The 124,590-nt window shown below is 54.2% G+C and overlaps 5 protein-coding genes and 2 long non-coding RNA genes across 12 annotated transcripts in view; 2 read left to right on the forward strand and 5 right to left on the reverse strand.

The window, feature by feature from the left end:
• PIM1 (Pim-1 proto-oncogene, serine/threonine kinase) overlaps positions 1-962 on the reverse strand; it is a 3,778-nt gene extending 2,816 nt beyond the window's left edge. Inside the window, exons 1-4 of the mRNA XM_064636172.1 lie at positions 699-962; positions 507-613; positions 351-401; positions 1-39 (exon numbers count right to left, since the gene is read on the reverse strand). The exon at positions 1-39 is cut by the window's left edge and continues 328 nt beyond it. Coding sequence (XP_064492242.1) covers positions 1-39; positions 351-401; positions 507-613; positions 699-780 — 279 coding nt within the window. The 5' untranslated portion in view covers positions 781-962. The remainder of the gene's footprint in view (positions 40-350; positions 402-506; positions 614-698) is intronic.
• Positions 963-29,840: 28,878 nt separating this feature from the next.
• Positions 29,841-38,442, reverse strand: FGD2 (FYVE, RhoGEF and PH domain containing 2). Its single transcript, XM_064635673.1, has 16 exons — positions 37,646-38,442; positions 35,534-35,801; positions 35,344-35,424; positions 34,886-35,034; positions 34,183-34,339; positions 33,922-34,060; positions 33,332-33,390; positions 32,860-33,006; positions 32,377-32,469; positions 31,984-32,063; positions 31,877-31,907; positions 31,679-31,771; positions 31,362-31,487; positions 31,027-31,173; positions 30,525-30,668; positions 29,841-30,442 (listed from the first exon to the last, which is right to left on the reverse strand). The coding sequence occupies exons 1-16, from the start codon at positions 37,708-37,710 to the stop codon at positions 30,209-30,211; spliced, it is 2,013 nt and encodes a 670-aa protein (XP_064491743.1). The 5' UTR covers positions 37,711-38,442; the 3' UTR covers positions 29,841-30,208.
• Positions 38,443-39,227: 785 nt separating this feature from the next.
• MTCH1 (mitochondrial carrier 1) lies at positions 39,228-51,893 on the forward strand. Its single transcript, XM_064635842.1, has 12 exons — positions 39,228-39,410; positions 41,598-41,682; positions 42,698-42,804; positions 43,240-43,317; positions 43,624-43,681; positions 44,400-44,451; positions 45,208-45,267; positions 48,405-48,498; positions 48,859-48,906; positions 49,088-49,155; positions 49,840-49,915; positions 50,311-51,893. The coding sequence occupies exons 1-12, from the start codon at positions 39,243-39,245 to the stop codon at positions 50,383-50,385; spliced, it is 969 nt and encodes a 322-aa protein (XP_064491912.1). The 5' UTR covers positions 39,228-39,242; the 3' UTR covers positions 50,386-51,893.
• Positions 51,894-54,765: 2,872 nt separating this feature from the next.
• Positions 54,766-56,725, reverse strand: LOC135402544 (uncharacterized). The gene is made up of 2 exons (XR_010425152.1): positions 56,033-56,725; positions 54,766-55,291 (listed from the first exon to the last, which is right to left on the reverse strand). It is a non-coding gene; the product is annotated as an uncharacterized LOC135402544 (long non-coding RNA).
• Positions 56,726-57,249: 524 nt separating this feature from the next.
• LOC135402545 (uncharacterized) lies at positions 57,250-76,691 on the forward strand. 2 transcript variants are annotated; one of them, XR_010425153.1, is made up of 4 exons: positions 68,681-69,303; positions 69,926-70,180; positions 74,654-74,965; positions 75,051-76,691. It is a non-coding gene; the product is annotated as an uncharacterized LOC135402545 (long non-coding RNA). The 2 variants fall into 2 exon arrangements; XR_010425154.1 differs by lacking the exons at positions 68,681-69,303; positions 69,926-70,180 and adding an exon at positions 57,250-57,672.
• A 2,729-nt stretch (positions 76,692-79,420) lies between these two features.
• On the reverse strand, positions 79,421-95,585 carry PI16 (peptidase inhibitor 16). 3 transcript variants are annotated; one of them, XM_064635834.1, is made up of 10 exons: positions 94,493-95,585; positions 93,062-93,277; positions 92,568-92,677; positions 91,722-91,810; positions 86,937-90,939; positions 84,378-84,596; positions 84,005-84,114; positions 83,539-83,627; positions 81,193-83,103; positions 79,421-80,828 (listed from the first exon to the last, which is right to left on the reverse strand). In XM_064635834.1, exons 5-10 carry the CDS (start codon positions 87,087-87,089, stop codon positions 80,668-80,670), a joined length of 2,643 nt encoding a protein of 880 aa, XP_064491904.1. In that variant the 5' UTR covers positions 87,090-90,939; positions 91,722-91,810; positions 92,568-92,677; positions 93,062-93,277; positions 94,493-95,585; the 3' UTR covers positions 79,421-80,667. The 3 variants fall into 3 exon arrangements, with proteins under 3 accessions (XP_064491904.1, XP_064491903.1, XP_064491906.1); XM_064635833.1 differs by having other exon boundaries at positions 79,421-80,831; XM_064635836.1 differs by lacking the exon at positions 81,193-83,103 and having other exon boundaries at positions 79,421-80,831.
• A 106-nt stretch (positions 95,586-95,691) lies between these two features.
• Positions 95,692-121,637, reverse strand: C25H6orf89 (chromosome 25 C6orf89 homolog). 3 transcript variants are annotated; one of them, XM_064635841.1, is made up of 8 exons: positions 121,543-121,637; positions 117,881-118,088; positions 116,367-116,532; positions 104,399-104,553; positions 103,980-104,101; positions 102,813-102,939; positions 101,872-101,995; positions 95,692-100,185 (listed from the first exon to the last, which is right to left on the reverse strand). In XM_064635841.1, the coding sequence occupies exons 2-8, from the start codon at positions 118,067-118,069 to the stop codon at positions 100,100-100,102; spliced, it is 969 nt and encodes a 322-aa protein (XP_064491911.1). In that variant the 5' UTR covers positions 118,070-118,088; positions 121,543-121,637; the 3' UTR covers positions 95,692-100,099. The 3 variants fall into 3 exon arrangements, with proteins under 3 accessions (XP_064491911.1, XP_064491909.1, XP_064491910.1); XM_064635839.1 differs by lacking the exon at positions 121,543-121,637 and adding an exon at positions 118,865-121,025; XM_064635840.1 differs by lacking the exon at positions 121,543-121,637 and adding an exon at positions 118,424-118,772.
• Between the last annotated feature and the right edge of the window lie 2,953 nt (positions 121,638-124,590).

A 124,590-nucleotide genomic window follows, 5' to 3' on the forward strand; every position in this document is an offset into this window, starting at 1 on the left:
CAGGAGCACGATCTCGAGGGGCACACGGCTGCCGCCGGGCTGCGGGGGGACCACGCTGCCATCAGAGGGGCTGGGGCTGCGCCGGGGGGCCGGTACCGCTGCCCCCCGCCCAGGGCAAACTCCGGCGCCCCCCTGCTCAGCCCCGCCGCTGTTGGGCATCCCCCCGCCCAGGCGATGGTCCGGTGTCCCCCCGCCCGCTCCCACCGGTGCCGGGTATTCCCCGGGATGCTCCGCGTCCCCCGGTGACCCCACGCCCGCTCCCCCCGCGCTGTCCCGGTTTCCCCCCTCCCGCCCCTCGGCTCATCCCCTCCGTCACGCCCTGGGTCCCCCCGCCGGCCCCGGTCACTCACCAGCTCTCCCCACTGCGAGATGCGGTCCCGGGCCACGCGTTTGATCGCCACCTGCGAGCCAAGGGGGAGCGGCGGGATGAGCTCGGCGCCCGCCTCGCCGAGCCCCCTCCTCCTCCTCCTCCTTCTCCTCCTCCCGCCGCCCTCCCCGCCACTTACCGGGGCGCCGTCCGAGAGGCGGATCCCGGAGTAGACGCTGCCGAAGCCGCCGCTCCCCAGCAAAGGGCCCACCCGGTACAGCTGCTCCAGCGGCTCCTTCTCCTTCCCTGTGGACGAGACCCGCCCGTCAGCGCTCCGCCCGCTCTCCCCGGCGGTCCCCGAGCCCTCACACGGGGTAATCCCTGCCCTGACCTGGCTGGAGTTTGGCGGGGTGCAGCTCCGCGCCGGTGCCGGAGCGGAGATGCGCCAGCGAGGTGATTTTGGAGAGCAGCATCCCGGTGACGGGGGCGGCCGGTGGCGGCACCTGCGAGTCCCGGTGGGCGGGTGGTGGTGGAGGAGGCGGCGGGACCCGGGGGGGGGGATCCAGGGAGGGATCCAGGGAGGGATCCGGGCGGGAGCGGCCGCTCCGCGCGAGGCCGGGCCGCGTGTGGCGCGCGGCCCCCGCCGGCCCCGCGAGCCGCAGGGGCCGGGGGCGGGGCCGGGGCGCCCGGGAGGCGGGGCCGAGCCGCGCCGCCCCGCCCCTTCGGACCGCCTCAGCCAATAGGGAGCGAGCCCCGGCGGCGGGGGCGCCGCGCAGGTCCCTGTGCCCGCCCGTCCCGGGGCCGCCGCGGCACCGCCGGGACACGCGGGAGTCGCGGGGCTCGCCCGCCGAAATTCGCGGGTTCTTTGGCTGCTTCTTCGCTTGCTTATTTTTTTTCCGCGAACCCTACAGCTTCCCCGGGTGATCCGCAGCCCCCCATCCCACCCCACCCTCTCGTTATTTCCCAGTGCCTGAACTTTTCCCCTTTCCAGTAACAGTGGCCATGTGGCCATTCCAGCTGCGGACTCTTGACTAACATCCCTGGGGTTTATTTTTCCCCCTCCTTTTTTTTTTTTTCTTTTTTCCGCAGAAGTCGCTGGCTGAGATGCCTCCCCGAGTTCCAGAGATAAGATAAATAATTTACTGGATGGAGATCTCTGATTACTCACTCTATTAGCATTTAGAGCAAAGAGCTCCAGCCATCGGGAGCTGAATTATTCCAGACGAAGCCCATCTGGGCTCCTGCTCCCGAGCAAGACCGAGGAGTTCCCAGCATCCCACACATACTTGTGGGATGATTTGCTCGAAATCGAATGGGGTTTACTGGAAATGCTGGTGAGGTCCCGGCCACTGTAGTATTTTGAAAAAAGGGATAAAACACAACCAAGATGCATACCCTAAACTGGGGTGCAGAGCTGTGGCTCAGCCCTCACTCCAGCCAGGAAGGACTCACCACCACTACTGCCTCTTTTAGATTTACCCAGAACACAGCACATCCTCTTTCAGGGGCTGAGACAGCTAAAAACTGAAAAACTCACCTTGGGCTTTACACAGAAAGTGGCATTTTATTTAGGGAAAAGTGGAGAATCTGACACAGCAGCTCCATCCCTTTTTTTTTTAAAAAAAAAGCTTTTATTTTTTAAAATATTTTTTTCGTGTATTGTTATTTGGGGTGATGCAAGCTGAGGGTGGAGGAGAGGGGGCAGGCAGTGCCTTTCTCCTGCCTTATTCCCACCCGACACCTGGGCATATTTGGGACAACTGGTTCTGCCTGTCGGTGCTCAGCCCGTGGGATGAGGTGACTTAGCATCTGGCCCCAAACTCATTATCAAATTCTTTGCCAGGATGATGAAAGGCACCGAAGGGGCTGCCCTGGAAACCTGTTGACAGAGCTCGCCCGGAGCAGCCGGGCTTTCCCGGGGGCTGCCTGTCCCTGACTCCTCGGGAGGCTCAGCCTTGTCCTCGCTCTGCCCAAACCTGCTCATTAGCATAGCAGGGAGCAGCGTGTCTTGCAGCCGGGATGATCTGGGGCCAAAGTCATCCTCGTGTATAAACCTGCCCAACTGCTCGTTTCCCCAGCGGGCTGAGTCAGTGTCCGACTCTTCCTGCCGGCACGGAGGGCTTGTGTCCCCTCTGGATTGGGAAAAGCCCTGTCTCGGAGGTGATGGGAAGATATTGCTCCATGCCCTGGCCTTGTGGAGCAGGGAGGAGGCCACACTTCCCGGCCATATCCATCTCTTTCCAGAATAACCCACCCAGATGCATCCCTGTTCCTCAAATGACCCCAATCCAGGGCTAGGAATCACCTTTTCCCCCAAGCCCATCCCATGCACTCACCTTTCCCCTGCCAGCCCTCATGAGGCCATTGGGATGTGTCAGACGTTCAAGCAAACATGAAACAAACCCCATCCTGCTTGCTACCCCACTCAGCCCTCTTCCCTAAGGATCTCCTCTTTTCCCAACCCTCTTCCTCTGGGATGAGAGATGGCAGGTGCAGGAGAGCAGCCCACATCCACAAGCACAGCTTGCCCTAGCATGGACACAGGGATGTCCTGCAGGTCCTGCCCTGGCCAGGGCTGCCTCTTTCCACCCCTGGGGCAAACCCAGCTCTTGACATGAGCCTCCGGGGAGCAGTTTGAGGCCCAGAGGGCTTGCAAGGAGGACAAACCCAACCGGGACTGTGCTTGGGGGCAAACAGGACCCTGGGGTGGCACATGGAGCCGGTGGCGGGTCTGGGGGAGAGGAGCTCCCAGCAGACATCAAAAGATCAGTTCTGAGCCCTGCAAACAATCCCGGCAGCTTTCAGGCTCTTCAGCGGCATTCCAGTCTAACCGGGGCTGCCTTGCATGATAATCAGGCTTAATTACTGCTTTATCGCTTGATTGCTGTGCTGGGCCCTTGAAGCTGCAGTGTTGCTTTCGCAGTTTACTTTTTGTATTTCCTCCCCCTCGCCTTCCCCGCCAGCACAATTAGCAAATAGGTGAAGATGGGGAGGGCCAGGGCAATACCCAGCGGGGAGAGAGGGGCGATTTGCCGCCCTGGAGCCCCCGGGGTGGAGGGTTTAAAATCCAGGTTTCCACTGCTGTCCTGAAACAAAACAGCAAGGTCAACGCCAAGCCGGGAGCACAACCCCGTGTCAGCCCCACGAGCATCCCCCGGCGGAGGGGACCCGGCCGGAGGAGGGAGGGAGGATGCGGGGCCATTAACGCCGTGACACAGGAGGGCTGTGGTTTGCACTGCGAGCTTTGAGTCACTGCGTGACCTTGGCTGAGTCCGCCCGTGGCTCCCTGGGCTCGGCCTCGGTGGCCCGCGGAACCGGCTGGCCCAGGGCGTGGGGCGAAGCAGGGAAAAGCCGGGAAAGCCTGAAACCGTCCTCACCTCTCCCTGATGCTCAGGCAGGCACCCGGCCCGCTCCACCTCCCCCTGCTTCCTGCCAGAGCCTGGAAAAAGGGATTTGAGGCATCCCAGCAATGCCCCACTCTCCCGTGAAGAGAGGGCTAAGCCCTTTGCCCACCCAGGGCATGTCCTAGCCTGGCAGTGAGAACCTGGAGGAGGGAGGGGTGAGGACAGTCGGGAAGCAAGGATGCTCCCACCTACACACGGTGAGCAATCCCTGGCTGCTCCGGCCGGGAGGTGGGAGCTGTCCTCAGCCAGGCAGTGGGTGCCCTGGCTGGGACACCTCCGATGTGCCATCGCCCTCTCAAAGTCACCTCTACGACCACAAAATGTGCCCCCTGGGATCTCACCAGTGACTTTGGAAATGCAAGAAAATGTGTGTGTGTTCCCTGGCGTTCTGGAGGGGCAGGTGATGGGCATCCCTGCAGGATGCAGCTGATCCTGGGGTGCATGGAAGCTCCAAGGGGGACTGAGGACGTGCTGGGCTCTCCCTGCAGAGACAGGAGGGTTGGGATCTTGGGGGTTGGGGTCATGGATGCTGGGAGGCAGTGCAGCCACAGAGTGCTGGCTGGGTGCTGCTTCCTTTCCCCTCCTAGTCCTTGGGGTCCCCCAGACCCAGCTGTGACCCCAACACTGCGCTGACAGCTTGGGAACCACACGCCCCATCCTGGGGCTGGAATCACCCGAGGACAGGGAGAAGAAAGGTCCTGGCTGGAGTGCTGGAGCACCCCAAAACCTCTCCACACCATCACCCAGTCCTGGCCCTTTGGGTGCCAATTCCCACCAGCTTGGGAGGGCGATGGGACCTGCGAGTGGGGCAGGAGATGCAGGGACCCATCCTGCTCCCCGGGAGGAGCCGCCGCGGGGATTTCTTCTTATTAATTGATTTTTTTTTTTTGTATGGTGGCTTTTTCGCGGGCTTTTCAGGGCGAGGTGTTCGGGGAGGCGGCAGCATGGCTAATCTGCTTTGTGAATGGAGCCTCACGGGGGGCGGCGGAGGGGGCCGGGGAGGTGGAAGGAGCCACATATTTGGGATTCCATCATCTGGGTGGGCTCCTTCTCCCCAGACTCTCAGGATGTGGGAAATGGAAGATGAAAGGAGCTGCATTTCCAGCCTCTCGGGTTACAATGTCTAAAGCAGAAAAGGGTGGTTGGGGAAAAGAAAAAAAAAAAAAAAAAAGAAGGGGAGGGGGGAATGGGATGCTACAGGGAAACCTGGGTTGGGAAATGGCCCGGGTAGGTTGGGGCAGGGAAGGGGGCGGCAGGGGCCGAGCCGCTCGTGTTTCACATCACGTCAGGGCTGAGGAATTTCCTCTGCTCTGGGGGTGCCTCGCAGAGAAAAAGGGGGAGGCTTTAAGGTTAGCTGGGGATGAATAATAGCCAAGAGGAGAGGGATTAGAAGTGTTACCCAGCGGCTGCTGTTTACAAGCAAACCCTCTTATCGAGCAAGAGGGGAAAGCGGGATGCTTTGGGGTGACAGAGGGGACCCCGGGACGTGTGTCACCACATCCCTTCCCTGGAGAGCACAGCGGGGAGATCACCCCCAGCCCCTGAGCTCCTTCCTCCCCGACATCAGCAGGGTCCCAGCAGCTGGTCCCCTGCACACGTGGCGTGTCCTGGGGTGCCCGGCCTGGCTTCCCTGCTGTGTCCTCCCGTGGCCCCAGGAGGTTTCCCATCCTGTCCCCGTGAGTTGCAGACACCCAGATCATCCCTGTGCACAGGCAGAAAAATCTGCCTGTCCCAGAGGGCTTGTGTCACCCACTGGGTGCTCCAGAGGAGGGCAGGGAGAAGGGGTACAAGGAGTGGTAAGGGGGCATGGAGACACAGGGCTCTGTGCAGGGGCACCATCTGGGTGCACGAGGCTTGTGCCCTGCTGGGTGATGGGAGCAGCCCCCAGATATGGGCATCACCTCCATTGTCCCGCCACCTCCTGCAGTGGGGCCCAGGTTTTGTCCCAAAACCACTTCATTTCTGTTTCCCCTTTACTGCTGCTTTGGGTGATGCAAGGTCAAGGTGGGGAGGAGCGAAGGGAAACACATTTCTCCCGTGTTATTCCATGTTATCCTCCATCTCTGTTGGGACAGCCGGGAAGGGACTGCTGCAGGGTGGAAGTGCAGTCCCCAGGCTGGGCCCAGGGAAACTGCAGGATCCAACCTGGCTGCCCACCCTGGGATGATGGCAGAGACACTGGCACGTGGGCTGTGGGCAACTGGGCTCCTCTTGCAGGGGGGTGTGCTAAGGACAAGCTGTTCTCCCTGATTTAGCCCAGGAAACTGAGGCATAGGGGGGCCACAGAGCCCCTGTGGAGCTGGAGGGGGAAAATGGGTTTATTCCACCCCAAAATGGGAATTAAAGGACAAAAAATGGTCTTTGAGCCAGGGAAGATGTGGCTGGAATCAGCCCGAGTGCTGTTTAGAGGAGGCTGAGTGGGTGCACCTGCACTGTTGGCTACTCTGGGGGAGACCCAAGGCCCAGGGTAGACCCCTGACCATGCCTGGGGACTCGGGATCTGCCCTGGTGACCAGCACCATGGGCTGGTACCACCTGAGGGACACAAAATAAATCTATGCCTGAGGCTCAGGCTGAGTCCAGGCCCCCACCTGCCCTGGCTTAACAGGTTTCTTCCTGCAGAGCATTTGCACAAGAAAAACACCTTTTAAAGGTTATAAAAAGGGTTTTGGTGGCTGACTGGGGACAAGAAGGTGCTCGGCTCTATTTCCTCTTTGCCCTGCAAAACCCTGCCTATTCCCAGGTACATTCCTGGCATTGCTTCGTCCTGGAGTGCAGGAGGTGCTGACCCCCTGAGCATGGGAAAAATGCCTGTCTGCGTGCGGGAAAGGAGGTGCAAATAGTGCGGGGTGAGGAGGTCAGCCGGGAAATCCCTTTCATCTTTTCCCGGGGCTTTGCCGACCCGCGGCCGGGAGCGCGTGGGGCGAGCGGGAAAGGGTTTTGTCTGCGGCTGGAAAAGAGGAGGCTCCCGGGAGGCTCCCGCGGGGATGGATGCTGTTTCCAAGCTGGAGGAGGCTGAATTGCCACGTGGGGTGGACGGTGCGGAGATGTCACAGGACAGGTCACAGCGGTGAGCCCCGGGATGGGCGATGGGCAATTAGGTTTGTCCTTTGTCCCCTTGTGCAGCTCAGCGGGTCGCTGGGACCCCCCACACCTGAGGGTGGTGGGGCAGAGGGGCACCCCCACACCCCACAGTGTCCATGACACACAGGTGTCAGTTCTTAGTGCTGGTGGCTCAGCCCAGTTGGAGACATAAAGGTTCCTGGGTACCAGTCACTGTCCCAGCATCACCTCAGAGAGCTCTGGGTGCTGGAGGGACCTGGGCTGGGTGGTGTCCCCAACCTGGAGAGATCCTGGTGCAAACCCATCCCCATCCCCATGAGACCTGGTCCTACTGCAAAGGCTGGGCCTGCCCCAGGCTGCTGGGGCAGGAGAAAGTCTCTTGGCAAGAGCATAATAAAAGGTGGATCTCACTCTCCCTGCTTGGCAAAAAACTCTCCCGTGGAGGAGATGGGGGAGCCCCTGAGGAGCCCAGGAGATGTGGGACCATCCCCTCCTCTGCCACAGACTCCCTGCATGCCCTCAGTCTTATCTCTCTATCTCTTTATCCCAGCTGGACTACAATAAACCTCTCCCTGTGGTTTGAACTGTCATTTCCCTCCCAGCAGCCCCCCGGGGCCATCGTCGTCACCGCTGTCGCTTGTCCTTGTTGGCCAAAGGAGGAGTCCCAGCACAGCCCTGCCCCACGCTGAGCCGGATCCAGCCTGGCTTCCAGGATCCAGTCTGGCTTCCAGGATCCAGTCTGGCTGGATCAAGGAATCGGGGCTGGGGTGGGCGGCTGTGGGTGACAGCTGGTGCCTTGGGTGGCATCCACTTGTCCTGATGTCATCAGGTCCTGATCCACCCGTTTCCTAAAGCACCCACTGCCCCGTGGGACTCCAGGGGTTCCTGTCACCTTTCCCTGTCTGCGCTGCGGGGCGAGGGCTTCTCCTGCCTGTACAAAGCAGATGGTAACACAGGGACTAACAAGATCAGAGATTAATCTGCACTTTGCTTCCAAATCGCATAATCACGTAATTATTCCCGGTATCGGGGAGGAGCAGGCTCCAGGCTCCTGTCCCTGCTCCTTCCTGGGCCACTTTGCATGGCAGGATGGCATCAGGGGGTCAGATCCTGCCTTGGTGCTGCTCCAGGGTTGGTTTGGTGGGACTGCCTGGTGTCCTGCTGGTTTGCTGCCTCTGGGATGATGTCCAGTGGGAGGTGTTGGGACAGGACTGGGTGTGCAGGAGCAGCAGCTGCCCATTGCACCTTGCATCCCAGTTCAACCTTGCACTGGGGTTACCCTCCTCCTGCCAGGGCAGCCCGGCAGGAAACACATCCCTGAGCACCTTTCCACACCCTTTGGCACAGCACAGGAGCAAACCCAGCCCAATGACTCCCAGTTCCTACCAGTAAGAGTCACTGGGGTGGAACTGGGACACTGCTGATGCTGCTCCATACCCCACCCAAGAGCTGGGCAGCTTTGGCACCGCGTCTCTCTTTTTTGGGAAAGGAAACGGGAAAATCCCGCATTTCAGGCAGAGTGTGTGGCCAGAGGCCCTGAATTCCTGGGTGGCGGATGGCACGGCCCCATTATCAGCAGGCCTGGGCTGTTTGCTGGAAAAGGGCAGCAGCGGGGCTGGGTGACCCCACACTTCCTTCCTTTCCTGGAAGCCGCTCGCTCCGAGCGTGACGCCCGCCCTGATAACCAGCTGCTTTCACAACACCAGCGCGGGGCCGGGGCTGGGTTGGCTCCCTGCTCTGTCACCGGCCTTCCCGCCCAGGTTCTGTCACCCCACGGGCACCTGGGTTTTCCTGCCCTGCCTCAGTTTCCCCCATCTCCAGAGATGGCAACACATCCCTGAGCACCGCAAACCCTGGCTGCAAGAACAGTGAGAGCGTGGCAGGGTGTAATGAAGTGTGTCAGGCCTCAGCCTCCTTCTCCATCCATCCATCCATCCATCCATCCATCCATCCATCCATCCATCCATGCATCCATCCACCTGAGTAGCGAGTGCTGTGCTGGAAACCCCCATTGCAAAAATTGGAGCAGGGGAGCAGGGGAGTGAGGAGAAGTGGGGGTTCCTTCACCTCCTTGGCAGCACCCAGGAAAGGGCTGGTGGGTGCAGTGGTGCTGAACTGTGGGGCTGCACTTGTGGCCGTGCACTCGCTGGTGCTCCTGTTCTCTGGGGTGGATGTAGGACCTCAGTGCGAGGCACAGGATGGGACAGGAGTGGGTTGGGGACTTCTTGGTCCCCCCGTGCCTCGGTCGGAGCAGCCAGTGGCTCCCGTTTGCAGTGAGGGGCTGAGCAATCCCGGTGGATTTGAAGTGGGCGGCAGGGAATGGCAGGCAGGGTCCTGCCCGAGTCAGGCGTACCCGGCACGGTCCCCTCCCTGCGTGGTGGCAGGTCCCTGCACGCCACAGGAGCCACTGCCGCGGGTCAGGGAGGGACAGGAGAGCCTGGCTGAGGGGAAGCTGAGGCAGTGATGGGGATGCCATGACCTGCCTGACCCTCCTGGAAGGGGACCCAGCAGCCCTGTCTGCTCCCTGGGCTTGCAGCTCCAGGGTCTGCTCAGAGCCAGGCTGGTGCTAACAGGGTTTGGCCCTTGGTTCAGGGACCTGGCAGGGGCTGGGCGCTGGGTGCTCAAACCCCCAAAACCCCACTGGGACCCACACTGCACTGCCCTGTGTAGGGACAAAGGCATCCCTGGGGGATCACCATCCCCTCAGGACACCCAACTCAGGGTCTGTTGTTCCAGGGTCCTCCCTGCCAGGCCAGTGCATGGCCAAGCAGTGGCTCCTTGGCCTTATCTGGGCCGGCCAAGGAGGAAGTTTGCAGGGTGGATTCCAGTGGGCAGGTAAACAGCGGCCAGATGGGACCCAGATACCTGCCCGGAGTCGCCCGCCAAGCTGGGTTTGCACAGCCCGGATGCTTATTTGCTCTAGGGAGGGCTTTTCCCTCCTCAGACGTCAGCGGCGGTGCCAGGACGTCACCCAGCAGCCCTGCCAGGCTCCTCCGTCACGCTCCTGGCCAGGTGCCTGCATCCGGGGCGCGGGCGCTGCTGTGGCACGGCGGGGCTGGGAGGCTGCTCTGTGCCACCCACCAGGTACTGCGGCCTCCTCCCCTCGTCAGCACATGCCCAGGTCTCCACCTCCATGGCCAAAAGGGCTCGTAGAGCCTTGGGTGCCCAGCAGTGCTGGTGTTGGAGGGCAGGATGCACCATCCTGTCCCTGCCAGACCTCTTTGCTGCAGGATGAGGGGTGAGGGGCTGCTGCTGACTGCCCTGTCTTGGGTGGCAGAGGTGGTTGGGCAGGACCAGACTGCTGGCAGCAGATGCCAGGCGTGCCCTGGCACATGTGTGGGTGCATCTCACACCCAGCTCTGGTCTGCAGTGCCACTGGGATGCTCCCGGCTCCAGTTGCGAGATCCTCTCTTGGCTCATCCAGCTTGCCCAGCTCACCCTTCTGCCACCACGCCCAGAAAGCTGGCACCCTTCCCTGCTCCCAGGGGGAAACTGAGGCATAGGGATGGCAGGATTGATGCAAGGACATGGAGGGGAGCTCTGGGAAAAGGCCACTGAGCATCACCCACCCATGAGACCACAGCACCCTCCATCCCAGGGTGCTGCTGCGTTACCCGGAGCCCTGGGGCTGCATCACTCCCATCCAGTGGATGCTGCAGGGCTGTTTCTTTTCTCAGCTTTCCATTTCTGCCCCCATCACTTCCCCATCCCTGCAGCCCAGGTCCCTGTGGTGGGACAGATTCAGGGCACAGTGCCCACCACAGCATCACCCACACTTCCCTGCCCTTTGTGTGGTGATGAATAATGCAGAGCCCAGGGGGTTCCTCGCTGCCGCAGGGCCAGCACCCGCAGGATGCTGCTCCCTTCTCCTGCCAGGGCACAGAGGGGAAATACCAGGTCGGGACCCCATCAAGGGCGTGTTTACTGTGTCAGGAGAAGCCGTAAATTCGCTTGGTCTAATTGAAAGCCGGTGCTGTGGGTTTGGCTTAATCCACCCTCCTCCTCCTCCTCCATTAGATAACGTCTCGCTGAAACCACTTTGCAAACTCACGGCATTCCTGCGTGCTGAGCACCGGGCAGCCGGCGGGACACGGCCACAGCCACGGCCACGGCCACGGCGGGGGCTCACGTGCTGCGGGGCCACCTCGCTGCCACCGGCTCTGCTCCTCCGCACTCATCCTGCTCCCGGTCCCATTCCCGCTCCCGGCTGGGAAGGGGTTCCGGCAGCGGCGAAGAGAACTGACCCGCTCGTGACATGGAACAGGGATGGCAACAGCGGGATGGCTGCGGGTGGTGGGATGCAGCAAGACGCAGGGGTTTGCTGGGGGGAGCACCCCGAGGTGCCACTCCCCGGGAGTGGATTCGATGGGCTCAGGTTGAAAAGATAAAGGGAAATGTTTGGAGGAGAGGGGGAAATCCAAGCAGTGAATGGGCTGGGATGTTCCCAAAAAGAGCTGGGGGGAGAGGAGAAGCAATAGGAACACTCTCTGTGCGTCAGAGGAGTCAGCACCCCTTCTCCTCTCCCCAACAAGGGGAAACTGAGGCACAGAGCTGGGCAGAGCTTGGGAGGTGCTTGGAGTTGGGGCTGCACTGGGGGTGTTTGTGGGAAGCCTGTTCCTCTTCGGGGTTCTGGAGAACTGGAAAAGGAAGAGGAAACACCCAGGCCACGGAGAGGTCAGTGTGCCAGCGTGAATACTCACACGAGCTCTCTGTCCCCTGTCCCCATCCTCACCCGGGGCCACCTGGTGGGACCCCTCTGCCTCCCCCTGCCCTGTGCAGCTGCGGGGCCGAGGACCCCCGGCATGTGGCGCGGGGGGAGTTGCTTTGCCGGCGAAGTTCAGGCAGAGGCCAGGGGCGGCGAGGGCTGTCGGGGTGTCCTCCGGCCGCCGCTGACCTGCGAGGAATGCTGTGAGTCACCGGGAAAGCATCCCCACGCCGCCAGCCCCTCGCCGAGCCTCCGTGCCGCCGGCGACCGGAGTCTGCGAGTCCTGCAGCCCGGGTTTTGGGGTGCGCAGCGCCCCAGGACACCCCGTTACATCCCCCCGAGGCCCCCAGGGGAGATGCGGTGCCCACCCAGGGCGTGGACCCAGCTGAGTTACTGGCGCTGCGGCGGTGGCCACCACCCCGGTGTCTGGGCACGGGACGGGACAGGCAGGCCAGGAGAGTCCCCAGCTCTGGGGAGGCCAGACATGAACTCAGCCTCTCCGAGAGGGAGGGGATGACGTGATGCTGGGAGGTCACCCGGGGCCGGGAAGCCGTCCCAGCCCAGCGCTCGGGGCTGTCCCGCTCGGCCACCTCCAGCCAGCGGGAGGGAAGGGGGAGAGATGCTCCCGGAGGCAGCTCCTGCTCCGGTCCTTCCCCTAGGGAAGCCGGTGTTTAGGCTTTATCAGCTCACCGCAGCTTCGTGCCTGGCATTGCAGAGGAGAGAAAGGCTTTTCCCAGTGGTGCCTTATCGGGGACGTTGCTTTGTTTTAGGTCATGTTGCAAAATTAAAGAGGGACGTGGCATTTGGGAGAAGAATTGCAAATTCCTGGAAGATTATCTGAGCACAGCACCTGCCCTTGGTGTGGGGCAGGGGGAGGTGGCACTGGGCCTCCTGGGAATCCGAGGAGGGGACAAACCCCAGAGCATCCATCCCTCTGTAAATGAGCATCCAGAGCTTGCCCAGCTGTGCCCTCACAGCCTCCACAGCTGGATACATCCCGAACTGGGAGAAACTCAGCCCTGGACTTCTCCTGGGCACTGGGAGGACACTGGGAGGACACTGGCTGCAGGAGGGAGCTGTGATGTTGAGTGAGGCACCAGCACCAGCCACTTCCCCAAGAGCAGCTGCTGCCTTTGCTTCTGCACAATAAAACACAGCAGGTTATTGAAGGGACAAGTGTGGGACAGCAGGAACCTGGTGCCACCTCCTGCCTGTGCCCAGTGCCAGGGCAGGAAACTCAGGAGGTGACAGGGAAAGGGACAGCCAGGGCAGGAGGATGGTGACCTCCAGGGGTGACAGTGGCATCATGAGGGACATGAACTTCTGCTTCTGGGAGGGGACTGCATCTTCCCTGCCTGGGGCTCGAAGGTGCCACCCAGCCCTGGGGCCACTTCACCCTCCCACCCCTCCTGTCTCATACCACTGCCCATCTTCTCAGGAAGAGCAAAGACCTGATGCTCTTGTGACACCTAATGGCAGTCACTGTTATCAGACCCAGCACTCTGCCAGGAAGGCTCAGCTTGCCCTGGCTTGAGGGATGCTCTGTTATCCTGCCCAGGCTGGTACTGCTGGGCCTGGACAGGGCTGCCAGAGGGGTTTGGGAGATGGAGATATGAACCCTTGGAAAAACCAGGAGCTATTTTTTTCCCCTCATTCCTTATAGAAATGCAGGCTGCGATGTTCTGGTTGTCCTCTTGCCTCCTCCCAGGGACTTTTGAACCTGCTGGCCACTTCCAACCCCAACCTGAGCTGGGGCTGCAGAGTCAGGAAGAACCAGGCAGGTGCACAGACAGGAGAAACTCCGACTGCTGCTCCTCAGTCCTCCCCCTACACGGAGGGAGAGGCAGGAGTGTGCCCACAACCACAGCACCAGACATCAGAGAATCCACACCTAAACACCACAGAGCAGCCCCGACTCCCCAGATCCTGCTGCCAGGGGAACACCCTGATAAATCCAGCCCTGTCCCCGGGGAGAGGACGTGTCCCCTCACACCACGACACCGAAACCTCGGCTCGGGGGTTGCCGCAAGGTTGCATCACCTGGGATGGAAAATTCCTGGAGCAGCCCTGAATCCAGCACTGAAGGGATGAAACCCTTTTAGTTACCCAGGACCACCAACCCCAGACCCTCCTATGCCAAGTCACATCCCTCGTGTTCCTGTGTGCTCAGATCCTGCAGTGCTCCGGCCGCTTTCCAAACCCTCATCCCAACACACACAGGGACTGGACCTGCAGCCCCTCAGACCCCACGAGGGCAATGGGGCCTCCAGGAACCCCTTCCTGCTGATGGCAGAGTAGGATCCTGCCTGCCAGTCCTGTTATTTTTTGCTGGTTGCATCCAGCCCTGCCCAGGGATCAGCATCCCAAGAGGCTGCAAGGCCCTTTACCCTCCAAATGCTCCTCCTGCCAACCTGGGGCCATCTGGGGCCATGGGGGGTGTGGGTGATGCAGGGGGAGGCAGTGGCAGATTCCTGGGAATTTAGCTACCAGATGACACACCAGGCTCACCACTACTTCTCTTCCTGGTAAGAGGTGATGGGGTCACGAGCAGCACCCATGGGAGGCAGTGCTAGGGGCAGGATGGGGAAACTGAGGCATGGAGCAGGTACCTGGGCTGCCCATGGGGGACACCAGCCAGTGTCACCACAGCTCTCTGAAGCAAGCACGGGTACTGAAGGTGGCAGCAATCCCAGGAGTTGCCCATGGAGCTGGGAAAGCATCTTCTGGACTGGATCAGACTCCAGAGGATGCAGCCCTGGAGCCTCCTCACTGCCACCACCCCTCCCCCGGGTTTCCACCCACCTTCAGGCTATTTTCCCTTCCTGAAGTGGCTCTTTGCAAGGCGGCTGGCAGAGGGGGGCACTGGCTTTAAGTGTATTTGATGGATAATTCCTCATTACTCTAATGCATTTGCAAGCTGGGATAATTGATGGATGTTTAACAGGATGCGTTTCCGACAGTCGGCTGGAGAAATGGACTCCCATTACTCCGCAAACGTTTCTTTTTACCATTGAACTCCTTTGTTTCAATTGATCCTCGCCTTTCCCATCACTCGCTGCTCATTAATAATCCCCAAAGCAGCTGCTTCCCCCCCTCCAGCTCCTCCCGACCTGCGATGCCGGAGGCTTTTGCAGGGGTTTGCAGGCGGATCTGGCCATGGCTGCAGGTTTTATAACAAACAAGAATTTTTTTCCCCCAAAAGTGTGGTCAGACCCGAACAGGAGCAGGGAAGGGCACGCCTGGGGTATCACCCAGGTCAATCAGAGTGATACAAGCTGCTTATCGGGGGGAATTTGGGGTGAAGAGGGGTAGTTGGCTGGTCTGTGGGGCTGAGCCAAGCCCAAGGGAGAGGTCGCCCTTCAGGGACAGTATCAGCCCAAGCCAGGCCTGGAGCTGAGCCCTACTCTGCCTGTGGAGCTTTTATCTGCAGCTCCCTCTGCTCGGGAAGGGCAGCCAGGGGTTATCAGCTCTGCCTGTGCCCTGGCCAGGCCCATTCCCACCCGGAGAGGAGTCCCTGTGTCCCCACCCTGCAGAGCCACCCAGGGGTCTGAGGGGTAGGGGACCAGCCAGGGCTCTCCCACTTGTCAGGAGCAGCCTGACATTCAGTTCTCCTGGGATTTCCTCAATAAAGCCCTTGGCATGACTGTACCAAGTGGGGTTCCTTCCTTGGCTGGTGTCCCCCCAGGCACAGCATCCAAAGCTGGGGTGCACTGAAGCCCCCGTGTTCCAGCCTGCCAGGAGCCAGCAGTGCTGGGGGGGCTCCCAAGGGGCTTTCCCCATGATGCTGAGCTTTCCTCATTCCCCATCCAGGTGCATCCCAAACCCAGGTGCTCCCTTGATGCTTCCCCTGCACCCTCAGGCTCCCACCTGTGTCCTTGCTGCAGCCCCGTCCTTGGCCACCCTCACCCCTAAGCCTGAGTTTGGAGCTCCCTCTTCCCCTCCGTTCCCCAGCAGACCTCAGCCCTGCACAACCATCCCTCACACCCTCACTTCTCTTTTCCAGTTCCCCCCTCAGCTGCAGACAAACCTGCAGCCCCTTTTCTCTCCCACTTCCTGACATCACCCAGCCGGGACATCACCAGGGCAGGAGACCCTGATGCTGCTCACACCATTTATTTGCCATGGTCTGGCCCAACCATGCAGCATCCTTCATCCTTCCAGCCTGTTTCCCATCCACATTCCCAGCCCAGGGTGAGCAGAAGAGCCTTGGCACAGCAGACAAGCATCCACAGGCCTGTTTTCAGGCAGAGTTAAAGAGAAAAAAGGGGAAAAAAGAGAAGAAAGTCCAAAGCCCAGAGAGGAGAAAATCGGCTGGGGCTGCTCAGGGCTTATATAGACCATGGGGGAGGTAGAAAGAGGGGATTGGGCTGGATCTAGGCCAGCTGGGGGATGGAATGGGACAGGGTTGTGGGACCTGCAGGGATGGAGGTGGCTGAGTTGGAGGGTGGAGAACAGGGGATCCAGAGGAGATGTTCCTGCCCTGGGGTGCACTTGGGGGACCAGGTCCCAGGGCATTGACCCACCCGACGGAGCCCACGGTGCTGGGCTGGGAGAACAGGAAAAACCTCAGTCCCAAATGTGCTGCTGCTGTGGCTGAAGCTTGAGATTGGGCCCCAGTGCTCCCCAAAACATGGGCTGCACCCTGTGCTCCGGAGCAAAGGGGTCAGAGGGATGTGGCTGATCCCCCCAGACCCCTGTGCCAGGGAGCAGTTGGCTGCAAACACCCCCTGCCCATCTGCACAGCCTGAGGGGGGGCAACAACCTGCTTTTGGAGGGCTCTGCCTCTTGAGGTCTCAGCTCAGGAGGATCTGGGGGTGTGAGAGGACCCCACAGGCTGTGTCCACCCTCTTCTATAGGATTAACACTCTGACAGTAAATAACCCTCTGAGAAGGGATAAGCTCCGTGGGCAGAGATGGATGAGACCCCTCTTGCTGCAGATGAGGTGCTGAGCAGGTAGGGGCAGGGGTGGACAGCAGGGACCAGAGCTCACCATTGCTCCCATAAAGCACATCCCAGGGCAGATGCCTAAACCAGGCTCATGCCCTGGAGATGCCCCAAATGACTCTGTAGCTGCCCCACAAACCCCCCCAGCTGGTCCTTGCCCATATGGGGCATTTCTGATCCAGGACCAAGCAAACCCTGGGCACACCTGGGGGGTCCCTCCGAGCTGCCAGCCGTGGCTCTGATCCCCTCCTGAACTGCAGAGCTTGTCTTAAATCATCGCGGGAAGGCTGGTAAAAGCCTCAGTGCCTTCAAGCATGAAATACAAAGCACTCACCACCCCCTTTCAGCCTCTTCCCTGAGTGCCCGGCTCACCGCATGAAACCTTTTATATCCCCCCTCCCCGTTTCCCCCCGTCAGCCCGGAGAGCGCCGGCGCGCCGCCAGCAGCACAATCCCAAATTGCTCCCTTTATTAGTGAAGAAAAAAAAACCAGAAAAACGGAGGAAAACCAAAGCTTCGATTTCCTTTCTCACCTCTGAAATGGCCTGGAGGGCTGAGGAGGAGAGTGGGAGGCCAAAGCCACCCCAACCCCGATGTTGACCCCAAACCCAAACGCGCCGAAGGGTTTGATTTTAGCGGGAAGGGATCAGGGAGGTATTTTGCGATGAGGGAGGGAGCGACTGCAGATGAGCCATGGGTATGTGGAAAGATCCCTGTCCCTGGATCAGCCTCGGGCAGAGCTGGCACCCACCAGGCAACACAGCGAGAGGGCCGGTGGACCCCGGTGATGCAGGGATTGCACCGGGATGCACGGTCCCACCGCAGTCCCATGGGGGTGGAGGCAGCCAAGGGTGCCTCAGGGTGCTGGGGGGCATCATCCCTACACCCTGGTGGTGGTGTGGTGGGCAGGGCTCCGTGGGGCGATGCCACGGGGGGCAGATGGGGCTGCGGGAGGGCGGGTGGGCCCGGGTGCGGGTGCAGATGGCGCGGGGTGTGAGGCTGTCGCGCCGCCATCAATCAGCGCCGGCTCCGCCGAGCACGGCGGCGTCTCCGGGGTGTAAATCAGACCTGAACAAGGCTGAGGATTTCTCTGCAAGATCTGCCCTCGCTGTTGGCACTCGCTCCGGTGACAGCGGCGCGACGGGGAGACCTCGTGTCCCCGCCGGCTCGGCAAAGGGCGCCTGAGGACGTCTGCCAGAGGATGCTGAGCGTGCCACCACTCTGCTGAGGGGGAAGAGGGCCCAGGGGAGCCCAGACAGCAGCTCCTGGCAGGCTGAACCCCTTCTCAGTGTCTGCTCTCCCATGTCCTGCTGATGGAGTCCCAGCCAAGCAGGCGTCTCCCTGCCCACCGTGGCCCTGCAGTGTTTGTAGGGAGCAATAAGGCACCTGTGGCTCTTGCACTTGCACCCACTCCCTCTCCAGACCAAAGTTTGTCTGTGCAATACCAGCACTGGCCCCCAAGCTACCCCAAAGAGAGACTGGGATGGGGACAGGGGCTCTCTGGAGAGCTCTTGGGTATCCAGAGACAGTTTGGCCTCTGCAAGTGGCCCATCCCTTTGTCCTCATCCCACCTGGGAGAGGACAGGGGATGTGTCTGGTGGGATTTCATTCCCCCCTCCCCCTTTCCCAGAGCACTATTCAGGTATGACACAGTCCCAGGTAGCACAGCATCCTTCCCATGTGCTCTGTTCCCTCTCCCAGTGCTGTAGGTACCCAGTGAGGCCAATGCTGCCGAATTGCTTCACATCTTTCCAAACTTCTCCCTCCTGGAAGCCAGCCCAGCCCTCGAACTGTGCCATGCAGGCATCCCCATGCCATGCCATGCCTGGTCCAAGCATCATTGGCTTTGCTGCAGTTCACCCAAAGGCACCACTCTTTGCCATCAGGGTTTGCTTGGTGGGGTTTCACCTTCCTTCCCCTGCTGCTTCTCTGTTCTGTCCCAGGTTTCCCCCACCGCCCCCGCGCTCCCTCCTGTCCGTCCAGAGCTGGGTCATGTTCCCTGCTCCCAACAAAAGGCGGCTGGATCCGTTCCTTCCCTTCGGCGGGGGGAGAGTGGGTGAGCTCCCTGCCTCTGCTCATGTGAGCATCTTTCATCCCTGCACGAACGTGCTCACATTTAAGGCGTAATTACTGCGTGACTCAGCCGTTTTGGCAACCGCCCGATGGCTCCGGCCCCGTGCACTCCCATTCCTCCTGCAGCTCCCCCCGTCACCCCTCCAGCCCCGGGGATGTGAGCTCAGGGTGTCCCCACCAGCGGCAGCTTTAGTGGGAAGCAGGGTGTGAGGGATGCAGAGCACCGTGCTCCCCATGAGATGTTCGACCCCTGGGGACAGTGATGCTGGAGAAGGAGATGTGGTCCAGCATCCGCCCAACGCATCCCGGGCTGGGGCTGCCAGCGAGCGCCCGGGAGCAGGGGAGGGCTGGGCGGCTGCGATTATTCAATCTGGAGCAACCCTGACCTGCTGACAAAGGCAAAGTTATTTTTAAAAAACAACCACTCAGCGAAATTCGCCTCCGCCGCCCGTCCTGCTGCTGCTGCTGCTGCCTGACACCAGGGAGAAATCCATCCCGGGAAACACTGCCCTGGGATGCCTGAAATGGGGTAGGAGTGTGGGCCTTGCTCCTCACCCATCCAGGCCCCCTCCCCAGGCCCCGCTGGCTTTTTGGGCTGTCAAATCCTCCACGGAGTTGCAACCTGCTCTCCATCACTATTTATAGCCCCACACATGGTGAGCCCAGGGCTCCTGGCACGGTGGAGGGGAGGGCACACCTCGTGCACCCCGCTGGGGCTCCCCAAAGCATCACCCTGCTCCCTCCACAAGCAGCAAGATGGATCCTGCATGGCCCAGGGACATTTTTCATGGCAGGATGATGCTCACTGCAGTGATGGTTGTGGTGCAGGGACCGGAGGAGCACGGCAGCAGAATCACCTGGTCTGTGCCCTTGCACAGGGTGGGAGCACAGGGGTCCCCCATCCTCGCTACCCCCTGGGCTCTGCCCATGCTGGAGAGTTGCCCTCTCCATCCCAAGGCTGGTTGACATCAGAGAGGGATGCAGTCAGAGGAGAGTTTGGTGTTTGCAAGGGAAGAGCTGGACCTGCTCCAAATTTCCAGGGTGAGAAAATCTCCCCAAGTCACGCTCCAGCTCCAAACAAATGCTCGGCTCCAGGGGCCGGCGATGATTCACCCGGGCAAGACCTCAGTGCTCCCACCTTGCAGCCACCCCCTTTCCATCCAAAAACACCCAGGGGGGGTTAATTCCCAATTAAGGGGGGGGGGGGGAACTCCAAGATTGCCTGGCTGTTGCCCAGGGTTGTGATCCCAGCCCCACTCGCCTTCACTCCCCCGAGGCGGCCGCGCTGCCCAGGAGCCCTCCTTCCCTTTTATTGCCACGAGGTGAATTAATACCCATTTCCTGAAGCTTTTATGGTTTCCTCCCAAATGGCTCTTACATCAGGGGCATCTTGGGTTACAGCAAATACCAGCAGTGAGGAATGAGCCCAGACTCTGCTGGTCCTAAATCCACTGGTGCATTTGGGGACCATCAGCCTCCGGTCCCGGTCCCACAAACCAGTCCCTTCCCCCAGAGCTGGATGGATGCTCCCAACAACAAATGACCCTGTTGGGATGGTGGGAAACAATGAGGACCCTTGTGAACCTCTGCACGGGGGGCACAGGGCTGGCTGAGCCCCTGGGGCGTGGGGATTTGGGGGTGGCCCCTGGTTTCGGGCTGGTTTCGGGGTGCCAGATTTGGCTGCTGAGGCTCCTGTCTCCGTCTCGCTCGGAGCGCACGCACACCTCTTGGGCTGGTTACTGTAGAAACGAAATTAGCACGGGGAGGGAATGCAATCCCAGAGCTAATTAAGGTAATTACAGCTTCACACCAGCTGCTCACGAGGTCCAAGAACCTTCTGTAACTTGTGGAGGGGATCAGCCGCTTGGGGGGGACTTTGAACTCCAGCTCCCCAGGACCACACGGCTTCCTTGGTGGCACTTGGGATGGGCTGTGTCACTCACCAGTGTGACACTGAGCTGGGGGGATGCTCGGCTCCAGATGTGCCTCCCAGATGTGCTGGTCTCATTGCAGCAGTGGGTTTCAGGCTGTGTTTGGGGTCTGGCACGGGTTTGGTGTCCCTGAGGAGGTGTTTGGAGGGGATTCAGTGCTGGAGGGCTGGCAGGAGGTGCTCCCCAAGCCCAGGGCATCCTGCCAGAGGTTGTGCTTTACAGATGTGTCACTGTGGCTCTTCAACTGGGGACACAATGACCTGGCAGGGAGGGAAACCACAGCTGGGTGGGGGTCCCCCTCCATCCCATGGGGACTTGCTGGCTGGGGCCAAAGGGTGCAGGATGGGTGCAGGCAGCAGGGAGGTGGCAGGACCCAGAGCTGGTGGGTGTCAGGGGTGTTTGGGGGGGGGGCTATGGCACTGGAAAACATGACATCTGCCCCAGAGTTGGCTGAGCCCACTGGAACCAGTCAGGAACACTGGGAACAGTGCAGGAATGGAGTGACTGACCGTGGGGTCTGGCACGGGGCCACCCCCAGCATCCAGAGGGCAGCAGCATCCCCATGGCTCCCACAGCCTCCCTTCAGATGGTGAAATGTTACTACTTAGCGGGTGCCTTCCCCAAAAAAGATGGGTTTTGGAGCTGCTTCCCGGCACTGGCTGAGGTGGGAGCCAGGGGAATACGGCCAAATGTGTTCGTGCCATGGCCGAAAGTGCCCGGTGGCCTGGCTGTGGCGTGGAGGCGGGGACGGTGGGGGCTTCACTGCCCGCGGAGCCGGCAGGGTGGCGGCGGGGGCAGGGCTGGGGACAGAAACGCCGTGTGCCGCGGTGGTGATGTGTCAGCGCCGGGAGCGGGCGGTGATTCACCGCTTACCAGCAGCTGATATTTATTACTCAGCTTCGCTACGGGGCCGACATGAAATGTGGTACAGGGAGGGGGAATAAACACAGCGCTGGAGCGGGGGGGGGGCGGCAGCACCGCCCGTGAAACGCGATGGGTTTCCCCATCCTCCCCCTCCCTCTGCTCTCTCCGCCTGGTGGATTTTGATGGAGGGAAATAAACGCTCACAAAAATCACTCTCTCTCTCTCTCCTCCCGGCTTGTCCCCGTTTGCCCTGTGCTTTGGCAGCTCCGGCGGGGTGGGCTGGGACGTGGCGGGAATGGGAGCGAGGAGGGAGGGATGGCGGGAAGGGGCTCCCCTGGGATGCTCAGCCCCAACAGGGTGATGGGACTGAACTGGGACCCTGCTCCTGCATGGGACCCCCCCCCTCCTGTAACCTGTTCCCCATGGCCTCAGAGGAAGCCAGGCACAATGTGGAGCTGCCCAAGGTACACGGGCATGAGAACTGCTGCAGCTCAGTGCGTGGATGAGAGGCAGGAACGGGGCCCCGTGGGATGGAGGGGTGGGAGGGAAGGAGGCACATTCCCTGAGCTGGACCCCAGAGCTCGTTCCCCACCCCGAGGAGGGTGTGTGGAAAGAGTTTGGGTCCAGGGCTGGATCCATTGAAGAGAGATGGATCCACAGCAGCAGGATGGATCCACGGCAGCAGGATGGATCCACAGCAGCAGGATGGATCCACGGCAGCAGGATGGATCCACGGCAGCAGGATGGATCCACAGCAGCAGGATGGATCCATGGCAGCAGGATGGATCCATGGCAGCAGGACGGATGTGGTGCAAAGCAAAGGAGCCAACGCAGAAGGATGAAGCTGGGGCAAAGGGACAGATCCAGTGCAGAGGGATGGATCAGATGTGGGCAGCTGGTTCTGCTGCAGGGGATGGAGCTGCTGCAAAGGGATGGGTCTGATGCAGAGGGATGTGACTCAGAGTGACACAAGCACAAGGGTTTGTGTGTCCCCCCCCAGCCCTGCCATCAGCACGAAGCCGATCCCCTCTCCCCCCGGAGCATTTCAGGCAAACGGGTCCCTCTCCTCCCCTTCCCCCCCGGCAGAGCCCCACCTGTGCCTCAGTTTCCCCGGGCAGCCGAGGGGCAGAGGCTGCTCCGTCCCTGTTTCCCCTCATGTCTCCACGTGTCCATCCACCCCTCCAGCGGCTCGGCGGGGACGAGGGGCTCCGACCTCCTCCCTCAGCAGCCGGGAAGGGCCAGTGTGAGCTTCCCCCCGGGTTATTTATAACCAGCTCCAAGTGCCGGTGTGCGGCGGCAGCTCCCGGGGATATTTTTAGCCCTCTGCAGGGAATCGCGGCGGTGAGCACTCGGGAGCAGCAGGAGGAAGGGAGGGAGGGAGAGGTGCCGCAGCACGAAGCCCTGCCAGCATCCCCGCTCCAAAAACCCTTTCCAGGGAGGAACACCCCTCCGGGATGGCTGTGGGGTCATGCCTGGCCTTGGTGCTGTCGCATCCCTTCATGGCTTGCTGGGATCCAAGGGACCCACGTTCCTGTGACACCCGTTGCCTCCGCACTCCAAAAAGCCGGATGAAGGCTGTGCCCTGGGACTGGGGCTGTACCCTGGGATTGGGGCTGTACCCTGGGATTGGGGCTGTACCCCGGGATGGGAGCTGTACCCCGGGATGGGGGCTGCACCCTGGGATTGGGGCTGTACTTTGTGATGGGGGCTGCACCCCTTGATAGGGGCTGCACCCTGGGATTGGAGCTGTACCCTGGGATTGGGGCTGTACCCTGGGATGGGGGCTATAATGTGGGATTGGGGCTGCAACCCATGATGGGGGCTGCACCCTGGGATTGGGGCTGTACCCTGGGATTGGGGCTGTACCCCGTGATAGGGGCTGCACCCTGGGATTGGGGCTGTACCCCGGGATGGGGGCTGCACCCTGGGATTGGGGCTGTACCCCGGGATGGGGGCTGCACCCTGGGATTGGGGCTGTACCCCGGGATGGGGGCTGCACCCTGGATGGGGTGGGCACCGAGGAGCGAGGTGCTGAGGGGTGGCTGCGGCGGAGGGGCTGTGCAGGCTCCGCTGTCTGCTCGAGACAGGGAGACATTAGAGAGCAGCGCTGTCTGCATCCCTAATCGGCCTCGCTCTGCCACTGCCGCGCCCGCTCCCCCTCCCAGCACCGCGCCGGGGGCTGCAGGAAATCCGGGCCAGGGCCCTCCCTGGACGCACGGCTCCAGCTCCATCCCCTGCCACGGGGGCTGCCACCGGCCCTGCTGAAGGATGGGTGGCTGCTCTGCAGCACCCGTGTGGCACTGCCATGTGCTCATACGTGCACACACGTGCACACACGTGCACACACCACATGTGTGTGTCACTGGCACAGCAAGGAAGGGGCACCCACCATGACTTCTGGGCACAGAGGTGCCACGTAGGCCCTGCTGAGCGGTGAGAGACCCCTTGTGCCAGCCCCCCACCAAGCACAGGGACTCCAAATGTGACAGTTTCACCCATTGCTGGCAACACCACTCCCATTTCCCACGCCCCAAAGTCCACTGCAGCCTGCAGCAGCTGCAGAGCACCCAGTGTCTGCTTCCAAACACCCCAGGATATGGGCACATGGGAGTCTGGGCACCCAGGACCAGGGCTGGGGACCAAACGGTGGAGAGCTGAGTGCCCAGGACCAGGGCTGAGCACCTCAGAGCATAGGGGTGGGTACCCAGGACCAGGGCTGGGCATCTATGACCAGAGCTGGGCACCTCAGGGTGCAGAGCTGGATGCCCAGCATCAGAGACAGACACCCTGGGGACAAGGGACAGACAGATACACCCCCCCAGCAGTGCCAGATACCCCCCCCAGCAGTGCCAGCGGGGCGTGGGGACGATGTGTGAAGCGCTGCCCTCCTGTACCAGGCAGTTTCCCAGTTCATTTTCTCCCCTATTAGATTCCAGCTGGCAGGACAGCACCCATAAATATACATAAGGGCTCATTTACATGACGGTTTATTCGGGAGCAAATTCCACAGCTGCCTGGCAGACGGCTCAGTGCAGCAGGCGAGAGTCGTGCCCGAAACCAGCCCTGCCTCAGTTTCCCCATCTGCAGCCCAGGAGACAGGGAATGGCTTTCCCCACATTTTTGACAATCTGTTCCTGGAAAACCCAGGGTGTTATTATCAAGGCTATTTATAGCCTGGTAAATGGGTTATTAATACGATTATTCGCAGTGTGGCAATGGATAATTGCCCTGGGTGGGGATGACACCCTGTGTGTGTGTGAGGTGCTGCACGGGGACAGTCTCAGCTCCAACCTGCCTCCAGTCCAGGGGGAAACTCAGCCCAAAACCCCAGGGGGGGGCATGGGGATGTGCCTGGTGGGCAGTGGGGTCCCACAGCAGAGCCAGGGGCTCGTGGCAGGTGAGGGGGTTTGGTGGTTCCGTGCTCCAGCACTGGAGTCCAGCTCTTGTTTCGATCATGATGATTAGCTGAGTCACAGCTGGGGTGCTGCTAATTAAATGTATTTCTTAATTAACAAGATCACAGAGAGGGCCTGCCAGCCTGGCTTGGCTTTCAATCACGGCTGACAGAGGCAGCTGTGGCCGTGGAGGCCTGAGGTGTCACAACCATCCCAGTGCTCAGCACTGCCCCGTGGCCGCCTCTCCTACTCTCCTGCTCTCCTGCTCCAGGAGCCCATTTCCACGTGGAGCAGGAGCATGAGGATGAGCAGGGCTCATGCCCCTGCTCATCCAGCCCCAGGTGAGATGAGTGGGGCAGCCCCTGGCCGTCCCAGCCCTGGGGTGCAGCGAGTGTTGGGGCTCAGGATGGGGCTGGGCCACCCCCTGCTCCTGCCCTGTGACTCAGGGCTGCTTCAGTCCCCCCCATCCCTCCCCACCACCTGAGCTATTAATTAATATTAATAATAACCCCCCGCAGCTGCTATTCACTGACCTCAAAGCACCACCTGAAGTAACCCCTGTTCCACTCCCTGATGGGAAAATCTCCACTCCCCACGGGTTGGGAAAACTGAGGCACAGGAACTGGGACAGGAACGGTGCCAGGAGCTTTCCCTGTTCACCAGTAGGGCCTGGAAGATGGGGGAGAAAAACCCCTGGGAGATCTCCACAGATCCACAGTGCCCCACGGATGGGTGAGCCAGAGTGGGTGGAGAGGATTTTCCTGGCTGGGGAAAAATAGAATAAAATAAAAATAAAAATTAAAAAAAAAAAAAAATAAAAAAAGGAGCCCATTCTGCCCCCCAGCCTGAGCTCTGCCCCACGGTGAGAGGCTCCCATCCCTGTGGGAAGCGGGGGGCTGAGCTCTCGGGGGGGATTTCGCGTGTCCTCGCCCACCGGCGCGGGCAGGCGTCGGATCTGGGGCTTCTCCCGGGTTTTGGCAGTCTGGTCATGTCCTGCCGGGAGAGCAGCAGGACTGAGTCACGTTCCAGCGGCAGCAGTGACTCACGGCCACCCCAACCTCCCCGCGAGCAGCCGGCACATTGCAGAGATTCCTGGATGGAGGCAGGAAAATAAAATTAAATAATAACAACTGCCAGCTTCCCCTCCCCACCTCCGCCCCCCGCTTCCTTCCCCCAACCTCCTGCAACACAGGCGCAAACAGCAAATTCCTGCGCCACCGGGAAACACCTCCCGCCTCTCCAGACGCCGGGATGCACGACCTGCTCCTCCACTGCACGAACCGCCCCTCGCCGGCAGCTGCGGGGGCTCCCCAAAAGGAGGTGGAAGTTGCCCTCCCCCCCCAAGCTCCCCCAAAGAGTGGGGACACCCCGACAGCGAGGTCCTGCCGGTGCAATGCAAAAATGGGGTGCGGTTGGGGGGGGGGGATCCTGGGGTCCCCCTCCTGCTTGGAATTGCTCCATGGGGGGAGAATTGCTCCTAAAAGGGGGTGCAGAGCAGACTGGGCGTACCCCAGTCCTGAGGTTACACAATCCTGGCTGCGGGGCTTTTTTTGGGTGGGATCACAGATATTTTGCATCATTTAGCATCATCTCCCATCCTTAAATCCCCCCACCCAGGGGGTGTCCCCACCCTCAGGGGACACGGGAGTCCCACGTGCCCCCGCAGCCCCGGGCACGGCGGGGCCGGGGGGATGAAGCTCGGGGGCAGGGCTGTGTTGTGTCTGTCTCCGACCTCGGTATATTCATTATTTAAAGCGCTCGGCGGGAGCAGCGGAAGCCCCGGTGGGCTGCAGAGGCTGCGCGGTGGGGAGAGGACGAGCTGCTGCAGCTCCGGTGCCGCGGCGCTGCGGCGAGAGCTGTGCTGCCCTGTGGTCCCACGGCAAGGGATGTGCCACCCCATGGCCCCACAGTGAGGGCTGTGCTGCCCAAAATCCCATGGCAAGGGATGTGCTGCCTCATGGCCCCACAGCGAGGGCTGTGCTGCCCAAAATCCCATGGCAAGGGATGTGCCACCCCATGGCCCCACAGTGAGGTCCATGTTGCCCAAAATCCCATAGTGGGGGCCATCCTGCCCTACAGTCTCGTGGCAAGAGATGTGCTGCCCCACATCCCCCAGCAAGTGCTGTGCTTCCCAAAATCCCACAGCCCTAAATCCCACAGCAAGGGTTGTTTTGCCCAAAATCTTACAGTGAGGGATGTGCTGCTCCACGTCCCACAGTGAGGGATGTGCTGCCTCATGGCCCCAGGGGCTGCACAGCCTGGAGCAGGGACCCTGTAGGTCACAGCCCCTACAGGTCAGGGCACAGGGGACACACTTGTGGAGCCCAACATCTCCAGAGCAAGAGCTCCTGTCATGGGGGGCTGGCCCCTATGGAGCCCAGATCCTGTACAACACAAATCCAGGTGCTGTAGGGCAAGAGCTGCTGCCCCAGAAATGCAGACCCCTAAAGACCATAAAACCCCATCCCATAGAGCAGTGTGCAGAGGGAATTGCAATTAAGGAGCAAGAGAATATGCCCAATGGAGCAGTCCCTATAGAGAGGGGATGCCTACCATGTAGAGAACCCCATATAGGGCCTGTCCCTATAGATCAAGAGCCCCCACCCCACAGAGCAGCTCCTAGAGCAGTCCTGAAGGCTGGGAGTGTGGGATTGTACAGGCCCATATGGTTCTGATCCCACCCTACACCTGGGGGGCACCAGCTCTAGGCCCTGTTGAGCCCCTTCCCGGGGGAGCAGTGAGTGACTGAACCCTACAGAGCCCTGCAGGGGGGTCCACAATGCACCCCCCTTGTCCCTGTCTCTGATGGCCACCTCCCTGCTCGCTCATGCCCTTGAACATCTTTGCATCCCCCTTCCCACAGCGTGGATGGGGTTTGGGATGAGCGTGGGACAACGAGCAGAGCAGGAGCTGCACAGGCGCCTGTTCCCCGTGTCTGGGTGCTGCCAGTGATGGGTGTTTGGGTGCTGTCAGTGATGGGTGTCTGGGTGCTGCCAGTGATGGGTGTCTGGGTGCTGCCAGTGATGGGTGTCTGGGTGCTGCCAGTGATGGGTGTCTGGGTGCTGCCAGTGATGGGTGTCTGGGTGCTGCCAGTGATGGGTGTCTGGGTGCTGCCAGTGATGGGTGTCCCGGCCCCCAGCACAGCCTGTGTGGCTTTCACAGTGTATTTTGGTCAGTGCTTACGAGAAGAGGCGCTGGGGGGGCCGCGGGGGGGATTCCCGTAAGTGGCCTCCCGAGCCTTCCCCATTCTCGAGAATAGGAAACTGTGACTTCTGCTCCGGGTTTCACTTTCTGCCGGGGGAGGGGAGAGGCCAAACTGCTCCGCTTGACCATCACTGCAGGGGACTGAGAAAGGATGGTGAGAACAAATTCAAATTCATCGGTGTGTTCTCTGCACTTCTTGTGTGCAAAAATCTCCTTTTTTTTTTTCTCTCTTTGTTTTGTTTTGTTTTGGGGTTTTTTGTTTGGTTTTGTTTGTTTGTTTGTGGTTTTTTATTTGTTTGGGGTTTTTTTGTTTGTTTGAGTTTTTTCTAGGAAAGCAGAGTGGGGGCACCATGATACCCCCTGTAAATTTGGTCTTCCACTGAGAGATTGGGGATACTCAGGGCAGCAAGTGATGCTGTCTCCCCATATCTGAGTAAGGCACGATGCCAAAGCCATGGCAGTGACCTGCCCTGGTGCCCTGTCACCCCCTCTGCCCCCAGGCCACCTCCCTTCCCTGACAGCCCCTTTCCTGTGGCACACATGGGTCCCCCCAAGGGTGCTGGGGGTCAGGAAGGAGGAGGGCAGGAGCTGGTAAAAATAGCCCCCAGGTGCCCTCTGCCCCAGGAGCAATTCCTCCCTGGGTAAACAGGAAATCTATTCTTAGGCCCATTCAGGGCTGAGGGCAGGTCCCTGCTCTGGGCTTGTTTTGTTCCTCACTGACACAGGGGTGACGCCACACCAAGGGCCACCACGCAGAGCCTGCCAGCCCTGTGGGCTTCCCCTTGCTCACTCTTCCCCCCCAGCAGCTTTTCCAGGGCTTTTCCGGTGTTGGTGGGGTTTCCCCTTCCCACGAGGGCTGTTTTGGGGTGTCCCTGGAAGGCCCTGCATTGTTTGCTTCTTCTGGGCTCAGCCCCACACTGGGTGGCACCCTGAGGGGCAACTGCTTTGGCAGAGTTTTTGCCCTGACATCCAGCTCCTCTCCCTCTTCCTTGATGGGATCTCTTTAGCTGGAGGAGATAAAACCACCATGGTTTGCCCTTTCCCAGGATGAGCTGAGCTGGGTAGATGGAGGAAGGATGCTTATGGCTTTTTCCTGTCTCTCTGAGGCCCCCCATCCACCTTTATTCCACACGCTTTCCCCAAGAGATGTCCCTATTTGCAGTATCCTGCTCCAGCTCCCTTCCCTTCCCTGTCTCCACGGATCTGTTCAGCCTGTGGCACCCCTGGGCTCTGCCCAAGGCTGCTGTGCTGGAGCTGCTGTGTGGTCCAGGCTCAGGCAGCAACCCCTGCCTGCAGACAGCCCTCCCTGCCGGCCAGGGATTGTGGGCTCCTCCAGCTCCATGGGTTCCTGCGTCCCATTTCAGCCCCTGACAAGCTCAGAAGTGGCAATTTCTGCCCAGGCAACATTCTTGGGGAGCTAAAGATGATGCAGAGAGAAAAATGTGGGGCTGCAGCCTAAAGTGCTGCGTGAAACAACCAGGGGTGCTCGTTATGATGACGACAGAGAGGGGGATCCCCTGTGTCTCCTCAGCATCACAGCAGCACCTGTGTGGACACAACCTTGTCCCAGAGTGTTTTGCCCCAGGAAACAAGTAACTGAGGGAGGTGCAAGGGTGGAAAGTGCTTGTGGACAGGAGGGGGTGAAGGGAAAGTCTGGGATGGGCAGGAGTGTGGAGTGGCTCAGTGATGTAGGTGAGGGGTGTCTGTGGTAAAGAGGAACACCCACACCATGGGACTGCAGCAGTGTGAGGCCAGGAGTGGTGACAAGCTGGGAGGGGACATCCTAAACCCAGCACTGGGTCCCTGAGGTGTGTGGGTGAGCCACAGGCTGGGTCCCTGCAGGGCATCAGACCTGTCACCATCATCTGGTGACAGATACGGCGATGTGGAGGCATGGTGACAATCCCATGGAAAATACACCCCCAAAGAAGTCTGCACGGACTGCAGAGCCGGGTCGCAGGCGGGATTTATCCCAGCAATCCCAATCCCACAGATTCCCCGCTCCGGGCATTCCCCGCGCCGGGATGGAGCAAGGACGGGGCGGGGCTGCCCTCGCGTGGCCGCCGGCGGTACTGCACAGCGGCGGGGCTGCGGGGGAGAGGCCTCCCCAGACCCCCCATCCCTCCGCCTCATTCCCTCCAGTGCGGAGAGCAAGGGGAAGGGGAATCCGGCTTGTCCGTGTGGTGGCAAATGTACCCTCGGCTTGTCCTTTTCATGATGGAAACCCAAAGGCAGAGATGTGCGGGGTCTGCATGAAGCCAGCGGCGAGGACAGGCTGGGGAGGTGACTCCCCAGGCGGGCCAGGGGTGGGAATGGCCTCATTCTGCTTTGTCACAGGGGTCTGCATCCTCCTCCTCATCCTCTGGGTGTGTGATCCCTGCGGCAGAGCGTGCCATGGCCCTCATCCAGCGCCGCTTCAGCTCCTCGGTGTCGGCCAGGAAGGTGTGAACCTGCCCGGACTGCGCCAGCTGGAAGAGGTGGCGGGAGTCGCTCTGGGGCAGGTCCTTCACCTGGTAGCCCAGGAGGGGGATGGAGGTGTGGGCTCGCACGTCCTGCCAAGAACAGACAGTGGTGGGAGGCAGGGGGTGGGCACAGCGGGATGTCCCTGGAGGATGGATCCGAGCCCGGCCTCACCTGGGGGGCTGCGTAGATGTACAGCACGAGGGGATCGTCCTGCGGGATCACAAACCAGCCCCGCGTCCCCCCCTTGCCGTTCTTGTCCAGCAGCTGCAGGGAACTGCAGAGCAAACTCCTGCTTGATACCTCTGCAGCTCCTTTCTGCCAAAAAACCCCCAACAAATCTCTCAATACTCAGTGCAGGAGGCAGAAAGGGCACCGAGCCAAGGCCCTTTCCTGGGGAATTCCCCACCCACTCCACCAAACCCCCAAAAGCAGGGGCAGGCAAGGGGCTGTCCTGGCTGTGAGGGTGCTGCTGAGATCCCGTGGTGAAGGGAGCCCTGGCTGTTGGGGGGTCCCTGGGCTTGGAGCAGGAGGGAGCTCAGCACATGCTCCCTCTGACTGCTGTGGGAGTGACTTCCACCCCTCCTGCTGCAGGTGCAGGGCCAGGCTGGGACAGCCATGCTGGGGACCAGGGTGGGTGGCAGAGCTCAGAGGGACAGAGGGGGGCAGAGCTCACCTCCAGGATGCCTTTGTGCTTCCCCTCCCGGTCCTCGGGCACCGCGTGGCCCGTCAGGAAGATGTAACACTCCTGGCAGACGCGGTTCAGGCGGTTCCCGTCGTACTGCAGCTCAACCCTGTAGTCAGAGCAGCGAGCACACACCACCTGCAGCCACAGACAGGGACACTGCTGAGACTGGGGGATCCGGGGAAAGCTCCGTGAGGAGCTGAGGGGCGGGAGCAGCCCCGAGCCTGGAGGGAAAAGGGATACACAGTGTAGGAGAGGTGTGGTCCTGCCCCAGCAGCCACCTGAGCAGGCCAGGAGGGAGGGGAAGGAGGGGAGGGGTGACTCACGTATCCACAGGCTCGGCAGTGGTGTCTCCGGCGGGTGATGGCGTTGAAGGGCTCCCTGCAGCGCATGCACATCGTCACCAGGTTGTCCCGCACCCACTGCGGAGCTCGGCGGCCCAGCTCCTCTGTCTGAGGGTGAGGGGCTGCATCATGGGGCTGGCCAGCCGTGCTCTGGGTGGTCCCAGCCCTCTGCTCTCACCCCTTCCCCTCCTCAGCCCTTCTCCCCGTCCGCAGCCTCCCCCCAGTTCGGTTCAGCGAGGAGAACTGAGGCACAGCAAGGTGGGCTGTGTGCAGGGGGCATGGGGAGAGCAGGAGGGTACCTTCAGGGCAGGGGTGTCTGTCTCCAGTCCAGGTACTGCTGTCTTAAAGGTCTCACTTCTCTTCTCCTTCCTGTCAATGGCATCTTGGAAGGCCTAGAGGGAAAGGCAGGGCTGGAGGGGCAGCTGGGGGCTGCCCTGACACAGAGCATCCCGCTGGGATGAGGCAGATGTGCCACCACTCCCAGCACTCGGTGGTACCTTGATCCAGGCATCCATCTCCTCCCCAGACCTGGATACAAAAGGGAGATGGATAAGCTGTTGTCCTTGCTCCCTGAGGGTCTGGGTGAGGTCCCCCTTCCCCTTACCTGGCCTGCAGCTGCAGCGTCCGCTGCTTTCCCGACACCAGGAAGGTGTGAGGGAACTCTGTGTCCTTCAGCTCCCACACCTGCCAGACACCGGAGAAGGGATGAGGAGCTGAAGCCACCTCCAGCACACAGAGACCTTCCTCCATGATGTGAGGCACAGGGATGTCCCTCGGGCACAAGCCCTTCAGCCCCTCAGATCCCACATGCAAAAGATTTCACTGGCATTTTGCAGGATCAGAGCGTACCAACCTCACCCACAAAGCCACCCCTGGCTCCAGCTCCTCCCTCCTTCCCGAGGAAGTGAGGGGCAGCAGCCACGTTACACCCCAAATTGGGTTGCTCTTGGAGGAGTCAGGGTCTGGGGGAAGCACAAAGACAAGGTGCCTGTCTGACCTTCATGCCGTCCACGTCCATGCGGAGGCGGACCTGGAACTCGGCGCCCACCTGGATGACCTTGGGCACGCAGTACAGCAGCATGTTGTTGAACTGGGAGTGGGGAGATGGATGGGTTGGAGCCCAGCACCTGCCTGCTCCCAGCTGGGGGCTTCCCTGGGATCTGGGGGATCAGATCCCCCAAGCCTGAGCTGGTCCTTGGGAAGAATCCGCCTAAAACGTGACTGTTTCTGCCCCAGCCCTCTCCCACCCTACAAAGGTGAGAGAGGCACCTCCCAGGGCTGCCTTGCCCATGGGATCAGCAGATTCCCAACCACATCCTACACAGGATGCCCTGCATTGAGCAGGGTCAAATGTCCCACCTCTGAATTCATCCCTTCTGTGCCAGATGACCCAGCAGCACCCAGGCCAGGCTGTGCCGCCTCTGCCCCCATTCCCATCTTATCTGCTCCCTCCCCTTCCCCTGGGCATCCCAGCTCCCACCAGGAACAGGTACTTCTCCGACGTGCTGTTGTTGCGGGTGGAAACTTTTTGGATGGGTCCCTCCTTGATCAGCTGGTTGGAGGGATCCACAATGTCATCCTCGAGGCCCAGCCGCTGATAGACCACCCAGAGGTTCTGCAGCCGTTCCTGAGGGAGGCAGAGGGACCTGTTTTTGTGGGGTGATGAGCAGCCACAACCTTGCCACCCCTGGATTCCCCCCATTCCCACCTCCCAAGCCAGCTGCTGATAACTGGGAGAGGTGGCACTTGCTCTCTCAGCCCAGATTCATCTTTGGGAGCAAATGCCAGCCTTGAGCAGCTGGTCACATCACTGATGTTACAGACATGACTCCCCAGGCTCAGGGTGATGGGGTCAGGCATCAAGAGCAGGGTCTCAGCTCCTGTGCTGAACCCACAGTGCTCCTGTCCCATTCAGGAGCTGCAAAGCATTTCCAGCTGGGACAGGCGCTCACCATCTCGGCGATAGCTGCGTTGGAGTGCTTGGCCACTATAAAGATCATCTCCAGGGCCTCTGCAAAGAGAAGAGACAGGCTGGAGGTTAAACACCTGCTCTGGAGCTGTGGGAGGAAGCTCCTGGGTCTGTCCCTCATGGACGTACATGTGTGGTGGCTGCTGCCTTCCCCTGAACCCAACCCAAACGGCCCCAAAATGCTGCACAAGAGTCCAGGTATGGCCAGACTGTGCATGGTGGGGTCCTGGGAGGACAGACAGACAGTCCCATATCCCTCCATCCCAGCAGGACTGGGAACTGTGTTATCTACAAGGGTCTGACAGCTCTACAGGTCTCCCTAGGGGATGCTCTGGAGGGACCACCCTTATCCTGAAACATCACCCTTCCTCACTGACCTCCACAGCCCCTGGAAGGGCAGATTAATCCCTCTCCCTGCCAGAAAAGGATCAGACTGAGAGGTTTATCCAAGGGCTCGGGGCAGCTGGTGAGTGAATCCAGGTTTTCTAATGCCTGTGTACAACACTAGGGATTGTTATTTCCCCTACAAACCCACCCTGCCACTCCCCAGGGTGAGCCAGACAGAGCTCTTACTCTCGGCATCGCCCCTGTCGGGGGACTCAGGCGGCAGTTTCCGGACATAATCTTTCAGGAGGAGTTCGTAGCGTGGGATCCTCTGCACAGGCTCCAGCATGTGGTGCTGCAGCGTTAGATTAGCACAGACCTTCCTCTTCTGGGGAGAGACACCAGGCACGGAGAGAGGAACAGTGACCAAGGCAGCTCCCACCCTCTGCTGCTCCCCCCGTGCAAGGAGATTTTGGGGAGCACTGCTGTGGTCCCTCCCCCTGCCCTCACCTGGATGTCAGCAATGAGCTCCTGGAAGGGCGGGGATTTCTCTGACCAGGCAGTGATGAGCTCCACGGCCTTGTCGAAGTTCTTCACGTATTCTCCGTACATCTTGAGGAATGGTGCAAGTTTCTGGATCACATCCCCAATCCGGGGGTTGCAGTTCCTGCAGGAGGGAACCGCAGCTTCCTCAGTGTGTCGGGGCAGACAGACAGTGAGGGAGCAAACGAAGGGGTGTGGTGGTTTCATAGGATCCCAGAATGGTTTGGGCTGAAAGGGACCTTAAAGGTCATCCCATTCCACCCCCTGCCATGGGCAAGGACACCTTCCACTAGATCAGGTTGGTCCAAGCCCCGTTCAAGCTGGCCTTGGATACTTCCAGGGATGGGGCAGCCACAGCTTCTCTGGGCAACCTGTGCCGGTTCCTAACTTTTCTACTAACATTTGTACTGCTGCAACCTGCTACACCCCTACACAACTTCCTGCTCTCCAGGATGAGAATGTCCCCAGCTTGCAGCCAGTCTGGGCTGTTCACAACTGGGCACATCCTAAAACCACCTGAGATGTCACCCCCACTTTTCAGAAATACTCTGATCTGAGTGTTTTAAGGAAGTGCTTTCCAGCACAAAGACATTTGGAGCAAAGCAGGCCGAGCTCTGGTCCTGGTGGGAGCCCAGACTCAGCACTGCTCCAGGTGTCCTCCTGAGCTCACCAATCCTCCATGCGCTTCCGCAGCTCCGGCAGGAAGAACTCGTAGTGAAACTGGTGGATGGAGGAGATGTTGGAGAAGATCATTTTCACCACCTCCTCTGGGACCGTCTTTCCAGTTTTGGCTTCTTTCATCAGCTCTGTGTAGAACACCTGGAAGAAAGCAGGGGTGAACAAAAAGGGTCAGGAAGAGGCCTGAGGATCCCATTCCCTCTCTGAGACTGGCACATGGCTCAGTGAAAGGCCTGACCCTGTGCAGGGGGGAAATCCCAGGCCCCAGGAGAGAAGCAGCGGGAAAGCTTTGATGGGACAAAGGTGCTCCGTGGAAATGGGGGGTGTAGGAAAGGCAAAGGCCAGACCAAATCCCTGGCCAAGAAGACCAGCAGCCCACTTGTCTCTCTGTTGTACACCTTCACCCTCTCCAAAATCTCCTTGCGTGGGCCCCTCCACTGCCCAGCTCACCTGGTCGAGGAGGTGGAGGCGGTTGACATAAGCCTGCTCTGTCTCCAGCAGCTCCAGAGCGATTTTCTTTTCCTCTGGTTCCTGTATGGAGTGGGAGGAGATGTGACCCCAAGCTCTGAGCCAGCTCAGGGAATTCCATGCCTGAGCATGGGCACCCACCAGGGTCCCCTGAGCCACCTCCAGAGCTCACCTCCTTGCCAGGCTCCAGCCCTGAGCCCTGGGGCCTCCTCCAGTTGTCCTCACAGATTTTGTGTCGCAAAGAACAGAGGCATTTGAAGCTGAGTCCATGCTGACCTTGCTGCTCCTCCTCCTGCTCTTGCTCCCCTTGGAGCCTGGCAGCCCTCAGGGAGAGGCTCCAGCGGGCAGGGGATGCTGGAAGCTGCTGGGGCTGGCTGGCTGCAGCAGTGGTCTGGCTGTGAGGAGCCTGGTTATCCCTCCAGGCAAATGTGCTGTCCCTGCTACAAAGGAATCAGCATGATCAGCTCACCCATTCTCCCAACAAGCTCCCAGCCCCAGCTCAAAGACACCGTCCTCGAGCAGAGGTGACAAGAGCAGCAGCTCTCTAGCACTGACACTGCTCTGCTCTGCTCCAGCCTGCAGTACAAACATCCCCAACATCCCCCATGGGGCCAGGATCCAGCTTCTTTTTTCCCAGTGCCTCCTGCTGCTGTGGCCAGTTCCTGTCCTGCTCTAGAAAAGCAGGATTCTGCTGTTTATCCCAGGCACATCCAATTATTTCCCAGGTACAGCTCTGGCACTGCAGATCCAAAGTGGGGAGAAGCCCAATAGCCAAGAGCAGGGCTTGTGTAGGTGGTTTTGCAGACAGGTTGTTTTTTTGGTGGTGTTTTCTCTTTCCTTTTCTGGCAAAGGGAAAAGAGCAGGCACGGGAGAGAAGCCAGGCTGTGAAGGTGACAGTGAGTTGTCTGGCATCTGAGAGCTGGTCCCTGTAGGAAACTGCTCTGGGCATAAACTGGAAAGATCCACTGTGGGTCTGCAGACAGGAGTGGGAAGAGGATGGAAAAACCTGTGTGAAATTGGACACAGAACTGCAAAGTTAAGGATAGGAGGTGACTTGAGGGGTAGAGATTCATCTGAAGACAATCTTGGGTCCCTCCCAAGCACAGGTCTGTGAGCTCAGGAGTAGATCCACAGCCATGCACACATCTCCTTCTGCCCAAGGGGACTGGCAGAACCCTTCAGAGACAGAGTCTTTATCCATCTCTCCCAGTGCCTCCCAGACCTGTGTCAGCCTAAACCCACTGCAGAGCTCCCACAGGGAACTTCTCTCTTTCTGTTTGTGCTGACTTGGGCCAAATCATTTTCTGTTCCAGAAAACTCGTTCCCAGGTTCCCCAGCTTCCTCCGAAAGTCCCAAGTTACTTTTATTTCCTCTAAATCAAACTCACACTCCATGATAAACAACAAACACTCTGCAGCAGTGATGTGGAGGCAGATCAAACCCTGCAGCAGTTCCAAGACAACATCACGGGGGTTGATGGGGACAACCACAAATCCCAGGAAAAGCACCCAGTGAAGATGCAGGCAAAGTTCTTGGAGTAAAAGGAAATCCTGTGCCTGAGCAACTCTAGGAATTGATGTAAAACTCACCTGCCCAACCACGCAGCCCCATTAATGCTCACTGAGAGCACCTCATGGGGACAAGGAAAGGCAGGATTCTGTATCCTGATTCAACAGATAGAGAAACTGAGGCACAGACCTCAACAATAACTCACCTCAAGCCTCAGAATTCCTTTTACACCAGAATCAGGGCAGATCTCTTCACTCCAACCCCAGAACCACACTGTCTGAGGGTCCCAGCTCACACTCCAAATAATGGTGCTGTTTTACAAAAGGCACTTGCTCTCCCCCTTAACACAATGCTTTACCTTTCTTTCCTAGGAGCCACACCTCTGCAAACAACTGCACAGTCTGAGGCTGGGATCCTCCCAGACACCCAGGCAGTTAATTCCCAGAGGAAGAAGACCCCTGCCTACATATTTGCAAACCACAATTCTTTTCCCCAGCAGCAGCAGCAAAAGGATTCACCAGCCAATACTGAGTGTGGGGGGAACAGGCTGCCACAACCTGAGCCAGGCAGAGTCACTCACATGCCACTGAGGTTTTCAGGCTTCTGTTCATGACCCACAGCGGGAGGAAGACAGAGTGATAAAGAATAACAAATCACCTTGTCAACTTCTCCACAGCCTCCAAACCACAGCCTCCACGGTGGGTTTCTTCCTTCCAAAACCCACTCCACGTGGAGCCCACACACCCCCTCAGCACCCAGAACCCTCCCTCCTTACCAGTGCTCTTCAAACGCAGCCACCAGCTTCACCACACTCTGCTGATTATCCACCTCTCCCTCCATGGCACTGCCTGGGAGCAGGTCCTGGGTGTGCAGGAGCTGCAGGAGTGGGACTGATGGCTGCAGCTCCCTCCTTCTGTCCCCCTCTCTGCCTTGAGGGGACCCAGGCTGTGGTTTGGGGAAGAGGATTTGCACGAGGCAAAGCCCACCCGCCGCCTTCTCTGTGGCAGGAGAGCCTGTCTCTGGCTTGGCCTCAAAAGGAAAAGGAAAGAGGAAGCACAGCAGGTTGTGAGTAGGAGAAACGCTGAGAAAACCCTGGGAACTGGTTCAGTTTGGGAAGGTGGCACAAACCAGGCAACAGCAGGAATGGTGCAAGGGCACCAGCGGGGCAGGAGGTCGGACCTGCTGCACAACCTGGTGCTGGATCCCCCCATGACGGGTGGGATGTGTCCCACCAGGGTGGAGTTCAGGGTGGGATCTGAACAGTCCTGATGCCCAGAGGGGCTGGGAATGGGCTGGCAGGACCCTGCTGGGAAGGAGGGAGGGAGTGGTGCAGGGTCCTGGTGCCCAGGGGGACATAAGGGGCTGATGTGTGTGTGGCTCTGAAGCCAACTAAGGATTATTGGTAATAACAGACAAGGATTGTTGGCAGTAACCAAGCACTGTTGGTAATAATGCACCGTGAAAAAGAACAAGATGTGTCTGGAGAAAGGTCCATGTGGAGGGAGGGCACTTTTCTGGGATAAACATCCTGCTTGTAGTTCCTAGAGAAAAGCACAACAGTGCAAGTGCAGGTCTTCCTTTCCTTTCCCTCCCCTTTCCCCTTTCCCCTTTCCTCTTTCCTTTCCCCTTTCCCCTTTCCTTTCCCCTTTCCCCTTTCCCCTTTCCCCTTTCCCCTTTCCCCTTTCCCCTTTCCCCTTTCCTTTCCTTTCCTTTCCTTTCCTTTCCTTTCCTTTCCTTTCCTTTCCTTTCCTTTCCTTTCCTTTCCTTTCCCTTTCCTTTCCTTTCCTTTCCTTTCCTTTCCTTTCCCCTTTCCTTTCCCCTTTCCTTTCCCCTTTCCTTTCCTTTTTCCTGTCCCCTTTCCTTTCCTTTTTCCTTTCCTTTTCTTTTTCCTTCCCCTTTCCTTTCATTTTTCCTTTTTCCTTTCCTTTCCTTTTTCCTTTCCTTTTCTTTTTCCTTTTCTTTCCTTCTTTTTCCCTATCCTTCCCTCTTTCTTTTCCTCCTTTCCTTACTTCCTTGTTTATTTCCTCCTTTCCTCCCTTGTTTGTTTCCTCCTTTCCCTCTTTTCTTCCTTGTCTGTTTCCTCCTTTCCCTCCTTGTTTGTTCCCTCCTTTCCCTCCTTCATTCCCCCTTCCTTTCCTCCCCCCTTCCTCCCCTTCGTTCTCTCTCCCCTCCTCCAACTCCCCTCTCCCTTTCCCTCTCCCCTCTCCCCCCCCTCCACCCAAATCCCCCCTCACGTCCCCTCACGTTCCCCGCGACTCTCCCGGTCCCTCAGGGCCGCGCTCCCCCCGCGCGGCCCCGCAGTGGTTCGTGCCCCGCTCCCCCCGCGGCGGCGCGGTGGTGGCGGCGGGCGCGCGGGCGGTGCCGCCCGGGCCATGGCGGCGGTGGCGGCGCTGCCCCCGGGGGCGCTGTCGCCGCCCGGCGCTGGCGGCCCCGCGGGGGACGCGGCGGCCGCTGAGGGAGCCGAGGGGCTCTTCGTGCTGCTGGGCGCGGGGGTGGCCGCCGCCAGCCACCCCCTGCTCTACGTCAAGCTGCTCGTGCAGGTCCGGCTCGGGGGATGGGGGAAGGGAGGGAGGGAAAGGGGAGGGGGGAAGCGGCGGGATGGGAAACAGATGGGTGAGGGGGTGAGACCCCCCCGGCGTGAGGGGGAGGTGGGCGGCTGTGGAGTGTGGCTGTGGAGAGCGCCGTGGGGCGGGGATCAGTGCGGACAGCCCCCCCTGTTCTATGGGGTGGGGATCACTATATACAGCCCCCCCTGTTCTAACAGGATCCCTCTGTGGGGTGGGGATCACTATATACAGCCCCCCCGTTATAACAGGACCCCTCTGTGGGGTGGGGATCACTATATACAGCTCCCCCTTTTCTAACAGGACCCCTCTGTGGGGTGGGGATCACTATTTACAGCCCCCCCCATTATAACAGGACCCCTCTGTGGGGTGGGGATCACTATATACAGCCCCCCCTGTTATAACAGGACCCCTCTGTGGGGTGGGGATCACTATATACAGCCCCCCCCGTTATAACAGGACCCCTCTGTGGGGTGGGGATCACTATATACAGCCCCCCCTGTTCTAACAGGACCCTCTGTGGGGTGGGGATCACTGTATACAGCCCCCCCCGTTATAACAGGACCCCTCTGTGGGGTGGGGATCACTATATACAGCCCCCCCCCCCTGTTATAACAGGACCCCTCTGTGGGGTGGGGATCACTGTATACAGCCCCCTCCTGTTATAACAGGACCCCTCTGTGGGGTGGGGATCACTATATACAGCCCCCCCTCCCACTATAACAGGACCCCTCCACAGGGTGGGGACACCTAGGGAATGGGGGAGCACCTATAGAATGGTAATGGGATATAATGGGATACAACAGGACCCCAGTGTAACGGGAGGAGGTGGGCTGGTGTAGAGTGCCCCTGTGGGGACCTCCATGGGATGGAGATCAGTATATACAGTGATAAAAGGACCCCGTGTGCAGTGGGGGCACCTAGGGAGCACCCACAGAATGTTAATGGGATAGAATGGGATATAATGGGAGATCAGGGCCCCAGGATGATGTGGGGAGGTGGGCTTCTGTATAGTGTGCCTATGGAGACCTCCATGAGGTGGGGATCATTATATTCCCCCCCACCAATATAACAGGACCCCCTGTGTGGTGGGGGCACCTATGGAATGGGGAGCATCCATAGAATGGTAATGGGATGGAGTCCCTGTGTATAACAGGGGATCAGGACCCCAGTATAAAAAAAGGGGCATGTGGGTTCCCAAAGAGTGTCCCTATGGAGACATCCATGTGATGGGGGTCACTGTAGATACAGCCCCCCGTTATGACAGGACCCTCTGTGTGATGAGAACACCTATGGAATGGGGGGCACCTATAGGATGGTAATGGGATGGGGTCCCTGTGTATAATAGGGGATCTGAACTGCAGTATAACAGGGGAGGTGGGCTCCTGTATATTGTCCCTATGGAGACCTCCATGGGATGGGGATCACTATATACAGTGATAACAGGACCCCCTGTGTGGTGGGGGCACCTATAGCACTTATAGAATGGTAATGGGATATAATGGGGGACGTAATGGGATATAGTGGGGGGATATAATGGGATATAACAGGGAATCGGGGGGGGTGGGCTTCTGTATAGTGTGCCTATGGAGACCTTCTTGGGATAGGGATCACTATATACAGCCCCCCATGTTATAACAGGACCCCCTGTGCAATGGGGACACCTATAGCATGGGGGGGACCTGTAGAATGGAGAACCTCCATATGTAATGGGATGGGGTCCCTGTGTATAATGGGGATCTCTGTATGAAAATGGGGGGACTGTATAATAGGAGGATGAGGACCCCCTATACAGTGGGGGCTCCTTTATAGTGGGGGCATTGGGACCCCCTCCTATGGCAGGGGATGAGGACACCTCGTACAGTGGAGACCCCTATAAAATGGGGGGATGAGGATCCCCTCTGCAGTGGGGGCTCCCATATAAGAAAGGATGGGAAACCCCTCTATAATGGGTATCCCGAGAACCTCTCTGTAACAGGGACCTCCTAAAATGGGGGAACAGGGCCCCCTGTACCCTTGGGACCCCATATAATGGGAAGGGGAGTGCCCATGTCATGGCATCCCCGTCTGTCTGAGGGTGATAGGGGCAATGTGGCCCTTTGGCAGCTCATGGATGCTGGATCAAGGCTTTGGGAACACCAGGACACGGGGTTTCTCTCACAGGTTGGGCACGAGCCACTACCTCCAACTGTTGGAAGAAATGTGCTGGGAAGGAAAGTCCTGTACCTGCCTGGCTTCTTCACCTACGGTGAGTGAAGGTCCCCTCCTGCCAACACTGCTCCAAAACAACCCTGCAATAACCTGTCCCCCCTGCCCTGCTCATTGCTGTTGTAGATGGAGCCCTAAGGGGACAGAAAGACCAAGAAAAGAGAAGGTAATATGTTCAGAAGGAAAAAGCCAGTAGCATTTTGCTCTCTTTGGGAGAGGTGGGTGAATATTTTGTGACCTGCAGTCACAGCACTTTTGCTGTGGGGAAGGGGAATGCACAGTCCTGAAAGCTGAGTTGGGCCAATCCCAAAATCTCTCAGCAGCACCCGTGGGTTGGGAGCCAGCACAGGAGCAATGCAAGAGCACTGAAAACCCGTCCTGAGACACCCAGGGCTGTAAACACTCTGATGCTGCCCTTTGGAAGATGCATTTTCCAAACAGATGGGCAGTGTTGGGTGATGGAGGGGGCAGAGCCCTCCTGGCTTCACTTGGACAGCACCAGTTGGGGAGCAGGAGCAGTCAGTACCCACCAGCACGCAGTGGGTTGTCTCCCACCTTGTTCTATCAGGGAGAAATTGGATCTGTTGGCTTTTTTTTGTGACTGGAGACCTGAGGAAGTTTACCTGGGAGGAGGGGGTGGGGCAGGAACTAAACATGGGGTTGTGAGATCCACATTAACCCTGAGTCTGACCCCTGGGGGTGGAGGGAGGAGGTGACACCACACAGCAAGTGGGATGATCCCTGGTGACACCACGTGGGACGATCCCTCCCGACCCTGCTTCAGTCCAAACTTGCCTTGTAGCCCTTTCAGGTGAGCAAAACCATCAAAAGATGAGAAGGAGCCCAAAACACTGGAGCTTTCCTTCCAGATTAGACAGATGGCAGGGAATAAGGATTCTTGGCATCCTGCATGAAGCTTATTTAGAACTGTTACATTAATAAATCACTTATGGTGGGACTGGTGTGGTTTTGGCTGAGTGCTGGAGGTGTTTGGGGTGTCTCTCCATGAGCTCACCCCTCCCTGACTGACAGCAGCCTGGTGTTTACTCACCCAGCCAGACACATCGTGGAAGTGGATGGGAAAAGAGGCCTCTTCCGTGGTCTGACTCCTCGCCTCATCTCAAGCACTTTATCAACCATCACCAGGGGGAGTGTGAAGAAGGTAAAGGTCGGATTCTCTCTCCATTAATCACCTTGCTGGGTCAGTCAGTGCTACTGCAGCAGAGCTGGGAGCCTGCAAGTGCCTGCAGCCAGCCAGGACTGCACGTGGAGGACCAATGCACCCATCCCTCTCCATGTCCTAAGGGCTTGGAATAACCCTCCAGCACCCATATCCCCAGAACTTTTTTCCTTTAAATTAATTTTAATTTAATATGAACATTCCCTTGCCTTTTAGCTTTTGTCAGCAGTTTCATGACCCCTCTCTCCTTCTGTTTTACTTTCCATCCTTCCTTCTCCTGTATTCCTTCTTGCCTTTTTGTCTTCTCCTCACACCTAGAGCACAACTGTTCGTGGTTTCCCTCTGTCCTCAGACACTGAGGGTTTGTGGGGCAGAATCTCCATCAGTTTTGACCATGTTTCTTCCTTCTCCACTCAGGCTTTTCCACTGGAAGACATGGAGCACGTGTCTAACAAGGATGATGTGAAAACTTCCCTTAGGAAAGTGGTGAGAGAGGTGAGAAGTGGATATTGCATGTTAATGAGTGATGGGGAGATCCCACTGGGGATGTGGAGAGCAAAGGAAGCTTAAGCCATTGTCTGTGGGTGAGATTTCTGGGAGAGAAACTCAGGGTGAGAAGCCCGTGGTGTTCAGCAGCCATTCTGTGTCCAGCCATGAAATACTTCATAGCAATAGAGGTTTGCCACGAAGAACAGATTTCAAGAGGGACCCAAAATGGGTTTCCCCACATTTAGGGAAAGGGCCTGATCTGTGCAGGTGGAGCAGCACAGCTTTTCATACAGGTGTGTTTGTTCTCCCCAGACATCCCACGAGATGATGATGCAGTGTGTGTCCCGGGTTGTCTCACATCCACTGCATGGTGAGTCCTGTCCCTCCTCCTGGCAGCCCCCTCCAGGCTGAGGATCACCCCAAAACCCTCTTTACTCACGCTCCTCTGTCATACAAGGCTCCTGCCTGGGTTGGCATCAGGGACTAAGCCAGCCCAGCGATGAGCTGCTCTCTTCCCGTTCATCCAAGAGCTTGTCCCAGAGATTCCATCGGGGTCAGGGCCATTAGCAGCCTTCTAGTACCTAAAGGGGCTCCAAGAGAGCTGGGGGGAGACTTTTACAAGGGCCTGGAGTGACAAGACAAGGGGGAATGGCTTCAAACTGCCAGAGGGCAGGGCTAGATGGGATGTTGGAAAGAAATCCTTCCCTGTGAGGGTGGGGAGGCCCTGGCACAGGTTGCCCAGAGAAGTTGTGGCTGCCCCATCCCTGGAAGTGTCCAAGGACAGGTTGGACAGGGCTAGTGTAAGGTGTCTCTGCCCGTGGCAGGAGGTTTGGAAAAAGATCATCTATGAGGTTCCTTCCAGCCCAAACCTCTCTGTGATTCTGCAAAATCCTTCCCACCACTTACAGGCTCAGCAAAGGCACCCATTTCTAATGAGTCTTGAAGTGATGAGGAGCACTGAGAGGAGCTGGACGTGCTGTGAGTTGAGGGAAGGGAGAGCAGGAGGGTCAGGCTGAATTTTCCTTCACATCCATTGCAAGCCAAACTGGATTTGTTTCTTTACCAGCCCTGTGTTTCTTTCCTCCCAGTGATCTCCATGCGCTGCATGGTCCAGTTTGTGGGCCGGGAAGTCAAATACAGGTGAGTGGCTGCACCTCTGGAGGGTCTGGGGGGTCAGGGGTGCCAGGTGCTCCCATGCCATGAGAAATACAGCAACCCAGGAGGTTTGGGAGAGCAAAAAATGAATCTGAGCTGTGGTTAGAGGGTGGGTGACTTGCAGGGTGAGGGGACATGGGAAGGCTGGGTCTGTCACACCTCTGTTCCACCTTGTGCCTGTGGGGTTTTGGGGCTGTAACACACCTTGCTGATCACACAGCGATTCTCCTGCCTTTTTGCTTTATGTGTTAATGGAAGGGGAAGGCAGCAGGGAGGCAGAATAGATAATACAAAGCATTGCAGGATTTTTCCAAGTCTTTTTTAGCAATACCTGGCCCTCTGCAGCCACATGGAAGTGTGCTAGAGGATTGCAGCTAACCCATGACAGCCAGTGTGAGTTCCCAAAGGCAGGACAGGGTCCTTGGGCTGAGAATCAGCCTGATCAAACCATGTCATGTGCTGTGGTTGTGGCACTTGTGTCCACTCACACAAAGCCATGCAGAGCTCTTGTACCTTCAGCATTAAACAGTTGTCTGCAGGGTGAGTGTTGTCCTGGGTGTTATTGGAGACTGGGAGAGTGCAGACACGACCTTCCTTCCCTCAGACCTTCCTGGTTTGAGGAGAACAAGCTGGAATGATGGCTGGGGAGACACTGTTATGGCTGGGGGCTGCATGTGAAGCTGCACAGGGCAGGGATGGAACAACCCCTGCACGCTCACAGCTCTTTTCCTTTCTTGGCAGTGGTGTGTTCAGTGCCATTGGCAGGATATTTAAGGAAGAAGGGATCCTGGGATTCTTTGTGTACGTGAGTTGTTTAAATATTTTCTCCCACAGTCCAAAGACACCGATGGCTCTCCTGGCTGCTCTGCCAACCTCAGCCAGAGCCACACTGAGCTGAAACCTTGTCTGACCAAGGGACTCTCACATCACCCCCCTGAGCACAGATTAAATCTGTGCCTTTGACAGTGCTCCAGTTTGGTCATTAAGTTTGCCCCAGATCTTATCTTCAATCAAACCTTCAGAACCCAGAGGAAACCCTGTATTTTTTCTTATCTTTCTTTTTCCCTTAACCCTTCTTTGTGTTTCAGTGAACCATTTAGAGCATTTGTTTGTGCAACAGGCACCAAGATCAAGTGCAACAATAAGATCCCTTGTTGAAATGAAAGCCAGGGCCTGGATAAGCAGCACATTGCTCTGCAGGGCACAGTGGGTGCTTGTAATGAGCTGATGGCAGCAGGTTTACCTGTGTGGTTGGGAGTGTGAGGCTGCCTTGGCTCAGCAGTGTTCCTGCCTGGACCAGGAGGAGCTGAAAGATGCTTCCAGCTGCTTCCAGGAAGGTGGCAAATTGGTGGCATCACTGAAATGGAAGTTTAGTGGACACCTTTTTGCTTGAAGCCTTAATTAATGCTTCCTGCCTTTCTTTTTCACATCTACACAAAAGAAGAACCACCTGCTGTCTCTGCTTGTGGTGGGGAGATAAGTCACTGTATTGTGTCAATAATAGTAAAGGCAGCTCTGAAATTTCAGGAGGGGTTTTCAGGATGCCTTTGGCTCTGCAATGACAAAATGTGGGCCTCCAGCTGAAACCTGAGTGCATCAGGAAGAGGGAAGCAATCATGGGGGGCTCGTGAGGAAAGGGCCGGGGGTCTGCAGAGTCCCCATCAGTTGAGTGTCACTGCATCTTCTCAGCTAAGCTGTGCAGCTCCACATCTCCTCCATCAAATCCAGGTTCCTCTGGGATAGTCCCTGAGTGTGGGATTTGGTTGGAGCAACCTGCCCACAACCCTCCACCTCCCAAGGAAGTGATATGAAAGCAGCCGCCACATTCCCTTCCATCCACATAAAATAAACACTCCTGGTCGCCTAATTAAACTTAATAGTTCACAGGAAAGGCTTTAACACAACCCAAATTGTCTCAGGAGGGCTCTGAAGTTCTACATGCTCTATAACCCTGTTAGGAAATCCCACTGCTGTGAGGGGAACACAAACTGCATCTGAAGGACCAAACTGCTGGGTTTCTCCTCTGAGCCCTCCTGGTGCAATCCCAGTACATCCACTCCCTTAAAATCATCACAGTGCACTTGTTTCTTGTGGTCTTACAACCCCTACCCAGCAATAATAGCAGCACACACTCTCTGAACGAGTGCCTGGCTAGAGATAGGTCCACACCCTTCTCCTCATATCTGCAGCAGGCTCCTGCCAGGCCAGAAGGATGTTCCCTGAGCTCTGAAACTGCTGTGCATGGTCAACTCAAAGGTGGTTTGTCCTTTGCACTGGGGTTTCCTCCCCCTGGGTCACATCACTGTACATCATTCAGGCTTCCTCATCTGCCTGTTGCTGTTCCAGCTTTTCATCATCTTCCAAAAATATTCCTAGTCCAGATGTTGGACATCTCACCAGGTGTGAGAACTGTACTACTCACTTTATTATGGCAATAATAGTGAAGGCAGCTCTGAAGTTTCAGGAGGGGTTTTCAGGCCTGATGCCTTTGGCTTGTTTGGTTTGTTTAGTCCCTTTCTGCGGCTCTCTCCCTGGTCTCCAGCATCCCATAAGCTCAGGGCCAGCATCTGTCATTATTTTGGAGGGGAGAAAAGGATGAGATCCTTATTGCAAGTGGAACAAATGATCCAATTCTCTATCAACATAACGGTGAGATTTTCCTTATGTACCTCCCCTGGCCCAGCTTTCTGTTTCTGGACTTTATTAAACCCCCATCGTATCTGCAGCAGCTCAGGGGCTTCAGACTTGAATTTGAGTTAGAGAAAGGATGTTTTTTACTAAGGCTGAAAGCCAAACACAAAGCAGACCATCTCTTTGGGACCAGAGAGCTTTGATTTCTTTGTCCTGTCTGCTGCTCTCATGTCTCACATCTTTTAAGCCAGCGGATCTTCTGTTGAAGATTTCTGCTGTGCTTGGTCCCTGAGACCTCAGCTGCATCCCCAGAGCTGCCAGGGCCTTGAAAATACAGAGGTTGTCTACAAAAAGTGCCAGCACAGCATGCTGGATCAGAGTCCCAATTGCTGCTCTGCTGCTGCAGCAACCACAGCAGGAAACAAAACTGGTCTCCTGCTCCAAGAGGCAGTGTCATGTTTGGGAAGAAATGAATAAATCAGTGCTTGGAGTTGGCTCTTTCCAGCCCAGCAAATGCTCGTGTGGCTCTCAACAGGCTCATTTTCAGAAGGACTGACCACATCTGCTGGTGAAACACAAGTTTTAACACACACCTGGATCCTCTTGTGGTGGAACAAGCCCTGCAAAAGCAGGAGACCCTGTGCTCGATGGCTGCACTGGTGCAACAGATGCTGCCAAAGCACCAACAAACTGGAGAAACCCTTTGGAATGTTTTGTTAATGTTTTTAGTGCCATTATCTGCAGAAGTTTGGGGGTGCTGGCGCTGCTGGGAGCTCTGGTGTGTTGGTGGGAGGCATAAACCAAAGAACTGTTCTCCTGGGAGCAGCAGGGACTGGGAAAAATCAGAAGGACACAAGTGCTGCCCCAAGTTAATCCCACTTTTCAGTGGAGTGGGTTGTGCAGGAACAGTGCCTATCATTTTGATTTCTAAAAGAAGAGAGATTCCACAGTGAGATGAACTTCTCATCCTGCATCCAAAAAAGCATCTGCAAAAATGGAAACCACTTCATCTGTGTCTTGCTTGGGTTTCTGAGCAGGAGTTGGGCCAAGGAGGGATTTTGGGATAGAACAAGGGGAGTTGAGTCATGCCCAAACAACAGATTGCAAACACTTCTCATCTAGAGCTGAGTGAAGGCTGGGAGATCTCTTCTCTGAAATCTTCTTCTCTGTTTAAGTTCCTCCCAAAGTAAAGATGCATTTTGAGGAGTGGGTGTCCTGTGTGCTGGTGGAGGGAAGGAGGGCTGAGCACCTCGGAAGGTGGCACTGGGACCCTCCTGCACCTCACACCCCTCCTTTTGCCATTGCAGTGGTTTAGTCCCTCACATCCTGGGGGATGTCATCTTCCTCTGGTGCTGCAACCTCGTGGCTCACTTCATCAACACCTACGCAGTGGACGATAACGTGAGTGGAAGTGCCCGATGGAGGGTTTGGGGTCTGGACCAGGCACCTGCAGTTGGAAGGAGTTACTGGGAAGCAGGGGCTGATTTAATACAGATACCTGGCTTTGGGTACATCCCTGTGAGAGGGCTGAAGGCGCTGTGTCTGCTCAGGGCTGTGCCTCACCTGCAGTTTGGGGGATCAGATTTGACAGCAAATGCCTTCCCAGATTCTCAGCTGGGGTGCAGCACGGTCACTGTTTGTTTTTTGCCTTGTTCCTCTGCCCCATGCCCTTCGCCTCAGGCACAGGGGGGTGTCACACAGTGACTGTGACAGCCTGGTGTCATCCCCCTCCTCCACAATCCCCGTGGTTTCTCTTTGCAGTTCAGCCAGGCATCAGTGATCCGGAGCTACACAAAGTTCGTGATGGGGGTATGTAGGCAACTGCCATGTCCTTTCCCCTCTTCCTGCCATCTGGGACCTGAGAGGTTGTGGTCTGAGGACAAAGGCTGGTCTGTACTTTACATCCAAATGAGGATAACATGCAAAAGCTGGAGATAGCTTTTTTGACATGGTGAGCATTAGAGAGGCCACTGTTCTCCTCTGCTTTCAGATTGCTGTGAGCATGCTGACGTACCCATTCCTTCTCGTGGGAGATCTCATGGCAGTGAACAACTGTGGGTATGTCCCTCACACTGAGATCTAAAGCTTTCCCTCCCTTTCTTGCAGCCCCTTGTTTGAACCCGCTGCTAACGACCGTAAAGCTTTCCTACAGAACCATAAACTCTGTGGCACCTCGCAGAGCTGGCTCGTTTCCTGTCCCAGGTTGCTTATAATTTTAGATCAGAGGGCACAGACACGAGCAGCAGAAAAGCTCAAGTGGAGAGAAATAGGGAGAGTCGTGGTGGTGTGGTCCAACCTGAGCTAGACTGGAGGCAGAGGGATCAAAGGGACCGTGCTGGCTCCAGGGAGGGGCACGAGGGAAGCAGAGCTCTTACTGCAGTGATGGGTGCAGACAGGAGCAGGAGCAGGCTTGCCTTCCCGATCCCACTGCTGCAGGAAATCTGCATTTGTGCTCATGGGAAAGGGATCCAAGCAGCTGGTGGAGTGTTTTCTCAATATCTTCTGGCTCTTGGAGGAGTAGATACAGTCCTGGGCTCTTAACGTATCCAGGTAACGCTCCTTGTTTGTACACTCCAGGGGTAATTAAATTACATGATCTGGTGCATTGTAAATAACGAGCTGGTCATTTGGCCGCCAGCCCAGTGCAGACACTGTTTCTGTGTCCTCACTTACACTCACTGCTGCTCTTGTTACCTGTCTGGATAACGTGACATCCCTCAGCTGTTCCTTGTTGCCACGCAGGTTGCGCGCCGGCCTCCCTCCCTACGCTCCCGCTTTCACATCCTGGATCCACTGCTGGAGGTACCTCAGTGCTCAGGTGAGGGCACATGCTGGGCTTTGGGCTCCCTCTGCTCCTTCCCAAGGTCTCCAGCATTCCCCAGAAGTGCTCTGTAACCTGCTTCTGTCCCTCTGGTTTGGCGCTGGTTCCAGCCGTGGCAGTGCTGGTCTGCCCGTTACCTGTCCCGAGCTTGCAGCCTGCAAACTTTCAGCCAGTGCATTGCAGCAAAGGGTCTCTGCCCCTCTCCATCCATCATCCCTGAGGGAAATGCCCGACTCCAGCACCCACAGGGCTGAAACACCACTGACTCCTCCACAGCAGCCCAGGGTGCCCAGACCTTTCAGCCCTGCCCTGGGCACGAGTCAATCCCTGCTAAAGCAGCTGCAGTTCCCTTGGCACAGCTGCCCTGACCCTGTGCTCACTCTCCCCCACAGGGGCAGCTGTTCCGTGGCTCCAGCTTGCTCTTCCGCAGGGCTCCCATCCCAGCTGCCTCCTTCCCCATCGACTGATCCTGGGCAGGGACAGCTGATGGACGGGGACTCCTCCAGAAACCCCAAGCTTGTTTCGATATGTGTAATGTTTCTATTCTCCGATCCGAAGTCCACGGTGCCAGAACTGGCACCTCCTCTCCAGCAAGGCCAGTGACAGACTGGCTTCTGGACGTCTGGCTTCAGGCTCCAGCTGGACCAAAGCTCCATCCTCATGGCTGTCTCGACTGGGATGTGTAGCAGAGAGAGCAGAAGGGCGTTGTCTTGTCTCTTTGGTCCAGGCTGTAGCTCTGGAGTCACTGGGGAAGTCCAGGAATCCAGAAAATGCCCAGGTACTAAAGGAGCTGCAGGGAAAAAAGACTGCTTCGTGCTGCCCAAGCTGAGAAGCAGCAGGAGATCCAAGGTCACCTTGCTGCAAAGGTTATGCCTCATCCTTCTGGAGAGGGCACACCTTTGTGTGGCAGGGAGCTCATCCTGGGCAAGATCAACCTGGGATCCATATTTAAGGTTTAAGGGTACCTGAACACCTGGGAGCAAAACAGAGAAGGGAAACAATCCCACTACAAAGAACAGCAGAGTCCCAAAGAGACAGGTACAGCTCAGCTCAGGGCAGTGTTGGGACATGGAGAGAGTGCTTGGGGAGGGATATATGCTGCTGATGTCAGGGCTTTGGGAGGGGTTTTTGTATTTAAAGTTCATCCAGCAGAGCTGCTGGTGTGGGCTGGGCAGGCAGGGAGGGGAGCTGGGTTGGACTGGCCCGACTGCTTTGATGGGCATCTCCCAGGCAGCAGCACCAGGAGCCCTGCTGGGCTCCCAAACCCCAGCATTCCCCCTTCACTGATGGACATGGAGGCACTGGATGCCAGTGCTGCACACAGAGGGCTCAGGGCAGCAGGGGCACATGGTCCAGGGCTGCCTGGAATAAAGGAGCAAACCTGGAGCTGGCCAAAGGCTCACGAGGCATTGGGGTCAAGGGCTCACAGGAGCACGGCTGGCTCTGTGTGTGTAGCAGAGCTCACGGGTGGCATCAGGGCAGGATTTGTGCTCAGACAAGAGTTTTTTTGCACCAGTCTGTGCTGTGATGGCAGCCAGGCAGATTTCCCCATTTTGGTTCCCCCACGAAGCAGTCTTTTGCACAGAGGTGATGCTGCACTCCCTGGGAAGAGGTGGTGGGGTCCATGAGCAGGTTCCTGTGTGGTGCAGCAGCACCAGCTGGGGCCACATCTCATCCTGGTCCTCTGGGGACCCCGGCCTGCCATCACACAGGGTTTTTCTCCATCAGACAGGGTTGATCCACACTTCCCAGGCAGGGTTTGCAGGACAGTGGTGGTACTTGCTGGGACTGGCAGTCCCCACCCAGCTCCCTTTGGTGTAGTGAAGTTGGTCCTGTCTGTCCTCCCTCCCTCCTTTCCTCCCTCCCCATTTGTGCTACAGTAACAGAAGTTAAATAATGCATGGACCTGTTCCCTAACACCAGAGATGATTTCAAAGAGGATTTAATTATGCTCCAAAATACAGCTATAAAACAACTCTTGGATGTTCCTGGTTTTTTTTTTAAGTGTGATTTTTTTTTCTGCATAACAGGCTCTCTCAGGGAAGGTTTCAGTTTAAGACAGGCACTTCCTTTGGTCTTTTCCCCAAAGCAGAGCTAAACCAGCCGTTACAAACTCAGTTTCCCCCTGATTTTCCTCACCTCCATGGAAGATCAGGAGGTTTAGGCTGAGCAAACTGCATTGGGTGCATGTGGAGTGAGGGTGGAGGCAGCAGAGGGCTTGGCTGCATGAGACAATATACATGGGATTAGGGGTTTGGAGTTAAAATTGACCCTGAGGTCTTCTGGAAGGGGTGTTGGAGACCCTTTGCTGCTGTCAGACCTGTCAGGTGGGCTCAGCCACTCCATCTTCCCCCCTCACAGCATCCTCACCCACCGGCCTTTGCCTGTTCCAACACTGGGCACTGCATCTCCCAGATCACACACCACCTGCTCTGGAATATGTACCTTTACCCTCCAAATTGAGGCCACTTTCTGCTGGTCACATGCCTGTGAAACCCCCTGCAGCCTGTGCACAACCTGGCTGCAGCCCCTGCAGTGAGAGGTGCTATTTCCTGTCCTTTGAGGAATTTACTTAAGGAATTTACCTAAGGAATTTTCCTAAACCTGCACCAGAGCAAGCTTCCTGCCAGCAATTTCTGCCCAGTTCTCTATGACCCGCAAACTTTGCTGTAAACACAACACTTGAATATAGTTTTTGTTCACTCAATTTAAATGAAAACCAGGTTTCAAAGCCTTCAGTTCACTGCCTTACCTTGAAGCAGGGGCTGCCATTCTTAGGATGATTAAATATTTCCTCGCCTCTACCCATTTCTATCCCTGGTTCTTCTCGTCCCACACTCCATTTGAGGTGTCCCACCGCAAGGACAGCGTCTGCACCAGGAGCAGGCAAGGAGACAACCCAAACCCTGCCTGGGCATTCCTTAAATCGCTGCCCATTAGCAAGTGTTTGACCCTGCAGCTGGTGCTTAAGTAGCTCAGCCAATGGGGCCCCATCCCCACAGGAGAGGGGATCCGGGGTGAAACGTGGTCGGGAGAACAAATGAAGGGGTGGAAGGAGGAGGTTTGTGTCTGGCGCCCGGGATGGAGCCGGGGATTTCTCCCACCAACGCTCCTCTATCCACCCAGGAAACAAACTTGTGTTTAAATATTGACTCTTCTGCACAAAACTGGGATGGGTGGGGATCGCTGCCGTTCCGTGCCTGTGCGGCTTATCAGCCTTCAGTGGAAAACAGAGATTGCCGGGACTTTGGCCTCGTCTGCTCCCGGCTGCCCGGGGGGAGAAGGGAGGCAGCGACCGCAGCCGGGAGAGGGAATCTCAGGTCAAGGCTGGTCTGTCTCTCCGCAGAGCTTGGATGGATTGTCTTGGATGGTCTGGCAGGATTTAGGGAGCAGCGAGATGCTGGTGGAGCCTTTGTGCCCAGGGAAGTGCAGCTGATGACTGCACCGTCCTCTCCCTTCCCCTGCAGAACCGTCCTGCTAAAGACCTTTCAGTTCAGTCCGAGCCCCTCCCGGCCACGCTGCTCTCCCGCTGCAGAGCCAGGGGGGAAACATCCCAGAAAACCTCTCCTTGGGATTGTATGGTGTCCGTCACCCTGGTGCCTGGTCAGCGGGAAGGCCAGGGGCTGCCAACCCCCCTGGCAGTGAGGGAGGGCCCCGTTCTGCAGCCGTGCACGAGGAAGTGCCCTGCGGCAGCGCTGCCCTCGATAAGGCTGTTTGCGCTGTTCTGCCGCAGCGCCGGGCTCCACGTAGGCAAATAATTCCTTAAAAAAAACACATATATATGTAAGATAATAACCCTCACGGAGGAGATCCTGCCACCAGGGTGGTGGGAACGGCTGGTGTCAGGAAATGCTCAGGGTGGGGACTTGGGCCGGACCCAGGCACCAGCGGCCCTGTCCCTGTCCCCTTGTCTTCACTTGGCCCTGTCCTTGCTGTGAGTGGGGCAGCCTTGTCCTCTGGGATGGCCTTCATCCAAAGCAGGGGGTTTTGGAGGAGCTGGGTCCTACTGCACTATTCCCCTCTAAACAAGGGAAATCCCAGCTGGAAACAAGGAGAAGAGGCCATGAAGGGCACGACAGGAAAGCTCAGCACGGTGCCCTGACCTGCCACGGTGGCAGTGGCAGCTCCATCCATTGCTGGTGGCTGGTAAGAGGACGGGAAGAACGTGGGGAAGCTGCTTCAATGCTCTCCCTTGCCTGCTTTGGGCCTTTTTGGGTGGGGAAACTCCCTCAAATCCCCCCAAGCTGAGCCGCCCTGTCCCCCCCGGGATAGCAGAGCTCTCATGGGGAGCCAGCGGTGTTTCATCCCACCCTGAGGAGACCTGGGCCTTTTGGGGAAGAGGTGGCAACATGGGATGGGCCGAGACTGCTTTCCCTGTGGCCACCGTGGCCCCCACGCACCTCCCTTGGTGCTTGAATGGTGCTGGGCCCTCCATCCCAGGGGAGAGGCAGGAGGGGGAAAAAGCCTCCCCAGCTTTAAGCTCAGCTCCTCTCCCCCTGCCGTGACCCCACGGCCGGGCTGGCGGGGCGAGGGTCCGCATCGCCACCGCCGCCGTTGTTGGAGGCGCCGGCCCTCGCTGGGAGCATGTGAATCCTCTAATCCCTCGGAATGGAGTTTCTCCCTTAAAAGCCGCCTGCGTTCTGCGGCCGGGCGGCTCTTGTCAAGCTGCCAGAGGAGGCCGGAGCAGCGTCACATGCCGCAAAGTTTTACAAGGCGAGCGAGCGTCTGGGGAGAGGGACGGGAGAGGGGACCGACGCACGCACGCACTCGGACGCGCACGCGGAGAAACCTCCTCCGGGCTCCCTCCGGCTCTCATCCCAACGTTTATTATTTTTTTTTCTCCTTCCTTTTTGTTTTTTTTATTTGGAAGAACAAAGACTTTGGGGTGGGTTGGCGCGGCTATTTTTCCGGGGTTGGTGTCGGTGGACGGAGTGGGGGGGGAGAGGCTGGAGGTGGAAGGGGGGAGCCGGTGGCTTGAATGCGAGAAAGTCCCAAATTTCCCTGGCCGAGTTGCCGAGATCGTCTGGGCGAAACTTAAAGGAGGAAAGACGTGGGGGGAGGAGGGGGGGGGGAAATAATTAAAAAATAAAATATGATGACGTCACTCGGAGCAGGGGTGCCTTCCCTGCTGCCTGTCAGATGCGCCTGAAAAGAACAGGGCAATAAAACAACAGCCGCCTCTGTCTCCCTCGTTAAACACGGCACTAATTGGATGTTAATTTCTCCTTGCTCTTCTCGCTGCTCGATTGTGAGGACTCTGCCTGGCTCTCCCTCTCTCGCTTCCTTTCTTTCCTGTTGCAATGCTCTTGGCAGCTCTGAGGGACTCTGGACTGTGCGCTCTCCTCCCGCTCGTGGACTGGAATAATTCAGGAGCTGGGAGAATTAAAAAAGACGAGGCGCGGGGGCGAACGGTTCAGAAACGGGGCGGGCGTGATGGATTTCGAGAGCTACTCTAATCTCCCCGTTTCCCGTGCATTGTCCTGCCGACTTGGAGCTATTCTCTTCCCATTTGATTTCTCTTCCCCCCCTTTCCTCTTGCGTTGGGTTTGGGCTGCCGGGCAAAAATATATGTTTCGGAAAAAAAAAAAAAAACAGAAAAAAAAGGCACAAAAAAAAAAAAAAAAAAAGGAAAAAAGGGCAGGAAAAAATAGAAAAAAGGCTAAAAAAAGGCAAAAAAGGCTAAAAAAAAAGAAGAAAAAAGGGGGAAAAAAAGGGAAAGGAAAAAAAAGCCTGGTTCAATGACGACAAACCCCCAAACCTCCTCCCAGCTCCCCCCGTCTCGCCGCGCTGCCTAAACCCTGCGTGGAAACAGGCGTTTTAGGGAGCCAGAGCAGGAAGTTGTTGTTCTCTGTCTTGCCCAGGTCATCCTTCCAGGGTACGTGTGCAAGGGCGGTGGGCGCGAGGGGCTCGGTGGGCACCCAGCAGCCGTCGGCCGCCCCCCCACGTTACCCCCGGCCGACGAGGCGGGTGAACGGCGGAGAGGGAGCGGGGCCCGCGTGGTGTTTTGGGGGACGCAAGAGGGGCCCAAGGGACAGGATGGGTGGGGGAGCGGAGGGGAGGGAGCGGGAGGCGGAGGTGGGGGGAGAGAGCGAGAGCCGGGGAGTAAAGTCCTACCTGGGATCGGTGCCAACTTCCTGCAAAGGGTTACAGACCCGCGGCTTTGAGAGCCCACCAGAGGCGAGTGCGCTCTTGTCACGGTTCCAAGGCGAGATGAAGGCAGCGGGAACAGGTACAGCAGATGCCGAGTGGCCTCGTTTGCCCGCCGAGCAGGGCTTCGGCTCGATTTAAACCTCGCCGACGAGGAGGCTTCGGTGCTCCCGCCGGCAGGGGCCTCGCCATCCCGGCACGAGGCCATCGGGGCCGTTGGGTGCCAAGGGTGGGGTGCGTGGGTCGGTGGAGGGGGGGTGTGTGTGTGCATGGCAAGGGGGGGCCTCCGCTGCTCGTTCGCCTTCTTGCCGTTTGGATTAACATGCGGAAGATGCGCCTGTCACTTTGCTTACTGTCAGCGCCGGCTCGGGGATGGGTGACGGCTTTGTTCGGCGCAGCCGGGGGAGCTGTGCCAACTCGGACTTGGCAGGCGAAGCCGGGTGGGCAGGGAGAGGGGGACGAGGGAGCGGGAACGGCTGCTGGGGCGGCTGCGGAGGGACGTGGCCGCAGGCCCGCGTCTGAGCGCGGCGGGTTTCTGTTGGCGTGCGCCTCCCTCTCCCTCCCTCTCTCCCGCGCTCGCCTGCGCCCAGGCTGGTGCAGACAAAATGAAAACGTGTTTTGTTTTGGTTTTTTGGCATCTCCCCAGCAGCGCTACCAACCCCAGCTGCCCCCCCTCTGCTCCCTTCCCCAACCCGACGCGACTCCCTTTTACAATCGGCACAAACCAGGTGCTACAGCAGCAACAAAATAAGGCCAAAAATACCCCCTGGCACCCAAACCGCCCCCAATCCGCCACCCTTGGCAGCGACTGCTCCCAACCATCCTCCATGCTGGGTGGGTTGTTGTTTGTATGTATATAAATTTTTTTTGTCCTCTTTTTTTTTCTCCCCCCATCGGGTCCCTCTCGCGTTGGGTGTGTGTGTTCCTATTCAAGGACCCGCCACCTCCTGTCGTGCTAAAACCAGGAAGGAGGGAGCCAAGGGCTCATTTCTGCCTGGACGCCGGGGCGGCGGGCGAGGGAGATGGCAATGGAGGACAAGAGGAGGGAGGAGAGGCATGGGCAGGCGGGAAAAGGAGCATGAGGAGGGCAGAAAAAAAATAATCCACCTCCCTAGGCCTTTTGTTTAACCTGTGTCGATGCAAAGAAAGGTCTTGGATTTTTTTTTTCCCTCCCCTTGTCCTTTTTTTTTTTGCCCTGTGCTTGAGCCTCATGGGGCATTCTCGAGCCCAATGGGGCAACTTTCCGGAGCGGGCGGTGTCGGAGGTTGATTTTTTGGGAGGTGGCGGGCTCGTCCCACGGGCGCGCAGCTCCGAGTGCAGGAATTCCTGCCAGCTCGCCTTTGTGCCAGCCTCCGTTGGCCTTGGGTGTCTCATTCGGATGGAGCCTGGCATCCAGGCACCGCCCATTTCTTGGCGTTGAGCTGCGAGGAGAAGGAAAGGGGAGAGAGCGAGCGAGAGAAGGGAAAAAAAAAAGCTGTCTCACTCAAACTGGCCTTTCTCGGAAAAGGATCCTTCCCCGATGATTGTCCGGATAAGCGGAGCTAAATCCAGCCACTACTCCACAACAAAACCACTCTCTTCCACGGTGCGTCTCTCTTGCTGCCTTGGTACGAAATCGAACCTCACTCTTAATTTTGGGGTTTTTTTTGGTTTTTTTTTGTTCGTTCGGTTGGGGTTTTTTTTTTTTGCTTTTGATTTGAAATAACGTTTTGTTCCTCCAGTTGCTCCGTTGCTTTGTTGTTGCTGTAACCTGCCCTCTCCCCGAAATCCCTTCCCGCCGAATCCTCCGGCCCTTGGTGCTAAAACACCCGACTTTAATCGGTCTCCTATAGAGGGATGTGTAGCAGACAGGCAGGTCCCTACGTGCAGTGTTTGGAGCAGCACTGGAGGGTGATTTCTCTCCCCGCCCTCGCCCCACCACCCGGGACGTCCCCGAGAGCCACCCGGGGCTGGGTGCGTGTCACCCGGGCGCTTCTTAACTCCCCACCGAGCACCACCGAGGGGGGAAAAATATGTCGAATCATGTCGGATTTGCAATTCAACATGGCAGCCGCAGCAAACGTGGTGGGAGCTCCCAGCACCGGGCACACGGTGGGCACGCTGCTCCCGGCCGGCCACGCCAGCGCAGGCTGGGGGCACGGGGAGGGCGGCCGGAGGGAGAGGGAGGACGGGAGGACAGCAGCGAGGACAACCCGGGCGAGGTCAGGGGAGGAGGATAATTTTATATCGTTTTGGGGGGGGGTGAATTACACCAGGAGCGATCCGGGAAGGAGGGAACTCAAGCCGTCTGGTTTTGTCAGCGTTAACTGTTTAGAAGCTGGCTGGTTTTCCACGCCTGGCACGGCGTGCCAGGGCGGGCGCGGGGCCGGGGAGATGCCCGGGAGCGGGGCGGGAGCGGGCTGAGGGAGCGCTCCGGAGGCAGCTTTTCCTGGAGCGATGGCGGCCTTCGGGCCGAGCCGGGCGCTGCTGGGAGGAAGCTGCTTTTTGAGGGCACCGGGATGATTAACGGGGCCCTCCTCGGCCGCGCGGCACCTCCTGCCTCGTGGAGGTTCACGCCTCGCACCGGGGCGAGATTTGGCACCACCGCACCGAAGCTCCTCAGGCCGGCCTGGCCCTGCCCGGGCCCAGGGGTTGCCCTGGGGAGGGTGAATCTGCCCTCTTTCTGTCAAACTTAATTTAGGCCTGTTTGGGACACAACAAAAGCAGCTTGTTTGCAGGGCAGGGTCCTCCTTCCCGGTCGCTGCGCACTCCACAGGCGCTCGGAGCCATGAAAGCCACCCCTCCTCCTTCACCAAATTTTTCCTCCTCGTCCCCCCTGCCCAGCCTTCCCACTCCTCCTCCTTTCTCTGGAAAAAACCTTTTCCAGTGAGTGACATGTGGCCCTACAGTAAAACCTCCGAACTGGCCACAAAGCACCCAAATGCCTCGGCCCTACTTTGGCTCCGTGACCCACCAGCCTGCACTGGCTCTATCAGCCATGCTCCGGGAACATCCCCAAAATTGCCTCACCCAGCAGGATGGTGAGAGCCTCCCAGAGATGTTGTCCTGGCTGTTGCACACCTTTCTGACCTCAAAGGGAGCTCTGTGACCTCGTGCACCTTGGTTTAGTGTCCGGGACACCAGGGTCCAGCCCTGAACCCCCGTTCAGCACAGCCGTAGGTAGGTTTTCACAACCAACTTTCCTTCAGTTCAGAAGCTGAAATTCCCCTGTTGCAGGAGCTAGGGGCAGTCAGGCATTTGTGGGGTCAGACCCCCAAAATGTGTTGGGATTCCCTCTTCAGCAGAGCGTGTGTACACACTAGGTTACATCCAGACCCTTAATTCCAGTGAGAAGGCAAGCACAAGTGTTTTACTCATCAGTCCAGCTTTTCCCTTGCAGATTATTTATACAAACAGGGGTTGGGGTGAAACCAGACCTTTCCCAATTCGCTCCCAATCCCTATTGCTTCCCTGAGAAAAGCTGGTGGAGGGCAGATATTAAAAAAAACCAACAAACCACTGAAGCTCCTGTGAGCAGCCTGGGAGGAGAGAAAGTCTGAACTCAAGCAAGGCTCTTCTGACGTGTCCTAAGCAAAACATCTGGCACCCCTGGAAGCGCCGTCCAGCCAAGGGACACAGCTGTTTTATTCCACACAGCTCGCAGAAAAATAGGGCTTGTGCTTCCAGAACATGGCTCAGCAGAAAGGACGAATTCTTGAAATGGGGAGTTGGACCTTTCTGCTGTTTATTGCCTCTGAAAACCCCTTTGCTTTTGGGCTGCTCTGCTCCATCTCCCGGCAGGAGACCAGGAGCTTTGCTCCAAGGCTCGAGCCTTGGTCGGCTGCTGTAACCCCCCAGCCGGCAGCAGAGCCACTCTGGACTTGCACAGACATTCCTGAGAGCAGGATCAGGCCCCCAGGTTTGTCGAGGGTGGCTCTGGGAAATTTCCTTTCCTTAAAAGGACCAAGTTTGGCCAAGGCAGAGTTTGGATTGTGATTTCCTTTTTTCTTTTTTTTTTTTAAACCCGCCCCCCCCCCCCCTTCAACTCAGAGCAAAACTTAAATTGGTGAGAACTGCCTGATTTATAGCTGCAGAAAACGCTGAGCTCTGTGTTTCCACAGGCCAGACCCGAGGGGAAAAACTTCCCCTATGCTGGACCATCCATGTGAGCAGCTTCACCACTCCAGGGACCACTTCTGGTAGGCAAAGAAGGGGTAAAAGGCAGTGAGACTGAATCTGGGCTTTGTAGGCCCCATCCTCAGGCTTTCCACAAATTGTTCCAATGGATCTGGGGGCAAAAGTTTTGCAAGATCCTTGTAGGAACCCATCCAAGGGAGAGCTGATGCTGGAAGCTTCATGCACCATGGAGAACACGGTGTCCAGACACACCCTGATCTGATCCACCCTCTACCACCCCACATCTGGGCATCAGAAGAATGAACACCATTTATTTTCCTTCCTGCACCTCTCTCAGTCCCTAATTTCCCCCTGCTTTTTTTCTGTAGTACCAGTTTGTTGTGGTGGAGTTGCTCGTAGCTACTGTTTAACTTCAATAATTGGCTGCTGCCAAAGGTGAGGCCTGGGAGGACAAAGCGAGGTGGTTGGTTTGTTATTGTAGGGTTGCTCATGGGCACTGAGCTGTGCTGTCTGGCTTTGCAGTTGGAAAGCCCACGAGATACGCAGGGTTTGGCATGCTAAGGTCGCTCACAGGATAGTCCTGGCCACAGGAAATGTAAGAGAAGTAGCCCAGTGAAGGACACAACCAACACATGCGTGAAGTGAGGTCTGTGGGGTCTAAGAAGTGGTTGTTGTGTTGTCGAGGTGATGACAACCAAATATCACCCAGTTCTGGGGTTCTGGGAGGTCTGTGGGGTGGTGGCTTTGCAAGCACCTTTGCTGCTCATTCCCACAGCAGTGCTGTTCTGTCCTGTGGCTGCTGCCAGCACCTCAGTGTCACTGCCCTGCTGGGCTTGGGAACAGAGGATGAGCCTAAGGGAGATGGCCCTTCACCCCAGATCAGTCCAGGCTCACGCAGGACTGGGCAGGAGGTTTCTCCTCACCTGCAAGACCATGACAAGCGTTGTGCTGCTTCCTCCTTTCAGCTTAAGGGCTCTGCAGGGCAGCCACAGCCACCTTTGGCTCAGTCTTCAGGGTCTGGTTTGAACTCACAGGATGGTCTGTGCTGATGCTTCAGTGCCAGGCGTGGGGACCTGAAGCAGCTTTGCCTGGGCAGGGAGGTTCTGGGAGTAAAACCAAGAATTCAGGGAGTGGTTCTCCTGTCCTTCAGTCGTGGCTTGTATGGCACTGGGCATCAGCTCTGGTGAGGGGAATGGAGGCTGCAGGGGCAGCACGTGGCATCCTGGCACGTGGAGCCAGAGTGGCTTGGGAGCAGGCAGCAGGATGGGAGCAGGATGGGAGCAGGCAGCAGGATGGGAGCAGGCTCATTTTCTTGCGCCAAGTTTGACAACAGAAGCCTGAGCTCAGGTTGGGAGTGAAGGCACCCTGGGCATGCGAGAGAGAAGGTCCCAAAAGCCCAACTCGGAGCAACAGCTTGGGTTTTACTGTTTACCGAGCAGTTCTCATGTGGAGATTCCACCAAAAGTCAGGTCAGAGGCTGATACCAATGTGATCAACAGCTTCAGTTTCTGGGAGAAGGATCAGGATAAGAACCTGGGAGCTGAGCAGGCCCAAAGGGAGTATACCTAGGATCATCCTTCCAGCCACTCTGCCTTGGAAGCACATTACTGCAGCTGAAGAGGGCTGGGATGGATGCAGAGGGACATGGACAAAGGGGCCTAGGAGGGCTTTGCTCCTTCTCCAAGCTGGCTGCACAAAATCCAAGCAGGTGATGAAACCCAACAACTCAGTAGCTCTCAGTGTCCCAGGAATAAGAATAGAGATGAGGTCACCAATAGCACTTCCCAGTTCAGTCTGGCCAGTTGTCCTACAGCTTGCTGGGGGTTGCCTCTGCTGTTTTCCATCCACGAAACCCCCTTCTCTCCCTGGCCCCATCAGCCATGTGCTGTTAACACACATCACACTCCACCCCAGGAGCGGCCGCACCTCAGCAGAGATGTGAGAACACACAATGATGTGTTGAACCCCAACACAGTCTCTGCCGTTCAACTTGCTCTTGTTAGTCCTGAAATCTTCCAGACTCTTCAGAGAGGCAGCAGCAAAAGAAGAGTCTGGCAACGAGCTCCCAGGGTAGGGAAACCTGAGCTAGTGGAGCTTGTGCTGGATCTGACAGCCAGGATCGGCCCCTGACCTGAGGCTGGACCCAGCCATGCCTGAGCACTGTGGGAGTTCCCATCTGCATCTCAGTTTTGCAGTCCCGGCCCTGCCCTGCCCAGGGGATTAGCGAGATGCGGTTCCCCGGGCGGGGGAAGGGGCTAATGAACAGAGACAGGATAACGAAGCAGGTAAGGGCTTCCTGTACTTCAGGGCTCGGGAGGAAATCCTGCAGCTGGTGAATCTGGATACGATTAGTGTCCATTTCTCCCTGTGTAATCAACCCATCTGTTCATCCTTGCGCATCAGCCGCGCACGCCTCGTTGCAGGCAGATGCCTCCCGGGCACCGCTTTTATCCGTGTCTGCCATGGCCACTCCAGGCAGGCTGAGAACAAGGCTCGCTCTGAGCCGTGACGGCGTCTGCTCCCTCTCCCCGCTGGGATCGGCAGCGCCGGCCAGGCCAGAGGGAGTCCCGGGAGAGCTGCTCCAGCAAACCGGGATCGCTGCGAACAGCGGGACCGAGCCCAGGGAAAGCCCCTTCCCCGGGCTTTGAACGGGCGTTCAGAGAGATCGCTGTAACACGGAGATAAGCTCAGCTCCCCAGGCACTGCCCGCTCGTCCGAGCTCAGCTTTACCACGAGCAGGTAAAGGTGGATTATGTCCCGCTGCCCGGCTTCAAAGCCTCGTTCATCCCCCGGGATCCTGAGGACGGGCTGCGCGGTCCCCACGTGGTCGTGGAAGGGACGGGGCTCTCAGTCCTGCTCTGTAAGAACGCTGTTAAAGTTGAGAAGTGCTGGTAGTTTCCTGAGGATTCATTTCACCTTCTTTTCACATTCTTTTCCTTGACAATCTTGTCCAGCTATGCAAAAAACAGGTGGCAGCCCTGCATTGGCTTCCAATGTCAGGCCAGTGTGTCAGCTTGGGCTGAAATGAAGTCAAAGGAGAAGCTGGTGTGTGGGCCAACGTATTTTTTTGTAATGCAGTGGCTCAAGCTTGCATGGCTCTTTATGGTCTTCTGAAAGGTCAAGCTTGGTGACAGAGTTGGGACAAAAATCTACAGGTTTTTCCTGTAGATTCCAGTCCCAGTATCCTGCAGGACCTGCACTTATGGGCTCTTGCTTGTGGTCACTGGAGTGTCCTGGGGGATCCATCACGCTATATAAAGATGGTCCCTACCCTGGGCAGTTTCTGTGCTCAGCCCAGTTCTCTCCCTGTGTGGTGTTCAGGGACCCAGGCACCTGATCCTGCCATTTGCTGAGTGCCAAAGTGTCATTACAGCCAGGAACAATTTGAGGAATGCAGCACAGGTTAAACATTTAATTTGCTTTCAAGGCCTACTTGTTGTTTCATTCCTAAATGCAACCTGTCCTCAGCCCCTATTATTTTGCTCTGGTCTGCTCTTTGGGTCCTAAATCTTCTGATTTTTGTTTGGTTTGGAATGCACTGATTTACCACTAAGGAATAAATGAAAGGCAAAAGAAAACAGCAGCAGTTGTTTGCACAGGCCCTATATTGTTCTGCTGCTACTGAAATAGGAGTGATAAATCCTACTCCCTGGACAGAGAGAGGTTTTTGGGTGGTGGCTGTGTGCAAACAAGGCCAGGGAAGATAAACAAGAAGAAAAAAACTGGTTTTAGGAAATGACAGTTGCGGATGGTCCATCAACAGATGCTTCAAAGCCAACAAAACACCATCAATTAGCAAAGCCATATTAATATTATTTCTCCAAGGCATTTTTGCATTCACAAAGAGGGCCAAGGGCTGGATCTATGTAATGGTATCTGTGGTCAAACTTGGCTGCAATTAGGAATCTGTGCCATTCCTATGTAATAGGGGGGAGTTTTATAAAGAACTTTGCATGTAGAAAATCTGTCCATAGTGCCAGAAAGGCTCAGCCAAAAGGGTGATGAAAATCTGTCTGTTGGTGTCCTTGTCAGAACTGCTGGAGGTGGGAACATTTGCTAATCTTGCTTATTTTAAGGGCCCTGCTTTCAGCAGCAGTTCAGTTCTGAAAATGCAGCTCTGAAAACTCAGCCCTCGAGAGTCTCATACAATACACGCCTCAGACTAGACTAAAGAGGGATGAATTTTTCAGACTGTAGGTTCTTGCCTGCCTAATTATGATTTTCAGCTTCTTAAGATTAGGTCTTTGCATTGTATAAATGTGACACAGAAGAAATAGCTGTGACATTGCCTTTGCTGTTCCAGCTGGGGAGGAACTCAGCTAAACCTGCAGAGTTTCAGAGCTTGCAGAGCTGATGTGGAAGGGGAATTTAGCTTCATGTTGGGAAATCAAACTCAGTTCCCTGAGCAATCTGAACTGTCACGATTTCTCTTCTGTCCAGGTCACCCAGGATGGCCTGGGAACAGTGTCACTCTTGAGGGGTACCTTTGGCACCTTGATGCAGTGCAAGGTCAAGAAAGGTTTCTGTATCAAGGCAGTCTCCATCAGCTCCAGTGGTTATATCTCTATTGGAACCTTTCAGTAGGTTTAGACCTTCTCTATGGGTTTTGACTTCCCTGTTCAGCTGCCTCCATAGACACATAAGATGCTTGAAGCTGCATAAAATGTCTTTTGGGTGAACTCAGGACTGGCCAAAGTCTAAAGTGGTTTGGCTTGCAGGATTCATGCAGCTCCAAATCCAGTCTGGGATGGGTCCCAGTGATGTGGGAAGTGAAGCCACCTCTCACTTTAGCAGGCAGAGTGCTCTCTGCCATCTCTGCCACCATCCATCTTCTGGAAGAGGGAGGAGAAACTGCCTCGTGTGCAAGCATCCTTTGGAGCAGGATGGGATGTGGGTCACAAACAGACTGCTGGGCATGTAGCAAAAAGACCAGCAAAGTTGTCAAAAACCCTGGGTTGGATTTCTGTGTTTTCTTGGTCTGGAGCCCCAGAGCTGTGTCTGTGAGAAGGCAGCTCCACCTTCATCCTTGGTGGGAGAAGCAGGCAGGAAAGAGCTTGGATGGACTCTGCCCATTTTTACCTCAGAAGTGCTGTGGCAATAGGATGAATAGTGCATGTAAGTTCAATTCTTTTCTCTCTGGCTGAGGGCAAGGTGTCCCAGCTGATAAGAACTGGGAGCCCAATCTTGTTAAAGCCAGTATTAGACTTAGACCTTCATGAGATCTACTGCCTCAAGCAATTCCATTGTTCAAAGCACATTCGGTTAATTAGTACATTAACTAATTAACCTTCTCAGCATCCCAGGTAGGGAATATGTGTCTCCCAAAGGAGGAAACAGAAGCAAAGTGGCTCACTAGGACTGGATGCAGGAGCTCAGCTGTCAAGTCTGGGTTTTTTCCCTTCCCAAATGATTTTGTTGCTGCTGAGGGTGCCTTGTGCACACAGTTCCCTCAAGACAGAAATGAAGGAGTCCAAAAAACTCCCAAGAGAGTGCTCAGGCCCAGCGAGGAAAAGTACCACTGGCAAACCATCCAAATACCCAGAGAAGGCAATTTGCTTCACCCACATGCACCAACTAAGGAATAAAAAGCACTTCTTGTTCACCAGGAAAGTTTTTCTCACCACCAAATGGCTAAACCCCGTTACCTTCTCACTCACATTTTTGTCCACTCTAAATTTCATGACCCAGAAGCAAAATGGCCAATGTGGGGAGGAGAGAGCATGTGAGAGATGACAGTGGGGCTGTGTTTGTAGAGGCTCACTGGGATGTGATCAGACCAGGAGGGTAAGACCCAAAGAGGCTCCAGCAAACAGCCAGAGGGGAAACTTGGATGCTGAGGAAGTCCTCCGACTCAAACACATGATGGTGAGCAGCTGATTTCCACAGCCTTGCAGCGTGGTAGGAAAAAACTCAGGGCTAAAGCACAAGGGTAGAGTTCTCTGGCTTGCAAACCCATGACAGCATCACAGACCCTTTCTCACGAGTCCTGGTCACAAACAGAAAAGGGAGGCTTGTTCTCCCCACCCAGCTCTGACCTGAAGGCAGAGAGAGTTCTGTGCTCTGCCTACTATCAAATGACAGTCCTTGGCAGCAAGGATGTGTGTGTAGAACAAGAACCAACTCCTGCATGCAATGATATGTCCCAGAAGAAGAGAGTCTCCCAGGGCTTAATTATGGGGCCATGTGCTTACCAGTCCTTTGCTCCTGGCTTCCAACCAGCCCAGGCAGTCACAGCCCTGCCCACTGGAAGCTCAAACAGGAATGTCAAGGGTGTGCCTTGAATGGGAGCACAGTAACAGCACCTGAGAGCAGAAAGCACTGAGGCAAGAGGCCTATCCTGCAGAAGGGACTCCTTTCATGACCATGTCTTAATCTACCACCAGTTTACTAAACCCACAGCAGCCCAGATTGGAGGCTGCAAAAATATCTCCCTTGCAAAATCCTCCCTTGCCCTTCGTGAAGCTCCAGCATTTTAATCATATTCACACCTCCCTCTCCTGACACAAACCGTCTCGGCTCCCTCAGGAACCCAGGTCCACAAAACCTGTGCATTCCTGATCTCATTCCCTTGCTTACACAGTCAACACTCTCCCCTCCATAAGCCTCCCAAACACCCCCCTTTGTTTGTTCTCTGTATTCCCACCCTGTGCACTTCCCCATTTGACTGGGATATATTGAATAAGCAACTAGTGCAGAGGGCCTATAGACAATTTTGGGTGTGCTATTGATATCTTCAGCAATCCCAGCCCTATGCATGTCCCTAATTCCATATTGCTTCATCTCAGGACCACCAGGAAGGTGCTGCCTAGTTGATCCAGGGACCCTGTTACTGGGACTGTCTTGTGAATGTATCTTGTTCTGTTGTGTTTATATTCAGTTAGAATAAGAGCTCCTCAGTTTGTCAGGGGGTTTCTAGAAGAGAGTATTGGTGCCAGAGCAGCTGAAATTGGTTTTCATTCTTAGCTTCAACCTGACATGCTGCATGTGGCCTTATCTATTGCTATAATTCTTATCTATTGCTATAATTATCCAGAGCCCTTTGGTCTTCATCCTGCAACTTGTCTTGCTGCTTCTCCTGCAAAAGTATTGCACGAGAAATGCACTGTTCTTTCTGTGCAAAGGCATTTTCAAGCAAGCCTTGCCTTCCCAAATCCTAGTAAAATTAACCAGACTTGAATCTCTTAAATGCCTTCAAAGTTCCCAGACTTCAAGGTTAATCTGAAGTGCATAAACCTACCTCTGAGGTCACATGGCTCGAGACCAAGTCCATATGAAGTCAGGATATCCTGGGCAGGCTCTCAATAGAGTTTTTTACAGGTGATGCTTATTTTCAGGGATATTTTAATAAGCCTAATCAATCATAGCAAGCTACTAAGCAATAAATCCATAACAATTTTCACCTGGACATCTTAGGTTACTTTGCAGGAAGTTGGTGGGGATCAGACAGTAAGGAATAGTGGTTATTAAAAACAGTCTTAAGATTTCAGCTTTCTTCACAGGATAACTCGAGATGTTGGCATTCTGCTTCTGCTTGGAATTACTCTGCAGAGAAATTTCCTTCCCCAGTGACCAGCTAAAGCTGGGCAGGTCCAGCCTCCTGTGCTTAAATTTATCCCATGTGAATATGCCAAAAAGTGCCTTGTCCAATTAACAACCTTCCTTAGAGGATTTTCCTATAAGTCCTGTAACAGCTTCAAAGATGTGCTAGGTTTTGGCATTTCCAGCTCCCTGCATCCTTAGGGCACTGAAAATTCCTACCCATCCTAAATCCTGGGAATAGTCCTGATTGTCACCGCTTGTCCCACCTACAGAAGTGGAAAGCCCAGGGGGTGTTGGTTTGTGTCCTCCTAAGGGCTTTTCCATGCTGGGTACTCTCAAAAAAGGTCACGAGGTGTTTGCCTTGCTCTAAAACCTCTCACTGTTTTTTTTTGGTCAGGATTTGAAGGGATTTAATGTTCGTGGTCAAGGGTGGGATTCACCTGTGCATCTTGTTGGGTGCTAGCTGGGAGCTCAGCCCTGTGCTTTAGGGAATGAGGGTGCAGTGAAATGCCTCTCTGGTTGCCCAAGACGATGGGCAGTTGTGGTGCTGGTCCGTGGAAGGGCAGAAAGATAAAAGTCATGGAGCTTATGTGAGGCTTTTTGCAGGCACAAGGCCCTTCTGGACAGAGCCTGGGTTTCTGGGGCAGGCTCATCGTGACGGGACTGAGCAAGGAGAGCTTGGGTTGCTCCTCTCGCCGGTGCCGTTCGGATCCAGGTTGCAGAGGCCGTGCTGTCCCCAAGGCCTCCTCGCCCGCGCCGGGTTCCTCTCCCCCTCCCTGCGGGTGTTATTTACACCATTTCCTGCCCAGGGAAGTTCAGGAGTTTGATGTTACTGGGTTGGTTTCCGCTCTCCTGCCTGGTTCCCATCGGGAGCTCTGGCAGAGCCCAATCCCTGCGGCTCCGGCAGCGGCCGGGCAGGACCCTGCCCATGCCAGCGGGCGGGATGGAGGTGCCAGCCAGGCCCAGGGAAGGAAGTGTAACCCCTGTCAGGCTGGACAACTCAGGCTCAACCAGCCTGGGAGGGCTGGAAAAGCCGACTCTATGTCCGTCCCTCCACCCCAGTCCTGCTGCAGGGCCGGACGGGAGGAAGGGAGGACGCACCCGGGCATCGCTGCAGAGCTTTTGGGTTCCTGCCGAATTGACGCCCTCCCTTCTCCCTCCCTCTCCTCCCCATCCTTCCCTCCTGGCCTGCGTCTCCCCTCCCTTCCCTTCTCCCTCCCATCCCGCAGCAAACAAAATGGCTGCTCCATGGCCATTTTGTTTTCCGTCTGGAAGGGGGAAGCCGGGACGCTGGGACTTGGCTCTTTTTTGGAGGCTGCAGCCATATTTGAGCCCAACTCTCCCGTCTCTACGTGGCACCGGCTGTAGCGAGAGAGAGAGAGAGAGAGAGAGAGAGGGAAAAAAAAGAAAAAAAAAAAAAAAGGACCTTTTGGAACGAGCCCAAAGTCAGAGAGTGGGTAGTTTTGGCGTATGTTGAGCACTGAAAATGCCTGGAATTGCCAAAGTGAGCTTTTGTGTTAGCAGCGTAAGGCTACTCGGTGCACGCAGAGTCGCAGGGCTGCACGGAATAGCCGGACGGAAAGGTTTGTTTGCTATATTCAATAAAACAGCCCTCCTTTCTCCTGGATTTGTAAAGTACCAGAGAGCACTGTTGTCTAATTTGTTTTTTTGGACGGGCGGATGGTTTTACACATCGGCTTGGTATGATCAGAGCCGGTCATTGCCGGACGGTAGCGTTTTAACCTGTTGTGTGTCCTCTTGTTTTTGGTGAATACGATATCTGACCTTTCCACTGAGCTGGCAGTGCCTGGATTTAGCTGATGTAATCCGGAGAATATTTTTTTAGGTTTTTTTTTTTTTTTTTGGGTTTATTTTGTTTATTGCCTCCTTGCCTTGAAAGTTTTCATCTCAGGAATAAAAAAAAAATCTCAATTTAAATATTAAAAGCAATAGCTGTTCTTGGCTTTTTAAGCCCTTGCTTTTCTCCCAAGGCTGGAGCTGAACTGTGATAACAACCTGTTTACTGCTCTCTCTGTGTATCCTGCACACGTTAAGGTGTGATACACAACAGAGACGCCATCAACAGTAACACGCCTTGAAAGTTTAAGGCAACTTGGTGGCGTTGCCATAAAATTTTGCACAGAAACGTGGCAAAAATACCAGAACTTGTGCCAAATAAAAGCGATTTTTTTTTTTTCCCCAAAGTGATTCTGCATTTCCTTCAGTAGCCTGTATGTCTTGGATTTGGTAGTCACGTCGTTTCGTTCATGGACGCTCCGAGGAGTAGATCTCTGTCCGGTGGCGTGGGGGGATCGGGCTCTGATAAGGCAGCATTGTTGGAGTGATCGTCCTACCTTTCCTTGAGTGGCTGTCCAGACATGTGGAGAGAAGCAGACACTTTCAGAGAGGAGCTGGGAAGGAGAGCAGAAAGAGGTGAAATCGCTTTTCTTGCACAGAAAGGTATTTGCCTCCATATCTCCTTGGCTTGTTTATGAACAGACAATACAGGGAATTGCACGGGTGATGGTGGTCCTGGAGCTGGGGCTGCTTGGGTGGGCACTGGGCGGGTGGTTCGTGTTGAAAATTAAATATTTTGGTCCAAATCTATGTTACCTACACACCTTTCATGAGCAGCTTTTCCAAGGAGGAAAACAGTATTAATTAGAAGAGTTTTACAAAATATTACAGAAAAGGTTCTTCTTTCTTTAGATGTTTGAGTTAACCTATAGAATTGAGTACAGAACAGGTAAAAATAAGCCTGAAAGATATTTTTTTGTCTTATTTTTAGTATTTGGAGAAATTACTCTGTGGAATAGAAGTAGCGCCTGTCTTTTGTAACAAAAATTCTTGGATTTTTTTTTTTTTTTGCTTCAGGAGAGGATGAATTATATGCAGATTTACAAGGAAAATACACAAACGTTTAGAAAAACCGTTGCCTTTGTGGCCACCTCTAATAATGTATTTAAGAAGGTTTAATAAAAGATAAGTCATGTAACAAGCAAGATACAGATGCCTGTATTGTAGATAAAAATATCAGATTCATTAATGATAATCCAGATGTTTAGAAACATCTGATGGGACTCGAGACAGACTCGAGACAACCCCTAAGAGATGAGCAGCTATTTATTAAGATACCTGTTAATTGTTTAATAATAAATGCCATGACGAAGTTGATGTGAAATACTCCCCATGTCATTAAAGCGTATGGAGGAAAAGCATTGCTAAGAGGCAGGAGCTGTTGCAGGATTGAACTTGAAATATTTTTACTTCCATTTCCCCTTCCCTATTCACGGTACCTTTGATTAACTGTTTCAAAGCGTGATATTTAATACCAACTTTAGGACCGGGTGCCTGGGAGGGCGGTCAGCCTTGCTTTGCCGAGAGGTTCACCTGGCCTGGGAGAAGTTAAAAGCCACTTGTCCCTGTGGCTAGTTTGGCAAATGTCACTTTTTTGCTTTCCCGTAGCAAAGGGTTGGCCCAAGGTGGTTTTTTGGGGTGTTTTCTGCTTTTTTGTGCGAGCGGGTTCCTCGCTGCCTCACGCGCAGCTCCGAGCGGCGCTGGACGTGGCTGCACACCCCGGCGACGTCGGGGAGCTACCGAAACCTTCCACGCTCGTTTTTTTGCTTATTTTAGGTTTGATTTTCAATTTTTTTTTTTTTTTTTTCCCTTCTGGTCTGTTTGCTTTGTGTTTTTCCGTCCCGGCGAGGTGTCGAGGCGAGGACGTGGAGCCGCTGCCGGGTCCCTTCCAGGCAAAGCCAAGGGGACAAAATGGCCACTTCGGCCATTTTGTGCCGGCGCCGCCGGGCGGCTCCATGGACGCCAGGGCCGCTCCTGCCCCAGCCCGGCCCGTGCTCCGGGAGGCTGAAAATCCTCTTGGAGACTGAGGGCCCTGAATTCCCGCTGAGAATTCCTGCCTGTCCCCGGCACGTTTTGGCACCGGCGCGCGGGACCGCGGCTACACAAAGGCTGAAAGCAGTGTCAGCTTTTAAAGCAGCGACTTTGTTGTTTTATGGTTTCCTCCTCCCCCCCTCCTCCATGTCATTCAGTGCTCCTTAATAAACCAGATCAGCTCCTCAAAGCTTCGGAGCCTTTCCAGCTACTCTCCAAGGTGGGCTCCCTCCTTCCTTGTTTTACAGGTAGAGACTTGGCTGTGCTTGAGCATCTTTGGTCTGTAGATGCTCCAAAATTTGGGGGGCATCACCTTGGGTTGTTTGCTGGGGTCATCATGAGCCACCCTGAGCCCCGCTAAATGAGGAACAGTTTAGGTCACCTCTTGATCCTAAAATGGAGTCTGAAAGCTGGACTGGAAATATCATTTTTATGCCAGCCTGGAGGATCTTGCTGTGAAGAAACATATTAATCCTTTACCTGATAATTTTCCTCACCCCTACAAGCACCTCTAGACAGCGAGACCATGCGGTGACACACTCTGAGCACAGGGAACTTCCTGCAGTCTCAAACAGACTGATAAAGTGTTTTCACAAAAATCAAATTTTGGCATTTTGAAGGATTCCTATGAATCTGGAAGGGGAAAATTACAGAGCTGCTAGCTTAAAGCCTGCACAGAAAAAGGTGTTTTTCAAAGAGATCCAGTTCTTGACAATCAAGTATCTGAAAATCTTCGAAAAATGGGCTTAAAAAGCTCATAAGGCTCATTTCAGTGATTGTCGTGGGATTTTTGCTGAGAATCTTGGTAGATATGGAGTTTGCACAAATCTGGTGGCTGAGTGGATATATGACTAATTCATAATGCCTCGTTGTGAAACCCCAGCAGGGTTTTACCACTGAGCTGTCAAAGACAGTCGGGAGAGGTGGATGTGCTCCTGTCCTAACCTGGTTAGGCTGGCCCAGGTAAACCTTTGCCTGGCAGTGTGACCAGAGACTGAAGCCAGACTTCCCATGGCTTCACCATGGACTTGCTGCTTCCCCTTCTTTCCCCATCTTTTGTCTTGGTGGTTTAGACCATGAGCCATCACGAAAGGGTGTTTCTGTCTCTGCAATTTGTATGGGACAAACAAGTGTGACAGTGATACTAAGGGTAGGATGCTCTTAGTGATCCTTACTGGGCACAGTATTTCTAAAATCCTCCTGTTTGACTCCTTTCTTCACAGATCCTGGCAAGATCAGGATTGCAGAGTCAGCAGCTGGGTATTCCCAAAACCTATATTCATTAAGACAATTATTATAATTAAATCTTCTGTTTTCAGGATTACTTATAGAAGTCAGAAGGGATTTTTTTTTTTCTCTCTCCATGTATAATTACATCTGTGTGATCTCAGAGTTATTTAATGTAATTTCCCACCCACGGTTTGAGATTGGCCCAAATGCCTGTACTCTGCAATGGTATCAAGAGTGACCTTTTAAATGCCTGGCCTAGACATCTGGCTTACATGCTTAAAATATAAGCCACCAGATTGGGAATCAGGAAAAATTGTTTCTCTAGGTCAGTTGCCAAAAGTCTCAGTACCAAGAAGGACGAGCATCCTCTGCTTCTGTGTATCACGAGGGATCACCTGGGCCACCCATCTCCTCTACCAGTCCTCTACCAGTGCAGCACCCACTGGTTTTCTTGCCACCATGGCTGGTGTTGCACATGCTGAGAATGATGAGCAACCTCTGTGCACCACTTTCTATGCTGATAAAACAGGAAAAATAGTATTTCCTGTCAGCAGGCTGTTTGGGATGGAAGGTACCTGGCCCTGTGGATGGGCTGGGTATTAAATGCTGTAGGAATCAGCCCTGCCACCTTGGGTTTTTGACATTGTTTGTACCCTGTCACAGCAGGAGAGGCCTGGGCCAGATGGCCTGGCACAGTGGGTCATTCCTCGTGAAGGATCAGTTTGTCAAAGGAAATTAAGAGAATTACCTGGGCTGTGTTGGATGCCAGTGAGGAGGACTCGTGGAAAGCTCTGCAAAGGAATGGGGTACTTCCTAAACCTGCTGCAAAGATTCCCTTGTACCCCAGGCCACCCTAAACTCTCACAAGCATTCCAGCTACAGTGGTTCACCAAACCTTTGGGAATCTTACTTATTAAGGCTGTTGGCTGTTATCTGTGGAAGCACAAAGCATTAGGCAGCTTTTGTTCCTTTGGGGACTTCTGCCTTAGCCCCCTCCTCTCTCACTGCAGCACGTTTGAGGGGGTTGGGGACATCTCCTGTTGAGCTCCTATGGGAAGTTGTCTTTGGGTCTCTGCTGTGATGCACGTGCTTGGCGTGCTACTGGTGGCTCCCTCATCATTATGGCTTCCTTTAATCTCCAAGGGGAATTCTTTCTCGTTGCAAAAGAACCTCACACGTTTCTTTTCAACTACCAGCTTAATACCTTGCATCTGTATTTGGGTGTACAGAGAATGAGAAAGTCTCAGAAGGTGAGCCAAGGGCTTGGGGGGAAGCCAGTCTGTCTGGATCCATGCTAATACCTCCTGGCTGGGCTGCAGCATTAGAGGGACAGCACGGCTGCATGTTGCACTCATTTGTTTAGGAAATAAGATCTGCCTTGATGTACTCGATACCATTACATTTGCAGCCTAAAAGCTTCCTTGTACTCAGTTATTTCTAATCTGCTCAATTCCCTGGAGTGCACAGCAGCTAAATTGATGGATTCTCTTATCTGGCCTGGCAGGTTTGTTCTAGATACGCTGTGTGTTCAGGAGGTGAGGTCAGCCTGGCTGGCTGTGCTTGGCGTTGCTGCAGTTTCTCGAGAGCTCTGCTATCTCCATGTGTGGCCCCGGGCTCCAAGGGCAGGGCTGCTGCTCCCGTACGCCCTTGGGTGCATAAAGTTTGCAGCCAGTGAGACTGCAAGGTAAGGGCTAGTCCAAGTGGACTGAAGGAGGTTTAAAGAAGGAAGGAGCACTCCAGGACAAGGTTGGATATGACTCTCCTTTCCCCTGGTGTGATGAATTCTGATGATTTTTCTTGTGTTTCTCCTCACAGGAGCTGCAGAGGAGCAGGTGCCTGGATAAGGATCATCTCAGTGCCTCAGGCTGCCACGGTCCCAAGCTGTCCTTGAGGCTGAGGTAGTAGATTGAATAGTTGTGGAGTCTGGTCCTCCCTTTGAGCTAACTATACAATCTACTGTCTTTCCTAAGGAGACAGTCAGGTCTTCAGGTCTCATCATCTACTTCTACACCAAGTTCTCATCATCTACTTCTACACCCAGCGTGGAGGGAGGTGGTGCAAGGAAAGCAAATCTGTGAATCTGCAGCGTCCCTGAGTTGGGCAAGACCTCCGTTCTGCTCTGTGGAGGTGAGGTAGTAGGTTGTATAGTTTGGTGGGAGGGATTTGATCCCATTTCAGGTGATAACTATACAGTCTATTGCCTTCCTTAAAGAGCAGCAAAAGCGCTGGAGGAGCTCCCGAGGCATCGCTTCTTTCTGTTGAGGATCCTAAAACACAGCGTGGCACTGTTGAACAGCTCAGTGGGTCTTCTCTTACAGCAGCCAGGATTGCATTCTTCCAGGAACTGCTCCGTGCCTCAGGCACATGAGCATGGAGGCACCTGCTTACAAACCCACCTCTGTTTAATGGGTGCAGGAGAAACCGTGAAATGGGTCTGTGCATCAGCTCCTGGTGTTCAGTTCTACTCCCTTTTTGCAGGAGATGAGCTCCAGCTGTGAAGTGTTTAAATCTGTTGTTCTTTTCTGGTCTGTCAGGGCTGGAGGGGAGCAAATGGGACAGATTTTGAGCTCACGACTTAAGTTGGTTTCACCCAATTCTGAAGTTTGGGTTAAGAACTAAACCCAAGGGCAAGCTTAGCCTGTGGACTCAGAGCCCCGGGAGCTGAGCAGATCTGGCTGCTTGGCCCCTGCTCAGGAAGTGCATTTTGTTTTGGACAAGTTCCCAGCTGTCCCATGGTATGGAGTTACAGGGTGGTTCTTTGTGATCTGATAATTCCTATCAACATAACTCACTGACATGCAAACCCTGGCAAGGAGGTTTGGGCTCCTGGGTATTTACACAGGATAAGCCAACGATTCAGACTAAAAACTTGTCCTAAAGTGAGACAAATAAGGAAGAGACATGAGCCAAAGGGAGCAAGTCCTAATCTTTCTGGGTTCTCCCAGGCAGGTAGCACGTCTGACAACAGACATGTGAGAAGAGGTCACGCTTCAGAGCTCTGGCCCTTGGCAAGGAACAGGGAATTGCTAATTCCTCTCTTTCTTAGGAGCAGATGGGACTATCCCTCTGCCATTTTCCAAAGTAAGCAGGATCAAGATCATGAGTGGAGCTGTAACACGATCAGGGCTGCGCCAGTTCTACAAGACCAAAGGATATTTCAGGCCATTATCAGGACCATCTCACTGCCAGGGAGACACGTGAGACCCGAGACACCCGGGAGCGAGGGCGAGCAGAGGACACCTTCTCAGATGAAGTGGGAGGGAGGGAGCTGCAAAGAGAAATGGGAGCCCTCAAATTTCACCCTGAGCAAACACACAGGGACAGCCAGACCTGACTGCTTGGGGCTGTGGGACTCCCCAGAATGAAGCAGCTCGTTTAAGGCTCCTCTGCTGGGATGGGGTGTAGCTGCAGCGAGGCTGGGACACAGCTGGTGGGTGGGGATGCTGCAGTGTGTAGCAGGGAAGGAATGCAGCCCTCTCTCCATAAATCTGGCTTTTCAGCACTCCTGGAGACTTGCTGTGCAAAACTACAGCTTGGTCCTCTTAGCTGCATTACTATCCTCTAGCTGCTTGCTAAGGGGCAGAGCTCCTGCCCACAAATTGCTTGGAAGGTGCCAATATAGCACCACAAGCATGGGAACAGAGTGGCATATCCACTTCATATTTAAGAACTAAATCCCTCAAAAAGAACTAATCCTGTGTGTCCCAGGTGGAATCAGCTCAGTCCCCCTCCATGGCATCGATGTTAATGCAGAGAATCTCAAGCAGTGAAACTGTGTGAGCTGGAAGCCATGAATAAAATATTACTGGAGATACTCTCTTGTGAAAATAAACTTGGTTTGATTTGTTTAAAACAGTGTCTTTATTGCCTTGAAGTCAGCTTGGCTGGTGAATTGGGACCTCCAGAGGGGTGGCTGCTGTTCCTGCCTGGCCAAAACCCTGAGCATGAAAGGGAAGCCACAGCCAGGACACGATGAGGATGTGGGGCAGACTGGGTTGGCCAAGCAGCTGAGACCATGTGTTTTAACTGGCAGGAGGGGCTTTCTTTAGGCAACACAAATTCTACATGAAGCCTCAACCTGCTCCTTCACCCTCAATCAGCTCAAGGGCTGCAGGTTGGGCTTCTCTCTGCCCTGGATAGTCCTTCCTATAAGCATGTTTATAATGGATACAGCACCAGGAGAACACAGGGACTTCCAGGGTCCACTAACCCCAACTAGGGCTCAGAAAGCAGCCCAGGCAACATTTAATTTCTCCAGTGCTTCCTGGCACAAGGGGAAGGGCAGCCTCTGCCCGGGAGGGCAGTGAACAGGCTGGCCAAGCTTATATTCAGTGGATATCTGGGACTCCCACCTGACTCACTGGCCAGGATCCCACAGCACATCTTGGTGGGGCAGCAACACCATCCCTGACCATTGGCACAGAGCGACAGACACTTTCTTTTAGGAGAAAGCAGCCAGGAAGCAACATGAAGAAAGGTGAGTTCCCTCCAGGACACTGTGGGAGGAAAGCACTTTCAGCACAAATACTCCAAAGGAATATTGGGCAACTCGATGGATCTACCAGCATCACGACCCCAGATGCAAATCCCCCAGGACAGTGTATGTGTTCACCTCAACCCTTCCAACCCACCATGTTCAGGGGAGACTTCAGGAGCTGGAGCCAAGAAACCTCCTGTCGCTCAACCAGCAGCAGAGACGTCCCTGTCCCCGCTGGGAACAGGCCCCAGGGGTGGAAAGAACCAAGCAGGTGGGGCTCACACAGCAGCCAGACCATATAAACACCAAAAAATCGCATGGTTTTAACCCAGCTCACCCCAACTGATGGTTGGTGCCTTCTCCTCCTCCCACCACACATGGCTGTGGGGCTGTAAGGACCTGGCAGCATCTTTGCCAGGGTCACCCCAATACCAGGGGTGCCAACACCAGAAATGGAGCAGAAATGCTGTTAAAGCCTCCCTTGAACGTTTTGTGTCCTCCCCTGTGCTCCACACCAAACCCTGCCCCTGCCTGGGCCCCCTAATTTAGGATTAAACCAACCCCCCCCAATGCCTGTGTGAGAAGGGCTCAGCCCCACTGTCCTGGGGTGCAGGGGGAAGAGGAAAGCGGATTTCCTCCTGGTTTGGAGTTTTCTGCTACAAGGAACTCTATAAATAGGTCCTTGCACAACAGCATGTCTCCAGAAGTCAAAACCTTAAGGAAAACAAAACTCAACAGTTTTCACAAGGTTCTCTAGCCCCAAAATAATGATAAAATGCTCAAATCCTAAAATTATTTTGGAGGCTGTTAATTAGCAGCACCTCAGCGGGGAAGGGAGGGGGGGTGGGGACGGTTCCAGCACTGCAAAAAATCAGGTGTAGCCCAAGTGCCCTGATTTTGCTGGGAGGAGAAATGCTTTTCTGCTCTTTGGATTCTTTGTAGGGAATTCACCCTACGTTCTCCTCCACCCGCATGCAAAACCAGAACCAGTGGCTCTGAAATGCACTCCCAGCTCCAACCCCTCAGCCCTCAGCCCAGAGGAACAGCAGCTGCTCTGGCTGCACTTTTCTCATGTGTCCATAGCCCCCGGATGGATTTTTCCCCCCAGAGCAGCTGGGCAGCAGGAGCTCAGCCTGCCCCAGAACGCGCAGCAGCCGCGGCACCTGGGCAGGAGGTTCTTTTTAATCTGATCCTTAACTCCGTGTGAAGCTGGCGATTAAATAAAGCTCGGCGCTGCCGGCAGGGATCCGTGCGGTGAATTCCGAGCTGCCCAGTGCTCAGTGGTGTCTCTCCCAGTGCCATCTGCCGGTCACTGCCTGGCTGGGCCGGCCGCGACCGTGACCTCAAAACACCCCTCGGGCAGCTGCTTCCCTGCAGGAGAGCTGGTGCTGCTGGGCTCCTGCAGCAGGGACCTGGGAGAAGGGAAATGTGGAGCTGCAGGGCAGCTTTGCTGGGAAAAGCAAGGGCAGGATGATGGGGGGAAAGCAAAAAGCCGAGGTCGGAGACCAGCGCTGCTCCTGCGCCGCGAGTTCCTGCCCCACAAAGCCCTTTCCCCACATGCTGCTCCCAGATGGATGTCCTGAAGTGGAAACACCGGGTCTGGGGACACACATTTGTAATTAACTTCTTTCTGTGCTGCAAAGATGAAATTGTGTGTGTTTAGGGCGTGAGAGGCTGGTGCTGAGCTTCCTAAAACAGGGAGCCAGAAGCGATCCAGCTGAAGTTTTGATTGTTTGGGGTTTTTTCTTGCTCTGAGCTCTCTTTCTCTTGCTTTCCTTGCCCAAAAATTCCTGGTGGGGACACATTTTTGCTTTGCACTCAGCTGGGTGCCCGAGGAAAATTCCCTACGTCATCCTGAATCCCCATGTCACTCTCAAAGCCCTCCTCCTGCTGCTTTTAGATGGGTTTAAAAAAACTAAGTTACATCCTTACAAAAAGCAGCACCTGGATGCTTTTGGAAAGACAAAAAAATCCTTCAGCACACCCAGAAGTCACATTGGTTTTTAGGAATTCTCCCTGAGCACACAGTCAGGAGCATTTTTACAGGTAAAATAAGTGGCTCCCAGCCTTCAGATCCCACAGCAAGACACTGCACACCCCACACAGACTTTAACAAAAGGATTTATTCAGTGCACAGGACAGAGCAGCAGGTGGGAGGATATGAACAATGCAGGTCATCCTCCACCTCACCTGTGTAAGAAATCAAAGGATGCAATCACCAGAGAAGGGACTGTATCTTCCAGTTATCTTCCTCCCACCAGTCTGGAAAGCTTGTCACATATTTAACACACCTGACTGGGAATCCTCAGGTGAAGGGAGATGTGGGGTAACAAAACACAGTGTCTCAGATAATGACAGTGGTTCTGCAACAAGTCCTGGAGCCGCTAATGACCTGTAACATCATCACTTGGCTCTCTTGAGCTCAGATTGTACCGACTCGTGTGGTGACTTTTTTCTCCTGGACCAGGATCCACCACACATAGATTATATGTCAAGAGGAATCTGTACCTAAATTCAAATACACGGAAATTATGCAAAGAAAGAAGCCATGCAAGGGAAAGCTGTATGAAGGAGATGGTGGCTCCTCTCAGGGCTCAAGGTTTCTCTTCTGTGCGTGCACAAAGGTGAAGGCACAGGCGTAAAATAAAGCTGTGGCAATGGATAATGGCAATAACTGAGGAGTGGGACATGGGGCAGAGACAGGAGAGAGGGAAGAGGCAAGGGCTGCAGGGATGTGAGGAGCAGCAGGGAGAATATCTGGCCAAAGCTACACCAGAACCAGGAGGGGAACAGGAAAATAAAAAATCCTCTCTTTGGACAAAAAGGGAAAGAGATGAAACTTGCCCAAATCTGAGACAAACAGACACACTGGGAAGGGAAAAGAGGATTTTTGCTGGAGGCTCATCCTGATGAACAGCAGAAAACACCAAAGCCAACCACCGTGTTTCATCTACAAACACCAAAGCCAACCACCACGTCTCTCTTTGCCGCTTGGGTCCTGCTGTCCCTGGGGACACGGTGCGGCGGGGCCTGCCGGCCACACGGCTGGGGGACAGCTCACCACTCCCACCTTGCACATGGAACAGAAGCCCAGGCTGGCCAGGAAGAAAGGAGAAGTGTCCAAGGTCACCAGTGTTATGGCAGACACCCTCCTGCCCTTGGCTTTCCTCAGGAAGGGGACCAAGTTCCCACGGGGCTGCCACTGCCCGGGGCTGGAGCAGATGAGGCAGCGTAAGAAGGGAGGTGTCAGCCTGAACTGTCTGAGGGGTCTCCTGAGCCCAGCAGGGTTGTGGAACAACCAGTGCTGAAGAAAGCCATGGTGACTGGAGCAGGGAGAGCTGAGAAAGACCATTCAAAGCAGAAGGCCCACCAGGATGGCACTGGGGAGGAGGAAGAGTGAAAACCCCAAGCAGGTGCTGGCGGCTCCAGTCGTGGGCTGATCCACGTTTGTCTGTTCCGAGCCTGTCTCCATTTCTTCAGTGTCTGTCTCCATTTCTTCAGTGTCCAGGGCACCTGCTGAAAGAAGAGAAGAAAACATGGAGTTAGAGGGGAAGACCTGGACAGAAGAGGAACTCCCACTCATGCAGGTCTGTCAGTGATGTGCCCCGAGGCACCGCGGGGCAGCAGAGCTCCGGTCCAGGGGAGGCGTGACAGCCCGTGGGTTAGTGGGAGCAGGCTGCAAACAAGACCATGCTTCAGGGGCCAGACATCCAACCAGCCCCTCAGTGTTAGAGGAAAGAGTGAGGAAAAGGCCACGTATGAGAGGGGGATCCAAAGGACCAGTCTGACACTGTTCCTCCCAAGCCCTCTCCATGCTGCTTGGGGATCACTGCATGTCCGAGTGTCCGTGCCAGCACAGACCCCACGGATACCTTACCTGACAGGGAGGTCTGGAAATGGGGGCTCTGCCCTTTTCTTTCTTTGGAGGATGATGTTAAGCGCAAGAAGGTGGGCTCTTCAGGGCTGAGGACCACTGACTTGGAGGGGGTTATGAGCTCAGCTCTATTGAAACCTAACTTGATCCCTGGAACAACTTGGCTGAGGGACGGAGGTGGACTGGAAAAGGCTGATTTCTCTTTCCCATCCTCTTTGACACCTTTCTTTGTTTCTGGGACTGACCTGGGGCTGAAGGCTGTGCCCCTGCTTTCTAATAAGGCTGGATTCTCTGTAGTGAAGGAGCTAACAGGCTCTCCAGTGTCTGCCTCTGGAGATACTTTATAATCTGGGTCTAACGTGGGCTCAGAGGAAAGAGTGAGCCCGGTTGCGTCAGAAGGATCAGGTCTTTCTGGTTCTGCCTTTGTGGTAGTGGCAGCTTTTGGTTGTGTCTTTGCTGTTGTGGCAGGTTTTGGTGTTGTAGCAGCAGGTGTTGGCTTGGCTGTAGTGGTGGTAGATTTTGGTGTAGCAGCAGGTGTTGGTTTGGTTTGTGTGGTGGGTGTTGGCTTGGCTGTGGTTGTACCAGGTTTTGACGTAGCCAAAGCTGGAATGGGTTTTGATGTAGTGGGTATTGGTTTGGTCATAGCTGTGGTTGGTTTTGGCTTGGCTGTAGTGGTGGTTGTGGTGGGGTTTGGTGTGGTGGGTGTTGGCTTGGTCATAGCTGTGGTTGGTTTTGGCTTGGCTGTAGTGGTGGTTGTGTTGGGGTTTGGTGTGGTGGGTGTTGGTTTGGCCATCGTGGTGGTTGTAGTGGGTGATGGCTTGGTGGTAGTGGTGGTTATGGTGGGTTCTGGCTTGGCTGTAGTGGTGGTTGTGGTGGGTTTTGGTGTGGTTGGTGTTGACCTGCTGGTAGTGTTGGTTGTGGTGGGTGTTGGCATTGTTTTTGTGGGCATAGTGGTGGTTGTGGTGGGTTTTGGTGTGGTGGGTGTTGGTTTGGCCATCATGGTGGTTGCAGTGGGTGATGGCTTGGCTGTAGTGGTTGTTATGGTGGGTTTTGGTGTGGTTGGTGTTGACCTGCTGGTAGTGTTGGTTGTGGTGTGTTTTGGCATTGTTTTTGTGGGCATAGTGGTTGCTGTGGTGGGTTTTGGCGTGGTGGTTGTTAGCGAGGTGGGCTTTGGCTTGGCTGTAGTGGTGGCTGCTGGCATGGGGGGTTTTGGCTTGGCTGGGGTTGTTGTTGGGAGCGTGGTGGCAGGTTTGGGCTTGGCTGTTGTAATGGGTGCTGCTGTTGGGGGTTTGGGCTTGGCTGTGGTTGGGAGTGTGGGTGTGGGTGGTGGCTTGGCTGTGGTTGTGGTTGGAAGTGCGGTTTTGGGTGATGGTTTGGCTGTGGTGTGTGCTGGTGCTGTGGGTTCTGGTTTGGCTGTGGTGTGTGCTGGTGCTGTGGGTTCTGGTTTGGCTGTGGTGGACACTGGTGTGAGTTCTGGTTTGGCTGTGGCTGTGATGGACTCTGCTGCTGTGGGTTCTGGTTTGGCTGTGGTGTGTACTGGTTTGGCTGTAGGTTCTGGTTTGGCTGTGGGTTCTGATTTGGCTGTGGTGTGTACTGGTGCTGTGGGTTCTGGTTTGGCTGTGGTGTGTACTGGTTTGGCTGTGGGTTCTGATTTGACTGTAGGTTCTGGTTTGGCTGTGGGTGATGGTTTGGCTGTGGTGTGTACTGGTTTGGCTGTGGGTTCTGGTTTGGCTGTGGGTTCTGATTTGGCTGTAGGTTCTGGTTTGGCTGTGGGTTCTGGTTTGGCTGTGGTGTGTGCTGGTGCTGTGGGTTCTGGTTTGGCTGTGGCTGTGGGTTTTGGCAGGGCTGTGGTTGGGGTGGATGGCCTTGCCTTTGTTGTCACAGAGGCCGGAGTGGTCTCTTCTACAACGAGTTCTGGTAAGAGATGAAAAGTGCCGTGGGTTAGACTGGCTCAGCTGACTCAGCGGATCCCCTGCACTGAGCAGGACCAGCAGAAACCAGTGAGGGGATGAAGAAGCAGCAGCCAACCCCTCTCTGGTCACTCTGGGCCATCCCCCACTCTGGGGTTGCCGACCTGGAGACACTTCATCTCCCTCACACAATGCCTTGCCCTGCAAGGGGCAAAAAGTGCTGCCTAAGGGGATACAAGGCTCTTGTCCAATTCTCCTCATCCTGAGGCAGCTGACCTGTCTTAGGAGCAGCCATTGCTCCTGAGCTCTCATGGTCCAGCCTTGGACCTGCTGGCTCAGGGCTTCCTGAAACTCCAGGAGGGTTCAGAGCTTGGACCCCAACCCAGGGGTTTCAGTCCCAACGGCCCCTCGAGGGACACGCGCGGCTTCGCTCACTCACCACACAGGTTGTTCACACAGACTGTGCCCTCGGGACACGTCGAGCACGGGGGTCCTTCCCAGTAGGGCTTTTTCCCTTTCACATTACCCCTGGAAGCAGAAGATGCCAAGAAAAAGCAGGCGTGAGGAAAAGGGAAACACCCGCTCTGAAGAGGGGTCTGATTCAGCTGGGATATCCCAGCCAAGGCAAAACTCAGGATTAATGTAACAAACAGGTCGTGGTCTCCTGCCACAGACTGTCAGTGCCATTTACTCAACAGCCTGAGCCCAAGGCTGCTAAAGCCAGGGGACACAGCTCCATGGACCAGATCCTGCACATCCCTTAGAACAAAGGCCTTCTTTGGAACCGCTTTGCTTCTATTTCTGACCAAGGCCAACCCTGCTCTGATATCAGGACAGGAGGAAGGACATTTCCAGCACAGAAACCCCACAGAGATGCACCAAGCCATGCCAGGCCTGGGACTTACGCGGGATAATAGTTGCAAACCAGCAGGTGCATGTTCTCTGTTTCGATTCCTTCGATCTTCTCACAGAACTTTGCCCCGCAGCCAATCTGTTTTGTGTCTGACCAGACCACCTAAGGCAAAGACCAGGGTGAAGGTGAGGGGAGTGGGTGAAGGCAACCTGTCCCCTGGCTTTGAAGGCTGCTCTGTGACTACACCAACCTTAGTGTGTGCCCCAGATCCCACATCCCCATGTTGCTTTGGCATTCAGGATCCACCACCATCTCTGCTCCTCCTTGCACCCACCCAAGCTGTGAAGAAACCTCATCTCTCTGCCCAAGACAAGCTGGCACCCAGCTCTGCTGAGCAGCCATCCCTCCCCCCCAGCAGCTGGTACCTGGGTGTAGTGGCCACACATCTGCCCAGGGACACATGTGGATGTTGTCAAGTTGTAGAATTTCTCCTCCCCGTTCCAGTCTTCCACAGCAAATTCTAGTTCCAGCATTGGGGCCATGGCAAAGAGGTTTTCTCCCCGTCGGCCCCTCTCCTTGTTGTGGTCCCAGATGCACTTCTCTGCGTAGGATTGAGCAAGGCTCTCCAGCTCCTTGTCCCAGGTCTGAAAGCAGCTTGGCATCAGCACAGAGAAATGGACACCAGGCTCCCAGTGCTACCCAACACAGTCCTCAGGGGAGGGGAGCTCCATGGTCAGACCCAGCACAACCCAAACCTTGGCTTACAGGTCAAACAGGAGAAGGTCAGTGCATCAGCACGACCCTCACAGCCTCTCCTGAAGCACATCCAACATCATCACGGAGCATCCTCAGCTCAGCGAGGAGAAACCGTGAAGTCGGGTGGAAGGGAGGAAACCCACCCCGGGTCACGCCAGAGGGTGCCTGGGGATGTCCCTCCCTGCCCAGGGTGGGATGGGAGGAGAGCAGGACACATCTCCCCTACCAGCTGTACAAAACACACACTCCTGGGAAACATCATGTTTTTGCCTGGATCCGAGACGTTCCCGGCTGGGCGCCTGCCAGGAGCCCCCTCCGGAGCGGCGGCGGCCCCGCCACCAGCTGAGCCCCCTTGGCCACATTGATATGCAGGAGAAGGAGGAGGAGGAGGAGGAGGAGAGGTCTCCCTGCAGGGATGCACACGAGGAATCCTACACCGCAGCTGTTTGGACCATCCCTGAGCCATTTGATGGAGGAGCAGCTTTGAGCTGGAAGGCAGCCCAGCAAACAGGGGGTCCTGAGGGGGGACCTTCCCAGCCGGAGCCAGGGCTGGATCCAAAGGGGGACAGAGCATGGCCCTGATGCAGGGCACGTCACCATCGGGGTGTTGAGGGCACTGGGAGGGAAGGAAGCACCTGGATGGGGACAGGGGGTGTTGGATCACCTCCCACCATGGCCCCAGCCAGGCTGGAGACCCAGTGTGGGGAGCGCACACCCCCCTCCCTCTGGCACCGAGCTGGGCTCCATAAACTGGCGACTTGCACCTGCAGATTTGCCTCATTAAAAACGGAATTGGCTTTAGGCTGCATATCCCCCCCAGTGCCTGAACATTTCCACGGCAACCAGCCCGTGTCCCAGAAGGAAGCGCGGGGTGACCTCAGCCAGGCGCGGTGCCACGGCAGCAGGTGAGCCCGGGGCAAAGGCAGCCCAGGAAAACACCCCAGGAGGGAGGCAGGGATGGCTCTCACGGAAAACCTCTACCAAGGAATTGTCAGGGCTGCTGTAAGCTAAACATTTTTTGTGCTTCAAAGAAAACCAACCCCCGAGCGTTTGGCTCCAGACCACGAGCGGGTCCTGGGTTTTTAAGCAGAGGCAAAGCAGCGCTGCCGGGGGAGCATCTCAAAGCACAGGGGCTGCAATCAAAGCCTCAGCAGGGAACAGCCGTCACAGGTTTGGAATTGCACTGACTTAAAGACCCTGAGAGATCCTTTTCCTCAGGCTTTCTGTAAGACTTTGGCTCCCAAGCCCTGACACTCCAAGTTTTCTGTGCCTGGCCTGGTGGGTTCTGCAGGATTATGGTCCTTAATATTCTGGCTCTGTCCCCGTTGAGTCTGAAGCCATAATCAGACCTCCTCCCCCTGAATTTAGCTTTTTGCTACAATTTACCAGCCCACAAAGGTTTTACTCCACCTGGGCAACCTTTGGGGCAGACAGGGAGGTCTCCTACAAGCGCAAGGGGACCCAAAGAGGAAAGGACTCCAACTATCCATGGTAAACAGTTGTCCTTCTCCACGTGATTTGCAGAGAGTGAGGAAAAATCACCTAGTGCAGGAGTTAATCAAATCAGGAGCCCAAAGAAGACAAAAAGTAGCGCCAGCTCCAGAGCTCATTTTCCCTTCCACTGCAGCCACAGGTGCTGTGGGACATGATTTGGCTTTCTGGAGCAAAATAGGAGATCCTTCACCTTCAAGACACCAAGTCATGGTGAGGATTAGGAATGTGATGAACAGCCCAAATCCCTGAAAAACCTGACTGACATGTTTGAAGTTGACGGTCCCTCCTATAGATAAAAGCTTCTTCAAATGCAAAGGCGAATACAAAGCACCAGATGATGCCCCACACAGCAGGATTCCCCCTCCAGCTCCTGCAAATGGCCATGGCAACGTCTCCAGCTCATGGCACCTGCTCATGGCAAGGTCTCACCTGCCCTTCCTCCTCATCACAAGGAGCTCCAGCACATCCAGATGAGCAAAAGCTGCACCACTCATGCAGAGCATCAGGGGACTCAGATCACACTTAAAAACTTCCAGAAATTATCAAAGACAATTCTGTAGTTCAAGGAAACTCATCTCTTTAGAGCCAATTTAGGGAATCCCCCATTGACACCTCCTTGTAACCCTACATGACAATTGCTCTGCCTCCCCTAATCCCTGATCCCTCCCAGCATTGAGATCAAGGCTTGCACCACACAAACACCCTGAGATTCCTCTGCAATAAGAGCCACTTACCAACTTCATCATAGCCCTGGCAGGAGGAGAGACCTGGGAGCGGTATCTATTATGCTCATCCAGGATTATCTTCTTTTCTTCCTCACTCAGGGACCAGCTCAGCTCCAGCACTGTGAGCACCAGGAAAACAGGAGGAAGACCCGAGCTCAGCATCGTGCAGTCGGCTTCTGCTCTTAGCAGCCCACGGCTCTGGCAGTCACATTTAAAGCACCTCCCAAAAGCAAGGAACACCCAACAGCTTCAAGATTGGGGAGGAAATGTATTTATTAGAGTTTTGGAGCCATGCAGAACACACCCATCTCACATATCGGCCTGGATGGAGAGGCAGCACCGTGGCCGGTGCCAGCGAACGCGCGGGGTCCACTCCCTGGGACAGACCCTGTGCCTGAATCCTAATCCCTGGATCAGCATTCTTCATCCAAGCCTCTGCTGCTCCAAACCCCAGCCATTCCCTGAGCCCTCAGTTATGGGTCCTCTCCTCTACCTCCTGTCCCTTTTCTCCCAGTCTATAACAATGATCCCACAGCAGCCAGCAAACCCCTGTTTTCACCCGGGTCCTCCCCCATCCCTGGAATGCAGCTGTGTTAGAAATGAAGGCAACAAGAGGCAACTGCTGAGAGACTTTGCAGCACAGGAACTCCCCAGGCAGGGTCAGAGCCCACCTTGTCCCCAGATCTGTGTTGGGGGCACAGCAATGGCAGCTGAGGAACAGGCCCCCAGGGCTGGGAATGAGGGGCAAGCAGAGGGTTGATGCCCCTTTCCTGGGCCAGGCTCAGGGCTGGAATAATAAAAATCTGGGCTGGCTGGAATAACCAGACCCTTGGCTGTGCAGGGACAGGCTCTGCTCCCTCCCACAGGCACCTGGAGGGCCCAACATCGGGGTCCTGGAGCCCCCAGCACAGAGCCTGTCTGGCAGAGCCCCCCCCGGCTGCTGCAGCCTCGGCTCCCCATCTGTGATTGTGCAACCGCCCGGCTCGGCTCCAGGGGCTCCTCTGGGATCACGGGCTGTTAGAAAGGATCAGCGGGTGGGCAGCTCTGGTCAGCACAGCCAAGTTAATCACACGCTGCAGCTCTGCCTCCCCCTCTCCCCTCCCGGCTCCCCAGACAGTGCTTTGCCATTTTTCCTCTTGTTTTGGCCACACTGATCACCTCTCTCACCACTACAGCTCTCCTACTGCCCCCCAAATCTCTGATCCCTCTGTATTACCTTCTCCTCCCTTAGGTCTGGGGTCTGCCATACCCTCAATACCCCAACAATTCCTGCAAGCAGGGTTTGAGGCCAACATCTCACCAGGCTTCAACTCAGCTGGTCAAACCAGAGGTTCCCATTTCTTGCTAAGGCAAATCCATCTCATAATAGAGACACCTCAACAGCCTTGCTCCATAGACCTGGAGAAACATCCAGAAGGGATCAACACAAGCCCCAGCTCCTGCTGGCCAGCTCACCGTGGCCTGGCTGATGAGGAACAAGGCAGTGCTGAGGATCCCAGAATGGTTTGGATTGGAAGTGACCTTAAAGCTCATCTCATTCCAACCCCCTGCCATGGACAGGGACACCTTCCACTAGACCAGTGCAGGTGCTGGTCTCTGCAAACGTGGTGTGGAGATGCAGGGCCAGGCTCCATGTAGCCCCTGGCCCTACAACATCCTGGCTAAGCCTTGCAGGAGAGAGTGTGGCAACAAGGATAAAATAAAATGGGATACCCAGAGCTTGTGGGGAAGAGCAAACAGCCCTGGAGGAGTCACCACCAGGGCATGTGGCTCGTGGGGAAACGTGAGTAACAGCTGATTTACGGCAAGGGCAGGGCAGCTGCTGCTAAAAGGGTGCAGGGACATCTCTCAACTCCAAACCTGCTCCGACAGCTCTGTCTGGAGCCAATGTCTGAAGCATCAAGATTAGCAGTGCAAGGCCCAAGCCCCACCCTGGAGCTGACACACTCCTGTCCAGCCGGCATTAGGTAAGTGTGTGTGGAATGCAGGAACAGCCCGTCCACCACACCCCGGGGACCCTCTGCACAGGGACAGGAGCCACACACCGACACCTGACAGGGGCTGCTCATGGCTGGTGGCTCCAGAGAGGCCCCACTCTGTAGTAATCAAGCCTGGTTTTCTACTGACTCACATCCTGAGGGTCTTGAAAATGGCTGGTTGGTGTCTAACAAGGCTCATGCACTGGCTTGGTAGTAACAGGATGTTTCTCTTCCCTACTCACCCACTTTTATGAGCTCTGGAGGAGTTTATCATCTTCCATACTATTCATTCATCCATTCTATGATCCTGTGACTTTAAAACACTGGGACACACATGTTGACTGGGAACCCCTGTGAGCTGGGCAGGGTGGGAGTGGGGGATTGTCTGAACCAGCACAGCGAGTGCCAAAGGGCAGCTGAGGCGAGGGAGACCATGGTGGGACCAGGGGGGACACTTCCAGCACTGCAAAAAATCAGCTATTGTCCAAATGCCCTGATTTTGCTGGGAGGAGAAATGCTTCTCTGCTCTTTGGATTCTTTGTAGGGAATTCACCCTACGTTCTCCTCCACCCGGATGCAAAACCAGACGTGGTTTTGCACCAGCTCCAACCCCTCAGCCCTCAGCCCAGAGGAACAGCAGCTGCTCTGGCTGCACTTTTCTCATGTGTCCATAGCCCCCGGATGGATTTTCCCCCCCAGAGCAGCTGGGCAGCAGGAGCTCAGCCTGCCCCGAGAACGCGCAGCAGCCGCGGCACCTGGGCAGGAGGTTCTTTTTAATCTGATCCTTAACTCCGTGTGAAGCTGGCGATTAAATAAAGCTCGGCGCTGCCGGCAGGGATCCGTGCGGTGAATTCCGAGCTGCCCAGTGCTCAGTGGTGTCTCTCCCAGTGCCATCTGCCGGTCACTGCCTGGCTGGGCCGGCCGCGACCGCGACCTCAAAACACCCCTCGGGCAGCTGCTTCCCTGCAGGAGAGCTGGTGCTGCTGGGCCAGCAGAGCCACCACTGACCTGTAACAACATCACTTGGCTCTCTTGAGCTCAGATTGTACCGACTCACGCGGTGAATTGTTTCTCCTGGACCAGGTTCCACCACACACAGATTATTTGTCAAGTGGGATCTGTATTTAAATTGAATTACACTTCAGTTATACAAAGAAGAAAGAAGAAAGGAAGCCTTGCAAGGGAAAGCTGTATGAAGGAGATGGTGGCTCCTCTCAGGGCTCAAGGTTTCTCTTCTGTGCGTGCACAAAGGTGAAGGCACAAGTGTAAAATAAAGCTGTGGCAATGGATAATGGCAATAACTGAGGAGTGGGACATGGGGCAGAGACAGGAGAGAGGGAAGAGGCAAGGGCTGCAAGGGTGTGAGGAGCAGCAGGGAGAATATCTGGATAGTATTGGCCAAAGTTACACCAGAACCAGGAGGGAAATAGAAATCCTCATATTGGACTCTTGCTGGACAAAAAGGAAAAGAGATGAAACTTGCCCAAATCTGAGATAAACAGACACATGGGGAGGGGAAGAGAGCATTTTTGCTGGAAACTCGTCCTGAAAAAACACTAAAGCCAACTACCATGTCTTGTTGCCACCTGAGTTTCTAAGCCATCCTGCTGTCCCTGGGGACACGGTGCGGCGGGGCCTGCCGGCCACACGGCTGGGGGACAGCTCACCACTCCCACCTTGCACATGGAACAGAAGCCCAGGCTGGCCAGGAAGAAAGGAGAAGTGTCCAAGGTCACCAGTGTTATGGCAGACACCCTCCTGCCCTTAGTCTCCTCAGGAAGGCTCGCCAGGGCTGGAGCAAATGAGGCAGCGTAAGAAGGGAGGTGTCAGCCTGAACTGTCTGAGGGGTCTCCTGAGCCCAGCAGGGTTGTGGAACAACCAGTGCTGAAGAAAGCCTTGGTGACTGGAGCAGGGAGAGCTGAGAAAGACCATTCAAAGCAGAAGGCCCACCAGGATGGCACTGGGGAGGAGGAAGAGCGAAAGCCCCAAGCAGGTGCTGGCGGCTCCAGTCGTGGGCTGATCTGTCTCCCGTTCTTCAGTGTCCAGGGCAGATGTGAAGGAAGAGGAGAAAACATGAAGTTAGAAGAGAAGATCCTCTGTACTGAAGGAGCTAACAGACTCTCCAGTGTCTGCCTGTGGAGATTATAATCCAGGTCTAACATGGGCTCAAAGGAAAGAGTTACCCCGGCTGCCTCAGAAGGATCAGGTCTTTCTGGTTCTGGCTTTGTGGTTGTGGCAGTTTTCAGTTGTGTCTTTGCTGTTGTGGCAGGTGTTGGTGGTGTAGCAACAGGTTTTGGCTTAGCCAGAGTTTTGGTGTATTTTGGTGTGGTGGGTGTTGGCTTGGCTGTAGCTGTGGTGGATTTTGGCTTGGCCATGGCTGTTGTGGCTGCCAGCGTGGTGGTTTCTGGCCTGGCTGGGGTTGCTGTTGGGAGTGTGGTGGCAGGTTTTGGCTTGGCTGTTTTGGTAGGTACTGGTGTTGGGGGTTTGGGCTTGGCTGTGGTTGGGAGTGTGGCTGTGGGTGGTGTCTTGGCTGTGGTTATGGTGGGCTCTGATGCTGTGTGTACTGGTCTAGCTGTGGTGGACACTGGTGTTGTGCTGCCTAAGGGGATACAAGGCCCTTGTCCAGTTCTCCTCATCCTGAGGCAGCTGACCTGTCTTAGGAGCAGCCATTGCTCCCGAGCTCTCATGGTCCAGCCTTGGACCTGCTGGCTCAGGGCTTCCTGAAAACTCCAGGAGGGTTCAGAGCTGGGACCCCAACCCAGGGGGTTCAGTCCCAACAGCCCCTCAAGGGACACGCGCGGCTTCGCTCACTCACCACACAGGTTGTTCACACAGACTGTGCCCTTGGGACACAGTGAGCACGGGGGTCCTTTCCAGTAGGGCTTTCGGCCATTCTCATTACCCCTGGAAGCAGAAGATGCCAAGAAAAAGAGGGGTCTGATTCAGCTGGGATATCCCAGCCAAGGCAAAACTCAGGATTAATGTAACAAACAGGTCATGGTCTCCTGCCACAGACTGTCAGTGCCATTTACTCAACAGCCTGAGCCCAAGGCTGCTAAAGCCAGGGGACACAGCTCCATGGACCAGATCCTGCACATCCCTTAGAATGAAACACTGGGTGGGCACTGGGACAAGTGATTCTGTCTCCCTTCTGCTCAAGACCCCTAAGAAGGTCTGCAGCCACCAGCTGCTCTAAGTTGGTCTCAGCAGCCCCAAGCAAGTGGTCCCAGAGCTGGTCCCAGGGCTGTGAAGGGGGTACCCACTTCTCCCTCCACATCCAACCCTTCCTGCTGGTGCAAAAGGGTTTCTCCACCCCAGGCGACCACTGCTGCCAGCAGGGAAGAACCAGGCCCAGAGCAGGGAGCTGTTTGTACCCTCAGCTACTGCCACTTCACCTTCGGGCAGCTCTCAGGGCAGAAGGTCCCTCCCTGGGTCTGTGCCAGAAGCTGAACCAGACCTCAGCAATCACGGGCAAGGATCGCCAGACAACCCTTCCTTCCTCTGTGACCAACCCAAGATAAGGAAGGCCTTTCTTTGGAACTGCTTTGCTTCCATTTCTGACCAAGGTCAAACTCTGCTCTGATGAAAGGACTGAAGGAAAACATTTACAGCACAAAAAAACCCATCAAGACGCAACATCCATGCAGGATCTGGGACTTACAGGGGAAAATACTTGCAAACCAGCAGGTGCATGTTCTCTGTTTCCTTTCCTTCAATCTTCTCACAAAGCTTTGTCCCACAGCCAATGTGTTCCGTGTCTGCCCAGACCACCTACAGCAAAGACCAGGGGTGAAGGTGAGGGGAGTGGGTGAAGGCAACCTGTCCCCTGGCCTTGAAGGCTGCTTCATACATCCATTCACATAATTACCACAACCATCTCTGCTCCTCCTTGTTCCCACCCAAGCTGTGAAGAAACATCCAGACTTTGTCTCTCTGCCTGAGACAAGCTGGCACACAGCTTTGCTGAACAGCCAAAAGAGGGCTAAAAGGTCTTCTCCCAAAGGCTGGTAATGGCTGGCACCATGCTCAGGTCCCCCTGTATCATTGTGATTCCCACCTGGTTCCCCATCCCTTTGCAAAGACTTTGGGAGGAGCTGGGGCTCTGGTACAGTGCCTTTCCCACCAGCCCCATCCCTCCAGCTCAGCAGCTTGTACCTGTTTGTAGTTGCCACAAGTCTTCCCAGGCTGACATGTGGATGTTAACAAGCTGTAGAATTTCCTCTCCCCGTTCCATTCTGCCACAGCATGTTTGAGGTCCAGGGTTGGGGCCATAGCAAAGAGGTTTTCCTTGTGTCCGCCACTCTCCTCGTCCTCCCAGATGCACTTCTCTGCATGGGATTGAGCATCAGCCTCCAGCTCCGTGTCCCAGGTCTGAAAGGAGCTCAGCATCAGCACAGAGAGAGGGACACAGGGCTCTCCAACATGAACAAGGCACTTACCAAGGACCTCTGGGCTCTCTGGCCACACAGTTTGCCCATACAGGAGTAAAATTCAAATCCCCACCCAACACAGTCATCAGGAGAGGTCAGGATGGTCAGATCCAGAGCAAACCAAACCTTGGTTTATAGGTCAAACAGGAGAAGGTCAGTGCATCAGCACAACTCTCACAGCCTCACCTGGAGCACATCCAACATCATCACAGATCGTCCTCAGCTCAGCGAGGAGAAACTGTCACAGTGCTCAGGGTTCTGGCTCTGGCCCCTTTGAGTCTGCAGTCACTAGTCAGACCTCTCCCTGAATTTAGATTTTTGGTTCTTTTGGTTGTTAACTCCTGTTTACCAGCCCACAAAGGTTTTACTCCACCTGGGCAACTCTAGAGTCAGGCAGGGAGGTCTCCTCCAAGCACAGGGTGACCCAAAGAGGAAAGGACTCCAACTATCCATGACAAACACTTGTCTTTCTCCACATGATTTGCAAACAGTGAGGACAAATCATGTGGTGGAAGATAAAACATGATATCCAAATTTTAGTCAAGAGTCCATTGAAGACAAAAGGTAGCACCAGTTCTAGAGCTTGTTTGTTCTCCCACTGCAGCCACACACGATGTGGGACATGATTCGGTTTCCCTGAGCAAAAGAGGGGATCCCTCACCTCCAAGGCAGCCCTGCACAAGGCATGGTGAGGATTAGGAGTGGGATGGACAGCCCAAAAAACTGAAAGACCTGGGGGTCATGTTTGAAGTTGATGCAAACACAAAGCATCAGCAGGATTCCCCCTCCAGCTCCTGCAAATGGCCATGGCAACATCTCCAGCTCATGGCACCTGCTCATGGCAAGGTCTCACCTGCCCTTCCTCCTCATCACAAGGAGCTCCAGGAGGCACCCGTGAGTGAGAACTGCATCACTCTCAGACAGAGCATCAGGGGACTCAGATCACACTTAAAAACTTCCAGAAATTATCAAAGACAACTCTACAAGTTAAGGAAACTCATCTCTTTAGAGCCAATTTAGGGAACCTCCCCACTGACACTGTAACCCTTCATGACAATTGCTCACCCTCCCCTAATCCCTGATCCCTCCCAGCATTGAGATCAAGGCTTGCACCACACAAACACCCTGAGACTCCTCTGCAATAAGAGCCACTTACCAACTTCATCATAGCCCTGGCAGGAGGAGAGACCTGGGAGCGGTATCTATTATGCTCATCCAGGATTATCTTCTTTTCTTCCTCACTCAGGGACCAGCTCAGCTCCAGCACTGTGAGCACCAGGAAAACAGGAGGAAGACCCGAGCTCAGCATCGTGCAGTCGGCTTCTGCTCTTGGCAGCCCACGGCTCTGGGAGTGAGATTTACAGCAAGGAACACCCAACAGCTTCAAGATTGGGGAGGAAATGTATTTATTAGAGTTTTGGACCCACGTGGGACACACCCCTGTCACGTATTGCCCTTGATGAAGAGGCACCACTGCGGCTGGTGCCAACAAATGCACAGGACAACTCCTGTCTCCAGAGAGCAGAAACACCCTTCCTGGGCAGCTGTTCCACTGCTCTGCCACCCTCCATGAAAGAACTTCTTCCTCATGTTGAGATGAAACTTGTTGTGTTTTAATTTATGGCCATTGCTCCTTGTCCTGTCCCTGGGCACCACTGAAAGAGTCTGAAACCATCCTCTTGGCACCTGCCTTTAAGATATTTACAGGCATTAATGAGATCCCCTCTCAGTCTTCTCCAGACTAACCAGGCCCAGCTCCTGCAGTGTCTCCTCACAAGAGAGATGCTCCACTTCCTCAATCATTTGGGCCTCTGCTGGGCTCTCTCCAGTAGCTCCTTGTCCTTCTTGAACTGTGAAGACCAGAACTGAACACAACACCCCAAATGTGCCTCACCAGGGCAGGATTCACCTGCCTTGACCTGCTGGCCACACTCTTCCCATTGCCCCCCAGGACCTCCCTGTCCTTCCTGGCCCCCAGGTCACACTGCTGGCTCATGATCAACTTGTCACCCACCAGGACCCTGCTCCTTCTCCACAGAGCTGCTCTCCAGTAGGTCACCCCCAACCTGGGCTGGTACCTGGGGTTATCCCTCCCCAGGGATAACAGGACAGCTCTTGTTGAACCTCATTAGGTTTCTCTCCTCCCAACTCTCCAGCCTGTCAAGGTCCCACTGAATGGCAGCACAGTTTCTTTTTCCCAAAGTGTTTCTTATGACATTTCCCAAACAATGTTGGGAAATGTTCTGACTTCTGGTTTAAAATTACACGTAGAAAAAAATGCCCTCAAAAAGGGTTAAATAATCTCTCAATGGCTGACATGCAACACAAAAATAAAAATCAGGAAAAGGGAAAAGGTGCATTAACACTTGTATTTAATTGCAAAAAGTAAAAACTTTTTTATTCTTCTTACATACAAATCTCATTTATTTACACACTTTACAGGCTTTTCCCAAGTATTTACAAAGTTTGCAATATATTAAATTATGACCATCCATAAAATTCTGCATTAAGTGCATATTTACATTCTTTTTTTTGAATCCACCACTGAATTTAGTGTTCAGCATTGAAAGTCTTTATGCATATATAGCTTTACTTCCCAGCACCCCTGAGCCTTTAGAACGTGGCTCCCCTCCCCAAGACAAAGAGATAATGCTAAAAATAAATCACCTGCCATTTGTTTGAATGTCCACAGCAAAGGGGAAGTCCAGCATCTCCCTTGTCTAACTCAGCAGGACACTAAATCTGCCCTTTAAAAGGAGGAGGTTCCTGAAGAGGAGAATATCGAGCTCTACCTATAAAATTTACCAAGAGGAGAAAGTCTGGTCTGCAGGAAGCAAAAGCTCTTTGTGCACCCACTGAAATGGCCCCACCCCAGGAAGTGTTTGGTTCTCTTAGAAACCATGGGGTTGAACATGGACCACCAAGCCTGGAATTGGGTGGGTGTGGAAAATTCCCTCCTGGAGCAGCATTACCGAGGAGAACCAGGGGGTTTCGAGGCAGGAGGATCCCTTTTCTGAGACACTGGTGTTTACAGAGCTCACATCTCTACCATGAGATGTCCTGCTCCCAACTCCTCTTGCTTGGGATGCTCCTGCTGTTGGAGCCCAGGAGGCCACAAGGGAAGGGAGGTGCTTTGATCCAGCCCAGTCTGACCAGCTTCTCCACCAGAAAATTGCAAAAACAGGACTAGAGGGAGAAGCTGAAGTCCAGAGACTCACGGGAAATCTGCCTCTAGAAAGCTCTCCAGGGCGTTGCAAAGGGAGCCTGAGGCTGGGAGCCCTGGGGGAATCAGTGTGTGCAGTGCCAGCAGGGAGGAAAAAACCAGAAAAGAAACAAAGAAAGCAAAAAAAAAAAAAAAAAAGAATCAATAGAAACTGTCAGCCTGGCTCCCGTGGGGGCTGCTGATTTCCTGGTACTGAAGTAAATCATAATAGTCCTTTCTCCTCCTTTCAATTACCCTGAGTTCAGGACTGAGAGCAACGGTCAGTGACCCCTGCTTTGGGAAGCAGCTTTAAACCACGATCCTCCTGCCCAGCAGACAGGGCACAGCTCATCTTTCCAGCCTGGCAAGGAGAGAGGTGACCCCTCCCCACCTCTGCCTGTGGGTAGTACCGATTTCTGGTGTGCTTTCAGAGCAGCTCTGCAGCCCCTGGGATTGTTGGGTGAGCAGGGATCCATCTCCCAGCTCAGAGAACACGAGCTCTGAAGCACAGAGGGATTTTAAAACACTGGGATGCACACATTGACTGGGCAGGGTGGGAGTGGGGGATTGTCCAAACCAGCACAGCGAGAGCCAAGGGGCAGCTGAGGCGAGGGAGACCATGGTGGGACACCCCCTCTGTGACTCATCTGGTCGTGTCTGTCACCAAGATGCTTCAATGGCTGCAGACACAGCCCCATCCCCCCAGTTCAGCCTCAACAGGCTCTCTAGGGAAGTCCCAGCCTCCTGCAGCCTTTCCAAGGGCTCTGTAAAGCTGGAGCTCTGGATGAGAAACACGACCAGGGCTCACTTGCAGCTAAAGGTATCAAAACCTCCTTTTGCCCATCCTAGTTTTTGCCACTTTGGCCTCACCTCCGGGTTTCCCACCTGGCTCCTCGCCTGTGGAGCCAAAGGTGTGAGCACCACTCCTCTGGCAGCTGGAGACAGGAGCTGCTCTGGAAGCTGTGCTGCAGACTGGGGCTTGGCAGCTTCAGCCAAAATCGGCTCTTTATCAGCAGGAGAACTGCCCTCCTGTTTTAGTTTAGCAGCTAATTCCTTACAGCTTTTGGAAGAGGAAGAGAAAATATACTGGAAAGCTTAAAAACAAATGATGTAAACTCCGAAGGGAGCGAGGCTGGGACATATGCAATGTATCGCCCAGACACCGAGCTGGAAACTTATGCAGAGCCCATAAAGTGCACTTGGAGAGCTGCTCTGCACACAGGCCACACTCACCAGCTCCTGTCCAACCAGCTGCAACTCTTTGAGGAGGGGAGAAGATATACGTGAGAACACTTCTGCTAAACAGGCACAAACCTGCCCTTTTCCTCCTCCTTCCCTCCCCCAACCTAAACAGCAACCGTAAATAGATCCATTTTCTCTGCCTCTTCCCCAAAGAGCCAGACAGCCACAACGGCTTAAGTGCGACTCTCGAAATCCAGGCATTTCACAGACACTTGGGAATTGTCTCCACAGCTCTTTGACAAGTTACAGTCAAGGACACTTAGCAGTGACAGCGTCACCGAACCGCCGCACTCTCAGCAAGAAAGGCTCCAGCAGCATCTCTGAGCAAGTGCTTTACAAAAACGGGTCAGGTACAAAACCAGCGAGAGGTGAAGTAACCTTGTCAGCCTTTAAATTTGATTTGAGCAGCTGCCAAAGTGTAAATAGCAACAGTCACTAACGAGGCCCTGATTCTGCCATCACCAAACTCCCAAATTTCCATTAACTAAGACCCAGGTTTTAAGAGGAGGGAGGGGGGTGGGGTGTGTGTGTGTGTGTGTGTCTTGGCATGTACAAGATTGCATGTAGTGTCATGAGTGTAAAATACACCCCAAGCAATGAGAATACTAATGGAAGTCTTATTAATCCAATTCTCTTTAATATTTTGCTACAAATTAGATCAGTCCTTTTCTATCCCGAGAGAGTCAGACTCTCCCCCTTTGGTTCTACTGCATCTGGTGTGTGTGTTGGTCCAGCACTGAGGGTTATTAACACAGACTGACACAGGTGCTGGGGTTGTTCTCAGTGTTTTGACAGGAGAAAAACAACGGTTATGCATAGAAATGTTTGTAGTGTCAAGGCCTCAGACTAAATTCTTTGGAGCAGGAACTGTCCTTTGCCTTATCCTTGTACAGGAGCCAGACATGGTCATCCCACTTGGCGGCTTTTGTCAGCCCCTAATAAGATTAGTACGATGTTTGCTCCCATTTTTCTCAAAAACAAAGGCTGGACAGACATTTTTCCAATCTGTCATTTCACACGTACCTAAAATATTTACAGAGAGAAAGGCTCCTGCTCCTGAGAACAGAGTTAACTCACTTGCAACCAAAACCCCTCCCAGTTCCATATTAACAAGTGTGAGAGCATGTCCTGAACCCCAGCCCTGGCCTATGAGTTCAGCCTGACACATCTGTAAGTGATCTTCAGCAGCGGGATCAGACCCAGAGGATCAGACTTGGAAGGGACGGCAGCATCCGCAGCCTGCAAACCCTGAACCCGAGCCTCTCTCAGGGCACTGGAGACAGCAGTGCTCCAGCAGCAGGAAACATGCAAAGGCAGCTTGGAAAGGACCCAGGAAAAACCAACCTTCACTCTGAAGACAGAGCTCCAGGTCTGGAAGGAGTTGGTATAAAAATGATGAGGGATGAGGGAGCTTCCAGGTGCTCCCGTAGGTCCCCTGGGCTGGGAATGCAGGCAGTGCCTCCAAAAACAAGGAGCTGAAACTGGCTGTGCAGCCCTTGGTGTCTCAGGTGAAACCTGAACAGAGCTGCTCTGCTCCTAGCCCCATCTCCATCCAGAACTCCTGCACTCCCAGCACCAGCACCACTAACACGTGTGTCGGTGCTTTTTGCAGGAAAGGAGGTGGAAGAGAAAAAAAGCACAGTTACTATTTGACTCACAACCTGCAGATAGAGAACCACAAGAGTGATCACAACAGAGAGGCCTGAAGAGATTCTTTTGGTACAAGAATGATACAGTGGGCAAGGGGCAGAGACCCTCAGGTTCGAGGCTCCCCCCAGCCCGGGAATACAGAGCTGGGATCAGCTTTGGGGGAGACACAGCCACAGATGTGAGGGAGAGGTGGGGTGAGGCTGGGACACATCACCAATTCATTCCCTTTATAGAACTGGCCTGACAAGACAGGCTCAAAGCTTCCTCCTCAGGAGGAATGTACACAGAAATGTCACACACCCCCTCCACTCCCAAACCCCCTCAGGAAGTTTCAGAAGTGCCATAATCCACAAAGGACACAAGGTGAATCTCATCCTGAGAAATCCTTCTGCTGTTCCTGGAAAAAAAACCTTTGCTGCAAACTCAGGGCTTACCTGAGGGGACAGGGAAGGTCATAAATAGCTTGAGCTTCTCCCAAAACACATTTGAGGAAAGGCAAAGAATTACCTCGAGGGTCAGGAAAACAGTCATTTTTAAACACTGTAAACATGCAGGGTGGCAAAGCTGCCTGCCCCAGTTGCCCCAGCTCGCTCTCAAAATGTTGCCTCAGCTTCAAAGCTGAAAGTCTTCTTGTCCTGGGAACAGCTCTATTTTCCCTCCCCTCTGTCCTTAGCTGGCAGCTCCATCACAAACCACGGCTGGCTCTGTCCCTTTGGCCATGAAGCTCATTGTCCAGTAATCTGTGCTGGCATAACCTTTGGGAGAGGCAATGGAGAGGCCATATTAGACGAGTCCATGCTTAAGTGACTGCTCCCATTTCCCACAAAGGGATGTGTGCATGCTGGAGCTCTTTGCAGAGACACTTCCCTCAGGGAACACTGGGTTTGTGATACCCATCATGTCCTGTGTAGCCTACACAGCTCATTTTGACACTGAGCACCTCATGGGATCCCACTGTTTGTGTTCCAGGCCACAAACTCCCCATCCAGAAGGATCATCCTCTGTACTGCAACAAGCAGGCACACACCAGTTTGGGAGTGGCAACAGCACTGACCAGTTTGGAGGTGGGAATGGCACACACCAGTTTGGGAGTAGCAATGGCACACACCAGTTTGGAGGTGGCAATGGCACACACCAGTTTGGGAGTGGCAATGGTACACACCAGTATGGGAGTGGCAATGGCACACACCAGTCTGGAGGTGGTAATGGCACTGACCAGTTTGGAGTGGCAATGGCACACACCAGTCTGGAGGTGGTAATGGCACTGACCAGTTTGGGAGTGGCAATGGTACACACCAGTTTGGAGGTGGCAATGGCACACACCAGTTTGAGAGTGGCAATGGCACACACCAGTTTGGAGGTGGCAATGGCACACACCAGTTTGGAGGTGGCAATGGCACACACCAGTTTGTGAGTGGCAATGGCACACACCAGTTTGGAGGTGGCAATGGCACACACCAGTTTGTGAGTGGCAATGGCACACACCAGTTTGGGAGTGGCAATGGCACACACCAGTTTGGAGTGGCAATGGCACACACCAGTCTGGAGGTGGTAATGGCACTGACCAGTTTGGGAGTGGCAATGGCACACACCAGTTTGGAGGTGGCAATGGCACACACCAGTTTGGAGGTGGCAATGGCACACACCAGTTTGTGAGTGGCAATGGCACACACCAGTTTGGAGGTGGCAATGGCACACACCAGTTTGTGAGTGGCAATGGCACACACCAGTTTGGAGTGGCAATGGCACACACCAGTTTGGAGGTGGTAATGGCATACACCAGTTTGGGAGTGGCAATGGCACACACCAGTTTGGAGGTGGCAATGGCACACACCAGTTTGTGAGTGGCAATGGCACACACCAGTCTGGAGGTGGTAATGGCACACACCAGTTTGGGAGTGGCAATGGCACACACCAGTTTGGAGATAGCAATGGCACACACCAGTTTGGAGGTGGCAATGGCACACACCAGTTTGGGAGTGGCAATGGCACACACCAGTTTGGAGGTGGCAATGGCACACACCAGTTTGGAGGTGGCAATGGCACACACCAGTTTGGAGGTGGCAATGGCACACACCAGTTTGGAGGTGGCAATGGCACACACCAGTTTGGAGGTGGTAATGGCACACACCAGTTTGGAGGTGGCAATGGCACACACCAGTTTGGAGGTGGCAATGGCACACACCAGTTTGGGAGTGGCAATGGCACACACCAGTTTGGGAGTGGCAATGGCACACACAAGTTTGGGAGTGGCAGTGGCACACACCAGTTTGGAGGTGGCAATGGCACACACCAGTTTGGGAGTGGCAATGGCACACACCAGTTTGGAGGTGGCAGTGGCACAAACCACTGTCCCAGGTCTCAGAACAGACCCAGCTGGAAGCAGCCTCCTGACTCCAAGGGATCCAGCAGTCCCTGCACGCCACAGCTCCAGTACTCACCCAAATCCCCAGCTTCCAGCTCCACCTTGAACATCTCACAGTGTCCTCGGCATGTGTCCAGAGGTGCAACAGTCAGGGTGAGCTGCCCACTTCCAACAGCAAAGAGGCTGTGCAGGCTGTAGCTCTAGGATGAGAGGACAGGATTTCAAAAGCCTGGCCAGCTTTCCTTGGATCTGTCTGACCAAACGAGGGGCAAGTCACTGCCCTGCAGGCAGGTGAGACTGCAAACAACAGGTTTGCTGCTCCCCCCAGGTACCAGCAGATCACAGAATCACAGAATCATGGCTGAGGTAGCTGCAGGCAGGGGTTCCCCTCCTCTCCAAGGCAATGTAGGCCCTGCATAACCACAAAAACCACCATAAAACAGAGGAGGAGATCAGGCCAGAAGCCTGAAGTGTCACTGTCCTCAGTGAAATGTCTCCATGGGCAAGTATCTTTGGATGGGATATTTATTGCCAGGATGGGACTTATTGCCAGGAACAGCTCCTAAAATGCAGCTCTTAAATGAATTTGGCCAAACTGTTCACAAAAAGATCATCCCCTCCCCCAGCTACAGAGCAAGGCCAGGATATAAATGTGAATGGAGCTGGGATCCCACATGGATATCCCTGCCCAATGGCAAGGGGGGGTTGAAATGAGATGATCCTTAATGTCTCTTCCAATCCAAACCATTCTGGGATTCATTCTCTGATTCTGTGACATCTCCAACTGCTGAGATGGGCACAGGGTATCTCCTGCCCACAACTGGACACAGTTGCTGGGAGGAACAGCCACCTTGAGGTGCCACTTCACACAGGGATGGACAGAACTGATACCACCCTAAAATGCTTCTTTTCAGGATTGTATCAGCTGAAAATGCCCTGCAAATCCCACAAAGACTTGGAGCTGCTGGAGGACAACTGACAGCCAGGGAGATAATGTCTCTGGGATAAATTTCTCACCTTATTCCCCAAATCTGGATGGCGGATGAGGAAGCAGCTCTCCAGGGACACTGTCTTGGGGAAGGACAGCAAAGAGGATGCATGGAAAAATTCCTGCAGAATCTGAGATTTATTCACAGATTTGTTCCTAAACAGAAGAAAACAACCCATATTAAAGAAATATCACACAATGATAACATCTGCATTTAAAGGATGCTTTCCTGACAAAATTCTTCACAAACATTCATGCCTGATAAAAGCATGACAGACTAGCCCCGGGAGCTGGGAGCAAAATTCCACCTCTCAGCCTCTAAACCTGTGCTCCTTCCTATCTTCCTCTTTGCTCCTGCAGCAGGACCACGTGAACAGGGAACAGACAGATCATGCTGGATGGCTAAACCTAATTTTCCTCTCTTCTTGCCTTGAAATGATCCGAGTCATCGACCGGATCCATTAGTTACAAAAGATGCAGAGAGGTGGCATTGTACACAACCATAACTGAAACCACATGGTGAGGCCAGGGGGGATCCAGGCTTATCCTCTAGACAGGGAAATATAACTGGAAAAGGCAGGGTGGGGCTTGTTATTTTTGACATGATTAATACTTCTGCACCCTGACCATCCCCCTGCCAGCGCTTGCTCTGCAGCCTCAGAGAGCTCGGAGTTTTCCACGTCTGGTGGCCACACTAAAGGCTTTGGCAAAAAGCTTTTGGTTAAGAGGAGGCAGGATCAGGGTTGGCCATTTTTTCTGCATGAGACCAAACACAATTTGCAGGATGCCCTGGCCTTCTGTTACTTCTCAGTGTTTGCAGAAGTCATGGAATCTCCCCTCAGTCAGCACCAGTGGTGGGGGATTCCCACTGAGCAGACAGGGGTGATCAGAAATGTGAACCAGTTACCTCAGGTAATCAAACCACAGCCCAGACAATTAATGTACAGCCTGAAGAACAGGACTGAGCAGTCACTGGGATATTTTTGTCTTGTAAGAGGAGCAATACCTGAAGTCCAAGCCACAACACTCCATTTTTAGTGCGGGAGTCTTGGAACAAATCAGTGCCAGCAAGCAGAGAGAAGCCTGTGGCCCACTCCTGTTCTCCTTCCCTCCAGGTAAAGTGTAATTTGCAAGCACTGGTGGTTCACACAGGCAGAGTCTGTGTCCATCTCTCACATGTTTTTTCTTTGGCTCACCAGGGAAAGAAAAATGGGCAGCTCCACAACTCGGCTGAATTTTCTTCTATTATAACCTCTGCCAGTTCTGGATCCTGGGACTGGAAATGCTTCAGTTCTTCATAAGAGAGATGCTGCCCTGTCTTGAAGGACACAAAACAAAGATCAAAGCTGTGCACCCAGAGTTCCTCCCTGCTCCCATTTCCCTCCTGCCAAAGAGCACCCAAGATTGCTAAGTTTCCAAATACAATGATCATTACTCAAAGGAGTGAACTCTCACCCCCCACACCTTTAAATTGGGGTGAAATGTCTTCTTGGACATATGTTCTACCTCAAGCAGCACTTTTGAGTTTGTGGATGAAAATACTGGGCAGGGGTCTTGGGCTGCTGCTGTTGAAGAGTTTGGACTAATCACCCAGCCCCACAAATCCATGCATTACCTTGATTAGAAAAGGCTGGTGCCTCTGGAGCTTTTCTGATAGTTCTCTGAAGTCTGTCACTATCTGAAGGTTTTTCACAGCAGAACAGACTGTGCAGTTTGCAGGAAGTGCAGAAGTGTTCTGTCTGCAACCTGCTGCCCACCAGTCCTGGCATTCTTGGGAAGAAACAAGAGAAATGTGTTTAATTAGGACCAAAAAATGAAATGGAAAGGAGACAAACTCGATGATAAACTCATTATCCCTAACATGAAACACTGAGATTTCTTATAGTTTCTGATGGTTGTAACTCAGAAAGAACAAGCTTCAGTGGGCAGGGAGCTTGAGAGAATGTTCCCAGCACATTCTGGAGATACAGCTGAAATGGGAGAGCTCTGTGGAAATCCCACTTCTCTGTTCACAAGGCATATCCTTTCATTATCAACAGAAGGATGACAACCATCATATGTAGTGTAATAAACTGAAACAAGTCTATAAGCAAAAGAGCAACCCAAATGTGTTATCAAGGAAATAACACCCAGGAGACAATAAAAAAAAAAAAAAAATCCAGGTTGGAAAGAGTAGCTGGCACCAGGAACCCTGCTAGGAAATATCTGACATCACCATCCTCCCCTTTACCTCTGCGTTAATTAAGAACTATTCTGTCCCAGGCAATGTTTGCCCAGTTTGCAGAAGGTGCCAGGGAATGTGGGATTTCACCAAGACTGCTGCTGCTGTTTTTATTCATTCCATGCATTGACTTGGAGATGAAACAGGGAGAAAAGTCCCAGCATGAGGAAGCCCTGGACCACAGCTACATCCACTTTAAATTCCAGAAACTGTTGTTATACCACAATCAGCTGAACTGGCCTACAATGTAAAAATTCAATTTTTACATGACAGCACAACTTGATGTCTATATCCTGCCTCCCTCCTCCAACTTAACAGCCCTCCCAGCACAAAAAAATAAGCAAACATTAAGAGAAGGGAAATGCTGCAGCATGGAATGAGCAGGACAATGGTGAATATCCCATGTATTTCTATGCTAAAGGATGTGCACAAGCAGCCACCACACTGAAAGGATGTGGCTCTAAACTCAGAGAACCACAGAATACTCTGAGTTGGACCCACAAAGTCATTCAGTCCAACTCCTGGCCCTGCACAGGACACTCCAAAATCCCACCCTGTTGTCCAAATGCTCATTGAGCTCTGGCAGCCCTGGTGCTGTGCCCACTGCCCTGGGGAGCCTGTTCAGTGCCCAAACAGCCTCCAGGGGAATAACCTTTTCCTGAGATCCAACCTGAACCTCTGACACAAGTTTCATTCCTGGAGATACAGCAGAAGGTTGTGAGAAAAGGGAGAGCTTCGTGGAAATTCCACTTCAAACGCCCATTTTGTGGCAGCAATAGCCCTGGTTCTGCCACCTTAATCCCACAGGAGATGTTTAACTTGGGAAGTGGCAGCAAACCCATCCCAGCTCCTGATCTGCCAGGGTGGGGTTAGGAAAAACCCAGGGCCTGGGACACATCTCACATGAAACATCCAGGGATCTGTTCTCACAACAGGCCCACCCGTCCCAGCACGTGTCAAAACAGCTCCTTGCTGCAAATTCAGGAAACTAAGGGGATGGAAAAGGGGAGGAAAAAAAAGAGTGAAGTCTGTCTGAAAAACAGAGTTGGGAAATGAGGATGCACAGCAGCTTTTGGGGGGAAAAAAGATCACACACAACCTGCCTGTTACTGCCATCACCATTTTCAGCCATGCTCACACTCCTGCACATGGGAAATAGATGAACAGCACTTAATGGGAAAGCTCTTGTTTTATTTTCCCCTCTGACATCTGCAACAGGCAACAAGGAATGTTTCAGAGGATTTAGGTTCACTGGGACATGACAACAAGGAGCAGACTGGGATTCATTTTGTTTCTTTCCTGCTGAATATTTCCAGTCGACTCCCAAACGCTGCATTTCCCACCCTACTGCTGGGATATGGACTGAAAGGGATCAGGATATAATTCCTAGTCTTTCTGGAAGACACATCTACACTGCTTTCAGGGAAAGGGGTAAAAAGGCAAAACAAAGTGTAAAATCCTTCTTGCAAGCAGAAGTCCCACTCCCATGAGAAACTGCTCCGACGTACTTTCCCTCCCTGCTCACAAGAGAAAAAAGCAAATCTTTGTTCCACTGCCTGTAGAAAGCTTCAATTTTACAACAACAAAAAAACTCAACTCACAAAAAACAGCTGGTCAGTGACAGGAAACAAAAGGCTGAAAGATCTCACCAGAGAAAGGGCAGTCGCCCCGAAGAGAACAAGAAAACACATCTTATGGTCTGTCATCAGATGGGGAGCACCAGGACTATAATTTCTCTCCGGGCAAAACTCAGAAACTTCATCCCAGAGCATTAAGCACAGCTGTCCCCAAATTTTCTCTCTGGGCTCGGGGCAGTACCCCATGCAATGGGATGCTAATCAGCTTGACAGTACAGAGCTTGATTCCTCTTTTGAGCCAGGCTGGGATATTTGCATTCTCAATTGCTCGATTCAGGAGGTGATTTCTTTTCCCCATGAATAACCAGCATGGCTGAGAAGCATTTCAAATGCTGCAAGTGGGGTTGGGGGATTTTTTTTTTTTTTGGGGGGTAATTAATCTTTTAGATTTATTGTGGAGGGTGTTAGTCTGTGCAACAGCATGTGTGTGACTGGCATGACAAGTACGGGCAGTGCCTGCCCTTCCCAGGGAGGGCGGGAGGAGAGACAGAGGAGCCAACATGAGCTGCACACTGGGGACCAAGGCAGGATTTTACCCAGGATGCTTATTTTCTCTTCTTACCCTCCCTGCATTCCTTTTACATTATCGCCCTGCCCAGACAGCCCGGGGGATTGTTTTGGTGGAAGTGGAGTGTGCTGTCTGTGAGCACACACATGGAAGATGGGCTCTTCATCCCAGCACAACCATCACACCATGGGCCCATCCACTCACATCCACAGTGCTGGGCGTGGGCAATCATCCCTGTGGAGCTGGAGTGAGGAGAGCAGCTGTTACACTGAACTGTCCATTATGTGACAGAAGTGTCAGCCAGTCCCAACCCGCCTTCCCTTGGTGCTTTCTCACCCCTTTCTGAGGGGCAGCCTTCACTCTGTCAAGCAGAACCTCAGTTCCCCAATGGCCATACCCACCTAAGATTTGCTTTTATCTGTTATTATTTCTCCAGAACAAGAGCCATCTTCTCCCCTGTGTCAGGAGAGCTCCAGCCAGGGCTGGGATTTCCAGCTGCTAACGCAGCACAGACCAAGAGATAACAACTTTCCCTTGAAACACATCTATGATTAATGCTACAAGGAGTTTATGACTCTACTTTCCACTAAGCAGAAAAATAATTCTCAACTCAACATCAATTTAAAATGAGTACCCCGCCCTTCTTGGCTTTTCTCACAGAGGATCTCCCAAATTTCTGGCTGTCCCCAGCACTACAAAGGGGTGTGTGTGCACAGCCCCAGAGATGCTGGGTGTGGACTATCAGACTGGAAGCTCAGAGGTTTCTGAGAAGACCTGGCCCTGCTTCTGCCTGTTGCAGCAAAGCAAATTAACTTATGGAAACTTGCCCACATGGATCTGGGAGCAGGATCTCAGCAAGCCCTGCTCTCTTTAGGGACCATATGGAGGGCGCAGGATCAGTCTGTCTGTGCAGCAGGTTCAAAGGGAACCTTTTGTTCCTGCAGGATATGGAGCCAAGGGCTGCTCCTGACCCTAACAAAGTACTGAAAACACAAAACCTCCTGTGTGTAGAACTGCAGGTGCTGAGGCAGCTTGCTGGCTCCTCACCAAGCTGCTTTGCTCCCCAGCACTCAGGACCAAGGCAGGAATGATGTCCAGCAGGCACGTGACAGCCAGCTCTGCACAGGGAATTCTGATCCCAGGGAAGGGAGATTTCCCCAGGACTTCACAGTGCCCCCAGGTGTTGTTGCTGCCATCACCCATGATAACTCCAAGGAAGCTCCCCAGAGGGCTGGATAATGCACTAAGCAGCACCTCCAGAACCTGCAAAGGTTGGTTCCAAACCCCAGATTCCTCTTTCTGAGGATGAGATTATTCCCCAGTCCCACCAAATACCTCACCAGGGACCAGTCCTATGAGTATTCAAGCAACTTCAGCAAGCCTTGGATGAAGTCAGGGCTCCCAAGAATGGCTGGGCACTGAATATTCCCAGGCATTTCTTTGTCCTTTCTTGGAGGTCCATTGTACCAACCTGGCTGTTCCACTAAAAGGTGATTCTGCCCCTCTGCCCTCTCAGGTGAGACCCCACCTGCAGAGCTGCCTCCAGTGCTGGGGTTCAACATCACAAGGATGTGGAGCTGCTGGAGGAAGTCCAGAGGAAGCTGTAAAAATGCTCCAAGGGCTGGAGCCCCTCTGCTCTGGAGCCAGGTTGGGAGAGCTGGGGGTGTTCTCCTGGAGAAGAGAAGGCTCCAGGGAGAACTGAGAGCTCCTTGCAGGGCCTAAAGGGGCTCCAGGAGAGCTGGAGAGGGACTGGGGACAAGGGATGGAGGGACAGGACACAGGGAATGGCTTCCCAGTGCCAGAGGGTAGGGATAGATGGGATATTGGGAAGGAATTCTTCCCTGTGAGGGTGGGGAGGCCCTGGCACAGCTTGCCCAGAGAAGCTGTGGCTGCCCCATCCCTGGAATTGTTCATGGCCAGGTTGGACAGGGCTTGGAGCAACCTGGAATAGTAGAAGGTGTCCCTGTCCATGGCAGGGGGTGGAACGAGCTGAGCTTTGAGGTCCCTCCCAACCCAAACCATTCCATGATTCTGTGATGAAGGACCCAGGAGATCCCTCAGTGCTCTGACATCCAGTTCCTACCAGCACAGAAGGGCTGCAGCTCTGCCTGCAGTTGAACATATCTTGCTTCCAGGTGCTGGATTTTCCAGTGCTGCTTTCCATTATTTCAAGGGCAGGGATTTGCAAGGTCCAGCCTTTAACCTTAGAGTGAAGTTGCAGCTCATAACCTATTGCTTTGACAGCCCCAGAATGTACAGGGCAGGTTGCTGTTGCTCCTGAGATCTGACCAGCCACTTGCTGCCTTGGGACCACTGCAGACTCAGATACTCCTTGAGTAAATAGCTTGTAACTTGTGCTATACCATTGCAGCTGGATATATTGTGTGCCTACCACCCCCTGTCCCAGATTTTATAGAAAGATAAAACGGTATTTAAAAAACTCACAGCAATTCAGACATCAATTCATGATCACAATCTATGACACAGGTAAACCCATCATTCTTACTTTACAGCTGCAGAAATTCCCAGCTCTGTAGTTACCAAGTGGCACAGTTTGGAAGAGGCATTCACAGCACTTTGTTGCCCAGGCAATGTTTCCCAAACTCCATCTTGCTGAAATTCTTCACTAGGCTAAAAAATAATTTGATCATTTATAATGTCGTGTCAAAGTCAGGCTAAACTGATGGGTTCTTAAGTAAGTCAGGCAGGAAACATAAGGATTATTAATTACAGCCTGGGAGTGCTGATTAAGGGCTGCATCACAGTGGGGGTTTAAATATATACTACAAAGAGTGTCCCTGTTCAGCACAAGATCCTCACCCCTTCCTCATATTGAACTTCTATTGTCTCTCTGAGCATATTGAACATATTTATGCCAGGAGAAGAAAGTATCTCCCAGTTTGGTTTGTAGCATTTTTAGGAACAGCCAGGAACAAAATAACAGCTACAAATGAACCCATCAAGGAACCTTTATTGTTGTTCTGGGTAAGAAAGTCAACAGCTCGAAGCACTACTCATTCATCTCACTAATGGGTACCGGCTGCTCCAACAGCCCAAGGATGATTAGTCAGTCTCCACAAAGCACGAAAATGATTTTGATCCAACGAGACATTGTGAAATCAAGTCTGCTGAGCTGAGCCCAAGAGGAATTCACAGTCCACTGGGGCAAAAGAGCATTATTTCCAGGAGAAATCTGCACCTACCAATTGAGAAAACAGAAGGCAGGGGCCAAGCTGTCAGGAAAGCATCCAAAGTCCACTCCAGCTGCACCTCTGGTTACCTGCCCCAGACAGCCTGTGCTGCTCTGGCAGTGGCTGCATCAACAATCTGCCTTGGAGGAACAGCTTGTGAAACAAATCCCTCCCAGCTGCTGTCACCTGCCTGCTGGTGGCTTCAGCCTGTACAAGGTTTGACATGTGTGTGTCACAAAAGGGCTCTGCCAGGCCATTAAATGCCTCTGCAACAGGCCACCTATGGCAAATGCTCCTTCTGGGGAAGCACATCCAAAGTGAGAATTCACTTGCTCTGCAACTGAGGAAGCAAGAAATCCTGGAGGCATCACAACAGAGAAGCAAAAGGAAGAGTTTTTCATGTTTCAGAGTATCACAGTGGAGTTAGTTTACCACCAGCAAACCCAAATAAACAGTGCACTGGCTGAACAGGGGCCAAAGTAACACGGTGTATGAACAGCCTGGCACTGCCCTGCACTGCAGAGTCAGCCCTTTTATTCCCCTTTGAACGAGCCAACACATGTCTGTTAGTCTCTCAGGTTATATCATAAAAGGGTTGTTTATACACACACACACACAAGAGCAGCTCCTCTGGCAGCTGTGCAGAGATGGGAGGGAGCCCTGCACAGTTGCTGTGACCCACAATCACCTCCAAACGCTCCAGCATGAGAACAGCACAAAAACAAGAGCAAAAACCAGCTTGACTTCGCTTAGGAAAAAACAAAGTAACATCCTTTGTGAGCAAGAGGAGAGAGCCACGCTGAAGGCAACAAGTTAGAAATCAGATCCTGCCTTACCTCCCAAGCAGATTGTTGTGCAACCCTTCCTTTAGAGCAGGCCCATGTTCCTCGGGCTCAGACATCCCTGAACCCCAGGGGTCAGACCCAGCGTGGGCTGCAAAGCCCACAGGGAAAGGCTGGCTGGATACCTGGATGCTCATCCCACACTGCACTCAAGGAGCAGAACGTCCATCCCTGTGCAAGGCAGGAGTGCTGGATGCTCCCTTCCTGCACAGAGCTGTGCCAAGGAAAAACACACTGCAAGGCTACAGTCAGAGGAGTGAAAGGAAACGTGTTTGGCCCCTCGCAGGCTGCCTGCAAAGGGTTAAGATCAGAGAGAAGACAGGAGCTGGCCAGGAGCCAAGGCAAGCCTCCAGCTAAACCCAAGGTGGCCAGCCAAGAGGCAAAGGCTGCTGCCCTCTCCCAGTAACCAGCTGCTGTCCTCCCCCAGTAACCCAGCCTGCTGTGACCCGTCCCCACAAATAGCTCTGGCACCCGGCAGGCCTTGGGATGTGACAGTGCCAGGCCATTTACAAGGTGCTGCTAAACACTGCTCCTCCAGCTGGGCTCCTTGCTCTGAAATAATCATGTATGAACCCCATAAACAGGATTTTAGCCCTACTGGTCTAAGCAAAAAGGAGTATTTAACACAAGGAGCGTTCTCCAAGCTGGGGGTAACTTGCACAGCATCCCTTTTCCAGGTGTGCTGAGCAGCTTCTGACCCAGCTGATTCCGAGCTGTGTAGGATCAGTGTGGCCAGGCCCAGGTCTCGTTAAGAGAAGTAAAGCTGGATTTTCCTCGAGGTCATTAGAGCCCCCTGCTATCAGCAAGTTGTCCCATTGCTGGACCACAGCCTGTACCCCACTGACAGACCTGCTCTGCTGAGGTTTTTGAGCTGCAAGGACTGAACTTCCCACAGGCAGACACACAAGTTAATCTGGGAGCAGCTTAATGCTCTGCCCATCACATCATTGTGTGGCTGGCAGGGAGCAGTCACCAACCAGCTGACATCAAAATTCATATTCAGACATTAAAAAAATCTATAAAGATGACACACAGCTGCAAAGGAAAGAACCACTGGAAATCAAGTAGAGTGACCACCACTGTGGTTTTAAAACTTCTGTTTAAAAGAAGAGAAAACCCCTTTTCATTTGGCTTTGATGACTACAGACTTTGACAACTCATATATTACTTCCTAATGCTTGTATGGGAGAGGGAAGTACTCCTACCCCTACTTTGCACCAGAGAACTGAAACACAGAGGGAATAACTTGCCATCCCAGTCTATGTCAGAGGAGAGAAATGAATCCAGGTTACACAGACCCTACTTTCTCCTTGGAATAGCATGAGATAGCCTTGAGTTAACCCACATGCCCATCAAAATCCACTGTGTTCTGTACAGCAGGCAGACCCAGAGGTCTGACAACCCATCACCTCCCTGGGGCTACGTGAAGCACTGATGTGCCTGGACAAGAGCTGCAGGCCTGGAACAGCCAGTGTGACCCAGCACTGAGCCTCTCACGAGCTCTGCATAAACACCAGCTCAGGAAGAGCAAATGCAAACCACATTTCCACAGATCTTTTCCCCAGCTGAAGGGATCTTGCCCTGGGAAAACAGCTGAAAGAGAGGCACGGACGCTAAACCCAAGGGTCTGAGAGTCAGCTTTGAAGAAACAAAGGGTGGGAACACTAGGTTTAATATGGGATTGATCCGGGGGAGAAAGCCAGGGAGCAACAGAGCACAGAGACAGGCAAAAAGGAAATTTACTTTGGACCCAATCCTACAAACTTAACGCAAGAGAGCTTTGTGGATGCTGCTCCTCACCTCGGCTGCTCAAAGGTCCACCCACAGCCACCGACAGACAGGCAGCCCTTGTCACCCACAGCACGGCTCTTAGGTGAAAGGAACAAGGATGGAGGTCAGGTCACCATTGGCAGGAGGGAGAAGGGAGCAAATCCTGCACCCCTGCTCCTCCCAAAGCCTCATCACCGCTCTGACGCGGGGCTCTTGGGGGAAACCAAGCAACTGAGCTCCCCTTGTTCTGCAACACAAACCTGGCTGCTCGGCCCACACCTACCAGGGGACCGGGCTCCAACCTCAATCCCGGACACAGGAAAGCTGCCCCACAGCTCAGGAGGGGCAGCACATCCCAGGCTGCAGCCCCACGAGGAAGGAACCAGACCACCCGTGCGCCCACGCTCGCTCGGCCGGGCCGTGTCCGCACCGCGGGAACGGCGCCAGCACCGCCGGTGGGCCCAGGCAGCCTCCACACTGACAACAGGTGGCTTTCAACAAGAACAGCCCCAGCTGCATTTGAACTGGTGCCCGAGCACAGAAAGCTCCAAGTTTCATCCTCAGCCCCCTCAAAATTTTCATCCACCAGGATCTACACAAGGAAAGGAAGAGGAGTCTGTACACGGAGTCCCTTCGTTAGTGGTTTCCTCTGCTGCTCAGTGCAAACGTGCATTTTAGGGAAGAGAAGACTGAGAGGGGATCTCATCAATGCATATAAATATCTCCAAAGGGTGCCAAGAGGATGGTGTCAGACTCTATCCAGTGGTGCCCAGCGACAGGATGAGGAGCAATGGCCATAAACTAAAACACAAGTTTCACCTCAACACGAGGAAGAACTTCATTACACTGAGGGTGGCAGAGCCCAGGAAGGGTGTGGACTCTCCCTGTCTGGAGACATTCCAAAGGCACCTGGACACATTCCTGTGTCTCCTGCTCCAGGTGGCCCTGCCTTGGCAGGGGGGTTGGACTGGGTATCTCCAGAGGTCCTTTCCAACCCTAACAATTCTGGGATTCTGTGATCAGAGAACACCAGACCTGCCTGCAAGACCTCCCAGCCTTATGCTCCCAGTAACAAACAGGATGACAAGATGCAACTTTACTCCTTCCCTTCAATAGACCAGAAGGCCAAAATTAGGGGCAAAATAATAAAAAACATGCACAAGGCAGGGCTGAAAGAGCTTATTAGACCACTCAGCCCCACGTCATGAAACTCCCCCTTCCAGATCCCCACTGGATGGCTTTACCAGGGTCCTCTAAGCAGCAAGCTGGGAAGGTGACACCAGTGTCACTGGGACAGCCCTGGTGGCTGCAGCTGCCTGCTGGGAAGCCAGGACACGAGGGATTCCCACAGGAACCCAGCCAAGGTTCAGGCTGGGTGCTGCACCCTCCCATTCAAAGAGCCAGGGTCTCCTCCAGTCCCTTTTGCCGAGGCAGGATCAAAGGCTGCCCAGCCATCCCTAGTCAGTGTGTTAACTGGGACATGCTGTGGCTTCCACCACAACCTAATGCTGTGGAAAAACAAGAGTGGCAACTGCCTCATCCCCTTGTCCCCTCTCCTCCTTTCCCCAGAACTGGCTTGCTGCCCACCCTATTGCTCACCACTTCTGCAGATTTCCAGGACTCACAGAAGCATGAGGGATTTTATGTGCATTTAAACAACATCACATCCTTCCTCTGCATCCACCCTTCCCTTTTCCCCTGTTCCTTTCCATGTTTCCCAGTCTCTTCACCATTCAGCTTGTTTCCCCAAAGATAGCCTAGAATTGCTCCTGCTCTTATTTATCTTCACAAGAAGATGCTCGTGATTTCAGGCAGCCCTTGTCCTACAAACCTTTTGCTGTCCCACGGAACCTCCCTGGGCTCTCTTCATCCCAACCCTGTGGTATGTGAAGGAAGAACCTCTCAACCCTCTGGACAAAATCTGACTGAACAAATATCATGGAATCACAAAATGGTTTGGGTGGGAAGGGACCTTAAAGCTCATCCAGTCCCACCCCCTGCCATGGGCAGGGACACCTCCCACTAGCCCAGGTTGCTCCAAGCCCTGTCCAACCTGGCCCTGGACACTTCCAGGGATGGGGCAGCCACAGCTTCTCTGGGCAACCTGTGCCAGGGCCTCCCCACCCTCACAGGGAACAATTTCTTCCCAGTCTCCCATCTGACCCTGCCCTCTGGCAGTGGGAAGCCATTCCCCCTTGTCCTGTCACTCCCTGCCCTTGTGAAAAGTGAAATGTGCATTAAAGTTCCCATCTCCATACAGGAGCAGAGGGGTGTTCACTGTGGCAAAGCTGAAATGCAGTAGATAAGCAGGCTCCTAATGTCAGGTGCTTATCAGAGCCATCTCCTCCCCTTTGTTTTTTCACTCCCAGAGAGATCCCAGTGTATAAGGAAGGACAGGAACAATGGGGGATACCCTGTCCCACCCATACAAACCTGAATCAACGTCAGGGGAAGAGAGGGAGGCACAGAGAATGCAGAATGGTGCTGGCATTTCAGGGAGCCCTTTTTAGCTCTGCCAGGAAGGTCAGAGCCAGCACAGACAACTCCAACACAATGAGGTGCCCAAGCTAAATATAAACCCATGGAGGGCACAGCTACAGGAGTTTGTTTTTACAGTGAGCCGACAGACCATCAATATTGTGCCACATCCCTGCTCCAAATAATTCCCAGCTTTATCATTCCTGACAGTCTTTGTGTTTTAGCAGAGAGGCAGAGCCCAGGCTTGCACCCATCTGCCAGGCTAAGTCAGTGGAAATAATTAACTGAGAATGAGAAATACCCAAACTTTTCCATTTCTGTTTTGCCATTCTAGGAAAATCTATGATGTTCCTCTGCTGTGATGGGATCACCTCATTAGGGAGCCCTTATCTGACTTCCTCACACACTGCCCTTAATGTTATATTAACTGCTATAAACACCACAGCACTCAAGCCCCCAGTCCTTTCCCAATATACCACTTGGCAAAAACTACTTTTCCTTAAACCCAGGTCACACGTTGAGGTTTCTACACTTTGCTCACAGATACCAAGGTTTGGTTGAGAAACTGGTTTTGCATTACTCAGAAGAAGTAAGAAAAGGTGACATTTAGCCAGCAGAGCTGTCTCAGTTCTGCTTCTCAGAACTGCAGAGATTTCTAGAGGAAAGGGAGCTCTTGAGGAAGAAAAAACCCGAGGTGTTAAAAGCAAGGAGAAGAGAATGTGCAAGAACGAAATTATCAAGTTAGACATAAAATATGCTCCAGCCCCAGTGAAGACAGAACTCAGGATGCTATTTTTAAATAGGAAAAGAGAAAACCACGATGCCAAGCCACTAACACATTTGTTATTTGGTGCCCTGGGAGGCACTTCTGTGGCTGGTATTTAAGCTGGTATTTCTTGCTAGGCTTATGTTACAGCAGAGAAATCATTTCCTTACTCTCCAGCATGTACTTCTTGGCAATGGGCAGAGGGAGCAGCCGGATGTGGCCGATGAGGGAGCCCCAGGCCTGGGCTCTGGAGAGCGGAGCTTCGGGAGGCAGCGGGTTGTAGGGCTGGATCACGAAGTAAACAGTCAGCAGGACCAACCCCAGAGTGAGCAGGCCCTGTGAGGGAAAACAGGCACAGAGTTAACTATCCTGCAGGGAGCTGAGCTGTCCTCAGCCCAGGACACACCTTCTGGCTGGTACCAGAGGGCTGTGGTTGTGCACTGCGAGGCGAACGCTCATTTTCGCTGTGGCTCCTCGTTCAGCTGCACTGCTATTTATGTACAGAGCTGTCACTCAGCTTTATTATTAGGGCTGCCCAAGGATGAAATTAAGCAGCCTTCAAACCCAAACCACACAATCCTGCTCCTGTATTTCAGCACTGCAAATAATCCAGCAGGAGATCAATGAGGATTATCTACAGATAGTTCCGATTCCTCCCACCTAATCAAATAAAAACTTGCACTCCTGCCATCCCTCTTACACAAGGAAAACCCTGTGGCTTTTGCAAACATCCGTCAAGCCTCGAAACACTCTGGCAGAGTTGGCACCAGCTCCCTCCTCCATACCAGAATCCCAAATAAGCCTCCCAGAGATGACATGACGCATTTCTCCCCCCCCCCCGGCCAAAGTCAAACTGAATCAACAGCAAAAACAAGAACAGAAGCTGAAAGTTCAAGTTTGCAGCTTCCTGTTCTCCTGCCTCATTTTACAGCTTTTTATAGGACATGAGGAAGAAAGCTTGGATTTTTTTTTTCCAAACAGAAACCCTTGTGATGGTTTTGTAAAGATGACACTAAAGTTATTACTGAATATTATGTCAGTGGGAAGGTTTTCATCCTTGTAGCAAGCACCTGCTCTAGTGAAAGGTGTACCTGCCCATGGCAGGGCTTGGAACTAAATGATCTTTAAGGTCCCTTCCAACCCCAACCAGCCTGGGATTCTATGACCTCAAACCTACCTAACAATAGCATCCTTTCACCCACTTTGCAAAACTTGTTACAGCATCTTTTAGTTAAGGGTTTCAAAACATTTCTTCTAGCATCAAGCATGATGGTAGCAGGTAGAAGGAGAATAAAGACAGGTAGAGGCTTGTGGCAGGGTCAGAGTTGGGTTCATTATTCAACCCTGAACTTCAAGAATTTCCTTCCTCATATTTCCACTCAGACTGCCAACACAGGGACTCTTTATCTGAAAAACGAATCAAAATCTCATTATCTAATAATTTAAGGGAGAGGAAGGTGTTGATGTGGTAAATTTTCAGCACACATGAGCAATTTCAAATCTTTGTCAGCTGTCTCCTGTTCTCAAACCAGCTCATGGCACAAAGGAAGGAATCTACACTTCCCAGCTTTTAAACAAAGATCTTGGAAAGTTCATCAAGAAGATGCAGTGGGAAATAAAAGGCTCAGGTGCAAAAGGAGGACTCTGACCCTCAAATGATGTACATGCACAGCAGCCACCTTACCTTGTAGAGAGCCACTAAGAGAGGGTACCGTGGAGGGCCCCTCTGGGGTTCGTTCCTTTCCAAGAGCTGCTTGATGAACTTCTCAATGGCTTTTTCTGACATGCCACACTGGTGGCCAGTCTGCCTGACCAGGTCAATCGTCTCTGAGAGCTTGTCATAGATGCTGAGCTCGTTGGCCGAAAGCTCCATGGCCTCTGGTGAGAAATCCCTGTGGAGAGATTGGGAGCGTTAACAGGAATCCCACAGCTCAGCACCAGCGCGTGCACAGGGATCCCTGGAACGTGGCAATGCCCAGGAGAGCAGGAAGGCTGCCTCTGGAGCAAACCTGCTCCCAGCCAACAGCACAACGTTCAGCTGCAGCCCTCCCAGCCTCCGCTGGCTCAGGATCTCCCGCCGGCTCAAAGAAGCCGTGAAATCCCCCGACAAGAGCAGAACCGGCAGAGATCCGCAGCTTATGTAAATGAACAAAGCCTCCCAGAAATCAATGAAACTCCATTTATTCATCTCTTCCACATGAATCCGTCCCATAAAGCGATTGCTCACCCGGTACAAAAGCCGACAGCACAAAGCTGATCGTCACACGCAGCAGCCAAGTTAAGCTCTCCCGCGCTGTAATTTCAGGCACTTATTTTAACCTGGATTTGTTTTCGTGAAATCCCCACCCGTCAGCAACAGGAACAGGACAGGGAAACAAGCAGGATGTGTGGGGCAAAGTTCAGCAGTTTACAATTTGTTTAAATTTTCGCAACCTAATGTCCAGGCCAACTGATTATTGAGTAACAGCAACGTGCGACAGCAGCTGCTCTTGCAGGCAACAAAGCTCCCACCTTCCTCTCTCCCAAATTTGCCTGCAGGTCGTCACAGGCAGAAATGCCACAGAACTAAATATCTCAGCAAGAACATAAGCTTGTAAGGACACATCTGTGAGCAAGAAACACTAAATGGCAAAAAAAAAAAAAAGAAATATGTTTCTCCCCCACTCACCCTCTGCCACAAAGGCCTCGCAGATGGGCTGAAGGAAAGATGGAAATAAATTGCTGGACAAGGTAAAAGCTGCCAATGCGAGAATCCCATTGGTAAAGAGACATTTTGCCTTGGAAAAACACTGCTGGGGGAATGGCAGAATCTGCCAAGTTTTGCTTTGCCTCTTGTTTTCTGAGCTGGGTAACTCTAATCTGGTCTAAACTGGGACAACTGGGGAGAGAGAGTTTAGCAATGGCTTTGCCCTGGAAGCACAGACTGAGGACCATCACGAAAAACACAAGAAGGACAATCAATACTCACAGCTGGAAATCAGGCCACTGCCTCCTTTTTGCTCTAAAACTGCCTGGCCTCAGGAACCAGCTCATGCTGATCAGCCCAGTGTAAAGTGCCACCTAAACTTAGATTTGCTCGGCTGTAACTCGCTCTGGCTGCCCCCACAGCACAAATCAGCCTCACATCTATGTATGGATATATCAAAAAATAAGATATTCTTGTGAGGCAACCAAAATTTATACTCTGATTTGCCTTTATAGCACTGGCCAACAGCTCTCCCCCTAAACCATATGCTCCTAAAAGTCAGAACTCGAGCAATGGCAATTTCAATACATGTTTTTCTGCAGTGCTAGGGCACTTTTCACAGGACTTACCAGCTTCAGCCATTGCTCCTCTCCTCCCAAGATCAGCTCCCTGTCCTGCTCTTGCACACTTGTTTATGTGGTCACATGGTGAATCAGATCAGGAAAATTATCTGGCTGGAAAATAACCCTGATTTGTTTGGTCAGCAGCTGCCTAAGCATCCAACTCCAGCAGTTAGTGTCACATGTTCTATTAACATTAGTGTCAAATTTCCAGCCACAGCCTTACAAACACCAAAAGGGTAAAATGCCAAATTAAAACCTAACCCCAAGTGCACAATGAGAACACACTGCACTACTTTGCCAGGTTAATTAGCTCCTGGCCCTCTTCTACCGACATTCCTTGTGTTCCATGCAAATATTTGTCCCAGATCTTACCACCTGAGCAGCCCCATGGGCAAGCAAAGCTGCCCCAGAGCAGGCTGGATCAATAATATCTCATTATAGATTAAGTTCTCCAAGGCAGGGACCTTTTCTTCTCGTCTGTAAAGCACCTGCCACGCACATGATGATAAAAACAAGCCATTGTTTTACTTTCATTCATGCAATACTCTGATTCATGTAACAAGCAAGAGCCAGCACATCTGCAGGATATTAAATGCCCTTTTTCCCTGATTACTCCAGTTGCCTTGACACAGTCCCTGCTGTGCTAAATGCTCTGAAAGCTTATCTAGTGTCCTCTGGCTCCCCAGTGCCAAAGCTTTCACCTATGAAGCTGTCCCGTGCCGAATTCCAGCAGACTCATCAAGCTTCCCCTGCCTGCAGGATCTGCCTGGAAGCACTTACAACAATTATCCCCACAGAAATGCTGTCAAACACCATGGTTTCCCCCTTTCCAAACAGCACAAGAATCCTACTGTGATACAACACCGAGATACATCCCAGTTCCCACTCCTCTACATTTACATTCCACACCTTTGTAGACAAGCCACTAAAAACCCAACGAAGCTCCTTGATAAAGTCAAGAGTAACTCAATCCTCAGCTAGGAAATAAGGCATTATGCTCCCACATTTTTAGGAGAACAGATGAGGCCTTAAAAATCAAATAACAACCCATTATTTCCCTTCCTATCCCCACAATAAAACAGACAAAACAGTAACAACAGGCTACTGTACCATCACACACACTGAGCTGGGCTTATCCCTTGCAAACCCCTCAGAGAAAGGCCTTTAAATGAGGAACCCATATGTTATTCTGGTTTTTTATGAACTCCACCACCCTGGAAGGAATAAGCAGCCTCCCTCCACAAACAGAAACAGCAACGGGCCTTGGCTTGAAGGGTTTCCACCCAAGAGCCCAGTCCTGAGGTGGGTGTTTAGTCCAAGGATTTAGAAGGTAAATATTTTGACAGAAATGCTGCTGGAGGAGTCTTTCCTTTTTACAAGGAAAGTTTGCGTGCCTTGTTGGTGAACCTACAACGAAATATATATATATATATACACACACACATATAGAAATATGTATCTCTATATACACACATATAGAAATATGTATCTCTATATACACACATATAGAAATATGTATCTCTATATACACACATACAGAAATATGTATCTATATACACACATACAGAAATGTGTATCTATATATACATAGAAATATATACATACAAATATAGAAAATATATATACACGCACATATAGAAACATATCTATGTAAATAGATACAGACAATAAATATATATATAAAAATACACTCCCATCTTCTTTAACACCCTTGATGCCACCCCCTCGCCCTGCCCCAGGGTCAGGTCCCAGCCCTGGGCTGAAACCCCTCCGGAGAGACCCTCACCCAGCCACAGCCCCACAGCCTCGCCCCTCTTTCTCTCTGAGGCAGAGGAGCCCCAGCCAGGGGGTTATTTTTAAAAATAAATCCATAAATCACAGCAGAACACACCCCCCCCACCCCCGCCGCCGGGCTCGGGCCTGCACCAGCCCGGGAGCCCCCCAGGCCCGGGCCCACGGTGAGGGGTCGCGGTTCAGCGCTCCGGGACCCCCGAGGACCCCCCTCCCCGGCCACCCCCGAAGCGCCCCCGGCCTCACCCGGTGCCCGCCCGGGGCCGCCCCGCTCCGCCGCCGGCTCCGGCTCCTCCCGCCCCGCCCGCGATGGAGGCGGGACCCGCCGCCGCCGCTTCCTCTTCCGCCACGGCCGCGGGGCCGCCCGGGGCCCCCACAGCTCTGGGGGTCCATCAACAGCTCCGGGGGTCCATCAACACCTCCGGGGGTGCATCAACAGCTCCGGGGGTGCATCAACAGCTCCCGGTGCCCCCGACACCGCCGGGGGTCCATCCACACCTCCGGGGGTCCATCCACACCTCCGGGGGTCCATCAACAGCTCCCGGGGCCCCCGACACCGCCGGGGGTCCATCCACACCTCCGGGGGTCCATCAACGGCTCCCGGGGCCCCCGACACTGCCGGGGGTCCATCCACAGCTCCGGGGGTCCGTCAACAGCCCCCGGTGCCCTCAACAGGCCCTGGCCCCAGGACACCCCCCCCCGTTCCCCCTACACCCCCCTGTGTCCGTGTCCCTCCACGCCCGTGGCCATGAGACCCCTCCTCAACACCCACCGGAGCCCAGAGTCCCCCTGAGACATCCCCCTGGACGTTTCACCCCAGAACACGGAGACAGCTTCCCCCCAGCAACCACCTGAATTCGTGATTACCCTCAACCCCCCTCCAGCAGCAGCCCGAGCCCCCCCTGGAACATCAGACCTCCCCAGAACCCCTAAGATGCTCCCCAGCACCCACCTGAGCCCATGAACACCTTGAAACCTCCACCTGCACCTGCCTGACTCCTCCAGCACCCACAGACACCCCCCAGCACCCACCTGAGCCCATGAACACCTTGAGACCACCCCAGCACCTGCCTGACTCCCCTATGACCCACAACCCCCCCCCAAGAACCACCTGAGCACCCCCACACTCCCACCATCACCTTAAGACACCCCACACAGCACCCACATGAACCCCGAGCATATTCAAACACCCCCCAGTAACCAAGACCCCCTGAGCCCACAGCACCCCTGAGAGCCGCCCCAGCACCCCTGAGCCTTCCACAGCCAGATCCCACAGCATCCATAACACCTCTCTCCACCCTCAAGCACCCCTAAAGTTCCCAGTATTGCCCCATAGCACCCACCCATCACCCTTCCAGCCCCACCAGAAGCTCCTTCGGGCCCATTTATCTCCTCCAGCCCCCCAGGGAGCCCCATCCAGTGCCCCCCTGAACCCCAGTTACATCCAACTCTGGGGGGACATGGATGCCCATTCCCACAGCTCAAGAGACAAGCAATGAGCATGCAGCTAACACTTCCTAAAAACATGGGAAAGCCCTAAAAAATTGTGGGAAAGACTTCTAAGAGTAAAGGGCTGGGAGATGGAGCAAGAGGAGGTCCCTGGAGCCACCCCTAGTGTGAAAAGCTCAGGAGAAAGCAGGAACAGGAGGTCTCAGTCTCACCCCATTCTCAGGCCTGGACTTTAGTTCTTAATTGCAATTAATTGCATTTTCAGAGGCAGCTGTTGGTGGTGAGACAGGTGTTTTTGGTATCTCTCTGCTCCCTTTTCACAGAATCCTGGAATGGTTTGGGTTGGAAGAGACCTTAAAGATCATCTCATTCCACCGCCCTTGTTCCACTGGACCAGGTTGCTCAGAGCAGCCTCATTTAAAAGTTCTTGACCTCAACAACTTCCTGCAGCGCTGAATTCTGCAGCTGAATTAAACATTGTGAGAAAAAGGACTTCCCAGGTTTGGAGTTCCTGCCCTGTCAATCACAGTGTGGGGAGTGGGATGGTCTCCTCAGCCTGATTTTACTGCCTTTCAGGGGGAATGGGGTGAAATTCTGGGAGATGCTGCTGGGCAAGCCCCAAAACCCCTGGCTGGGACACTGGAAGCTTTGGCTGAAGATTTGTTCCAACTTGTCAGAAGCTCCTCTGGATTCTCCAAGGTGGATTCATCCACGGGAGTAAACGCCTGCTGGCTTTGGGCTGGTATCTGAGATCTTCCCAGTCTTGGCTTGGCTGAGGCAGCTCCTCTAATTCTTGTGGAGCGCCTTGAGGAATTACAGTTTAAAAGGAAACAACCTGGTTTAAAAAAAAAAATTCCTGTGGTCCAAATATGCATTTCCCGCTTGCTATTAATATCTCAGGCCTTGATCCTCCTCCAAATGCTCATGCAGGCATTTAAGGGCTTGCAGAGGAGTGGTGCCTTTGATTCCAGAGTGGGAATGTTTGCCGGGATCGTGAATTATTAAAGATAAAAGATGCTTTCAAGTGCAACGCGCTGCCCATGTTTCCCAACGTGATTTATTTGCTTTCCTGGTACTTCTCCCAGCCTGGCAATGAAAAATTCATTTCCAAGTTTCGTGTGGAGGTTTGGAGTAACTCGTGCTTTGGGCACAAACTCCAGCCTTTTTTTCTAGAGGTGATTTCCAGTGGAACAAGACAGACTTTTTCTTTCTGCCTGCTGTTCTGGGAAGCCTTTTATTTTTCAGCTCCCACTCTGGGCCCTGTTGGTGGTCCTTCTCTGCAGCAGCAATGTTGCATTTGGGAGGAATGGCTGCAGCTGCTGCCATCTAATGGGAGATTTCAGCCTCCACAGATAATTAAAAAAAATAAAATTAAAAAAAAATGTAATAAATAAATAAAATTAAAAATAAAATAAAACAAAATAAAACCTTTTCCTGCACAATCCTGCTGCCACTCAGTGAACCAGCATCTTCCACACTTAATCCCAGCACATTTAGGCAAAGGGAAAAGCTGATCTGATGGGTGGCTGGGTGGCTTTGCACAGGAAGTGTTGCAGACCCAGTAAAAAGAACCTTTTTGGGTTGATCCATCATTTCAGCTTCTCTTGTTGTGGATCAAACTTTATAGATCTTGTTATGATGCATCTCTTATTGTGGGTCAAACTTGCAAAGTACTCTTGGATTTATATTATTTTAAGATAAAAGCAGAAATAGTGAAGATGAGCCTAAACAAAAACAAGAAGCCATTTCAGGTATCCCAAATACCAAACCCAGGCACAGCTCTGACCTGAGCCACATAAACCCTTCCCAAGGAGATGCTCCAGCAGTAAAAATGTCATATAAAGA

Source organism: Pseudopipra pipra, chromosome 25 (genome assembly GCF_036250125.1).
Source record: "Pseudopipra pipra isolate bDixPip1 chromosome 25, bDixPip1.hap1, whole genome shotgun sequence".
NCBI classification, from domain to species: Eukaryota; Metazoa; Chordata; class Aves; order Passeriformes; family Pipridae; genus Pseudopipra; species Pseudopipra pipra.

What these genes read in the sequence shown, in the direction of transcription:
- FGD2 (XM_064635673.1), bottom strand. Translation starts at nt 37,710, where the DNA reads ATGGAGGGAGAGGTGGATAATCAGCAGAGTGTGGTGAAGCTGGTGGCT. An exon ending in GCCTCCACCTCCTCGACCAG is followed by an intron (nt 35,035 to 35,343) that starts GTGAGCTGGGCA and finishes GCTTTCTTCCAG; the next exon opens with GTGTTCTACACAGAGCTGAT. An exon ending in ACATCTACGCAGCCCCCCAG is followed by an intron (nt 30,443 to 30,524) that starts GTGAGGCCGGGC and finishes TGTTCTTGGCAG; the next exon opens with GACGTGCGAGCCCACACCTC.
- MTCH1 (XM_064635842.1), top strand. Translation starts at nt 39,243, where the DNA reads ATGGCGGCGGTGGCGGCGCTGCCCCCGGGGGCGCTGTCGCCGCCCGGC. An exon ending in CCAGGGGGAGTGTGAAGAAG is followed by an intron (nt 42,805 to 43,239) that starts GTAAAGGTCGGA and finishes TTCTCCACTCAG; the next exon opens with GCTTTTCCACTGGAAGACAT. An exon ending in TTAGGAAAGTGGTGAGAGAG is followed by an intron (nt 43,318 to 43,623) that starts GTGAGAAGTGGA and finishes TGTTCTCCCCAG; the next exon opens with ACATCCCACGAGATGATGAT.
- PI16 (XM_064635833.1), bottom strand. Translation starts at nt 87,089, where the DNA reads ATGCTGAGCTCGGGTCTTCCTCCTGTTTTCCTGGTGCTCACAGTGCTG. An exon ending in TGTGTGGCCACTACACCCAG is followed by an intron (nt 84,115 to 84,377) that starts GTACCAGCTGCT and finishes TCTTTGCCTTAG; the next exon opens with GTGGTCTGGTCAGACACAAA. An exon ending in GTTTGCAACTATTATCCCGC is followed by an intron (nt 83,628 to 84,004) that starts GTAAGTCCCAGG and finishes TTCTGCTTCCAG; the next exon opens with GGGTAATGTGAAAGGGAAAA.
- C25H6orf89 (XM_064635839.1), bottom strand. Translation starts at nt 119,130, where the DNA reads ATGGTCCTCAGTCTGTGCTTCCAGGGCAAAGCCATTGCTAAACTCTCT. An exon ending in TCTTAGTGGCTCTCTACAAG is followed by an intron (nt 116,533 to 117,880) that starts GTAAGGTGGCTG and finishes TTTCCCTCACAG; the next exon opens with GGCCTGCTCACTCTGGGGTT. An exon ending in GCTGGAAGCTGGGGATTTGG is followed by an intron (nt 100,186 to 101,871) that starts GTGAGTACTGGA and finishes CCTCTCCCAAAG; the next exon opens with GTTATGCCAGCACAGATTAC.